The sequence below is a fragment of the Eschrichtius robustus genome, chromosome 5 (genome assembly GCF_028021215.1).
Source record: "Eschrichtius robustus isolate mEscRob2 chromosome 5, mEscRob2.pri, whole genome shotgun sequence".
In the NCBI taxonomy this organism is placed as follows: domain Eukaryota; kingdom Metazoa; phylum Chordata; class Mammalia; order Artiodactyla; family Eschrichtiidae; genus Eschrichtius; species Eschrichtius robustus.
The window spans coordinates 129,214,105-129,358,283 of NC_090828.1; the positions used below are offsets into that span (position 1 = coordinate 129,214,105).

The 144,179-nt window shown below is 44.9% G+C and overlaps 1 protein-coding gene across 1 annotated transcript; it reads right to left on the reverse strand.

Annotated features, from left to right (window-relative positions):
- Nucleotides 1-2,701: 2,701 nt before the first annotated feature.
- Nucleotides 2,702-94,030, reverse strand: CCDC93 (coiled-coil domain containing 93). Its single transcript, XM_068545261.1, has 24 exons — nucleotides 93,823-94,030; nucleotides 89,854-89,967; nucleotides 88,244-88,338; nucleotides 81,058-81,169; nucleotides 76,980-77,078; nucleotides 76,147-76,203; nucleotides 67,308-67,408; nucleotides 60,601-60,637; nucleotides 57,867-57,959; nucleotides 57,529-57,579; nucleotides 56,581-56,667; nucleotides 36,513-36,629; nucleotides 32,766-32,828; nucleotides 29,133-29,206; nucleotides 27,890-27,971; nucleotides 26,934-27,005; nucleotides 25,619-25,672; nucleotides 24,070-24,132; nucleotides 20,886-20,994; nucleotides 18,884-18,966; nucleotides 16,801-16,838; nucleotides 15,154-15,238; nucleotides 12,293-12,406; nucleotides 2,702-7,825 (listed from the first exon to the last, which is right to left on the reverse strand). The coding sequence occupies exons 1-24, from the start codon at nucleotides 93,862-93,864 to the stop codon at nucleotides 7,772-7,774; spliced, it is 1,896 nt and encodes a 631-aa protein (XP_068401362.1). The 5' UTR covers nucleotides 93,865-94,030; the 3' UTR covers nucleotides 2,702-7,771.
- Between the last annotated feature and the right edge of the window lie 50,149 nt (nucleotides 94,031-144,179).

Here is a 144,179-nt window from a genome sequence, read left to right on the forward strand (position 1 = left end):
AGAGGAATTAATCTCTTCCTTGCCAGAATTTATTTGCTGATTAAGTTATCACTAAAGGGTCTTCATGTCCAAATCCAATTCCATAAAGTTCCAGGCCTGTAGGGTGGGTGTGGCTAACCTCATAGTTTTATTTTGTAAATTTAGTCCTGCATAAAGTATGCTCCTTTTCTCCCCTTTATCGCAGCCTCCATGTTTCTTCAGGCGTGTCTGAAGGGAATCTGGATTCTGCTCACGACTGCTGTCCTCTGTGAGCATCTCTTCCACATGTGGGTACCAGCCCCGGAAGCCATCTCTTCTGGCCCCTGACCTTCTCCCTCCACACTAAAGCTGGATGATACAGAAAAGTGTCTTTTAAACTCCAGGTCACAACTTGTCATGAAATCAATTGGTGATCATCTCAGACAGCTGTGTTCTCAGTGTCTGTACACAATCACTACAGAATCTGGGTGGCGCAGAGCGACAAGCCTTCACTCCCTGCTAAGGTGTCTGTGAGTTGCTGGGATTTCACTGATCCAGGCTGGGCTCTTCTGGGCTCAGCTTCAAGCTGCGGGTTGGTCTCCACGTATCTCTGAACCTTCTCGGGCCAGCAGGGTAAGTTCTTTTGCAGAGAGATGTGCAAGGGGACAAGCCCGGCACACAGCACATTCTCAAACCTTTGCTCCTATCAAGGCTGCTAATAACCCACAGACCAGACCGAGCCCAAAGTCAAGGGTGGGGAAGCACATTCCATCTGCCAGGGTGCCATGATAAACGTGTCCGCTCTGGGGAGTGAAGAACGCAATCCAATAATTCAATGCTTAGCATTTTCCAAAAGTTACGTAGGACAGGAAAAACAGCAGAGTGTAGTGTGGAAAGGGTAAGCACTGTCGCATAAAACCCCTTCCAGGCATGTTTCCGCTGGATTATCAGTCACTGCTTAGCCGGACTCCCCACTTCTGTCCTTGGCGCCCCCTGCAGTCCGTAGTCAGCACAGCCGCCAGAGGGGTCTCTCCTGAAATCTTCTCAAAACCCTCCAGTGGTTTCCCACGCAGGACCCCTTCCTGCTCCTCGGACTCACCTGCTGGGCCTGCTCCTACCTACACCTTGACACTTGCTACTCCCTCTGCCTGGAATTCTCTTCACACGGTATCTATCTATGTGATTCATCCCTTCACTAGTAGTGAGGTTTTGTTTATTAATATTTATTTAATGCTAAGAACGCAGATATCCTAAAGAAGGGGCCGACAATTAAAGAACCGTCTTTTTTTTTTTTTTCTAAATAGGATTTTCGTAATAAAACCACTAGTGATTCAAACCACTAAAACAGAAAAGCACACAAATCTAGAAAAATGCACAACATATTTTCTCTCTTACTGGAATTAATCTGACAACACCTAAATATTATCTTTAAGAAAGAGCAATATTAAAATTGTGCAAAGAGACAGTACCCATAGCTTTTAAACCATGAAACCAGTGCCTGGCTTGTAATCAAATGAAAGCATGTAAAACAGTCTGCAGTTTGTAGAATTCAAAGAAAATCAGGGTGACTAAAAAGTGAAAGAAAGGCAATTAGGGGGGCTTCCCTGGTGGCGCAGTGGTTAAGAATCTGCCTGCCAATGCACGGGACACGGGTTCGAGCCCTGGTCTGGGAAGATCCCACATGCTGTGGAGCAACTAGGCCCGTGAGCCACAACTACTGAGCCTGCGCGTCTGGAGCCTGTGGTCCGCAACAAGAGAGGCCGTGATAGTGAGAGGCCCGTGCACCGCGATGAAGAGTGGCCCCCACTTGCCGCAACTAGAGAAAGCCCTCGCACAGAAACGAAGACCCAACACAGCCATAAATAAATAAATAAATAAATTAATTAATTAAAAAAAAAAAAAAAAGAAAGGAGGCGGCAAGCGGTCCCCACGTTGGTTCGGAAGCTCGTCGTGCCTTCAGGGAGCCAGGCTCTTTCCAGCCTTTCACTCAGGGTGCCGCTGTCCTTTCTGACGGTCTGGAAATGGCGAAGGCTGCTCCAGCGCCCTGCTCTTCCCCAGCCACCTGCGGAACAGAAGCTCTTCTCTGCATCTCGTGTTGATCATCAGCAGGAAGGAGGTCTCCTCCGTATTGGCCATAACTGGGCTAGACACCCAATTATGTGCACGTCTGTAGACCAATTCTTGGCAAACAGAAATAGAATTCTCATGACTGTTTTAGGACAGCCGTCACGCCTCCTCTCCTGGGGCTGGACACACTGCCGCCCAGAGCTGGACAAAATTGGTTCTGCTGGCCAGGAGAGGGACCACCCACATCAGGTTTCCACAGAGGACAGGCGCAACTCCCCCGGGCCATGACTCAGCGGTCCCACCTCCATCTTTTAAAGCCCGAAAGCCAGAGGAACACGGGTTGTGCCGTGATCCTCACGAGACGGAGGCAACCGTACAGCAGCCCTGGTCTGTTCCCGGGATGCAGTCACTTCACCGTCCCCCCGACCGCGTCCCCCTCACTGCCACCCAAACCCACTCACGTAATCAGAGCAGAGCCACTCTCACAGCTTCGTCTCCCCGGAGCTGTTCCTCCGGAAGAGGAGGGCGCCCGCTTCGCTTCTCTATTTCCCCCAAGACCCAAGACAAGGAGATTAACTACTTCGGGCTCAAGGACTTTCAATTCCTAAAGAAAGCAGATGCAGTGAACAAGAATCTGATGTCATGTTTCTATTGTTTAGAATAGTAATAAACAAAGTTAAAATTTAAAAACTTTATTTTTTGAATAGATAATACATGTACATGGTACAAAATTCAAAAGGTACAAAAGGTACAGAGTGAAAAGGCCCCCCCCAGCCCTCTTCCCAGAGGCACGCAAGGCTGTCAGGTTCCCGTGGGTCCCTTCAGAGGCGCTCTATCTGCACACACACACGTACGGACAGGGACAACCACAGGCATTTTCTCCATCCCCTTCCAGTTTTTTTCTTTTTTTTTTTTTTTTTAGAAACAAACACTACTAAGCCAAGAGCCTCTTTTTCCCCACTTAACCATGCATCTTAGGGATCATTCCATGACAGTACATACAGAGTGGCTTAATATTCCATTGTATGGATTTGCCACAATTTATTTAACCATTGCCCTATGTTGGTGGTAGTTTCCAACTTTTTACTATTACAAATAATGCTGCAATGAAAATCCTTGTATATAGGAAAAATCCTTACAAGTAGCATGGCTGGCCCGAAAGATTTGTGCATTTGCACTTTTGATAGGAATTGTCTGACTACCCTCCAAGGGGATGTACTGCTCATACTTCTGTATCCAGAATGCTGTATCCCGGGGCTGCTTCCCACTTCTTGGTTTCATGTGGCTCAGTCATTTCAACCAGACCAAGTTACCTTTATGCATGGCTTACTTTGAGCCAAAACATACTCACGACCCGATCACTGACAGTAATGTGCTTCCTTTCTTCCCCCTTCCCCCCATCTACATGGGGAGAAGATACCTCTGTAAAACATAATTCCTTTGAAAGGCCTGAAACCTCTGACACCTTTCTCATCCCAACTATCAAGGTTAGAGTGTTAACAAAGACTCTGGGATCCTCTAAAGCTGCGGAATAAAATTGCCTCCTTGTTCTCAAGCTAACCATAAAATAGATGAAAGGTTCAATCTAAACTTTGCTAATACGGGGATGCATAGCTGCAATTTGGAGAAGCTGTTTTATCCAGCCAGAATTTCCTCATCCTCCACTCTAGCCAGATGCCGAGGAGACCGCGGGGAACAATACAGGCGAGGTGCCTGCATTTGCTGCTCTTACACACCAGAGGGGAGGGCAGGCAACACATGTCACAGAAGACTACGTAAGAGTCCAACAGTGACGTGTGCCATCAAGACAGCACAGGGGAGAGGGCAGTGTGTGGTCAGGGCTGCAGGCTGACACTGAGGGGTCTGTGTGAGCAGCAGGGGGTCTGTGAAGGCCCTTGCCCACGATCTGGGAGGGAGGGCAGTCCAGGCAGAGGCAAAGCAGGTGTGAGCCTGGCACTTTTGAGGAACTGACGTAAGGCTGACGCGGAGAACCCGTCGTGGTCCCCACGCTGTCAAAGAGGCTGCAGACCAGCCACTAAATCTCCCCTAATGTTTTTACACATCTATTGTGAGAACAGGGGAGACCATAACGTTATTTTTTAGTAGCATTTTCAGCCTATCACCATGTGCTGTGAGAGGGAATGCTGTGGGCTGGAGGAAAAGGACCAAGAGAGGGCCTGGGGACTCTGAAGACGCATCACACAGGCCCCCCTCCCGGCCAGTGCCCAGCCACCCGGACAGACAGCGGGCCCTCACCCTACGGGGGGTCTTCACCATCGGCTCTGCAGCAAGTCGTGCTTTCCTTGAGGCCAACGCTGGCCATGTGCGACTCATAAAGTACCTCCTTCCTCAGAGTGTGTTCTAAGCCAGGGATCCCCGACTCCCAGGGCGGTAGTGGTCCGGGGCCCGTTAGGAACAGGGCCGCATACAGGAGGTGAGCGGCGGGCGGGCGGGCAAAGCTTCTTCTGCTGCTCTGCATAGCTCCCCATCGCTCGCATCACAGCCTGAACCATCCTCCCGCCCCCTTCTGTGGAAAAACTGTCTTCCACGAAACCGGGCCCTGGTGCCAAAAAGGTTGGGGACCGCCCACTAACTGCAGCTCAGGCTCCGCCTAGTAACTGGCAGCACGTGCTGCTAAAAGGTCCACTCCCCTCTCACAATGGTCACCTGTCATCTGCAGAGAGGGCGACACAAGGCCGTGCTGAGGCGACGGAGATCAGGGTGGCACAGGTTTGCAGGCCACAGCTGAAGGCCCAAAGCACCCTCGGGCAGGGCTGCTCTGGTCACTACAGACGTGATCGGGGCTGTCAGCCTGACAGCCTGAGGCCTTCCCCATCCCCTGCGCCTGGTTTCAGGAGGCCCAGGATCTGCGGGGTTCGTCAGGGAGCGGATCCTCAGCCTGGGAAAGGCCTCCTGTCTTCTGGCCCCGCTGCCGGCCCAGTGGACGCTGGTAGGACCCGGCTCTCCACAGAACATGGGCAATGAACCCAAACCCAATTAAAACCATACCCTGCAGACTCTAAGAGAGCTCAGGCCTGACGAGCTTGGGCTGTGCCCTCCCTGTTAAAAAGGGAGACAGGCCCCTGGCTTGTAACCTCAGCGCCTCCCTCGGGTGTGATTAGCTGAGCCCAGTGAGCCAGGAGCCGGAACCCAGGCCAAGGACAGCAACAAATACGTCCCCAGACGCCTCGTGATCGTCTGGCATGTCCTGCTCACAGCAGCTCTGTTTTCCGTTTAAACCAAAGCAGCCCCGTGTACTCCCTGAGGTGCAAGTGGGATGGAGGGGAGCCCCAGCCCAGAGGCTCCCCGAGAATCCCAGGGCACCTGCCGTCAGCAAGCTCACTGCTCTGACTGAGCAGGGACAATGGACCGCTCCCCGGGGAATCCCTGTTCCTCCCGAAGCACAGGTTTCCTAAAAGTAACTTACTTTTTAGCTCCAGAAAAGCCTGTGGGCTTAGCAGAACAGCCAGCCATACTCTGTGGGCACACGGAAGGACACAATCCTGGGAGGGCCCCCTGAAGGGCTTCTGAAATGATCAGGGCCTCGCGGCATCTCCTCAGCCTCTGAGGCCTAACTGTAAAGCACGTCCTCGTTTTATGTCCTCATTACTCACAAGGGCACCGTCCGCCCTGTGGCTTATCTGTGGCAAACAGAATTCTCAAGACGGGCTTCTGTAGTTTAATTCAAAATGTGCTCAAGGAACAGAAGTTGATTTATTATCTGGCTTAGGCCTCGTAGATTAAAAAATGGGAAAAGATATCTACTGATACCTCCCTACACCAAAACCAAACCAAACGAAACTCTTTAGAAACAGCCCAAAGTAAACGCCCGTACTTTTAGAAGAATTATCGGTTGCTTTGGATTAGTCGTGCCCTACTTTCCCCGATCATCTAGAAGGAGGACCGCCACAACCTCCGATATTACCTGTTCCTCCTCCCTACCACCTGTGGATAATACACGAATAATCCAATTGCTCAAAAGTTGTTAGTTAGGGAGTGGGCCTATGAGCTTCTCAACAATATAACCAAGATGTTTCTCTGAACCCGAAACGGTTTCCAGTCAGACTGTCGTCTCCTTCCCCTGCCCTCGGAGCCCCACCTGCTCTTTGGCAGTCACTTGCTTCAACTTCATCGAGTCCTTTCAGAACCCACAAATGACCGGGCTCAGGGCACGTGAGAAGCGCACGGCCCAGGCGCAGTGCCCTTATCACTGGGCACCGGGGGCAGCCTCCTCACGGGGTGGGCCTCGCTGCCAGGACACAGAAGCCAAGGGCTGCTAATCCAGCAAGAGGCTGTTTAAGTCTGCAGGCATCAGCCCTGCTTAACGCATACATCAGGGAACTAAAAATGACCACGGTGTCCCCGTGGCTGCACTGAGAGCCCTACTTGCATGTTTCAGCTTTTACGTGTTATGGCCCAAACCTGCTGACTGGTACGTGTGCAAGGCGCGTGTGGAATGACGTGCAAGCCTCGTGCTGGGTTCACTGACCCCAAGCTGCCAGATTCCCCAGGGCTGGGGCAGGAGGAGTTCCGTCTGGATGGACTGCTCCTTCCGGAGGAGAAACTTGAGCCCTCCACCTTCCCTTCAAGGCCCTGCAAAGGCGGGTCCCAGCCCACCCTTCCAGACTGGTCTCTAAAGCCTCCTGCAGAGACTGGCCGCTCACGCCTCTCCCCACAAGCATGCCTTGCACTCTCCCCACACCCTCTTCAGTTTTAATCACAGCCATACTTTATCCAAAATGGCCTTCCCACCAATCTCTGCTATTACATTGCTGTTCCCCCTTCAGATCCAGCCCAGCCCCAGCCGGCTCCACGAGGCCCTCCAGATCTCCACCCACCTCGCTGCTGCTCTTCCTGCTGGGACGCCCTCTGGCACCTGCTCACGGCTGGTCCCTCCGCCACTTACATGCTGGCCTGGATGGCCGTGCCCGGTGGGAGAGCCCATCTCCGGGCCCAGCCCTGACCTGTGCAAGCGGAGGGCGTGTGATGTGCTCTTAGCGAGGGGGAGGCACAGGACCATCCACAGGTAGGCTGGGACTCCCAGGAGAAGAGGGCGAGGTGAGGGGTCATTCTTACTTACGTGTCCTCAAGCTGAGGCCCTTGTTTTCGATTTCTGGTGGGATGGACTTGAGCGGAGCCTGAGGGTGAAGCCAGGGCAGGTGCTGAGCTTTCTTTCTAGTTGCTACACCATCAAACCTGCTGGCTGGCACCCGAGGGGACGGGAACGAAAGGCACCACGGGCAAGTGAAAGGCCCAGGTGAGCAACACTCACCTGGGCTGGTCATTCAGCTAAAACCCTTGTTTATTAGGGAAAAAAAATCCCGGAGGTCAAGCTCTGGGGCCACTCGCCGGGAGCCTGGCAGCAGGGTCTGCGCCTCCCTGCTCTCTCCCTCAGCGCCTCCGTCTCAGCGGCTGCTCAATTCACATTACTTTATTCAGAGTCCAGACAAACACGGTACCTTCATATGTGCAATGTCACTGGAGAAATAAGAGCTGAATCGACACAGAGAACAAATACTGCCCACATTTCTTCACCGGAGGATGGGCGTTATCCGAGCCACAACGGGTGCACCATCTGATTCCATCGACAACAATGGAAGCAAACAGGAGAAAGGAAGTATCCAGGGTGTCGAGATCATCACACCTGCATCTTTGCTGCAGCGTTCAGAACCATTTCACCATCTCGTAGTTGATACACGGCATTTAGAAAAAGACATCAGTGACGTACGATGCCGTCTGGGAATTTTCAGGAGGCCTTGGCTTTCACCTTGGACAGCAGCACCTCGTTCTTGCGGCCCTCCTGGAGGGGAAGCAGAGAGAGAGAGAGCAGAGAGGTGGGGGCCGCGTCAGCACCCGCGTGAGGCTCAGATGGCCTCTCCATCCTTTCCCATCCCGCAGGGAGCCCTGCGGACCATGGCGCGGCCTCCTTGCACGCTGCCACCGGCATGGCATAGCTTCCTGGCCACACGCTGACCTTCAAGGCCCCAACGGCTACAAAGACGACTGGTTTCTGGCCTGTCAGACTGAGGATAGGAGAGGATTCGGCACTGTCGTTCCAAAAGACTTCAAGAAGCCTCTAAGATCCCAAGGGACAGAAGCAGAAAGCAGACACTTACGTGCCAATCTCGGACCCCTCCAGCGAGGAAGGGGGAAAGTCCTCGGAGACCACGGCCTAAGGAGTTATAAGAGGCAGCCCCAGTCCACACAGCAGGCAGAGCACGTAGAAAAGCTCCTACCCCGGCAAGAGTGAAGGTTAAGAATACCCTTGGCTTTACGAGAGAAACCCACAGAAGACAGAGGGAGAGAGACGCGTCAAGGGACACCTCCCCCTCAAAGTGAGCTGAAGGAAAGCCCTCACTGTGTGTGCGGAGGGGTCACTGGGGCCCTCCCCCGCGTGGGGAGTCTGGCGTCCAGGGTGCAAGGCCACCGCTGCATCGTTTTGTATCCCCTTCTTCCAAAGCTTATCACTGTGTGTCCTCCTTCCCCCTTGTTCGTGGTAGCCTTGACAGCTCAGGGTACCTCCATCTGCTAGCACACCATCTCCACCCCTTCCCCGGGCCACGTCACAAGGAGCCGAGTGAGAGGTGAACGCGGTAGGGGGAAGCGCCTGGAGGGGTCGAGCCCGAGGGTGCAGGCCCGGCAGTGTGGCTAGGCCTCCAGCTGCCATGCTTGGCTGGAGATCCACTTAGTGTGCAGGAAAAATTTTCTGTCACCCTTGGCCCCTCTGCATCCAAGACCCCTAAAGTCAATGTTTCCATCTCCCTGGGCCCGGCCAGGCGCTCCCACTTGTCTGGAGGCCCTTTGGTCTTTCTGGCTGCAAGGACCCTGGTTCACCCGGGGGTTTCTGCGTATCTTCCACTCAGAGCTGGGGAGGCTCTGGGCTGGGCGGGGGTGAAGCTGAATTGTTCTGCCAGAAGCAAGATACTCGGACATTTTTTAAGCACGTGCTTTTGGAGGGGTAGATAGTTAATTTTTCCTGGGGATGGGAAGAAAAAGAAGGTGAAGATAAGTAACATTTGTTGTGTCAGAAAAGGTGAGAAGAAAGTTTTCTTATTTAAAACGAGTTACTGAGATTTGCTTGGGCGAAAAACCTCCAGCCAAAAAAAAAGGCGGGGGGGGGGGTGGGCAGGGGTAAAGACAGAACAAGACAGGCAGAGTCATGCTATTATACTGCTACACTACTTTCTCTACTTCCGTGTGTTTTTCAAAATTTCCATAATAAAAGGATAAAACAATAAAACAATGAATAAATAACTTTTGTTACCCACCTCACCTTCTGAATAGAGCAAAAAAAAAAAACCCCCAAAAAACAAAACAAACAACTAGTAAGCGTCAAAACACTGCTGTGGCGGAGACCACCGGGGTGATTCTGCTCGTCACACCACACTGAGATGGTGCTTCAAGTTCTCAGTAAAGACATCCTTGGCTGTCACCTGGTGCGTGAGCACTGATTACATTTCATGGAATCTCCTCGGAGCCTTTCGGGATTACAGAATGATACTGTCTGTCTGTTCAAAGCAAATACAGAAAGGGCCCTTTAGGTATTTCTTTCTATAAGAAAAGGGAAAATGTCTCCTCCCTCCTGCTTCTTTCCTGCTGAAGACGGTACGGGGCTCGCTACGTGCCAGACACCCTGAGTTCCGCTCACCGGAGATTACGTGCCCAGAGCCAGCATCATAAGAATGTATGGCTGGCATTCGTCAGAGCCAGGCTAGAATCTGAATCTTGGTTTGGTGACCTTGTGACAGACTGTGCTTTGAGAAACACAATTAGTTGGTGTAATAATGCGATTCAGGTGATTCCAGAGTATGTGTTTTTTCCTGGCAGACTGGTTATTAATAAACCCTCCCAGAGCAAGCAAGTCAATGGGATTTTAGAGACAACCCGATGTTGCCAGTCAAAAAGGCCTTGATCCCAGAGGAGGCTGGATCAGGACGAGGCCATGACCCAGTGCCAGCACAGAGCCCACAGGCGTCATGGGGCTCAGTTAATGTGGAGTCAACTGAACCATAAAGGGACGACGGCGGTGGTCAAAGGCCATGTTCTGGCTAACACCGTGCTCTGCATGAAGAACCATTACTGCCCAGGACGGTGCTGGGGACCAGGATGCAGTGAGGATTCAGAACTGGGGAGCCGAAACCCAAGCAGGTCGGGCAGAGGCAAATAAAGGAGGCAGGCAGAGGGTTCTGGGAGGAGAGTCCATCCTGGGATGAAAGTCTGCCTTTTCGAACTGTGTTCCTTCCACAAATGAGATCTTACCTGACACTGCAATACATAAAAGAGCAGAATTCCTCTGCCTGGGGGAATGGGGTGGAAACTGGGGAGTAGCAAGCAAACCTCAATACCTGTGATGGCCCCAAGTTACCTCAGAGGATCTTGGAAAAAAAAATTAAGATTTGGGAATGCTAACCTGTGGTGGTGAATTTTAAATTTTTGCCAAGTAAAATGATAAAAAAAAAAAAAAAAAAAGGAATGCATACTGTCACTATCATTTTATAAGAGAGAGCAATTTTAACATCAAAAAACAAGGGGACATGCAATTTTTTAAAAAGGTGAGTCCTTTAAGTGAAATACACTTAGCTATCATATTACATTCCCCCTACCCCCTTTCTTCCAACTTGTTTGGCCAGCACCAGGTCCAGTCTGGGGTCTTCTCGGGCTCTGAGGGTCCCACCCTCAGTCTCTGACTGAGAGTAACTGTGCCGAGGAGGCGGGAACGTGGAAACCTCAATCTTAACACGTCTGAGGGAACCTTTCCTTCAGAGATCACCCCAAGCCTTCAGCCTGAGAGCCTGCAGTGCAACCATGAGCTTCTCTGCTTCACTTTCATTTGCTTTGCTTCTGACAGCTTATACTTACCCTCCTCAACTCATCTGCTTTCTGCTCCGGCTGTCAAAGGGCAGTGCTGGCGTTCACGCAACACGTGAAATGTAATTCTCCTCTGGGCCTCTTCTCTTTGCGCGTTATTTGGGAAGAGCGGGCTCTGATGGGGAGCAGCGGGTCCCTATCTGTTCCCTGTCAGCTCCAACTCCTGCCGGCCCCAGGGGCTCCCAGGCCCGGAGCACCTCGCCTGGCCACTCTGCCCAAGGCCAGGTCCTTCTCGTTGTAGAGAGGCCTTCCCTGACCACACCCTCTACATTAGTCCCCGCCAAGGCAATGGCTGGAAGTACTTCTTATTTGTTACTACTTGTTTATGAGGGTCTGCTTCGTAGCTTGCTCTCTGTCTCCCCGACCACAACGCAAGCTCCCGGACACAGGGACCCAGTCTGTTTTACGACCTGATGTATCTATCCCAGGGCCGTGGCAGGAGCTGGAAGAAATTTGTTGAAAGGACGAGAGAATCTGAAATGCCTACGGTTGTGGTTCTCAAAAGTTAAGTTACAAAAAAGGGAAGAAGTAGAGAAGAAAAAGACAAGGAAGGGAGAGGGAAGAGCCTTAAAACAGGTAAGGACCAAATTACTGGTATGGAAAGATTGTATTTTTTATTCCGCTGACCACACCCCAGGATACAACTACCTTTAGCCGCCCCCTGTATTTTCAGCAATCTCTAAATTCACTAAAACCACATGGATTTACATTAGAAAGGGGGAAAAAATTCCTGAAAATAAAGCTGATGAGACAGATCTTGGCAAGCAACAGAACGAAGTCTCCTTTCTGGAAGTTTTCTTAAGAAAAGAGCACGTTTCCTTCTGGAATGATGGAGAATAATCCTGCCCAAATGCAGGGAGAAAAGACAGGGGCAAACAAAATTCATCTACGTGTGGGTGTGACAGGTGCCAGACACAGACTAGATGCTCTCCTCTCTCGTCTGACCCAACAGGGATGAGGTCCCTCCCCACCTGCACAGCCGGCGAGTGGCAGGATCTGAACGCAAGCCTGCCGCACTCAAATTCACTCTCCTCCCATGTGGCTTCTCAAGGTCCCTCCCCAGTCTAAGACTGGGAAGAGGGAAAATGCTAGACCTGAACCCATAGCAAACACTGTTTCCAGGTGGGCTGATGATGCCATTTTACTTGTGAGTTTAATGTGGTTACCGAGTGTTAGGAAATTGAAGTGACGTTTCTTAGAATGTTCAGTTAGAGCCTCAAGATGGGCCACAGAACGACGCAATCGTGATGCACGCTTTACTGTCACATCCACTGCCAACTTGCTATCTCCCATTTCAGACCAGTGGAAAAACAAAGCAATGCTCTGGTTTGCAACGGCTCATCTGGGGGTGAACACAAATCTCGCCCAGCCTTACATGCCAGCCCAGCCCTCCTCTTACCTCCTTGAACTCTTTCACAGTCTTAAAGTACAGCCTCTGTTTTTCTAACAGTTCCAAGTACTGGTCGTTCAGCTGGTCTCTTCTCATTTTGTTCTCTTGCTTCTTCTTCTCCATCTGTTGAAACAGTTTGGGAAACGGTGATGAAAGGCATGTTCTGACCAAGGGCGGCTGGCAACGTCCAACTATTACTAACACCTTCATCAATTTCCTTCCAGTAGTTTCCTTCTGTGCATCATTTTTGAGGTTGGTTTATTTATTTGCATAATATTGCACAGAGACTCTATAATTTTTCAGCAATTCTCCTCTCACTGGGCATTAACTGTTTCATTTACAGTAAGTCCCCTACATACGAACCTTCAAGTCGTGAACTTTCAAAGATGAGAACGTGCATTTGCGCGTCCAATCACGTAAGTTAGTTCACGTGTCTGGCGTACGCGGTCATGTGTGTGCATCCTCTACAAGTGGTTGTGCTTTTGTGTACTTTACTGTACAGTACTGGATAGAGTACAGTATCTTTATTTCAAGTCCAGGATGTCCGGAAGCAAGTGTAAAAGCAGCGGTGATGTAGCTGGTACTGTGCTGTACTTTTCAAGGTACTGTACTGTAAGATTAAAAATGTTTTCTTTATTTTTTTGTGTTTGTTTTTTATGTATTTTTTGTGTGAAGAGTATTATAACCTATTACAGTACAGTACTGTATAACTGATTGTGTTAGCTGGGTACCTAGGCCAACTTTGTTGGACTTAAGAACAAATTGGACTTACGAACGTGCTCTCGGAACGGAGTTCGTTTGTAGGGGACTTACTGTAATGAGTCTTTGTGTGTGTGAATGTAAACAATTTCACAAGAAACAGGCAGGCAGTTCCCTCTTTATTCAGCAACTCTTCCGTGGACACCTAGTCTGTTACTCGCACTCACTGCTCGTCTGTTCCGTGTACACCCTGCACCTGACAGTTCCGGGGAAACCTGAGCTCTGGGGTACACACACCCCCCTGCCACCTCGACCTGAGCAGGACCCATCATGACACCCAGATACGGAGGGCTATGATTTTGCTTCTTGTAAATAAACACAACAAAAGACATCCATCCAAATGAGCACTGTTCTGCAGAGCAGACTTACTCCATTCGAGTGCCAGTCAATATTCAGACCCTACCTGGAACCCTTGTTGAGAACTGCTTTTGGAGTCAACAGAATGAATTCACTTAAAACAGGCAGTCCTTGGGTGCCTGCTACAGGCCAGGTGCTGCTGTCAGGCACCAGCAGCACAGACCCGAGAGGAGAGAGCCCTCCCTGCCCCGGGACCCGACCATCCTTCTGGTGCCCGGCCACCTTGCGGGGGCACGGGCACAAGGGCTGCCTCCTTCGCTGGCCAGCTACCGAGGTGCCTTCGCCATGAAGCCTGGGGGAGGATGGAGAGAAGGAAGGGGTCGGGCCCATTTCTTTCCCCAGGAATGCATCAGAGAGTAAACAAAGGGGAAGCCAAAGGGGAAAAACCCCAGTAACTTCCCGTTGTTCTTTACTATGAACAAGAGCATCTCCCTGAGGACAAGCATGGCGACTGGAAAGGTCCCCGCACTGAGGCTGGGTGGCTACAGGCCTGCGGTTGGCCAGGCTCTCTGCCCCCACTTCCCTCTCACCCCAGATCATCAAGAAGGGACTCCACTCCCTCTTGCAAGAGAGCCTGTCCGCCCTGGGTAAGGGTCCACGCACGGGGACAGGTGCTGCCTCAACTTTGCCCTCATTTTTGACGTTGAATAGTCTTGTCACCAGTGACATATTTTTTCTTTTTTCTTTTTTTTTTTGCTCTTTTGACATGATTTTATTGATGTCCTTAATAGCAAGGTGAATATTTTGCTACAGGGAAAGGGATATGGCGAGCTTTTGCCCGCAGCTCATCTCTGGTGAGATGGGATTACAGGCAGCTTGGATGAGTGCATTTTTAGGACAGGTCCTACAGGCAATCCTTCCTTTCATGTGTTTACACTCTGGTTGCCCTCACTGGACCACTTTGCCCCAGGACTGTGAGAGGAGATGCCCTAAGTCCCCAGAAGGTTTCACTGCCGTGCCCGAGGACCAGGTGTGTGATATGTTTTAAAAACACGACCAAAAGCAAGAGACATTGGAAGCACTAGTTAGGATTTGTCTGGCTATGGTAGTGGGAGGCTGCGGCTGCGTGTCCGGCTTCCAGACCGTCAGCAAGTCTTCTTTCCTACTGACAGAGTGGCCCCTGCAGAGCCACAGAGCGTGGAAGTCCCCACGCTGCGCCCCGTCTGGATGGTTCTCTGCAAAGCTATCTCTGGAGCACCCACACCCCTCTTCAGTTCCTCTCTTTTCTCTTCTGACTTCTGAGACTCAATATCCTCTCACTTTAGCAGAGTTCAGCAATTACTTGCACTTTTTACAGGGGGTTCCTGGAAACTAAAATGCTCTTAAGATGTAAGAAAGGAATGAATCCCTAACGGTAGAATGTCAGGAACCAAAGAGCCAGTGAGGATGTGATTCTGGGCAAGAGAGAAGGCCTGCTGGTGAAAGTCAGTTTCCTCATCTGTGAAATGGGGGGAACCCCACTCACTTAAGAGGGCTTTTAGGAGGATTAGCACAGCGCTTGGCACATGGTAGGTGTTCAGTCCACAGAGCTGTTGCTAAGAACAGCCCGTGAACGACCAGTGCAGGTAGCCCATGGAGCTGGCCTGCCCACTGCAGGGTCAGAGGCCTGGTGGGACCCCTTGCAGAGACACTGAAGATGTCTTCAGAATTGAGAGCACATTCCCAGGACAAACAGAAGAGGCCTGCTTTCCCCAGGGCCTTCTCCACCACCAGTGTGAAACCCTGGCTGCATTACAGAAAGGAAACCATCTGACCTTCATTCGATTTTGCTTAATTCCTTCTACGATCTGTTCCATCTGACGTAAAAACTGGTCCCGGGAAGCGGGGGAGGCCATGGCTCTGAAAGAAAGACCAGCAGATGTATGAGCAGCAAACAGGACTCTCAGAAAAGAGGAGGCGCCGAGGAGTCAGCCCTGTAGCCAGATGACGCCCCAAGACGCAAGCAGGCATTTGCAAGGCAGGATGGACCCCTGGGGCCCCCGAGATTCCAGGCAGCCAAAGATTCTAAACTCCGAGGAAGGCATGAAAACTAGCCTGGTCTTGTAACTGAATAGTAATCTTCTTTTCCCACTCTCCCTATAGTTTTCTTACTAATACATATTTTCTTAAATAAAATAAAACGTGACTAAAATTAACAATTTTTTTTTTTTTTTAATTTTGAATGATGGCAGGCTCTGCTTAAGAACCTTAGTTTTTAAAAATCTGCAGATTTAGAGGCACTGCTCAAGATTGAGAGACATTTTCTGAGATTTTCCTAAAACCAGGCTGGGAAACCTGGTCCTGTTTCCAGGAATAGCAGCTAAAGAAGTGATGTCCTAAAACATGCCCCTTCACCTCCAGTTCTGCAGAGGAAATGACACCAGAAGGATCAGAGCACACGGATACAAGAATGAGAATTCTTCCAAAGGACAGGCTGACAGAAAGCAGAATTCGCCACAAAAACACTCAAACCTCAGCTTCTCTCAATGATCAGGGGATAAAGACGCAGGCACCATTTTTAGAAATGTCACAAGGTTGTTAAGTCACTGACTGAATCTGAATATTAAATGGGGCTGTGAGGATTTTTGTTTGTTTTTAGTTAGAAATGAAACTTAAAGTCTAGAGCTTGTTATCCATTAAGATCTTAGTTGCTGGTCACCTGCCAGGGGACAGCAGAGACCTGTGCTGAAAGGAGAGGAAGCCTGATGGACGGAGAGCCAGCCTGGGGCTGCCCGGATGGCGGGCAGGCCAATGGCCATGCTTGAGGGCTGGTATGATTTGGGTACAGATGGGCCTTGCCATCCAACTTTTGGAGAACATATTTATACCTGAACAAAGTAGTTTAGAGTATGCACATGACTTAAAAGCCAAAATCTACCACAAGACTTGAAAAGTATTTTAAAAAATCATATAGTTTATTTCATTATTTAAATTTTATTTTATCTTATTTTATCTTTTGGCCGCGCCATGCGGCTTGTGGGATCTTAGTTCCCCGACCAGGGACTGAAGCTGGGCCCTCGGCAGTGAAAGCACAGAGTCCTAACCACTGGACCGCCAGGGAACTCCCTCGTTATCTAAATTTTAAAGCATCTCTATGTGCTCAAAAACAAATGTTATTAATCTAATCCTAGCAGGACAAAAGTAATCTATGAAGAAATCATAGTAGTTAGGCATAGTCAAATTATTTGAAAGTTCACCTTTTCCCTAAGCTATTCCTTGGTGTTTTTAAAATTCACTGTATCATTAAGTTTTTGCAAGAACTCAAGCTCTGCGTAAACCAAGGCACATCCGCACGCAGCAGCAGGGGTGAAAGCGTAAGAATCCCACCCTGGGCACTGAGCCTTGCTCGATCAGGCAGAGGTGAGCCAACAAAAGCGCAGGGCACACGAGCCACTGACGGGAGGAGGACCGAGAGCACTTACTGTGAGAAGTTCTCATGAACTGAGTTCAGCAGGCTAATCTGGGGAGGAAAGAAGAACAAAAACAACAAGCAAAGGCTGAAAGATGCCTGTGCTAACCCCAGCCACCGCAAGCTTGTCATGTGTCTCTGGAGGCTGATGCTGAGATGAACACACCTTGTTCGCACAGATGAAAGTGACATGAAAAAAAAGAGCAACGTGTTCTCACCTCCAGAGTTTCCCCGGAGCATCTAGCTTCCCACAGCCATGACCACAGGAATGATGGAACCCAAATCCCAGCTGGGAAGCCTAAGCCAACACTAGGGCCCTTAGGGCTGCACCACAGCCCTTTCGATCTCACCAAACACTGCCCTTTATTTTCAGGGCCATCAGCTTAGCAGAGGGTCAGTGGGCGCGGAGGGTGACAAAACTGCCCGTTCTACTCCTTCCCACAAAGTCTCTGCCAATGCGGCCAGCTGCCGGGCGGCCCTGGGAGCCTCCACGGGGGGGGGGGGGGGGGGGGGTGCGCCATTCAAGGCCCCTCTCCCCTAGAAATGCCATAGCCCGCACCTAGGACCCTCTGTCTGTCCTGATGATCATCCAGGGCAGGCCTCTGAGTCTGGAGTCTAGAAACCTAGGTCCTCTTTCTGGCTCTGTCACTGACTCGGCTTGTGAGCTCAGGACTGGGCATTTACTATACTTGGACTCAGGTTCACACTCTGTAAAACGGAGATGATATTCTTGGCCTTGTGACTCCACAGGCATGTTGAAAGCTAAAATATCACAGGTATAAATAGACTTGAGATAAAATGTACAGTTTATCCAAATGCAAACTTCTAACCGCATTAGTATGGCTTGGAATTAAATAGCCCCACCCCCTGCATACTCCTCGTTTTTACAAGAATGCAACAACTTTAAACACTGCTGATGAAGGAAGGTCATTGGGGTTCGAGCCTTCCTCAGAAGGGGCTGCCCGTCTTCCCTCACCAGGCGGGAAGACCCCAAGGCCAGGGCGTGCAGCAGAGCTACCCCCAGGGCTGACGTAAATCCCCCAAACACACTCGGATCATCTACTCGAACGTTTATCAGATGGCTGTTCTGTGCCCGTCACTGTGTACGGCCCTGGATACAGAGAAAACAGAACCCAACCCCTCCTCAAGGAGTGCCTCTCGGAGAAGAGACATTGATCTGGTTTGACTGACAAGAGGCAGTCAAGGACAGTACTCAGTGATGCCTCCATCTGGGTCCAGGTAAAAGACACGTCTGTAATATTGTTCTTAGTAAAGTGGTAATTAGTGCAGGTTGCAGGATGATGATAAAATAAGAATAGGTTCTGTCACCCTCAAGGGGAGGGGGAGGCAGGAGCTAACACGTATCACCACGAGCGAGGGACTTCACAGGCATTGCCTCGTTCTGTCTCCATCACTGCAGGAGTTCTCCCCGTTTTACAGGTGAGGAAGATAAGGCCGCACTAACACCCAAACCCGTGTTGAGTCCAGAGTGCCTGCTGGAGCCACCACACTGCTGCCGCTGGGAAGACAGCGCTGCGTTTTCCTAGACACAGCTGCACACCTGCCCCGATCGTCTGCCTTCCATCGAGGGCCCTGACCACCAGCGGATCTGGCCTGAGCCAGAGTCACACGGAGGGGCAGCCCCGGTCACCCCTCCCACTCCTGCTTTCGTTCTCACAATTCTTCTAGTTCACGCCTCTGTCTGCTGCTGAGGATTCAACCGCCACCTCCCCCTGTCAACTCTGACAGCCCACCCTCCCCATTTCCTTTAGCTGGTTCTTTCCTTCCTCTAAAACTCAAACTACAGTTTCACCAACTCCAGGCCCTCCTCCGTATGCACCTCTCGAGCTTCCAGGATGTCTCTTTTTATGACGTCGTCTCTCACGAGGCACCATACAGCTGCTGCCCACCCTGCGCAGTGGGAGCCCCGACGAACGCGCACTTTCTGACTCTGGACCCGGCACTGGGCACACGACAGGTGTTCCTCCCACTTCAGCCGAAGGCGTCGCGACACGAGGTCCGTGTGAACTTCCCGCGCTGACAGCACGGGTAGCTGCTCATCTGATTATGCTTCTTCTTTCTATAAAGGCTCTTACCTCTTTTTCCAAATAAACCTTTTTGTCATCCAGGGTATTATATAGAGTGAAGAACTGCTTGGTTTCTTTGTGCACTGCTGAAACTGCAAATGCAAAGAAATCAGCACATGAGTGAGAAAATGTATCAGAACGATCCTGCGTACCCTCTCCCCGCGGAGGCACCGCACGACTCAGACCTGCCGGCGCTGGCTCTCACTCGCCGTCTGTGCGGAAGCCCCACGGGCCACACAGGCCGGCGCAGGGCTGCCGCAGGCTGACGGCACGCGCGTGGCAGCCAGGACGCGGAGCCAGCGGAAGCTCCCTGTCGGCGTGCCGGGCGCGGGTCTGTCCGAAGCCCTCCCGGTGAGGGGTCCCGGGAGGAAGGCGGAGGGACGAAGCAGCACCACGCCAGCTCTTCCTGCCTGCGGGCTCCCTCCCTTCCCACGCTCCTCAGCAGCAGTAGCCACAGCCGGCTCACTTTCGTGAAGCCCGTGCTTAGGGAGAAAGAGTTAACTCAAGGCAGGAACTATTTTCTGCTGAGAAACTGCCATCGCTGACACCTGCCCCTGATCACCTGCGTCAAATGGGGGGACCGCATGAAACATCAGGGTGGCGGGGTAAGACGCGAAAGGAAGCGTGCGTCTGGACGCATGTTCTGAGTAGGGACAGTGCTCTGGCTTGAAGCAGGAAGCATGGCTGAGACGCCAACATCTCAAGGGAAGATCTGGGGTATATTCTGGAAGAAGACTTGGCGTTTTCCAAGCGGGAACTGCAGGGCACTGGCCTCCTGGGCCTGGGACCAGCTCACAGGGGTGGGGGACACAGGGACTGCAGGGGGGCCAGCTGGCCCAGACGAGGCAGGACTTAGGATTCTGAAGACTGTCCACCCAGTTATGGGGAGCTATTAAATATCAAGGCTTTTAAAGCAAGAGTGTAAAATGATCAAATTGTGTGTGAGAAAGATCCCTCAGGCAAGAGTGCAGACAAGGGGTTAGACTCTGGGCAGTGATGAGAAGGTGGCTACAGCAGAGACGACAGTGGGGGGTCTAAGTGGGCTTGACAGCGATCCCAGTGACCGAGGGGAAGGACGGGGAGGGAGGCAAATTCAGCCTTGTTTGTGCTGAGTTTGGGGTACCCGGGAGACAAGCAGGAGTGGGAGCCCAAGGAAGGGGTGATGGTCCAGGATCTGTTTACAGAGGATGTGAGTTGGGCCTTGAAGGATTTTGTCTAACAGAGTGAAGACGGGGTCCCAGGCGCAGGTTAACAGGAGTCAAGGCCTAGGATGTCAAAGTGCATGGTGTGTTCAGAGGCAGCGTGTGGACTGAGGAGGCCAGAGTGGGGACTGAGGGCAGGAAATCGGGACCTTCAGGCAGGCCACTTAGACTGGGGAGGATCCTGGGCAGGATGAGGAGAGAGGCTTTCTTCAGCGGGTCTAGGAAGCGCCTGCGGATTTGCCACTGGACAGAAGTGACGTGACTGGACGGGTGGATGACGGGCTCAGGAGGGGCTGCAGACCAGCTAATGCTCACTGGGCTGAGCTAGGATACCAGGGAGAACAGATATGGCAGCAGCAGGTGCTCACTGATTTAGGCCGAGGGAGACCCAGTCCTGCATCCCTGGGTGAACGTGATGCTGTTAAAGGCAAGGACCACACGAGCAAGAAGGTTTGCAGAGGAGAAGAACAATGAGCGAAGGCTGATCTAGAGATGCCGGGGTCACGAGGTTCCGTGTGACGTTGGAAAGTGGAGCCCGATGACTGACAGGGATGAGGGTGGGCTAGAAGCATCGCTCTCAGAGCTCAGTCAGCTTAAGTATCTGTCCAGGGAGAGGGCAGTCAGAGCTCCATGGTGTTTCTCCTGGGCTTCTGGGCTACATGAAATGAGTGGGCCTGACGATGAGCTGGGGGCCCTCCCAGGGGTGGCTTTCATGGACGGCGCCACCACGCTGAAGCGGGACAGAGCCCCTCGCCTCCTGCCCCTCCCAGGGTCAGCCTCGGGAGCTTGTGTGTGGTCGATGCACCTACTCTGGCGGTAGAGTTCGATAAATCTCTTCTGATACTGTATTAGCTCGGCTCTGCTGGGCACTTCGTCAATCCTGCGATGCAAAATTGCTATTTCTCGGTTTCTTCGAGCCTAGATGCAAAAGGGAGGGGGAGACAACACTGTTTGGTGAAAGGCCTTACGTGCCCTCTGGGGAGCCAAAACACTGCCCCCACCCACCGTGTGCCCACACACCCGCCCTGGAATGCAGGCACCCGACGCGGCTGCGGCCTGAGGCGCGCGTCTCAGACCCTGACTCCCCCGGCAACACAGGGAGAAGGCGTCCAAATAATGGATCGGAGGGAGGATTCTGAACGGGAGGGCATGTGTGGATGGTGCCCCCAGCCAGCCCACCAGGCCCCCAAGGACTCCAGAGCAGCTGATTCCCGGCGCCAGGCAGGGACCAGGAAACAGAAGTGCTTCCCAGGTGACAAGAGAGCTGCCCTGCTGCCTCCGTGCAAATCCCAAATCCCTTAGCGTGTTTGAAAAGCTCCTACAGTTTCCTCCCAAAGCAGCTTTCTGGCACTTTCCCCCTCCTGTGAAACGAACTGGGCTCTTCCAGCTGAACTGCCCCAGGTGCATCCGGGGAGGCGGGGCTGTGCGTGGCACAGGGGAGACCTCGGGCTCCGAGGCGGGCGGCTTCCCCAAGGGGCAGCGCTGAAGAGGGCCACCCAGCTCCCACCACAGGTTCACGGCCTCTCCGTCCTCCCCGTCTCCTGGCCCACTTTACCACAGCGGCAGACGGGGACCTCTAATTCATTAGGGTGCAAAAACCCCTCCAGGCGCAAAACCCACTATCAACTCTCGTGATCAAACCAAAATACTGCCTGCTGCTCCGGCTAGAGTAGAGGGAAAGATGCACCTCTCCCTGTGGCCAAGGCTACACCTCCCATGGGTGCTCAGGCTCTGGCTCCTATACTTTCTCAGGAATCCAAAGATAAAATCATGCACTCTTCTCACTGTATCTTTAACCTCTCCTTTTCTACTGGCTTCTTCTCATCGGCATTTAAATATGTTCAAGCCCCTCACCCTTAGAAAGGCCCTTCCTTAAACCCTGATCACCTTTCAGCTTCCATCTGTCTCCTCCCTTTAACAGCACAACTTCCCGAGAGCAACGTACCCCACTGGCTCTGACCCCTCCACTCCCCTCGGCCACCCTTCAACCCACTGCCGCTGGCTGCTCCCAACACCCACTGGCACCGCTCTCGCCAAGGTCACCGCAGACCTTCTCTCTGCACCTATGGCAATTCTCAGCTTCCCGCTTTCCTGACTTCTGGCAACACCGACCCTTCTCTCCACTGGGCTCTCTGCTCAGCTGCCACGAGACCTCGGGCTCCTGTTTTCCCTGGGCCTCCGGCTGCCCGCTTGGTCTCAACCCTCATTGGTGGAGTCCTTCTTTCCCTCTTCTCAGCCTGTATTTTTCACATCCTAGGTTATCACCTATACAGCGCCGACCCCCAGATCTCCAGCCCAGACTATTCCTACTTGGGTGAGTACCCCAACCTTTAAAAGCCCTAAACAGATCTCATGAACACTTCTATTCACACTCCCATCCCCTTCAGCCCTATCCTTTCTCCTTTAGGCTTTTGCTCAATGAATAACACAAGGATCCACGCTGGTGCCCAAGTCAGAAATTCCCCCACCATCCTCGACTCCACTTTTTCTCTAACCCATCCCAAGTTCCATGGATACAGCTGCTCAGCCTCTCACCTGCCAGTTTATTTCTGTCCATTTTCACTGACCCAGCCCTGGCTCAGGCTTCAGCAGGCTTAGGGTTCTACTGCACCTTCCCTCTAGCCAGTATGTATGACTGACCCCCAGGTCTCCAGCCTGCAGTATGCAATTCGCATGTAAGCCCCCTTGTACTTTGATGTATACGGACATATCTTGGTTCTCAAACAGCCAGCCAGCTCCCAGAAGACAGAGCAACCCGTTTACTATTCCTGGGATCTAATGCAACACTGAACACATAGTAAGCACACAGTCAAAAAGTTTCCAAGGATGCAGCTGTACTGTCCTGATTTTATTTAATTCTGTGTCTCTTTGAGATTGGTACAGTGTCTTTGTATCAGGACAAATCTGACTCCCCGGAATTTAGCCAAACAACTCAGCAAAATAAGCACGGGCCAGAGAAAGGAGAAAGAGGGTCCCATTGGCCCCTGCAGCCCCTTGGCCACTCCCGCCAGAACCTGGCCTTCCTTTCCCAGAGAACAGAGAGAAGGCCCGGGCCAAAGTGCAACACAAGTTAACTCCTGGCTTTTGAATGTGCACGAGCCAGACCCTGGCAATGTAAAAGATTCTATAATGTAATTTTGATGTGAATTTAGAGCCAACTTTAAAACTCCCCATATTTGATGGCCTTCTCACAAACCCCTAAAGTTATCTATCAAGTAAGACAGCTAAAGTGGGCACTTAATTTTAGGGGAAAGGTACTAGACAAGAACACAATATTTTAAAATCTACCTTATCCTCCCCCCGACTTTTTTTTAAACAGCTATGAGATATAATTCACAGGCCATACATTTCACCCAAAGTATACAATTCAATGGTTTTTAGTATACTCACAGAGTCGTACGACCAGCACCACTACCTAAAACTGCAGAACTTTTTCATCACCCCAAAAGAAACCCGTACCAATCAGCAGTCACTCCCATGTCTCCCGACCCCTTACCCCCACCATTAGGCAGCATTAATTCACTTTGTCTCTACAGATTTGCCTCTTCTGGACATTTAACAATTTTTTGTAGTTTGCAGAGTACAAGTTTTACAATTCTTTTGTTAAATATATTCCTAAGTGCTCTGTTCTACTGTAAATAAAATTTTCTTAGTTAAAAAAAAAAAGGTACTGGACAAGAACATTAGACCTCTCATCTTGGCTCTGGCACCTTCCAGCTGCTTGTACTTCACAGATGTGAGTCAATTTCTTCATATAGAAAATGAGGCTAATAGCTAACTTTCCACCCATCTCAAATCAAACGAGATGATGGTGAAATAACATACCAAAGTGAGGTGTTACAACCAACATAATCCACTGAGCTGCACTCCAGATAGAAGAGCAAACAGCAGCTTTCCCGAGTCTCTCCAGCTCTTAGATGCTGAGACTTTCTACTTCTGCTATAGGCACACAAGCCTAGTTAGAGGCATTTATTGGCTCTTGTTTTCACTCACCTGTAGTAAACGGATCTTGTAAAGCTTCTCTTTCTCCATATTATACCGACTGTCTAGGTCTTCCTGAAATTGGAAAAAAACACAATTATCTGGGAATAGGAAATTTTCATTTTTTGATGAAATCTTTTGAAGTTGAACAGTTTTTATGTATCTCCCTCATCCTGAGGCTCCAAATTTCTTTTTTCAAATGGCCGAGTTCAGGGCCGGGTCCTAAGTCCTGTGAGACCCTTGACACTCTTTCACATCACTTTATAACAACTCTTCCTTCTTCCGGGACCCAGGCTGCATCCAGGGTTCTTAAGTGAAGTATCCCCCAAGTCCACGTGCCCTTTCCTCCCGCACCAAAAAAATCCATGAGGGGGAGGAGACAACCGTTATTTAAAAGCCTGTTGTTCTATGTCTCTGTGTTTGGAGATGATGATGGCTTGCTTCCTATGTTTCTGTTTAGACCTGCACCCTCCAATATGATAGCCACCAGCCACAAGTGGCTATTTAAATTTACATTAACTAAAACTTAAAAATATTCAGTTTCTCAACTTCCCTAGCCACGTTTCAAGTGCTCAGTAGCCACATGTAGCTAGTGGCTACCATATTGGACAGCATAGATAGAGAACATTTCCACCACTGCAGAAAGGCCCTTTGGACAGAGCTGAATTAAAAGAGAGAAACTAGCCCCTCACTGAACCCAATGGGGTAAAAGACATGGCTGGATGGTTTGCTGAACTGGGGAAAGCTACAATAGTGTCAGAGGTGCCCCTTCCCCACTGTGTGCGTGCGCACACACACACACACACACACACACACACACACACACGCACACCGCAGCTCCTCCATGGGGCTCAGCTGCAGGCAAACCTCAGTAGCCTTCACCATGGGAGTCCCGAAGCTCACTCTCTAGGAGCCTCTGAGGGCACGAAGGGAAGAGAAACCCTAAAGGAGGAGAATGTGAGAGGCCTTCCTGTTTCTCTCTTCCTTCTCCTCTTCCTTTTCTATTCCTTTCTCCTAGAAGCACCTGTTTAACAAGGGTCCGCAAACTATAGCCCAGCAGCTAAATCCCACAGCCCTCGGGTCAAATTCGCCTCTGTGCTTAGTTTTGTAAATAAAGTTTTACTGGAATGTAGCCATGTCCTTTCACTTATCTACAGACTACAACGACCACAGCGGAGCTGGCCCACAAAGCTGACAATATTTACTACCCAGCCCTTTACAGGCTGCTGACCCTGGAACGCAGTCCCCCCAGAGAGAGCTCTCTCCCTGTGCACTGCTCGCCCCTCGGAGCCTGGGCTGTGACGGGCACGTGTGGACCACACAGGCCTGTCCCCTTCCCGGCTCAGATGCCAGGGTGGGGACGGCATGCCTTGTGCCAGGTGCCCGCCGTCAGGGCCGTCCCCGGGAGGTCCTGCTCCACCCAAGGGGCGGATGCGGAGATGGAGCCACGCCCCGAGAGCCAGAAGACAAGGAGGTGGCCGCAGACGGGATGAAAGGACACGTGAGGAGCTGCCACACCCGCAGAGGACAGCAGCGGTCCTGAGAACGGGCAGGTACTTACGTTGTGCGTCATCGCAGGGGTTAGGGCACCGTGCTGCTCTCCCCTGGAGAGGGTCTGCAATGAGGAAAAGTAAAAGAAAAAAAGAAAAAAAATGTTTCTGAGGAAAGGGATGGGACAGGAAAGCTGAGGATCCAGATGTAGCGGGGGTGGGGGGGGTGGGCAGACCACGTCTGAACAGGGCGCAGCCTGCACACGAGCTCCAGATTTTAAATTGTTCTTAAATGCCTGTCAGCCACACACTAACAAGCTAAACTCTAACCGTCTTTGAATGTGAGTCAACCCCTCTAACAAGGTGTGGCTGCTAAGAAGAGAAATGCCGTCCTGAAAGTCTGTGATTTGTGCAAACCCAGAGGCTGCTGAGCTCATGTGAGCCTCCGAGCTCAAAGTCTTAGAAACAACTGGAAAGGCTGGATGTGGGTGGGTGGTCCCAGGACACCACCCACTGCACGGCCTCACTCTGCTATCCCCGTGCCAGTCCTCACGGCTGTGGCTGGAGTGGCACAACCCATCACGACAGGGAGGTGGCACCTCTGAGGCCCATCTCCCCGCAGCCCTGGTGGAAAGCATCTGGACTCATGCTGGCTGCTTGGACAAGTCCCCTCCCCTCTCTGAGCCCCAAGTTCCCCATTTCCCCAAGAGAGAGGGCGCAGTCGATGGGGTCCAAAGCCACACTCAGCTCTCACATCTTAAGCACAGGGAGCCTCAGCAAATAAGCCTTGACTGGAGTGTGAGAAGGGACAAACCACAGCGATCCCTACGATCTCATCTGGTGAGAGAAACAGACTTATTTTTCTGCCCTTGTCCACACTAGCTCCTTGGAAGATCAAGGCCTCTGTTCCGAGAGCCAGTGGGCCGTGTTCCTGAGCCCGGGATGTTCCCGTGCTGCTAGAGCTCTGACCTCACATCCCGTGCTGCTCTCGGCTGCCTTCCTGTGTCCCCGGGCAGGAGCGCAGGGTGAAATGAGCAAACTGGCACAGAATTTACAGGCAGATGGGACGAGTGGGAACAGAGCTCAGGGGGCTCCTGCAAACACCCTGTCCCTAACAGAGGGGGCAGCCGGGCTTGTGACCCGTTAATTCTTATCTGGAGTTGCTGCTGGCCACACCTGTGGACGCTTTAACCCATAGAAGGAAGACAAAGGACAGGGACAAATATCTAAGAAAACTACTTGAGAAACGTGTGTTCAGAGGACCAGGCCGAGGAAAGTCTGGTCTTTTTCCGCACCAGACTCTTCGCTGGTGAGTGCTCTAGAAACCCCTTCACGGTGGAAGTCACACAGCCCCAGCAGACGGGAGTGCTCCTCCACAGCCCGTACCTTTTCGTCTCTGCCTGGAGCCCTCTCAGCCTTCAGGGTTTCAATGTCCTGCTGCAGCCGTGCCATCTCCTCCTTTAAAAGTAATACGAACATTCGTAAGATCTGGACAGGCTAGTAATCGGAGCTAATTATTTACCTTGATCTAGAGTCTTTGTTTTCACATTTCGTGAGTTTACGTGGAGACAGAAAGTCCATTAGGCAGTAGCTCCCCAGACCCCCGATTTTCAGCCTGGGAAGGTTAACTCAGGAGGATACAGGCAGCTGTACCTCAGTCAGAAGGCACCTTTCTTCCTAAAGGGCAGGCGAGGCTCGCAGTAACCCCTGGGACACGGAACGAACGAGTGGCTCAGAGCCCGGTCCAAGCCTCCTTCTCGGTGCCGACCCTTCTCCACCTTTCCTGGGACCTTGCGGCCCGGAGCCCTGCCTCACCAAGGCACTCCTCCCCTGCCACCCGGCCCTGCGCAAGTCAGGCCAGCTTCCGGATGGCTCTGGCGCCACGGCGGCCTCTCCCCCTCGACTCACACACGACCCAACTCCCTTTTCCTGCCTCCCACGTGGTCACCTGAGCACGTGCCCGCTACCGGACCACGAGGTCTCACGTGGCAGAACACGCAACACACAGACACGCCAGGTCTTCAGGGCGGCCCTGGTCTCCTAAGATGCTATGCCTTTCGCACTCTGTGAGACTTTTCTTTTCAGTACATTTGGAAATTAGGAAACATCGTTTGTTAGACTGTGCTCTCAGTCCGGGGGTTTGGTACACCTAAGTCACTTGCGGTGTCCTCGGAGGGCACCTACCGTAGTCCTCTACTCCTCTCACACACTGCCGCGTGCCCGCCTGGTGAGCCTGCTTTTCCGACCGCACCTGGACAGGACCCTCGGCAGCACAAGGGAGGGAAAGCAGGAGATTTTACAAGAATCTCGGTTAACGTCTGCCGACACCGAGCAACACTTACTCGACAATGTGCTTTAAACTCCTGTTCCTGACTTTTCAGATTTTCATTCATGGCTACAAGGGCTCTCAAGTTCTGCAGGATGCTGAAAAGAAAAGACCAAAACATGACTGACTTGCGACAAACCATTATGATTTTATGAATCACGGGGAAAACCAAGACCCCAGATAAAAAGGGATTTCTGTCTTAATTTCCTTGTCTCTCCCAAGAGTGTCTAACGGGCTTCCCACAAATGGTTATGACTACCCTTTAACTGACATTATTATTCATTTATAAGCCGAGTCCATCAGGCCACATCCAAACAAACACTACAGAATTCAGCATTAAAATGTCAGCTGCAGAAACAACAAGGAGTTTCAAGATTACTGTATATTTTTAATGATACTAATTACTTAACAGACTCAGAGCACAGACAGTATCGTAATTTTAATTCCCAGTTTTCATTTCCCTTCTGAAAGGAAACGAGTTGCTTAAGGTCATTAAAAGCACTAATTTGAAATTTAAAATGTCAAGTATCTAACAGTACTTTGCTCCACATCATGAAAAGAGGGTTTCTAATCATAAAGCCAAGTAATCTGTAGGTACTTCTTTGCTAAAAATATCCACCAAACCCAGAACTGCTCAGTCTGTCCCTGAAGCATTTTATTATTTCATGATTTCACTCAAGTGAGTGACACTTGGGAGATTTCACCACCCAAACAGTTTGGTGCTAAAACGGTCAAATGTAAGTGATTATATTTAATTTAAATTGTCTAAATACAATTAATTGAAAAACAAAACAAAACACAAAAACCCAGCAGCTGTGTCTTGGTCAAAAAAGACTGTACCTTCACTCCCAAAGGACAGGGCTAAAACGTGTGCTGTTAAAACCTGGTAACAATGGTTGATTCTAAGGGAGGGGGGCAAGGGCGGGAGGACACTTTTCGGCGCACGTCCTTTTGAACCTTGAATGTATTACTTAGTTTTTAAAAACAGAAAAAAACAAAATAAAACGCAAAACGAGCTGCTCCTGACCCCAAGGGGAACTGGGGGGAAGAGGAACGAGCTGCTCCTGACCCCAGGGGGAACCGGGGGGAAGAGGAACGAGGCTAACTCAGCACCCCCTGGGCAACAGGCGCGCCCCAGACCAGCGGAGAAGTAACTGAGCGGCACGGGGCCAGCAGCAGGGACCCCCGGCTCGTCAGCCCTGCGCTCAAACCACCAGACACCTTCACGGAGAAAATAAGCACATGCTGAAATCTCTTACCCTGGATCAGCTTTGGCTTCTACCTTCTCAAGGGCGGCCTGTTCTTTGTCCAGTTTCTCACCATAACTCTTGAGCTGCGAGAGACAAGGAGGCACGTTGGTGGGACAGGAGATGTCCTCTCCTTCCCGGCTCACACCTGCACCCCCTTCCTGACAGCCCACTGGATTTGGCTGTATGTTGAGAAAATAGGTGGACGAGAGGAAGAGGATGGGGGTGGAGGGACAGCATGGAGAGGTCAAAACCAGACCCTTCTTGACACGTTCTGTTGGTAAATGAGACCTTAAAGGCAATACCTTTAAATCACAGCAGCAAATGGGTGGAAAGCCAAAAGTAATGCTGACAGCAGGTGCCTTTCAGTAGGAAGAGGTAAATAATAACAGTGGCTGTGAGAGACAGACCTGGGTTTCAATTTCAGGATACCACTATCATGGCTGCTTGACAGGGGCAGGGTTAAATCTCCCATCTTGAAAAATTCCACTTTCTTTTTCTGAGTCAGACAGTTGGGGATTTTAAAAAAGAAATTTAAAAAAAACTCAGATTTTAATTTTTGAGGTGTGCAGATCTATCACACAATAGAATACTAAGCTGCTATTAAAAAAAGAAAGAATAAACAGCTCTTTTATGATGATCTCTAACATCTACTGTTGGTTGAAGAAAACAACATATAAAACCATGATTCCAATGTGCCTGCAATGTGTATAAAGGAATGTATACATTGGATGAACTCAGGTATAAAAGAACCTACATGTTATTTGTATATGCATGAAAATTTTCTGAAAAGAGTCACAAGAAACTGGTTACCCTCTGGAGAGAGTAGCTGAATGCTTGGGTTACAGGGGGACACCCTTCATACTTTTTGAATTTTGAACCACGTGAATGGGTTACCTATTAAAAAAAAAACAAGTTAAAGAAGTTCTAAGAGTTCTAGCTGAAAATGGAAGACCAAACACAAGCTGCAGCAAGCTCTTCTTGCCTCAAGTCCTAGAAAGTCCAGGTGATTCTGTTGGATCACAGGAGTTGGGTACCTCGGGGACAAGGAAGATGGCAGCAGAGAGGAAGGGCCTGTGGAGGACTGCCGTGTGGACCCAGAGGACGCAGGAAGGCCTGGGGTGCAGGTCTGGGGTCTGCATCAGGACGAGCCAGCGGGCTACGCAGTGAAGCCTGGCTCCCTTAACCCAAGAGCTGGCGCATGGGTCCCAGAGGCAGGGCAGCCCCCAGAGAGCTGGCAACACTCGGCAGCAGAGACGGTGCCCCAGCCCCGAACATCAGGTACCACTGGCTGATCCCACCAAACAGTGGGACCCACCCTTCCAGAATAGTCACTGCATAAAATGGACACAGAACCCATACAGTTGGTAACAGAAAATTTCAGAATCAACAGTAAGCACACCATGAAGAATTATCAAACATTTGAAGAAAGATATAACCATAAAAAATGTATCAATTAAACAAATGAATTCTGATCTGAAGGAACAGTTTATAGATCAAGAAAAACTTCAGACACAGTTAATGCCCTCAGAGAGGCAGGAGAGGATACTGCATATTTAAAACAGAATGAACCTCTCACGTACAAAATCAAAGCTGTGATTGCTGAAATTGAAAGCGCACAGGCTAGAACCTGGGGGCCTCCGCTAACGCAGGGGCCTGCGGCAGCCCCCATCCCACGGCCACACGTCAGGGCTCCCATCTGTCCTCTACCTTCCGTGCTCTGCTTCACTTTTCCTAAGGTTACTGGGAAGGCAGATCTTGCCTGTTTTCCAGCGCTACCAGGTTATCCTGCAAGGCAGGTTTTGCTGAAAAGGTAAAACCCAGGCACACTGGCATGAAAGGGCTCAGCGTGCTCATTCTGCCCCGTCCTTGCCTTGAACAGATAAGAAGACTGAGGCCCAAAGGCAAAGTTCATTACTACTGATTCAGGTTCACAGTGTTCAGTATTCTGACCAAATCCGTCTTCTATGTAAGTTGTTCAGCACTAGGTTTTGGATAGCCTCCCATTTTTCTAGATGGGAATCAGTTTGACTGCCCTCCTAGACAGCAAGCTCGCTAAGAGGTCATTGGTGCCAGACTGTTAGCCGTGGAATCTGAACGGCCCCTCGGCTTTAGTTTCTCCAGCTGCAGAACAGGGATATCAACAGTGTGTTGCCAGGGCTGTTATGAAGATTCAATGACTAATACAAATGATGTGCCCAGAGCACACCCAGCACACTGTAACGTTAGCTGCTACTGTTATGTGAGGATAGGAAGACTATCTCTTATTATTGACTTAACTCATACCTTCCACCTTTCTAGCACTTGTACGGGGCTCAAAAAATATTTGATTTAGTGTTTAATACCAAAAGTGACTTGATAGCCATTCTGGATTTATATCCTAAGACAAGTAAGTGTTTTGGGAAACTGATATCAAGATGTTTTGCCTTTAATCTCTTCCAGATTGTTATAGAAAGATGGATCCATGACTTGGCAAACTTCAAGCCAGGGACTGTGTAGCATGAAAAGTAAGACAGCCGCAGGGATTCCACCCCGGGAGTTTGCCATCTAATCCAGAAGGAATGGAGTCACAGAATAGTGTAAAGAAAGCTGATGTGTCCAAATGCAACACAGGCATCTTTAAAAAGAATTTTTTGAAAAATTCCTCTAATTGTCATCCTTGCGTCTGCCCTTTTCAAACATTCTGACAATAATTGAAGCCACCAGTCCAGCTCAGAATTACAAAGCTTTGTCGGGTTTATAGCAAAGCAGTGAACTAAGTGCTGCATACTGCTAGAGAAGTGACAATTTTAAAGGGGCAAATTTCATGTGAAATTAAAAAAAAAAAAAATAGGGACTGCCTCGGCTTCAGAGATGCCTTTGAAGGCCAGTCCCGCTTCCACGTGGTCCAGAAAGCACTAGGTGGGGCCCTCGCGGCGAGGCCCTTGCGAAGTACAGTTGTAGCCCGAGCACCAAAATCACAGTGGGGAGAGCTCTTCAGACCTGGGTGAGGATTAGCTTTCCGTGGAAACAGGGACGGAAGTAAAAAGAACTAAACTCCTCGCATGACAGAGCTGGTATCACCAATGTTTGTTCTCCTCGCCTGGCTTCCGAGGCAGTCGCAAGCGGGAGGTAAGTATGCTGTGATGCTGATGGAGGACGGCACGGTCGCCATCTGGGTCAGGACACGGACCACAGGGTCAAACAGACCCACAGCCCCTCTTCCATTCCGCCTAGGAGATCACCGGCAATTGTGAACAACAAATTACACCCTCTGTAGTCGTGTCATCTCACAAAAAGAAACCCTCTCACTCTCAAGGAATCCAGTGTTCTGGAGCAGGGGCCCTTCACCGTGAAAGACGCACCGTGTTCTTCAAAGTGGCCGCCCTGCCTGTCAGGCCCACTGTCCTCAGGAAGCCTCCCTGACCCTTGCAGCCCAAAGCGCTCTCTCCCACCCAGACTCTGATGGCTTAGAACACGGCAGTGGGGATAAACTGATGGCTCGAGTCATGCACTACCATGTGACTGTCCTTTGTCCCCAGATGGACCTGAGCCCTGAGGAGGGGATGGTGACCGCTCCACATGGACTGATGATGCAGGCATCCCATCAGCAGTGCAGGTCAAACGACTACCAGCAAGACCCATGGAGGAAGGAAACCTGCTCACCTCTGTCAGGGTTTTCTTTTTTTCCTCATATCTGGCTTGTAGGTCGGAATGACTTGCCTGCAGCTGTAAATGAAAGATAAAAGACATCTGTTCTCATTTGATCCTCACAATGGCACAGATATGGGAGGTATCTGCATTTCACAGATGAGAAAAGGGAAGCTCAGAAAGATTTAAACTAAACAAATATGGACGTTTTTGACTCAATTAGCACCACCTACACGTCAGGTGATACACTAGGTTTTCTGCGTAAATCCTAACAGTGAATCCTTACTAAATTCAATGGACGAAGACATTATCCTTATTTAACAGATGAGGAAATAAAGACTCAGAGGGGTTAAGTTACTTTACTAAAGTTTCGTAGCTGATAACTGATAAGGCCTGGGTTCAAATTCAGGTCTCACTTCCTTGTATGGCTACAATCACTTCAGTTAACAAACTTTCCCGTTCACAGGATACAAACTGCATTGCTGCACTCGAGATGCTAGCATAGAATTTGACTGGATGGCAAACAACGCCAGACAGAAGAAAGGATTCAGGACTTCAACATGAAGAGAAAGAAAATGAACTACCTTTACTGCTCCAAGTTATACAATCGTAAACTTACATCTCAAAAATGTCATTTCCCTTTTCCTTACAAAAAAGGTATATCTTGTGCTGTCTATGAACTTTTAGATATCTGAAAACATTGCATTCAAAGCTCAAAGCGTTTGTTACATTTCTACTTTTGAAAAGGGGATGTGGTAGAAAACCACAGTTAGTCTCATCAGACACTTTGGTTGTTACCTGCGTACAAATTAACAATGAGAAATTGTATTTTGTATCTCAACGATTATTTCAAAGTAACTCAGCCCATTAAAAACATTTGTTATTTACTTATTTATTGATTGATTGATTGATTGATTGATTGATTGATTGGCTGTGCCGTGTGGCTTATGAGATCTTAGTTCCCCGACCAGGAATTGAACCCGGGTCCCAGCAGTTGAGAGCATGGAGTCCTAACCATTGGACCGCCAGGGAATTCCCAACTCAGCCCATCTTTGAACCTGTAAGCAACCTATTAAGAATTATGTCACCTTCAAAAATCATTACTTTTAAACTGTGCTTCTAGTTACCAGTCTTCACAACTGATGAATTTCCAGCCAGGCCTCTCAGGAAGCCACCTCAAGCAGAGGGCAGGAGAGAGAGGAGGGAAGCAGGGGGCTCTGGCTTCTTGCTTTTCAAAGTGTGCCATCTGTGCGATGAGGACTTTTATTAACCTGTCTGTGTCACTAGTAGATGAGAGCATTTCTGGAGAAAGTATGTTTTTCTCTTGAAATCCTAATGACTTAACTCTTGAAGCTCCAGGAAGGCTTCCTGCTATTTTCGCACCTGCTTCACCGACCTTCCTGCCCCCCTCTCTCCCCTGCACCCACCCACCCATCTGACATGTACCCAAGGCTCTGCTCAAATGAGGTGTGCAGTGGAAGGCAAAGAGCATGGCACAGGCCTTTCCCTCAAGGAGCCGAACCCATAAACTGGGGATTAAAGTGTGAGAAGAGCTGGGTCACAGACAGGCCCCGGGGAGGCCAAGGAAAGAGTCGGCTTGCTCATCAAGGAAGGAGTCACCGACAAAGACACACGGGGGCTGGATCCTGACAGGGAAGACATCGCTTCTCTTAAATTAACGAATCACAGATCTGCCCAGCTTTTCTCTAACAGGGGCTGTCCCAATAGCTTAGCTAAGTTTTTGTCTTGCTGGAGTCCTCCATGATTCTCCCATCTCCATCTTCTTCTTCATCATGAACCCCGAGACTTACCCCCCAAACTTCAGCTGCTGGTTAACACTTCCTTTCTGGATTCCTCTTTCTTCAACCTCAGGTTTCTTGTCAGCTATCTACCAGCTGCCTTCCTGCTCTATGCCTTTGGCAGCATATTCCCCTATTGGACCATGTTCTTCATTCGTTCTCCTCCTTTTACTCCTCCTTCCATCTCTCTGTTGGGCTAAGGCTCTCTCCGTGGTTCTCAACACCAAGGTCGCAGGAGAATCCTGGTCACTTTCTACCCTCATGGCCTTGTAGGAGAGGTTCTTGGATTTAAAGAGTTTGGATTTTCTCATATACTATTGGTAGAAGTATAAATCAGTAAAACAACTGGTGAATAATTTGACAGTTTCTAGAAAAATTGAAAATGCATATTTTTTTGATCCAGCAATTCCACTTCTTAAAATCCGTTTTACAGAAATATTTACATATTTGCACAAAGATGACTGTACAAAGATGTTCATGGTAGCATAAATTTACAACTGGGAAAAAGGTCCTGGGGAAAAAAACCTCATAAATAGAGGACAGGTGAAATAAACTACAGTACATATATACTGTGTATATATACTATGTTCTTTCATCAGAAGGAATGAGGTAGATCTATATGTTCCAATCTTGGTTCCACTGCTAATAAGCTGTGTGACCACAGGCAAAACTACTTCACTTCTGTGTCCCAGGTGCTTCATTTGTAAAATGAGCGTAATAATAGTACCTCCTTCACAAGAATGGTGTGTGAACTGAATGAGTTAAATTTTTTTTTTAATTAATTAACTTATTTATTTTTGGCTGCGGTGGGTCTTCGTTGCTGTGCACGGGCTTTCTCTAGTTGTGGCGACCGGGGGCTACTCTTTGTTGCTGTGCACGGGCTGCTCATTGCGGTGGTTTCTCTTGCTGCGGAGCACGGGCTCTAGGCGCGCAGGCTTCAGTAGTTGCGGTGCGCAGGCTCAGCAGTTGTGGCCTTAGGGCTCTAGAGCACAAGCTCAGTAGTTGCAGCGCACGGGCTTAGTTGCTCCGCGGCATGTGGGATCTTCCCGGAGCAGGGCTCGAACCTGTGTCCCCTGCGTTGGCAGGTGGATTCTTAACCACTGTGCCACCAGGGAAGTCCCTGAATGAGTTAATTTTGAAAAGCACTTTGTAATTACTCTAAAAAAAAGTCCTCATTAGACATTACTATTACTGACAGAGAGATATCTCTGATAAAATAAGTGAAAAACAAACTCAATTTTTATAACCAGACAACCCCCTCTCCCCAGGTGAATGAGCATATATAAGAGCTTGCAAAGCCTAGGAAACAGTGGGTTGCTCTAGGGAACGGGACTGGGCAAGAGTACAAGGGGATTCCCATTTTTAACTTCATACAGTTCTATGCTATTTTGTTTATTTACAGTGGGCTTGTATTATCCCTATAATTTAAAATTAATGAGCTGAAGCATTTAAATTTATAAAGACAGAAAAAAATGATGTATTTGTCTAGAGTATGTCTCCTCATCACTACCTTCCGACCCCTGAGAGCAGAGATCGCTAACTTGTTCTTCTTTCACCACCACGGCCTAGTTCAGTGCCCAGCACAGCGGTGCTCAGCTAATCTTTGTGAATTAATAAACGCTCTTCTTGCCCTGTGATCTTCTTCTAGAACAGAGGTTGGCAAATATTCTCTGCAAAGGGCCAGACTGTAAATACTTTAGGCTCTGTAGGTCTCAATTCTGCCACTGGAGCTTGAAAGCAGCCACAGAACATATGTAAACAAATGAGTGTGCATGTATTCCAATAAAACTATTTACAAAAACAGGTGGCGGCTGGACTGCCCGAGGGCCTGCGAGTGCCGACCCCTGTTCTGGAATCTCCTTTGACCATTCTGACATGGAGATCTTAACTCCTTCCCCAGTTTCTCTCTTCTTGAAGAATGGTTTTATTTTACTTGAATAAAATTATGAAAGAAAACACTCACCTCTTCCAGTTGTTTGGTCTTCTGCAGAATCTGCTTGTTCAAGGAAATCACTTTATGACGATGTAGTTGGGAGGTTCCTAATTTTTCTGGACTTTCTTCAGCTGAGAGCTCAGACTGCTGTGAGAAACAGACGGAAGACCCAAAGGCTTTAATGAGCCCACCCCAGTGCATTAAGACAGCCCTGTCCCTGCTCAGTCTGAGCAGAACACTACTGGGCAGCCGGTCACAACCAAGCCAGTGGGGCCCCGGGGTCCAGTGCAAAACCCAATTCAGAGAAGAAGATTTTGACCCAACGACCAAAAGCCCTATCAAGAGAGTCTACATTCCTGGCAGAGTGAACAGCATGTGCAGAAGCACAGGGATATATAACTGCGGTTAGGTTGATATCACATAAGCAATAGGTTCTCATCAAAGGGTCTCAAATAGGGGAATAACATGGTCATCTTAGTATCTTCATTAAAACCATTCTGCAGTTATCCAGAATGATGAATTGATTCACTTTCATCAAAGTATTATAAACATATGGTTAAAAAGTTTAACCATTCGGAAGCACTTACAATGAAAAGAAACAGTCTCTCTCTCACCTTATTCTCCCCATCCACGGGCCCATTTCTTATTTCTATTCCTCTGGTGTTCACAGAGGATAGATTTGAGAGGGGTGAGAGTTGCTGAGAGGGGCCAGGAGGAAGGTGCTGAAATTGTGTAAATGATGAAGGGATGGAGAAGAAGGGCTGGACAGGACGTAGAGACTGTCAGGACGGGAGGTGAGGAAGGGAGAGATTTCTGGTTGGGGTGGTGAGATGAACATAGCAACGTTACCAAGAAACCATGCAAAGAAGGGGGCAGCTTGGTGCAGATACTGAAAACAAACACTTGCCTCAAGATCCCAGAGAGGGAAGTCCCAGGAACAAGAAACAAGAAGTTTGACCCTATTCCAATAGGCATCTTTAAAACACTTCTTGGGTGATCACAGAATAGACAGCTTCAATGACCAGCCAATGAACACCCATTATAACCCCACTGCCTTCTTTACTGGAAGTATCCCAATTCCAAGCTAATCACTGATTTTAAGCCCAAGCACAACGAAACTGTATGAATATCTGATTTTCCCTGCATGTTTTAACAGTGATCATGAGCTTCAAAGTTTTGGAAGATTTACCTCTGGTGGAAAGAGACAGAAAAGTGAGAAGGAGAAGAAACTGGATGGTGCAGTCACCACTTATCTTGGTTAAGGATTTCCCTGAGTAAGTCAGAGGCACTATTAATAGAGGATAAGTTTTTTGCTGCTTAATGACTCTGGAGGTGGGAGTCAACCAGCAAGATATGACTGCATAAAATGGCAGGAAACATCATTTTCTACCTTGTGAGCTGCTAGGCCATAAAGGAGAACTAGGCATTACAGACTAGCTAGCCTTGAGACCTGGGATCTTTGGAGAATGTCAACTAACACACTCCAGCTTATCTGAATTTCTTCAAATTGGAGTTAACTTTTAAAATGCAATTAACTTTGGGCACATCAAGATATTTACAACCTGCAGTCAAGGGAAGGAGAACTGTTCCTGAAAATTATTCGAGAGCATAAAAAAAGGGGGAAAAGGAAAGAGCACTCCCTCTTGATTTTCAAATCACTTGTCAGAAACATAATTATAATTAACTGATTATATCTCCTCCACTTTGACTACATCACCCTGACCTATGTTATCAATTTGGCCACTTTTGTCTGTTATATATTTAGTAGCTTTCTTCTTATAGTTCATTTCAGATTTGGGTTTTAACATCCAGCTTAGATTCCTTGATACTGATTTCCAAAATGTCACTGGCATATCCTCAGAGCGTTCTGCTTTACTAGCAGAATTACATAGACCTTCCATCTCATGATTTATTGATGTCTGAAATGGAATTAATTCCCCAATCATAGGAACTACCCCACGTGGTATGTCTCTATGTTTGATGTCAGGATTATCTTGAGTGCCCTGACCTCCTCTGGCTGTCTCTCTGGCTTTGCATCAGGTCAAGCTGTGGGCAAGCAGGCTCCAGGGGATCCACGTCTCGGTCACCTCCCGGTGAGACCTCCTCCGGTCTGTGGGGGTGAGGGGTAGGCACATACTCATTCAGTGCTGTCCTGCACCTTTGGCGTGAGTTGGATGATGTCTCCACCTCTTAGCATGCCTTCCTGCTGAGAAACTGCTTTTACGGCCAAGGTCCCCAAAGAATGAAAACTGCATTTCCCACCCAGCTTCCACACCCTCTCATCAGTGTACCTGGCAACACGCACAGCTTTGTTTAAGACTACGACATTTGACTTCACTTCCAAGAACCCTTCTTGCAGGAAAACCAGTAGCTAGCTTGCAACCTGGAAAGAGGACTTCCAGGCTAGCTGGCTATTCCTCCCCACTGCCCCTGCCTCTCTCTCAATTTAAATTTTTAGCCACGTGGTCCCTTAAGATCCTTTCAGGGGGTCTTTGAGGTCAAAATCCTTTTCATAATGATACTAGGATATGATTTTTTTTTTCACTCATTCTCTCATGATTGTACAGTGAAATTTTCCAGCTGTTACATGACATGTGATGGTATCACTGCTCTGATGTTAATATGTAATGCATTTATCCTTGCTATTTGTAAATGAACTCATATGTAAGCTTTTAGGACCTCCTCAGTAATTTGTAAGGGTTCTTAGTTTAGTCCTGAAACGAAAACTTTTGAGAACCATTACTTTAAGGGGCGGGCTCTCTTGGGAATCTACTCACTGACTGGGGCAGCCTCATTACCCTGACTCCAGCCAATGCAGTGGGCCCGCCCACGATACTGAGAGGGGAAGCGCTCTCTGATTCCACCCTCACTAGACAGCTGCTTCAACCAGCCAGAGAGAAAATACTTGTAGTGCACCGAAAGGATGCTCAAGTCTCCATACAAACTTACTATTACATCTCTGTTATGACAGTGTATGTCCCAAGCAGACGTGGGCTTTCAAAATCCTTTCTCTTGCTGCTAGGTAGCAATTCTCATGGCTCTGTGCAGCCCCTTAAACTTCCATCTGCAAAGCACTAATGTACATGTCAGGCTATTAAGTGCCATTTCCACATCTGACATTTCTCCAGTGCAATTAAGATGAATAATATGCACGTGCACTGGCCCACAGTACCTATACATTTGTGAATTCCTCCATTTGCCTGAGTCTAGAGATGGTGCTGTGCAAACTGCTTTATTTAATGGGAAGTTATTTTTGTAACGGAAAAAAAATCATTTATTCCAGAGCCGAAACTGAAGAGAGTTCTTAACCTAGTCAACGGAAAGCTGATTGCTCTATATTTCAGACACACTTTTTATTAAGTAACTGAAACTTTTCATTTCTTTCAAATACCCTCCTCAAAGCCAAAAGAACTAGACCGATGAAGGCAGAAACGGGTCTTTGAAACGGCATGGCTCATCTGACATTCTGTTCACTGACAGTCACAGTGGGAAGAAAACTAAAGATCACCAAGTTGGATCCTAAAGGAGGAAACAAAGTTGGACAGACGGAGAAAGGAGAATGGGCTTTACAGTCAATCCTGGACAGAAAAAAATTAAGTCCCCGGGGTATATTAGCTGACTTTTACTTGAAAAGCCCAACATCTCTCAAAGAATGCCAACCATCTATAAATATTCCTTTGTGTTTACATTAGAGCAGGGGCTAAGGTGCCAATCTAATTTTGTTCAACAATTTCAGGTTAAGAACGTGCTTTCAAAACCACAGCGTGGATTACGATGACTTCTAGTGCAGATTCAATGTTTTCTAATAACTGACAGATGTTTGCAATTTCTGTTCTTAGGGGAACCAGATATAAATGTCACTCGATGATATCAGTCCAGTTCAAAATAGTAAATTCCTAAGAGAAACAAAAAAATGATTACTTTAGCTAAAACTATATACTTTCATAATGAAAGAGACCCAAAAGGTTATCTACATATCAACCTTCCTAATACAGGAATCTCTCCTATGTCATCCCTCTCCCATTCCCCCACTAAAATATGGCTACTAAGCTGTCAATAATAAAAGATCCTTATCTCATGAGGGTGCCACAAGTTCTCCATACTGAATAGATGAACTTCAGTTTCTGGACCTTGACAAACCCTCCCACTGAAAACAAGTAAACAGACAATATAAAATATTTATTTTTTTAATCTTAAAAAAAAAAAAATCTATGTGCTAGCAAGAATGTAAGAAATCCTAAAAGGCCAAAAAGTTAGTAACAGTGGGAATCCAAGAGGTAGGTGTACCCATGGAGGTTGGCTTTTTTCTTGAGAGTACTTGCCAAAACCAGTTGATCTCAGGCTTTGATTTTCACGATTCAGCAATTGCTTTGCATAATCCTTGACACAGATGTAGGAGGAAAAAAAATCTGCAATGAGATTCTGTGACAACAGATTTGCCCTCGTGCAGTTCTATAATCTAAATTCACACACTACCTGGATGGTCCAAAAAACCTACAAGTCAAGACTATGTGTACAATGGGCCTGAGCTGGGGTGTGCCCAAATGCGTATCAGAGCAAAAGAAAATCCTCTCTGGAAGAACAGAGCTTCAACTCTAGGTCTCAAAGAATTTCTACAGATAAATTTCCAAGCAGTATGAACTGACAGTCAAAAATCAAAAGCACACATGAAGTCAAAGCATCACGAGAAAAAGCTGGCAGAAACGGACCTGCAAACTCACACACACATACCCATTCCTCCCGGAAGCCACAGAGATAAAGTGTAATCACTCTTGCGTAACAGTCCAACTTTTCTAACAAAGAAGCATCCACAGCTCTGTCTTCTCTCCTTTTCATAATAAGATGTCGGCTCCTTTCACCATCTTGGCTATCCCCTGGACATACCCTAGCTCATAATCCTTTTCGAGCGTTCCCAATGGAATCTGAGCACTGCAGACAGGAAGGGACCATTCACTTTCCCTGATCTACACTCTGCTCCCATTAATGAAACCAGATACATAAATGTGCTTTTCAATATTCTTGACTCCTACTAACGAAGTCCCATGAATTTCAAAGACCCACATTCATGTAAACTTGCTGAGTCTAATGCACAGCTCTGGGTCCCAAGGTGAGCAATACAGTCTATCTGCCCAGAATGCAGCTAATATTTAGGAGGCGTGAACAAAATCCAAAACCTCCCACTTTTACCCCATGAACTAATGTCAGGTCGGACGGCATCCTCATCAAATCCTGAACTGGAATGACTGATTTTTCTGAAATAAAATAGTTCACTCTTACCTTCCTTAAAAAATGAATTTACTTGTTTGGGCTTAACATTTCAGTCTAAGATATTTTTGAATGTTGATTCTATTCTCCAATCTATTAGCCACCTATTCTATTCTAGCTTTAAATGATGTTTAAATCTGACGAAGCTAATTCCTATGTCTTTATCCAAATTGATAAAGACCTGAAAGGTATAGGTTATGCTGTGTGACTTGAGACAATCCCCCCAGGTCAACAACTCATTAGCTAGTATCATTCTCTTCGCTGTTAGTTTCTGTGTTACATAACTCAGAATTTAGGAAATCTTGGAGCAGTTTGGAGACACAAACATATTAGCATACTCTCTCCAGATATACAGGGGTTCCTTCATCTCCAAATTCTGATTGTTTTAAATCTCTCTCCCCACCTTCCTTTGTTTCATCAGCTAACCTTTACTGGGGCACAGTGGTAGGCACTGGAAACGTGGGAAAAGACACAGATCTCACGGTCTAGTCAGGTAACACCCGCTCATCCATAAAGGTGCTTTACCCGCCACATTCTCCCCAAGCCTCCATCGTGACAGAGCAAGAGAGAGTTCTGAAAGCTCTTCTCGTTCCTTCTTCTTCCTCCCTTCCTTTTTTCCTTCCTTCAACAGATGTTTATGAAAACCCCATTACGTTAAGACACAGGGCATGTACAATGCTCCCAGCCCTGGTTGACAGCACATATTCTAGTCCTGGGAGACAGGCAGAGACAAATGAAATAGTGCCTTGTGAGCAGTGCTACGAAGGAGACGACAAGGAGCTGACCCACACATCAGAGAAAAGCCTTGGGAAGGAGAGGCACCCGTAACTACGGGCGAGCGTTATTATGTGCCAGGCAACAGGAACACAGAGATGAAAGATGAAATCTTGGCCCTCCAGAACTTTACAGATTTAGAATATGACCTGTCTAACATCTGTGACCTTAAGTGAAGAAATGGAGCCTAGAAGGAAGGGGCTTAAAAATCCTCCCCGACCTCGCCCCCCCCTCCCCAATCCCAACCTGGGTTTTTCCATCTGTGGCCACAGTAGGAGGGCCCTGAGAGGGCACCTCCTCCCCTGTACTGCACTTCTTCCCCAACCCTACGTGCTAATGCGGCTAAAAGAAGAGTTTTTTGGGTGGGGCTAGGTGATGAGATTAGAATCATTCATACCTAAGCTTATTAGAAATCACACTGGTTCCAGCTCAGCTCAGGACAGATTCTCTAACGAAAGTCAGGGTCTCCTAGCTGCTAAGCACCCCATGACCTTCTGATGCAGGCAAGGTCCCTGTGCTGGACAGGAAAGTTTCCGAAACCTATTGAGAAAAAGAATATCCTCCACAAATAAGTCCCCTGATGACCCAAAATGCATCTCATCTTAAAATAAGATCAAGATGTCGACAGTCTTCTGGCTAGGATGTTACACTCTGGAGAGCTGGATGAGAATATTTTAATGTGGCATTTTCCAGTGATATGAAAAGCCACTCACATACCCCAAACAGAAAATCCCACAGTTTTTAGTAGCTTAGGTGTGACTGTGTGTGAGTGCTTGGGCTGCGTCAGTTTTTTACTTATTTCTGTGGTTAGTTCCCAACATGACCCGGCCTCTTCACTCCACTCAGCCCAAGTGGGCAGTCAGACAGTGGGAGAGTCTAAACAGGCTTGGTCACTGCAAAGCCTGGGAGGCAGACACTAAAGATGGCCAAGGAGGCCATCACTGCTGCCCCCTGAGGACGCCTGCCACAGAGACAGGTTTCAAAGTCAGACAGTCCTGTATGCAAACCTGGAACTTATTAGCTACATGGTAGTAGACAAGCTACTTAACCCCTCTGATGATCATCCCATCTGCAAAACAGATATAATATCACATGCTTACGTACTGAGCACCAACACTGCCAGGCGCTTGGTGAGGCTCCGAGGTTACAGAGGAGAGTAAAGTGTGGCCCACATACACGTAAACAGGTAGCTTCAATTGCACGTGAGTAAGTATCAACATAATGATGCAGGAAGGCACAGGATTACAAGCAAGGAGGCAGCGTGCTCTTCTGAAATTAAATAAGACAGTGGTACAAAAAGTACCTGGAACGGAGCTCGATCAGGATGGTGGAGTAGAAGTGGAACTCACTTCTCCCATGAACACATCCAAAACACACCTACAGGCGGAACAGTTCTCACTGAAAACTAACTGGAAACTGGCAGAAAGACTCCTGTACAACCAAGGCTGTAAGAAAGATCCGCACGGAATCGGGCAGGAAGGGAAGAAAAGCAATCAGGTCGGGTCCCCTGGGAAGGGACTCAGAGGAAAAGGGAGGTTACATGGGCGGAGATCCACCCTGGGGAGTGAGCAGTTCAAGCCGCATGCTGGGCTCCCCGTTCCCGGGGTCCAGCACCGGGAAGACGAGCCCCTCGAGCTGACTGGAGCGCCAGTGGGACGGACAAACAGGAGGGCTGTGGGAAGCCTGCACTCCGCTCGTGAGAAGCATGTCTGCGGTGGCTTGCTCTCAGGGCGGGGTGCAGGGCGGACGGAGGGCTGCTCCAGTGGCTGCCTCGTTTCCCACCCCGGCATGTGCCCCAGCCTGAGACACGTGAACACCCCAGCCCAGCTGACTTCACATCGCAGCTCCACAGTGGACTGAGGGCCGTCACGACGGGGGAGGGAGCTCGGCCACTGCTGGCACTCGCTCAGCCAGCGCATCAGAAGCAGCCCTGATCTCTGACGGCACCTGGACTCCACAGCCCACACCCCGATAGAGACCGAGAGCCCACATGGGCCCCATCTGCCCTGTGGCATGGCTCCACAACAGGGCGGGGGAGGCAGAGGCTGGGGGCAGGGCCTGGCTGTGAGGGACAAAGAAGACGTGGCCCCGAGGCTGCGTCTGAGCAGGGTGGGAGCAGCCACTGCGGCGCCTGCACAGGCGGCTCAGGGGAGCAGCCCTGACCTCTGTCTGTGGCTGGGTCGCCACAGCCCACGCCCCATCATGAGCCGAGAGCCCGCACAGGCCCCTCTTGCTCCAGCACTGCTCCCCCGCCTGGAGCAAGGGTCCCAGTGCTGAGAAAGGGGAAAGCACACACTTAAAGGGAACAGAGCCGGCTTGGAGGCAACCCTCAGGGCTTCTGCTACAGCAGCTGGGGATCTGACCCTGCCCCTGATAGGGCAGTAACGGCCACAGAGCAGAGGGGAAGCCTGAGCTCACAGCTGGCTCCAGCTTTAGCCCCTCCATCTATAGCCCCACCTTCTCTACCAAGGTGAGAGCTGCCAGCACACGCTGAGGTCAAATCCCGCTCTCCCACCAAACGCAGGAGGCAAATGTAGTCTGTAAAGGGACACTGCCACGTAAGGACACCCTTCAGGACTGTAACAGATAACTACTGTTTCATGTAAGTTCATAGAGGCAGAGAAAGTTAAGCAAAATGAGAAGGCAGAGGAACTGGTCTCAACTGAAAGAGCAAGAGAAACCCCTGAAAAAATAAATAATGAAATAGAAGTAAGCAAATTACCAGATAAAGAATTCAGAGCATTAGTAATAAGAATGCTAACTGAATTAGGGAAAAGAATAGATGAATACAGTGAGAATTTTAACAAGCAACTAGAAAATATAAAAAAGAACCAGTCAGAAGTGAAAAATACAATAACAAATGAAAAACACTATAAGGAATTAATAGCAGACTAAGTGATACAGAAGGACGCATAAGTGATCTGGAAGACAGAATTATGGAAGTCACCCACTTAGAACAGCAAAAAGAAAAAACCAAATATGAAAAAATGAGAACAGTTTAAGAGATCTCTGAGATAACACCAGGCATTACCAACATTCACACTGTAGGGGTCCCAGTAGGAGAAGGGAGCCAAAAACATATTTGATGAAATTATGGTTGAAAAATTCCCAAACCTGATGAAGGAAACAGATATTAAGGTACAGGAAGCACAGAGGGTCCCAACCAAGATGAACTCAATCAGACCCATGCCAAGACATATCATAATTAAAATGGCAAAATTTAAAAATAAAGAGAGAATTCTAAAGGCAGCAAGAGAAAAACAGAGTCATATACAAGGCTATCAGCTGATTTTTCTGCAGAAACTTTGCAGGATAGAGGGAGTGGCACGATATACTCAAAATGCTGAGAGGGAAAAACTTGCAACCCAGGATACTCTACCCAACAAGTTTATCATTTAGAATTGAAGGAGAAACAAAGAACTTCTCTGATAAGCAAAAACTAAGAGAGTTCATCAATGCTAAACCTACCCTAAATGAAATGTTAAAGGGTCTTCTCTAAGTGGAAAAGAAAAGTCTATAACAAGAAGTAAGAATCTACAGAAAAGGAAAAATCCAACTAGGAAAGGCCTCAGTGAGGGCTGAGGATCAACCACTTAAATAAGCTAGTATGAAGATTAAAGACAAAAAACTGGAAAAGCAACTATGACTACAGTAAATGGGGAAGGGATAGACCTGAAGATGTAAAATGTGACATCAAACCCAAAAAACGTGCGGGAGGGGAGTAAAAAAAGGTAGATCTTTTAGAATGTGTTTGGACTTAAATGACTATCAGTTTACAACAAGTATCAATAGATACAGTTATAAGCCAAGATATATGAACCCCATGGTAACCACAAGTCAAAAACTGGCAATAGATACACAAAAACTAGAAGGAAACACAAGCATACTACTAACGAACCACATGGGAAGAAACAAGAAGAAGAAGAAATGAACAGAGAAGAACTATAAAAACAATAGGGAAACAAGTAATAAAACAGAAATAAGTACATACTTATCAATAATTAATTTAAATGTCCAGGGACTAAATGTTCCAATCAGAAGACATAGGGTAGATGACTGGATTAAAAAAAAAAAAAAAAAGACCCATTTATATACTGTTTACAAGAGACTCACTTCAGAGCTAAAGACATATACAGACTGAAAATGAGGGGATGGAAAAAGATATTTTATGCAAATGGAAATGACAAGAAAGTAGGTGTAACAATACTCGTATCAGACAAAATAGACTTTAAAACAAAGTCTATAACAAAAGACAAAGAAGGGCACTATATAATGATAAAGGGATCAATACAATGAGAGGATATTTTACTTGTTACCATATATGCACCCAATACAGGAGCACCTAAAAGTATAAAGCAAAGATTAACAGACATAAATGAAGAAATTGACAATAATACAATAATAGTAGGGGACTTTAGCACCCCACTTAACATCAATGGACAGATCACCCAGAGAGAAAATGAATAAGGCAACAGTGGTCTTAAATGATACAATCGACCAGTTGGATTTAATAGATATCTACAGGACACTCCATTTCAAAACAGCAGAATACACATTCTTTTCAAGTACATATGGAAAGCTCTCCAGGACAGATCACATGCTAGGCCACAAAATAAGTCGCAACAACTTTAAGAGGACAGAAATTATATCGAGCATTTTTTCCCAGCCACAACAGTATGAAACTAGAAATCAATTGCAGTAAGAAAAATAGGAAAAGCACAAACACGTGGAGACTAAACAACATGCTACTAAAAAGCCAATAATAAAATCAAAGAGAAAATCAGAAAATACCTCAAGACAAATGAAAATGGAAACACAACTTTAAAAAATCTATGGGATGCAGCAAAAGCAGCTCTAAAAGGGAAGTTTATAGTGATACAGGCCTTCTAGAAGAAACAAGAAAAACCTCAAATAAACAACCTAACCTAACATCTAAAGGAATTAGAGAAAGAAGAACAAACTCTAAAGTTAGCAGAAGGAAGGAAATAATAAAGATAAGAGAGGAAATAAATGGAGACCAAAAGAACAATGGGAAAAAATTCATGAAACTAACAGCTGTCTTTTTTTTTGAAAAGATAAACAAAATTGATAAAGCTTCAGCCAGGCTCACCAAGAAGAAAAAAGAAAGAGGACCCAAATAAACAAAACAAGAAATGAAAGAGAAGAAATAACAAATGATGCCACAGATATACAAAAATCATAAGAGAATGCTATGAACAGTTCTATGCCAACAAACTGGACAACTCAGAAGAAACAGACAAGTTTCTAGAAACATATAGCCTGCCAAAACTGAGTCAAGAATAAGCAGATAATTTGACAGATTACTAGATGTGAAACAGAATTTAAAAAACTCCCTGCAAAGAAAAGTCCAGGACCAGATGGCTTCACTGGGAAATTCTACCAAACATACAAAGAACTTATACCTATCCTTCCCAAACTATTCCGAAAAACTCCCAAATTCATTCTATGAGGCCATCATTACCCAGATACCAAAACCAGACAAAGACACTACAAAAGAAGAAAATTACAAGCCAATATCTTTGATAAATGTAGATGCAAAAATCCTCAATGAAACATTAGCAAACAGAATCCAACAACACATACAAAGAATCATACACCATGCTCAAGTGGGATTTGTTCCAGGATTTCAAGGATGGTCCAATCCTTGCACATCAGTCAATGTTATATACCACATTAACAAAAGGAAAGATAAAAATCACATGATCATAGATGCAGAGAAACCATTTGACAAAATCCAACATCCATTCATGATTAAAACTCTCAAAGTGGGTATAAAGGGAATATATCTCCACATAATAAAGGCCATTTACGATAAACCCACAGCTAACATCATACTCAATGGGAAAAAGCTGAAAGCCTTTTCCCCTAAAATCAGGAACAAGAGAAGAATGTCCACTCTTACCACTTCTATTTAACATAGTATTGAAAGTCCTAACCACAGCAATCAGACAAGAAATGAAGGAAGAAAGGAAGAAGGAAAGAAAGACATCCAATTGGAAGGGAAGATGTAAAACCGTTACTATTTGCAGATGACATGGCACTATATAAAGAAAATCCTAAAGTCTCTACCAAAAAAACTATTAGAACTAATAAATGAATTCAGTAAGGTTGCAGGATACAAGATTAATATATAGAAATCCGTTACATTTCTATATACTTATAATGAACTATCAGAAAGAGAAACAAAAAAAAAATCCCATTTAAAATTGCGTCAACTATCAAACTCTTAGAGGAAAACATAGGCAGAACACTCTATGACATAGATCACAGCAAGATCCTTTTTGACCCAGCTCCTAGAGAAATGGAAATAAAAACACAAATAAACAAATGGGACCTTATGAAACTTAAAAGCTTTTGCACAGCAAAGGAAACCATCAACAAGACCAAAAGACAACCCTCAGAATGGGAGAAAATATTTGCAAATGAAGCAACTGACAAAGGATTAATCTCCAAGATTTACAAGCAGCTCATGCAGCTCAATAACAAAAAAACAAACAACCCAATCAAAAAATGGGCAGAAGACCTAAATAGACATTTCTCCAAAGAAGATATACAGATTGCCAACAGACACATGAAAGAATGCTCAACATCATTAATCATTAGAGAAATGCAAATCAAAACTACAATGAGATATCATCTCACACCGGTCAGAATGGCCATCATCAAAAAATCTAGAAACAATAAATGCTGGAGAGGGTGTGGAGAAAAGGGAACACTCTTGCACTGTTGGTGGGAATGTAAATTGATACAGCCACTATGGAGAACAGTATGGAGGTTCCTTAAAAGACTAAAAATAGAACTACCATATGACCCAGCAATCCCACTACTGGGCATATACCCTGAGAAAACCATAATTCAAAAAGAGTCATGTACCAAAATAGTCATTGCAGCTCTATTTACAATAGCCAGGACATGGAAGCAACCTAAGTGTCCATCATCGGATGAGTGCATAAAGAAGATGTGGCACCTATATACAATGGAATATTACTCAGCCATAAAAAGAAATGAAATGGAGGTATTTGTAGTGAGGTGGATGGAGTTAGAGTCTGTCATACAGAGTGAAGTAAGTCAGAAAGAGAAAAACAAATGCAGTATGCTAACACATATATATGGAATCTAAGGAAAAAAAAAAAAAAAAGGTCATGAAGAACCTAATGGCAAGACGGGAATAAAGACACAGACCTACTAGAGAATGGACTTGAGGATATGGGGAGGGGGAGGGGTGAGATGTGACAGGGTGAGAGAGTGGCATGGACATATATACACTACCAAATGTAAAATAGATAGCTAGTGGGAAGCAGCCGCATAGCACAGGGAGATCAGCTCGGTGCTTTGTGACCGCCTGGAGGGGTGGGATGGGGAGGGTGGGAGCGGGGGAGATGCAGGAGGGAGGAGATGTGGGAACGTATGTATATGTATGACTGATTCACTTTGTTATGAAACAGAAACTGGCGCACCATTGTAAAGCAATTATACTCCAATAAAGATGTTTAAAAAAAAAAAATTGTGTCAAAAAAAAAAATACCTAGGAATAAACTTAACCAAGGAGGTGAAAGAACTATATTCTGAAAATTATAAAATACTGATAAAGGAAATTGAAGATAATTCAAAGAAATGGAAAGATATCCTGTGCTCTTGGATTGGAAGAATTAATATTATTAAAATGGCCATACTACCCAAAGCAATCTACAGATTTAATGCAATCCCTATCAAAATACCCATGACACTTTCCACAGAACTAGAACAAATAATCCTAAAATTTATATGGAACCATAGAAGACTCCAAATTGCCAAAACACTCTTGAGAAAAATGAACAAAGCTGGAGGTATCATGCTCCCTAACTTCAGGCTATGCTACAAAGCTACAGAAAGCAAAAACGGCATGGTTCTGGCACAAAAACAGACACGTAGATCAACGCGACAGAATAGAAAGCCCAGAAATAAATCCACACACCTATGATCAATTAATCTACGACAAAGGAGGCAAGAATATACAATGGAGAAAAGACAGTCTCTTCAACAAGTGATGCTGGGAAAACTGGACAGCTACATGTAAAAGAATGAGATTAGAACATTTCCCAACAGCATATGCAAAAACAAACTAGAAATGAATTAAAGACCTAAATGTAAGACCTGAAACCATGAAACTCCTGGAAGAGAAAATAGGCAGAACACACTTTGACATAAATTGTAGCAATATTTTTTTGGATCTGTCTCTTAAGGCAGAAAAAAATAAAAGCAAAAATAAACAAATGGGACCTAATTACACTTAAAAGCTTTTGCATAGCAAAGGAAACTACTGACAAAATGAAAAGACAACTGTTGGAATAGGAGAAAATATTTGCAAGTGATATTACCGATAAGGGGTTAGTATTCAAAATACATAACAGCTCATACAACTCAATATCAAAAAAACAAACAACCCAATTAAAAAGTGGGCAGAAGATCTGAACAGACATTTTCCAAAGAAGAGGTACAGATGGCTAACAGGCAAACGAAAAGATGTTCAACATCGTTAATTATTAGAGAAATGCAAATCAAAACCACAATGAGCTATCACACATCTGTCAGAATGGCTATCATCAAAAAGTCTACAAATAACACATTTCGGTGAGGATGTGGAGAAAAGGGAACACTTGTACACTACTGATGGGAATGTAAATTGATACAACCACTATGGAAAACAGTATGGAGGTTCCTCAAAAGCCTAAAAATAGAACTACCATATAATCCAGTAATTCCACTCGTAGGTATATATCCAAAAAAACTGAAAATGCTAATTCAAAAAGATACATGCACCTCAATGTTCATAGCAGGATTATTTATACGACAGCCAAGATATGGAAGCAACCTGAGCGTCCATCAACAGATGAATGAAGAAGATGTGGTGTATATACACACACACACACCCCACACACAATGGAATATTACTCAGCTGTAAAAAATGAAATTCTGCCATCTGCAAAAACATGGATGGACCTAGAGAGTATTATGCTCAGTGAAATAAGACAGAAAGACAAATACTGTTATGTTATCACTTATATATAAAATCTAAAAAAACACAAATGCACAGATATAGAAAACAAACTAGTGGTTACCAGTAGGGAGAGGGGTTGGGGGAGGGACAAGATAGGCATATGGGATTAAGAGATACAAAGTACTACATATAAGATAAATAAGCAACAAGGACACATTGTACAGCACAGGGCAATACAGCCATTATTTTGTAATAACTTTGAACAGAGTATAGTCTATAAAATACTGAATCACTATGCTGTACACCCGAAAGTAATGTAATGTTGTAAATCAACTATACTTTAATAAAAAAAAAATTTTTTTAAAGTACCTGGCACTGAGAAGGCACTCAGGGTAGATTCTTCTGATTCCCCAAGGCAGATCTGTGCCTCTAGATGTACAAAATGTTTTCAGATCCTGTCTCAGGGAGATGTTGACCAAGAATGATTTAGTTGCAGATGAGTCAAAATGGTGTACAGTTGATTAACATGTGGCATTGAGGAGAGTCCCTTCCTGCCTTTCTAGGCACCCTGCACCTTCCCTGGCCCAGCTTTGCCTGGCTCAGCTTCCTTTCCTTCCTTCTGGGATAGTAGAGTGGAAGTATTTTGGGGACAGTCAAGCTTTTAGTTTTCTGCAAATCGCAGTACTAGATTCTTCTTCCCTGTAAAAATGAATGCTACGATGCAGTGAGCGTGTTGGATAACAACACCACGAAGCACAGTGGCGCCTCACCAAGTACATTCTGGGAAGAGTGTCACCCTCTGGAAACAAAGGGAGACGGTCTCCCTGGCCAGAGCCTGCTGACACTCATGAATTACATATCTGGAAGCTTATTCACATTCCTCTTCCCTGCTTTACAGGAACCATATTAAATTGAGTTATGTATCTCAGGGACTTGCTCTGAGAAACACAGATTATGTACCATGTGACACTGTTTTAAGAACCTGTGAACTTTACAAATGAAAGAGAAGCCTGCACATTTTTTTTTTTTATTTTTTATTTTTTATTTTTGCACATCTTTTTTACTTCATTTTTATCTCTCAATGCCTGTCGACTTTCCAACCACTCGTACCAGGCAGGCTGTTTGATTCATTCCCTAGTCACAAAATCACTTTCACACTTCCATCCTCCCGAAGTTATCGTGTCCCTTTTCTTCACCAAGCAAAAATCCATCCTGATCTCAGCCTAATTTGGGTTTCTTTCAAGTGCCACCAAAGGCTTTCCTCCTGAGCGTTCCTCAATCCCATCTCTACTTTCAAGGGTTTCATTACTGAGGCCAGGAAGGTAGGGGCATGGGTTTTTACATGAATTGCCAGTGCCCTGTTTCAGCCCAATTCATGGCAGTAAGATTAAAAACAAATACGCTGTGGTGGGCAACCTTAACAGAGCCCCACAGTCTCTGCAAACGCGGTGGGATGCGTGTAATTGCATGTACATAATTATGCCACATAAAACTGTAATGCCTGTCTTGTGGGGAGGTGCTTCCTTTGCTGGCTTTGATGAAATAAGCGATGTTGGGGAGGCCCACCTGGCAAGGAACTGAGGGTAGCCTCCAGCTGACTGCCAGAACTGCTGACCTCAGCCAGTGGGTGTCAGGGAACTGAATGCTGCCAACAACCATGTGAACCTAGAAGTGGATCCTTCTCCAGTCAAGCCTCAGAGGAGACTGCAGGCCAGGTCAGCACCTTCACTGTAATCTTGTAAGAGTCTGAGACAAAGGACCCTGCTACACTGTGCCAACCACCGACCCACAGCAAGTGCAGTAATAAACTATGTTATTTTAGGCCACCGCATTTGTGTAATATTCCTGTGCAGCAATACATAACTAAATTCAGAGAAAGAGAAAAGCAGCCCCTGACATCTGAGAGCTAATCTGGTACTCTCAGCAAGGCCTTGACGTTGCTGGGAGCTGGCCTGCATGCATACAAGGCTTCGGTGTTAAATATAAATAATTCCAGAGGACAGCGACATCAGACCACCACAAGGACCGACCACTCTGTAATCATGCTTGTACACGGACAAAAACCGAACATTGTTCAAATCCCCTAAATGATCAAACATCGCCCTATACCAGCTAACACGGGCCTACAGCTTTAACCTTGATTCACTCTCCTCGTCTCACAGATTTCTTTAGATTCCATTCACTGAATTGCCCCTCCTTAAGGCATACAACACAGAGCAAAGCTCTACTTTCTTGAACCTTCCCCCAAATCCCCTAAAACAAGTCTGAATCCCATAACTCTTTCCTAATGCCTCCTTACTGAGATGCTGTATGATTCCCCATCGGTGTGTGGTCTCCCTCACTGCAACCAGCAATAAACCCAACTTGTTCAACTGTGGGTATGTTCCTAGTGGTCTCTGGCTGGAGGACATTGACAAGACTATAGCAAACAAATAAAGCAAATAACAAAAACAAAAAAGCAAACATGATTTTACCATGGAACTTGCATAAAAATAGAAGTATAAACCAATAGAGCAAGAAAATGCATAGTTTAAATTAGATCTAAAATACAAAAATATAACAAAGTATCTCCAAATGAGTATAAAGAAGTTATTTGGTAAATGATATTAAGTGGGTAGGAGCAGGAAAACTAGGCTGGATGTACATTTAGACTAAATAAAAATGAACTCTACATAGGTTAAAGGATTAAACATAATAAAAAATGAGCTGAAATGTAATGAATTACTTTATCAGATCCATGTAAAAACTATTTTGAAGATTAGAAACATGGAAAATGTTTAGAATTTGATGTGACCAAAAAAAAAAAAAAAGCAGATTGTAAAAGTGCAAATAAAGCCTACCATTAGGTGCATGGCTATAATGTGCCAGGAACTGTTTTAGGCATTTTGTTCACATTTCATTTAATCTTCACAACGCCGTGGCAGGAAAGTTATATTATTCCCATTTTATAGATGAAGATACTAGAGCAAAGAAGTTAAATAAACTGCCCAAGGTCACACAGCTGGGAAGTTGAGGAGACAGAGATGAACCAAGATAGGACTCCAATGCTGTGTTTGTAACTACACTGTTCTACCTTTTAGACACACATGATGATTGCAACTAGGTGTTACCATGGTTAACTGGGGACAAACACTGGATTAAATATGCAAATGTGAAATAACTGTGATACGGGAACAGGATTAAAGGCAATTTAATTTTAAAAGCACTCGTCTTTAATGCTATATATTTAATGCAAACAACACAGACAATCAAGCAATGAACTAGTGAACTCCCAATTCTCCATGAGAAGTTTTAATTACATACGTCCTTGGAAAAAGACCTGTCCAAAACTACTATTTCACTCTTTTCTGGAAGAACAGAACAGATGTGGAGAATCAAGAATACAGAATGCAGCCATCAGATCACTGTACAAGGGTGAGGTAGGGAACGCTCAGGGGATAGAGACCCAGCAGGAATTGCTGAGCTGACAGGGAAGACAGGTAAGCTTCAAGACTCGCAAGCAAGGACAGGTAAACTAAGGAGGGTCTGCCTACTTGCTTCCCCTCGTATAACCTGAGCTCCTATCTACTTGCAGTGGGCAAGTATGAAGATAAACATCAGAGTCCCCGTAGGAACCGCAGTGAGTGCCCCATCCATTTGTCTTTTTGTAAAAACTGGATTCAGCAATGCTATGTGGCAACCTAAGGGCAGGTACAGACTCACCCTCTTGCCACTCAGGTGTGTGTGCTGACTGCACACCAAGATAACTTCTTCTTAGGGCAGTGAAGTAATCACTCTCTCCACAACTATGTCGTCAAGTCTTTTGATTTTACTGGTACTTTTAGGATGACCTAAATCATTTTCCGGTCAAATCTCAGATGGCACTTTGACAACTGTCACCTTTTCTAGGTGGTAAATTAAAATACAGGATACTCTGGATTCTATGAAAGTTGGATTAGAAAACCCATGTTAAGAAGCATTGATTTGGAGGGTGGGGAAAACAACAGAACTCCATTCCCCAGACATTCTATGCCATTTTTAAAAAGCTGGTTTATAACATTACATGAATTTATGTGTACAACATTTTATTTCGACTTCTGAAAGTGTGTTCACCAACAAAAGTTGTTTCCATCCGTCACCGTACTGTTGACTCCCTTTACCCATTTCGCCCTCCCTCCGCCTTCCTCCCCTCTGGTAAGCTACTCTGTACCATTTTACTCAGTCTTGCTCAGAAGGCCCCTCACTTGGTGGGAGATGACCACCTGCTGTGTTTACGGCAGATTATAACTACCAGATTACAGGTGGCACCTGTTCCTCAACTACATCATCTGCGCAACTGCTTCAGAAGAATATTGCTCAGAGGGTCAGGGCAGAGCTAATTTGTCATCAAGCCTTTTGAGACAGGGAAAGCTAAGCTGGATGCTTCAACAGACATCAACGTTTTAGTGGGGAAGCCTGAGTAGGGCTGGGGAAGGAAGGATGTGAAACAATGCCCTGTAAATCTGATTTTACCGATACTACATTTCAGCCAGACCAGAATCAGTTATGTGCAAAATGATTAATCACTGTCTCCCTGAAATATTCAAGGTCCTGCTGCCTATTCTTAGGATGGAAAAAAATCTAACGCTGAAATATGACTTTCAGGCTTTTGTTCATTCTATACCCTTTTAATAAAGCAGAACACAAAATTTTGCCTTGGGCTTGGCTGACTTATGGGGTTTATCTCCTAAGTGGCAAAGTTTCATCCCTCAGCCCCATCACCAAACTGAGCCCAAGTTATAAGAAGCCTGGTAGAGAAGGAAAGACGCGGGTGCTGTACCTAACACACCCATTTATCAGATGCAGTAATTGCTCTGAGGGACAGGTTTTCTCCTTATATTTATAGAAAAACAGGCACTGCAGAAGAAGATGAATTCAGCTAACGGGCAGGCAATTGCGGATGGCTCTGTACGGTACACATTTTGGACAAACGTGGCTGATGAATTACGACTTGCCTCCCTCACTGCTGGGAGGGGGGAGGGAAGCAGGAGAAGGCCTTGGGGCATCATCTGAGGCAAAGGCTCCAGCTGGGTCCCCACATACCTTCTCTGCATACTCAGACACAATCTGCTTGATCTCGGCAGAGCAGAGGCCCACGATCTGGCCCACGGAGCTAGCGGTCAGACGGCTCTGCAATCACAGGGGGGGGGAGTGTTCTCAAGGCCGTGCACTGTCTTTCACACCACTGGAAACCCTGAACACTATTAAAGTAAAATAGATAATATTCCCAGGGGAAAAAATAATCTGGCTTTTGCTCATGTGTTCGGAAACACGGAAGGGAGAAAACAAGCTTCAGGGCGAAGGTGAAGTCACCTCCCTCCTCCTGAGTCACTCAGCAGACTGTGTTAGATTCTCCTGGGACCCTGGGTATCCTGGAAAATCATTCCAGGGTTTTTACTGCTGAGGATCACTAAAAAGAGTCTGAAGGGAACTTGGCAGGCATAGGACTCAGAGGAAAAAAGGACAAATGGGAGAGGAAAAGGGATCTCAGAATTCCTGAACTCTCTCTTGACTGCCACAGGCCCTTCCTGCCCTAAAAAGGAATTCTCCTTTCAAGGCACTTGGTTAAACCTTTTACACAGGTCATGAGCTCTGGGAAGAGTGAATATAAATTTAGGACCCTATCATCTACCTAGATGGTGTAGGAGGGAAACAAGGGCTCCTTTGGCATGGGATGCCACATCCAGTTATGGAGAGGCAGGGCTGAACCACAGCTCTCCTGCAGAGGCCCTGTGATGCCATCCCAGCTGGGACATCCTGTCTTCACATGGGTCCTTCAAATCTCCCTCCTAGAGGTTCCCATGGACGGCAACACCGTGCATCTATAAATGGTTTCCAGAAGAAAGATCCCAAGAAAACGGGAAGCAGGGTGCTGAAACGAGAGGGCCCTGAAGGTGGACACTCGGAAGAGGCCCCCTCATAGCAGAGCCGGGGTGGTGCCAAGTCTCCACCTCCACACCACGCCCACCCACGTGAGCACGCCTGCCTCACCTCCTCACGTGCCATGGCAGTCATCTTGGTCATCAGGGACTGAATACGCTGCTAAAAGAAGAACAGGGAGAGGTAGCAGTGAGCAGGTCTGACCACACAAGACATAAGCAGGGTGTCAAAACAGGTCTTCGCAGTGGAATCCAAGGGCTGTTTCAGCCGGTCTCGTTTTACGGTGAGCCTCATGGGAGGTGATGAAAGGAAGCTGAAAAGGGCGTGAAAGGCCAGCCAGCAGCAGCTGCCTGTGGGAGGCAGCTGGCCATCCTGGAAGGCTGCGGATGAAAGCGAGATTTCCCCCACAGACTTAGGCGGAAACCTCAGGGGCTACATGGACCACTCACCTCTTCAGCAGCCTGAAGCTCGTCTTCCTCGTGGGCGTCGGCTTTCTCTGCAGCTGACGGCCCTGCGGGAAGTACCATTTTCTTGTCCTCGGCCTGGAAGGGAAGACGGGAAAACAGCTGAGCACTGCAGTTGGAGATTCAGTAGAGAAAGGACAACGCTGCAAAGGAGCATGAGTCTGTGAAAGAAAACACACAGATCTGGACAAGTCACCCAGTCCCCGGGAAAGAAAACGAGATCCAGAGACCGGGGCTTGCACTACAACCACACACCGAGCAGCTGCAGCCTCGGGTCTCGCCCAGTGCCCGCCTCCATTTCTGAACTGCTCGCCGACGCAATTCCTATCGGGTCATACACCTTTGCCAGACTTACCCTTACACTTTGCTTGGGTCTTCCCCTACTTTAATATCTGCCAGGAGCAGATCACTGCCTTAAGATCACTGCCTGTTTTTCAGCAGAGACCCATTAGTGGGATATGAAAGTAATTTAGCAGGTATGATTGGCATCTAAATAAACTAAATAAAAATAACAGAACACAACACATCCAAGTGCACTACAGGTAGTAAAGGGTTATGTACCGCTTTGTGAAACTTTTCTTTTTGGGTTTGTATCTGCAGGTGTGTGCAGTGTGTGTGTGTGTGTACTGAACCATGATGAAAAACAGAATTCTTACTGCCAAGAGTGGTCAGCAAAGTTTGAAAACCACTGGTCTGAAGGATAAGACTCTAAACTGCTTGCCCTGGTGCTCAAGCTCCAGGCTGTGGACGCAGCTCAAGCTCTAAATGTACCGCACCACACTCAAGACACCTGGAATAACGGCTGCTTCCCAAACCTGGGCTGCAAGTCTAGGGTTCTTGGTTTTAGCTCCATCTTTGCCATTCACTAGCTGGCAACCTCAGGCTTACCTTCTCTGGATACTGGGGTCTTCTAGGGTTGAAAGAGAGGACTGCCCTCAGATACCCTTCTGAGACCATTCCAGTTCTGAGATGCATTTCTATAACAAGCCTATGACTGACCCTGGGGCATGGCCTGAGCGCCTGCATATATCTACAGGGGATAAGACCTCCAGTTCAAATGTGCCATCTCACATGAGAATGATAACGCAAGGCCAATGCGAATAATATTTCATGGGTATCTCGTGATTTTTCCAATCATAACCAAATTGCCTTATTTCAGAATATAGTCATATACATAGACATTCTTTTCAGACTTAAAATTACATATTACACATACACATCAAGTTCTTATACACTAGATGCCACATGACACTCAAATCCAGAAAAAAAACCTTGCTTTGGAGGAAACGGCTGTTTGGTTGAGTGAAAACACCAATGTGGAAAAAATAATAAGAAAACCAAAAAAGAAGATGTCATAATGAATGCATAAATGATTGTTAATGATAATAATAATAATGATGATAGTTAATGCTTAGTAGATGTGCACTATGGGTTGGATTATTCTACATCCTTTATATTTTTAATCTTCACAACAATGTTGTGAGGTGGTGCAGTTTCTGCCCCCATTTTACAGATGCTGTGAACTAAGGCACAACAAAGTATACTGACCAAAGTCACATAGTGAAGGGGAGAAGCTAGGATTTGAAACCAGCCAGTCTGGCTTTAGAACATATGCTCCAAGTCACCGTCAGTGCCCTCCAAGGACCGAGACAATGACCGCAGAAAGCAGAGGGAGCCCGGGGTCAGGGAAGGCTTCCCGGAAGGACTGAGGAATGGGGGATCTGGACAGAGGAGGCGTGGCAGGAGAACAGCAGGGGGAGTGGTGTCTCATTCAAGAAAATCTGGGGGTCAGGAGGGAAATGAGGAAAGAGGTTTTACTAGATCTCAAGCTGTGGACTCTACTTTTTAAGAGGCCACTGGCCACTTTAGTTAGCATGTTATTATTGAAAAGGCAGTGGATAACAGCACAGGCCTTGATGTCACACAGATCTGGGTTCAGATTCTTATTATGGCACGTTAGGAGCTGTGTGATCTTAGACCAATCACTGAGCCTCTCTGAACCTCAGCTTTCTGCCCTGAAAAACAGAAATAAGTATCTTCCTCATAGAGTTGTTCAGAGGAATAAGTGAAAAAATACACGTAGAGCCCTGAACAAAGGGCCTGAACACAGGAACGGTTTGGCACTGTAAGATTTATATGCCTGCCTTGCTGCTGACAATTAAGAATCATGAATGAATACTGACACATACAAAAAAAATACATGAATGAAGAGAAGTCCTTGAGACTCTTTTATGAACTTATAAAACCCCATCTTGACTTTCCGTTTTTCCACACCAGGCTGTCTTAGTACAGGGCCAGCCTGTAACACATGCCGTGCTCTCTCTCACTGCCAGCAGCCTGTTCACACCTGTGTCGGGCCTCTCTCATCAGATGAGGAGCGCTCAGGGCTCTGGGACTGGACTTCATCTCTACAGTTGTAGAGTTATTGCAGGCCATCTGTTTGACCCTGGTGTCATGACTTCCAATCACCCTTCACTTCCAGCCCCACGATGAGGTGCTGCCTCAGCTCCCCGGCCTGCAGGGGCAACAGACCGGGGATGCCACGAGGCAGATTCAGGGGCCAAAGGCAGCTGGCACATCCCCGCTGCCCGGGGTTGCCCAGGGACCAGAGTCCTGCTGTCCCACCCCTGCCGGGAGCCTGTCCGTGTCAGACAGAGGCAAAGGGGAGGAGCGCTTGCGTCTCTCAAACATTCTCTCCCATTAGCCAAGCTTTTCTTACCTTCTCTGCTTTGCTCTGGCGGCTAAATCCATACCTCCTGCAAGCCACAAAAGAGGGGAGTTCAATTACTATTAAAAAAATAAATTTGATCACATGCATTTTAGTTGGATTTTTATATGAGAATTTAGGCTATTTGGTGACTGGAGAACATGTTTCAAGTGCCTAAACCAAAAACATATTCCACTGTTTTCGAATAAAGGGCCTGCCATTCTATTTGCCATATAAATACTATAAATGGGAGCTCTTCCTGCAGAGTGCAACGTTCTCTTTAAGTGTGATTATTACTCTTTGAATCGGGAACTGTATTTCAGATCCACAGTTTAAGCTAAAAGCCTTAAAAATATCTGTATGATATGTGAATGTGTTTGCTCAAGCTAAACATGCTCTCTAATGACTACTTTCATAACCTCATGTCCAGCCCATTTTTTATTCTCAAACACAATCCAAGCATGACGCCAATAATGTTGTGTGCTCACTTCACGCCAAGTTTAAATTCAAAGATGCTCACAAATGCACTTTAGTTTAAATTAGCTTTTCAGGTTCTAATTAATATCTATTTTTTAAAGCAATGCAAAAACCATTCGACCTAGAACAAAACACCCAAACTCACTTACCTTTAAATAGTTTTTAAGGAAATAAAATCACATGCAACCATTTAAGAAAAACAAATTAAGGGCTAGGGCTCCTGCTCTGCCCTCACTCACACCTCACCCTGCTTGCTGGGTCATGTGCTGGCCTCTGACCTGGTCTCGGGCCTCCACGCCCCCTCTTCCTTCCCCATCCCTTATTCAACCTGGTCCACATCTGTCACTGGCAGGGAACACATGCCCTTGTGGGCACTGTCACTAGGGCCTCCCTTCCACGGCCCCGCCTAACAACCGCTGAGCCTCACCGCCAGCAGTTCACCTTCCCCACTCCTCTGCGTCGGCCCCTGAGCAGAGCTCTGCACACACTGTGCTATTCTCCTGGCTCCTCCTACTTTCCTATTCACTCCTCACACCTCAGCTCTAAAGCCACCTCTTCTCTGAAGCATTCCCAGACTTTGCTTTGGATGGTTTTAGTCATTTCCAAAAGTCAGTTCCACTTTCAATCTGAAAATCTCAATCTGGGACCAGTGCTTTGTCTGCCATGTGATGAGTGTGAAGGGAAACACACACTTGGGCACAGGATTTCTTAGAACTTTGCTGACAAATCACAGGCTTAAATCACAGGTTTTCTGATTTTGGCAAAGTGGGTGGTTTCTTTGTCAGCAGCTGCGGTACCAGCTTCCCAACGCCACAGGCTGTTCACTAGCTTCCTGATGATGGAGGCAGAAGCAGAATCCTAGGCAGCCCAGATCTAATGTGACACTTGGGAAGTGACCCTGCTCAGCCTACATCACATCTCTTAACTCCTCCCATCCAACCCCTGTAATCAATCCTTTCTGCTGAAACTAGTGGGAAGGTTTTGTGTCCTGAACCAGGGAGCGCTGACCAACAGAGGGTCTCTCTGAAGTTTCCCACTCCTAGAAGTGTCCTTACCCCCTGGGTATTTTGTTTCCCAGGCCTTCAGCCTGTGGAGACCATCAGGGCAGAAGACATACCCTCAGGCAGAAGGGCCTTATCTAAGGCCCAGGAACTTTACAGATTTTCCAAATAAAGCAGTAAACAGCTAAATCTGAGTAATTCAATTCCCAGGTCCCAGCTACTTCTCCTTAAAGACAGAGGCTCTGGGAAGACTTTTCTGACCACCCAAAACTAGGTCAGGCCCACACAGATATGCACTTCTGTGTTGACACCCACGGGGTACAATAATTATGTGTTATGTGCAATCTGTCTGTTGAGCCCTGGAGGGGAGGAAATTTGCTTCATTCACTTTTTTTTCTTTACATTTTTTAAATTGAGGTATAATTCATATAACATAAAATTCACCATTTTAAAAATGTATATACTTCAGTGGTTTTTAGTGTATTCACTATTTTGTGCAACCACCACTACTGTCTTAATTCTAGAATAGTTCCATCACCCAAAGATCTCCACATCTAATATATATAAATAGCAGTTAGTCCAATTTTCCCCTATCCCCTTCCCCTGGCAACCACTGATCTACTTTCTGTCTCTGTGGATTTGCCTATTCTGAACATTTCATATAAATGGAATCATACAACACGTGGCCTTTTGTGCCTGGATTCTTTCACTTAGCATGCTTTCAAAGTTCATCAGTATTATAGCATGAATCAGTACTCAATGCCTTCTCATGACTAAATAGTATCCCATTGTATGAAAAAACCACATTTTGTCTGCCCATTCAGCAGCTGATGGACATCTGGTTTGTTTCCACTTTTTGGTGACTGTGAATAGTGCTGCTATGAATATTCACTTTTGTATCCCCAGCGTCTAGTGCAGTGCCTGGCACATAGTAGCTAGTTGATGAACGTTTGCTGAATGAAGAGTCCCGCTGACTCTTCTAAAGGTTTCCTTCTCCATGTGACATAGTGGAAACGCTTCCATGACACAAAAGAGCTGTCCGCAGCTGCCTATCAACGCCTGCCTCATTTGCTCACTGGTCCCACATCTCTGGGAGACTCTTCCGTGCTGTTTGAGTTTCACCAGGAGAACATGGTACCCTTTTGCGGCCCATCATCCTCACAAAGAGCAGGGAGATGCTTCAACTTATTTCTACTACAAACACATTTACTTCTCTTTCATCCTTCCTAGAGCATCCTTTCATGCTCTATCCTACAACCTACCTTTCCTCTTGCACTGTCAGCTGGGCCCTTTCCTCTCAAGCGCCAGCCTGATATGCAGTGCCACGTGCTTCAGTGTGCTCCTGGATTTCCCGTTGTTAGCTCTGACCCGCCAACCACGCTGACGTCTACACCGTCAACACCAACAGAGCTCCAGCCCTCTCACCACCCAGTCACTTCCTCACACTCCAGACCCAGGACTTGGTCTTTATCATCAAGGATGTACATCTTCTAGAACTTTAAATTAGTGTTCACATACCCAAGTTATTCCGGACATACTTAAACATTTTCCAATAACTAAAGCATGTATTAAAAAAATTTAAATTTAACTTAATTATTAAAATTCTGTTCCTGAGCCATACTGGTCACATTGTAAGTGCTCAACAGTCGCATGTGGCTACTGGCTACCATACTGCACATCACAGTTCTAGAAAACAAACTACCTTTCTGCCCTAGGGCAAAGCAAGACAGATATCAAATCATCTGGAATCCAGAACAAATCAGGGGCATAAAAAAGCCCTAAATACTAAGGACTGTGGATTCTGTTCTTTGTTCATTCAACAAGCATTTACTAAATACCTCTATGAGCATGTCATGGGCCTTCAGAGGGGACACAGGTTGGGAGAGACATGTCATATGCACTTAAAATGCATCTCCCCACAGTGACAGTTTCATAGTGTGGTTAGTTGTTTAAGTTAGCTCCTAAAAGTTGATTGGACCCATAATATAACTGAAATACTATAAAGATACAATTGTGTTTAAGTCTAAAATCGAAACTATGAGTCTTGTTTTTCCAACAACATAACATTTAAACAAATATACCCAGCATGTTTTTAACAAGACACACAGTCCGTAAGGTCCTCAGCATAGTTGGCCAGGCTCAAAGTCTAGCCTTATTTGAGCAACTGAAAGCCAAAAAAGGGAGAAGAGGGCTTCCCTGGTGGCGCAGTGGTTGAGAATCTGCCTGCCAATGCAGGGGACACGGGTTCGAGCCCTGGTCTGGGAAGATTCCACGTGCCGTGGAGCAACTGGGCCCGTGAGCCACAACTACTGAGCCTGTGCGTCTGGAGCCTGTGCTCTGCAACAAGAGAGGCCACGACAGTGAGAGGCCCGCGCACCGCGATGAAGAGTGGCCCCCACTCGCCGCAACTAGACAATGCCCTCCCACAGAAACGAAGACCCAACACAGCCAAAATAAATAAATAAATAAATTTTTAAAAAAAAAGGGAGAAGAAACTGGGATGCTGGCCTCAAAGCCAGATGCTTTGTGGGCTTAGGCTGATGACTGACCTCTAACCCCAAAGAAGAAACACTGTTTACAGACCTTCTTATTCTAGGAGTCAAAATATTTTCCCTCTTGTCAAGAGGTGAGATGAAGAGGAAAACACTGACAACAGATGAGGGATTAGGATTCCTAGGTGGGGATGAGCAATTAAGGGACGCCCCAACAGTGAGGGGGAGGCAGGAGGAGTGGAGTGAGTCCCAGAGGCAGCAGAGGCCCAGCCCTGCCTGATTAGGAAGGAAAGCAAAGAGGGTAAGGCTTCTCACAAAGGGGCTGGAGGGAGGGCTAGAGCTGGGGGTAATGAGAACACAGGGACAGGAGAACTGAAAGGAGAGGCTGAGGTTAGGCTCCTCATTTGAACCTAAAGGTCACATTTAAGGGCGTCTGAGAACTGAAAACTGCCGCTGCTCAGGATGATGGTGATGAAGATGATGGTGGTGATGGTGATGGTGATGGTGATGGTGACGGTGATGAAGATGAAGATGAAGATGATGGTGATGATGATGATGGTGGTAGTGATGGTGATGGTGATGATGGTGGTGGTGGTGACAGCACCTAACAGTTGACATTTACTGTTTTCTACATGAGACAAACTGTTCAAAGTCCTTCATAAAGACATTGTTATGTAATCCTCATCGAATGGGAGAGATCTCAAGCAGTGGAGAGTATTGACTTAAAACCCTAAGGGAAGAGTAAGAGAGACAGAAAGGAGGGGAGCAGCCTTCCCAAGGAAGGGGAATAAAAGAACACTTCTTGGGGCTGTAAGTTTTATCCCATTTGCTCTGTCAGTTGTAATAACCACTCTCTGGTTGTTCAGTCTCAGATCAAACAACCAAGGCTGGGCCTGTCTTCCTAAAATCAAGAACCAAACTCTCACCAGAGGCTCAAACAACATTTGTAGATAATAATGATGACATGTTTTTGGAGTCCAGCAAACCTGAGTTCAAGTCCCAGCTTGAGGCTCTTACTAGTTCTTAAGAGTTAGCAGTTGACCTTGGGCAGGTTATTTTTTAACCTTTCTGAATGCTGTCTTCATCATTCTCAAAAAGGGGAATGAGCTGAATAAACCATCAGAATTCTCCACCTTCACGAACTCACCCTCTCCTTACCAGAAAAGCTTAAAAAAAAAAAAAAGGCAAAATAACCCCATCTCCTAAAAAACAAGCAAAAAAAGCCTTCATCAAACACCCACCCCAGGCTCAGAAATCAGGAGTCAGCATGATCCCACCAATAAGAGCTAAGGCTAGTTCTGAGACACGTACTGGACATTGGAAAAAATGGAGGTATGAACAATACAAACTACCAAAAACCACACTTCCCTAAGTCTTCTCTGGCTCCGGAACATGTGACACTCACAGAGGCTGCCTCTCCAGCTCTGGCTCGCCCGCACCAGCGCAGCCTCGTGTGCCCGCTTGCAGCTGAGGGGTGGCGAGAGAGCCCCCCTCACAGTGTCCAAGGCGTGCAACTCGTCCAGTGGCACGGGACCTGACACCCGAAGGGCCCCGCATTTGGCTGTTGCCGCTGTCGTGAAATCCTTAATGATTAATCATTATTCATGATTCTCAGGGGCCTAAGGTGCCCTGCATTTTCATTTTACACTGATTGGGCCCTGCAAATTATGTCGCTGGTCTGGAGGTGCCTGACTCAGAAGTAGCTCAATTCGCAGCAACAGCTAGTGAGCTGTGGGGCAGCCCTCACGCTCAGGTCGGGGCCAGAACTAACAACTTCCTTTGAATGAAACGGACTAGCTTTCATTCTCAGGAAGAAAGGATCTGAGCCCGCATTACTCTCTCAAAAACAAACAAACGAACAAACAAAAAGTGGCAACTGCAATTCCATCTGAGATATGGAAGAAGTGAGGCAATTAAGCCTTAATTTCCTTCTGGTTGTCTCCAGTACCCTGGAGGGAGAAGCCATCAGATGCTCACTTGGAGATGCTGGTGGCAGCGCTGTTACTTCCAGCCCCCCAGTGAGGGCTGGGTTATGAGCAGGGCAGCACACAGCAATCACTCGGAGCAGAGGGGAAGGAAGCACAGGCGACATACTCACATCAAGGAATCAGTGACCCTGAGTAGAAAATTCAGGACACAAAGGTAGGTTAATATCCAGAGTCAAGCAAAAAACTCAACGAGGAGAAGCACTCCCGTGTGTGTGTGTGTGTGTGTGTGTGTGTGTGTAACTGAAAACTGAGGCTATAAGAACTGTATTTTTAAAAATTAGAGATGTTTTTAAGAAGTGACAAAACTACTTCTAAATTCTTCACTTTCCTGGTCAGGACAATTCTTCACAGGAAACCAAAACTATTAGACTCTGACACAAACTAAAACTGCTGTAACTGCTTTCAATTCTTAGTTTACCTGAAGACGTTAACACGTGGCAGGGGCGTGAAGGGCAGGCCACCTGAGCCTCTGCGAATGCCCCACGCTTCCCAGCTCCCTGAGCAGGGCAGAGCCGGGGATGGGGGCTTGGTGAGGAACTTCAAAGGTCAGGTCTCTACCGCCATCAGAGAAGCTACCCACAGAAACTGAGCTAATTCAACACCAGGGAGAAAAGCCCCCGGTGCTGGCAATCACAGGCTCAAACCCGTGAACTCAGTCAGGTGAAAACCAACCAAGTTTATCCCAATGAAGCCATTTAAGTTAGCTTTTCCTTTCAATGGTTTTATCAAATAGACACTTCGGACGGGGCCGCCTTCGTTACCTGCCATATTCCAAAAGCGTAGTGTGGATCCGTGATTCTTCATCCAGCAGCTCCTCTGCTGCCCGCTGGCGTTTGTACTTCCGACGGGGCTTGTAAGCATCCTAAGAGGTGGATGAGGCAGAGAGTTACTAAGCGTGAGGAGGCTGGTCCAGCCTGTCAGGGGCGGGAGTCCTTTCCCATGGCAGTGGGTATACAGCTTCCCTTCAGGAGAACAGCTGGCACGTGCGACTGTCCTCAAGGAATCTGCCCCTTTGATTTTTATACTGTAGCAAATATCTCCACCCAATCTATGGCTTGTCAACTTTGTTTAATCTTGTTGGGCTTTTTTGTCCTATGACATTTTAATATTTCATGCAATCAAACTTATCAATCACCTTACTTCCTAACCCAGGGATTGTAAAAAAAAAAAGCTCTTGTATGCCATTTTTATAGATTATATTTAGCCTTTCAATCTATTCAGAATTTTTTTTGGGGTCTAGTGAAAGGTAGGTATCTATAGATATATGTTTTTCTCTGAATGGAAAATTAAGAATCCCAACATCATCAATTTAATAGTCTATCCTTTCCTTGATTTAAAATGACAACTATATACATATATATAAAACATATACCAATATTATCCTCTTCAATTCCTCTTGCTTTATGAGTCTTTATCCTGTCTCCACTGTTCTTTTTCAAATTTCCTGGTTATTCTTACACATTTTCTCTTCCAAATGAATTCTAGCATCAGCTTGTCAAGTTCATTATGAAAAACTGTTGAGCTTCGACTAAAATCACACCAAATTTATACATTACTTTGGGAAGAACTGACATCTCTATAATACTGAATCTTGCCTTGAAAAGCAAGATTTACCTCTCTATTTAAATCTTTTTTATTCCTTAATAAAATTTTCCAGAAAAAAATACAAATTTTCCAGTCACTACATATCCAGACCTTTCTACCACCCAGAGACATAAACCGTGCAACAATCAGATATACATGCTAACCTAGAATGTTTAAAAAAAAAATTCTCTCATGGCATAGAAATCTCCATTTCTTGAACTCCAATACCAGAAAAGGAAAGCAGATACAAACCCTTCAGAGATATATATCTCTTTACAAAAGTGTTTTGAGGTTTATCCTTAAAAAATTTATAAGAACACAAAACGCACTTTAAACTTTCAGTGACTTTTTTAGAGTATTATTTAGTTATAAATGTAGAAACACAGACCTCTTTTGTGTAGGACACATTCTGAAACTGCATATATATATATTTCCTAAACAAAGTACACAGCACGTAGTAGGTGCTCAATTAATGTAGGTCTTCACCCCCAGATGACCTGGTTTGCCATTCTACCCCAAATGAATGTCCTTCTTGACTGCCAAACTGGCATCAAACAATACCTTAATAATATTTGCTCAGGGCTCCAGGTGCAAACAGGCAGCTGTTTGTGCAAGGTATTCCAGTTTGTCCCTGGATCTTTTCTTCTCCACTAGCGGAGTTCACCACACCTAATCTCTACCTGGACATCACCAGGACAAGCACACTATCAGGTTTCTGCAGACAGTGGTATTTTTATGCTAATTAGAATGGTTCCCCTCTTGATAATTCTTAACTTTATTATTATCTCACTTCTTGTTATGAAAAGTTTCAAACATACAGAAAAACATCCTTTCTGTAACATATATAATCTCAACAATTTTGTGGAAAAGGAATGAAACAGGTGCTGGGATGACCCTGGAGGGCTGTTCTTGTAACTCACTGCCGCAAATACTCCTAGGTTGCTGCTGGTGCCTACATGAATAGGAAGCTATAAATAACACAAAACAGATTTATGGGGAAATGAAAAACATAAGACCCATATGACGTCAGTTACTGTGTACGATTTAATTTCCACAGAGCTCTACCATTACAGCAGCACTATAATGACTGAGCTTAACTGCTACTTTCCTTAGTTACCATTCATAGAGTCAACCACCCCAGACAGGAAACTGGAGTCTGAAGAAGGACTGACTTCAAAACAATAGCATACTGAAACCGACAGCCACAAGGGCCTTTTATTCTGCCAAACAATGACAAATGCTGGCCTTTGTGTAATTATCCTTATACTTTAAAGCACATCACATACATCTCACCTTTTACATTTTATAACTACACCATGAGGTAGGAGCAGGGCAGATGCCATTACCTCCACCTTGCTACTAAAGAAGCAGCGATTAAATAATTCGCCTCTCAGTTACGGTGGGCAACCCCTTCAGGAAATACCCAGGGGGCAGCAAGACGGCCATGAGCAGCCACTGCCCTCCAGAGCTCCAGGGGGCCGGACAACACCCAACTCAGCAGGAAGCACATCTCATTCTCCCAGGGCTCACCTGGCAGCCCAAACCCAAACCCTACTCTCACGGACACACTCCGCCCACCAGCCCCTGAACAACGCTGCCTTCCACCCAGAGGGCCTCCGCTGATGTTCCCATCAGCGAGTGTGGGGCCCTGAAACACCCCATAAGAGAGTCATTATAACTGAGACAAATCAGGTTGTTTTCTTCATTCTCACATGAATAAAACAACCACCACCACCACAAAAATGAAGCCCTGGGAACTGAGTGAGGGAATGCTGAGAGACGGATGGCAATCATGTCTATGGGTAGGAAAGTTAGCTGGGGAGGTAGGGTTTTCTCCAGACGCCCCTAAACTTTGTTCTTCCTCTATTCTCTTTTACACGAGCTCCGCCGTGCAGGCCTGTCTTCTGTGCTTTGAGGTCTGGCACAAGTCCCACCTCAGGTCCCCTTGGGTTTGTACCAAACGGTGTAACTCGGTGGGTAAGAATGAGGTCGCTGCTTTGTATACACGAGCCAAGATGGCTTCTGTATATTGACTCCTAGGTTTACTTCTTCACAGCAGGCTGAGACCCACAGCTCAAAACCCTCCAGCGCCAACCTCAAACTTTCCACAGACCCAGCTGTTTAAAAGATGGCCCCACTAAGCGGAGTTTAGCGGTTTACAGCCTGTCCACGTTGCATGCTCTGCAAAACTGCACCTGACATTTGCGAACCACAGACAGGATAAGCCCCGTGGCTCTAAAGACCCCAGGCTGCAGCTGCCCTTCAGATTCTCTAACCTGCCCCGGCCGAGGCTCCCTCGTTTCCTCGCGTCCCCTTCTGAATGGCGGCCCCGGCGCCTAGGCCTCGGGATGGTCTGGGCACTGAGAGCCTCTCCACCCTTCAGGCAAACCTGTCAAAGCACCGCCCAGAGACCCCGTGTGTGCTATTGCTAACCCCCCGTCACATCTCTTCCCTTGATGAGGCCCGAAATCCCCTGAATCCCTTACAGCTGCAATGCTCCTGCTTTCACCTCATACCCTAGAACGCGGTCTGGCACACAGTGAGTGCTCAATTACTATTACGGAATGAATATATGGAGGCAGACAGACAGGGTTTTAACCCGTGCCCCATTACTACCTCTCTGATTTGGGGCAAATTACTTTAACCTCTGAGGTTTTCCATCTGTAAAATAGGTATATGGAGAGAGTCGTAAGGATTAGTCAATCTATCTAACATTATCTGATACACATTAAGGGCTAAGATATACATACACGTGTATATTTGCTATTATTGATAAAATGTACTAATATATATTTTTTTACTTATGTTGCCACGTTTACATTTCATGTCCTGGATAGAAAGGCCCTCCTCACAGCGTTTCGTATGGAAGAACACAGTGGAGTCGTAGTTTTAAATGACCTGGTCTCTTAGGGGACCAATAAGAAGTCTTTTTTTTTCCCTCTGTCCCCTCTGTTCTCATACAAAATTCTAAACATTACCAAGAAATGCTCAACAAATAGTAAGCAAATGTATCTTTGGGGGCTTTGGGTAAAATTTCACAGCTACTCTTTACTCAAGGTTGAGAGGGAGTAAAAGACCTCACTGCACAGGTCAGATACTTCATGAATATGGAAGGCTGACAGTTCAGAAAAGGAGGAAGTAGGCTGTACAACAGCACATTAGGTGAGACAAGTGAGCGATTATGATTATGATGCGAAAGTGGAAGGGTAAGGGGAGGCCTGTCCTGGACAATAGTTTCATTTTCTTATTTCCTTTGAAAATACCACCTCCCATCAAGCAGGCCTTCTACAAAGCGGCCACCTATGCCATGAAAAGGAGATATGGAGAAGTCAAGAAAAGAACACATTTCAAAGGAGAAGCAGAAGTACTGGGAATAATCCCCAGGACGAAGAAAAATGAGGCCGAGACAAAAAGAGAGAACACTGGAAGGTGATGAGCTCAGAAGTTAAAAGTTCACACAACAGCCTTTCTGCCAGGCAATCTGGCAAGAGGTACTAACAGATTGAGGCATAACCTCTGAACCAACTCCACTTCATGGAATGCAACCCAAGTAAATAATTAAAGATAAAAGAAAAAATTTAGCTATGGGGATGTCCTACATAATAGCCAAAACAAAACAAAACAAAACCAAAAAAACCCCAAAAAACAAACTAAGCTAGTTAAGTCAGTACCACACAATGCATAATGTACAGCCACTAAAAATGCTATGGAGGTATATTTATTGGCATGGAAATATATCCTTGATTACACTGTTGAGCAAAATAACCACACAACAAAACAGAATATGTAGTATCATGTCATTTTTTGTGATCTCTAATTTTCTATATTGATATCCATAACTATATATTTCCTACTAGGAATAACAGTGGTTATCCCTGGCTGGTGGTATCATGGGTGATTTAGTCTTTGTACTTTTTCTCCATTTCCTAATTTTTCATTATTACCACAGTAGTAGTATGAGAGAAAAATAACCTTTTGTAAAACAAAAAATCATGCATCAAAAAAATAGATGAGGGGCTTCCCTGGTGGCGCAGTGGTTGAGAATCTGCCTGCCAATGCAGGGGACACGGGTTCGAGCCCTGGTCTGGGAAGATCCCACATGCCGCGGAGCATCTAGGCCCATGAGCCACAATTACTGAGCCTGCGCGTCTGGAGCCTGTGCTCTGCAACAAGAGAGGCCGCGATAATGAGAGGCCCGCCCGCTGCGATGAAGAGTGGCCCCCACTTGCCCCAACTAGAGAAAGCCCTCGCACAGAAACGAAGACCCAACACAGCCATACATAAATAAATAAATAAATAAAATTAAAAAAAAAAATAAATAGATGAGCTACATAACCAAGGATGAATGCAAAAAATTGGAATAGTCCTACAAAGATGGCTAAAGACAAGCTTATATTCTTATAAGTTAAAATTTTTTGAAAAATATTAAAATGTTTAATATTTATTTTTAAAAAGACATGTAAGCAAGAGTAAGTAAAGTCTGCTTGTTGAGGCACAATGATAACTTGTTAATAGATGGAAAAAAAGACAACAGGACAATCTCCACTTGGCACCCATTCTCCAGCTGGACAAATGGTCTTCAAACAGGCAAAGGCAGAGTAGATGCCCTCACAAGGGCAGAGCACCCAACCACTCTGCATGCATTTGAGTCTCTGGGACCCTGATAAATAATACCCCAGGGTCCTGAAATCAGTCAGAAACATTATGGCCAAATCAGTGTCAGGGATGTGTAGGAAATCAGAGACCAGGTGAAGAGTGAGAAAACTAGAGAAGCACCAACACCTGCTGTGTTTGAGGAGCCAGATGTAAAATGAAAACCTGGCTGCCTCTTCTCAGCTCTGCAACTGTGTAAGGAATTTATTAACCTTTCTAGTTTCAACTTCCTGATTTATAAAATGGAAATATAACGCATAAGTCCTTGAGTGTTGATGAGGAGTACATGAGATAATGCTTGTAAAATGCCTCATTAGATGTCAAGCACATAGAAGGCACTCAGTCAGTACGCGGCAGCTACATGCATATTTTATAAAAGGCTGGCTCTAGAAACCTGGCACTGTATGTAAGACCAAATTTTAATCCTTAATTTACCATTCAGAGTTTAAATTTGGGATTCTACGTTTGTCAGCAAGGGGCAGGTAAGAAACAGTGATGAGACAACTGAAGGGCAGAACTGGGGAGAGGCTGGAAGGAGAAGAAAACATTCTTGAGAAACTAAGACTTGCAAAGAGCCACACCCTGGTCACCTAGGAAAGACTTTATTCCCTTTACGAGGGGAGGGACTCTCCTTGGAGAGAATGACAGCAAACAAAACCCAGCAAGCTGTTCCATGTCTTGCACTGACTCACAAGAAGAAGACAGGGACATGGAGCCCGGAGTCTCTGACAAGCTCCTGGGACCCTCACTCCAAGGCCGCAAGCAAGCGTGTGCAGAAGTGGTGGGTGCGAAGGATGGAAGTTAATGGCAGCAGAGCTCAGCTCAGAAACCTAAGAAGACAGCATCTAGAAATGGGGGAGTATTTTCAGTAGATGGAGAAAGAAGAAAACAAACAAACAAAACCCAAAGGCCAGCTCTGGCCATCCGTAAAAATTTTTTTTATCATTCCTGTTGCAAATGTATTGACAGTCAACCAAGGAGTAAGTTCACACATAAGAAAAGGAACTAAACTAAGCAATTTGAACTATTATCAGAGACCTACAATTTTTTTTCCATTTTCCTTTATCTTGATATTATTTTCTAATGAGCTGCAAACAGCATTTTATCTAGCATTTTATTGCATCCTGGCTCCGTCATCACCAATGTGACCTAGGGCAACCTACATAACTGATCTGTGCCTTAGTTTCCTCATATGTCAAAAAAAAAAAATACTATTACTTCATAGGGTTGTGGTGAGCACTAGATAAGTTATATATAAATGCTCAGAACAATGTTTGGGCACTATGTATTTGTCACTGTCATTATCTCCTTAAATTCCATTAAGAATTTAAGTCATACTGCCAAGCAGAAGACGATTATCTTTAAAAACTCCATTACAAACGAGAAGAAGAAATAATGTGTCTCTAGAGGCCTGAAATGTTTAATAGGTAAAGAGACATCAGACCCAGTTTGATCAACAGCTACACTGGCCTTTTATTCTTGGTGATACAGCCAAAAAATGTAATGTTTCTCACTCTCTACCCAGGGCTCCAAGTGAGATTTGCACATGAAGATATTCAATTAAACATTAAATATTTTTTACACTATTGATACTATGTATAAAATAGATAACTAATGAGAAACTATTGTATAGCACAGGGAACTCTACTCAGTGCTTTGCAGTGACATAAATGGGAAGGAAATCCAAAAAAGAGGGGATATATGTATACGTATAGCTGATTCACTCTGCTGTACAGCAGAAACTAACACATCGTTGTAAAGCAACTATACTCCAATAAAATAAAATTAAATAAAACAACATGCTGAAAATATAAAAAAAAAAGAATTGGATTTTATAAGATTTGATATAGTAATATATGCCTGTAGTTGTAATTTTGGAAAAATAAACTTCCTACAGCTTCTTAATTAAAAAAAATTAAATAGTTTTTACGTTATTGTTTTTGAATAGGTAATACACAGACTTAGTATAAAATCCAAATAGTACAGAGTTTATAGGGAAAAGAGAATTTCCCTTCCTCTCCTGCCACTGGTTCCCCAGCTCCCTGTATCAGAGGTAATGCTGTCACCTAATTCTCAGATCTTTCCAGAAATGAAGCATCATTTAAAACAAGGGAAAGCAACAGCACATCCAACCAATTGGTTATTATTTGCCATGAAAATGCGATTAGGAGGAACCTTTAACAGCATACAAGACTCTATATTGGTAAGTGGAAAAAAAACTACAAAATTACCTTCAAAGTATACTTCTAATTTACTATAAAAATACACATTAAAAACACAGAAGAAATATGTCCAAGCATCAAAAGTGGCTGCTTCTGTGTTGTTAGATTAAGGTTGATTTTCTTCCTCTCATCTATCAATCTTTTTAAAGAAAACTTTAAAGATGTTCTAAACTGAACATCTACCTCACAACCAGGAAAAAAATTACTTGCTGTTCTGTCATGTCCTCTTAGTGTTACTATTTAATACTGCCACCAAATCTGAAAACAGCATCTGGCTTCAGAGTGTAACTATGTTAAAGGTTTTCCATTTCTCCCATTTCCAAAATGGAACTGTGGAAAAGATACAAATTACAACCATAAACTGACAAAGGCTTTTTTGTTTTAAATGAGCATTTCATGTCTTTCATCATCAAAGTACTGTTATTCTTTTCACAGTAATCACCTGGGGAGACCATACATTTATTCTTAAAAGTAAAAAAAAAAAAAAAAATGCAGAATAACTCTAGACATTATTTTCTAAAGAAAGTGAATTTACACCCAGGCAATGAGGCTCCATTCCCATCAGCTCAAGTAGGAAGGCTGGGGGGTGAAGGCTGACGAAGTTCTGCTGGGCTCTGGCCCGGAGTGTTTTGAAAAGGCCCAAAGCTCTCCTCCGGCCCTTGCACTGGGGAAGTGGGCACATGAGCGCAGACCCTGTGGTTAAGATACACTGTGCTTGGGGACAAAGGCCATCCCAGAGCTTCCCACACAAAGCTCAGAAGCTACTCTGCCTCTCCGAAGCCGTCAGGGCAGGGGTCACCTCAATGCATCGGCTCTAGTTCGTCGTCTGCTCTTTGGAGCTATGTGAAGTTTACAGCTGCCACAGGCACAAATGAAGAAGGGCTTCGGGTCTGGAAAACTGGAACTAAGGGAAACACAGGGCAGTGGTTGTGGCACGTGCTACCCTGAACGCTGGCTTCGGATACCGGGCACGCACGGCAGGCAGGGCCTCCCTCACGTGTGCACCTGAGGTCAGCTCCTGGGCAACCCGGCAGATAGAAACCTCAGGGGGTACGGGCTTCTGTGATTTAACTCAAAGGGCTACTTGGAGGCTATGACCCTATGTTCTTCCCTTACAGAAGAACTCGGGCAGGGAACTCACCGAGAGGTCAACAACTGTCTTGATGGCCTTTTCTTTTCTCTTGATGAAGTCATCATCCTACAAGACAAGAAGACACAGGGATGAAACAAATCTTCCTGCGTAAAGACTGAAACTCAACTGGACTGCTCAGCAGTCCATCTTATAAACTGACTTCTCATCACAACTTTGCCTGAAGAAGTCTCAATTTTCTAACAAATTGGAATATATCCTGCATGGGAAAAAGCTAGGGCCTCTGCCGATGGCTGCAAAACAGATCCCTATAGCTGGTGAGAAAAAGGGGGACCACAGAGTGTAGTGGTGAAGACAAGCGTCCTCACTTCAGATCTTTATGAGCTCTGAAACCTCAGCAAGTTACCGAACCTCTAAGCCTTAGCTTTTCCACCTGCAAAACGGGGATGACACCGCCTATCTCAGGGAGCAGTCATGAGGATCAAAAAGTAGAAGGCATGAGATGTGCCGGGACTGGAATGTAGCATCCGACAGTGATCAGCCAGTATTGTTGTTGTGATGACTATTTAACTGTGACTATAGGTGCGTTCCAAGCAGGGGGTCTCTCGAAAACCTTTATGACTCTACAAAAATACACTCACACTCTTGTAATTTAACAAAAGGTCCAGATCAAGCACCACAATTGAGAGACAAGGACAAAACTGTAGGGCTTGACACTCGGTGGCCATTTAAACAGGCACTTCTAATGAGGCAGGAGGCCCAGTCTCAGGGCTGATCCGGTGGGGGCGGGCGGGAGTGCAGGGGCGCCTGAGCGCGCTCTGCGCCGTCCCGGGGTCCCTCACGGTGCACTCAGCTTCTCAGCTGGACGAGGAAAGAGCACGGACCTCAGGGAGGCTGTAGGTTCTCTGGAACTGGGATACGGAGTAGCAGCGGATGTAGTCACCCATCTCTTCTTTTGTTTCTATGGCTCGTTTCACCAGCCACTGGGGAAGAAAGTGAGGAAACGTGAGCTGATAGGGATGAGACACACCACGGTAAAGGCCGACGCAGAGACGGCGCCGGTCCTGCGCCCGAATCACAGAACGTGAACTGCCCAGGTGACGAATAACCATCAACACACACTGCCCTGCAGGAAAAGCAGCTGCTGGGTGTCTGGAGGCTGAGATCCAGGAGGACCTGAGCGGACAGCCGCGCAGGAGCCTTCGAGCCTCGCTTCAGGTGCCTGGGCCTCAGTTTCCCTCTCTGCTAAAGAGGAGGTGAGAGTATCAGTTCCCTTCACGTCACAGAGCAACTGTGGGAGCAAATGAAACACAAGTGCTAGATAGCTCTGTGAACACCTGGAGCCCGACACAGACAGAGCTATCCCCCAAACCTCCCTACGCCCGGTGGCGGATCTCACTGGAGCTCTGTCCTTCCCGTGCTGCTCGCACCACAGACCAGAGGAAGGGAAGGGAACCAGTGAGAATGCCTAGTGTAACCCTCGTCTGACAGGTGGAAAAAAATCCCCCCAACATTCAGACTTGAGACCAGGTGTGCTGAGCACAAGCCCTAGGCTTCAGGGTAGCTCTCGAATCCACCCAACACTATAAGGGAATTGGCACTGGCCGCGTTTTACAGAATTGGAGGCTCGGAGAGACTACGTGATCCGCCCACCGATCCACAGCCAGCAAGCCACACAGCTGCCGGCCATATCAGGACACCGCACGTCTGGGCTTCACACCATGTTTCCTAGGTCTACGGGGTTCATACGCACAAGGAGCCGCTCCTCGTGTCTGCTGACTTACAACTCCAGGGAACGGAAACACACACGTGCACACACCCACGCCCCACAACCTGCGGAAGGCCCAGGCGCTCTGAGGGTGAGAATGCAAAGTACAAAAAGAGCCTTTGCTTCTCGTCCTGACTCTTCATTCATTCCCGTTATTACTAAAGAACTTTACGGAGGGATGCCATCCTCTCTCCAGAGAGAGCTACTACATCTCAGGAGCAGTTTCTGGACGGTCGCTGTGCTTCCCCAGGCATGGCCACACGTGGCAAGGTTCAGACACGTGCACATGGCGCAGGGCTCCTGCGGGGACGGCAGGAATGCGCGCTCAGGGAGGGCGGCCAGCTCAAGTAAAGGACACACTTAGGAAACAGCTGCCCAGGAGAGCAGTGGCTGCAAATAATTCTATGAGGAGTATTCTCTTGTTGCTAGTATCTTCCATTTGTTTCCATCACTCCACTCCACCCCACCTCCAAACAATGACCTCAGGCACTGACTAAAATCCAGAAGGGCAGCGGCAGAAAATCGGACGGCATCTGGGGCTACTCCAGCCCCTCACCTGTACCCCAGCACCGGCCCCGGACATCTAAGGAGGCTGAGTCACTGTTCAACTCAATTTCTCTCTGCTTTGCTTTGCATCGGGAGATCCAGGTTCTGGCCTTTCATTGCTGTTGCCTTTTCAGATCTGCCTCTGTTAATTAGATCGACACTGAGTAGTAACTTGGCTGGATCCTGGAGAACATGCTCAGATGAGGAAGGCAAAGCCCGTTGATTCAAAGGATTCCTTAGAGACTCGACCGCTGTGTTTTGGAGTTCCCAGCATGAAGGGCTGCGGAGGGAACCTCTAGGACAGCTGAGCTCTGCCACAAGCCCCTAGCATTTGAGAAAAATACCTACCCTCACAGGATTCACGGGCCCCACATGGGAGAAAAAGATGTGACCTGGAACTACCAGTAGCCGGAAGTTAGCTCTTCTTTCCTCCTGGTTGCATTCAGAGTGTCACCACAGCTGTGCTAAACAGCGCGAACAAGGGTGGTGGACCGCTAGTCCCACACAAGACAACCAGTTCAGTGGTTCCCAGTGGCTGGTCCACGACTGCTCTTTCACTGGTGTCTGGCAAAACAGAAAACTACAGGCATGTGGCGAGTTTTTCATAAGGCTACATGTATTCCATTTGAAGGACTGTCCTTTATTCTGAGAGTGAGAGTTAAATGGCCTTTCTTTTAGGAAATGGTAAAGAAAGCAAAATAATTGTTGCCTTTAAAAACGTCCCTTCCTGCCCAAATACAGGTTGCAACCACAGGTCAACCTCTATTTGCACTTTAAAATTTTACAGATCCACGAAATTAAGATATGGGGTAACCATTAGCGAGGCTCTCACATCCAGTAAGGGGGCCCTCCAACATTCCGCTCGCAACACAAACATTAGATACTCAAAATGCCCAAACCAACTGTAGACAATCACTTCCCTTTCATCCCCTTCTCATATATGGCCTAGAGTTTTGGTCCTCAAAGTTCTAGCATAGTTTTGAGTAAGGTCTAGTCACTAGAGATCCAGGCTTCAGGGGAAAGGGCAACAACTTCACAGTATGATGGGGTTGGAGGTTTCTGTAAGAATCTACACAGACTCCCTACTTCTTACCTTCACAAAACGATTGGGTACCATCCCCTAACAAACAAACAAGTCAAATCCTGAGTTAAAGTCCTAGCCTCAAATTTACAAATTTCAGTTATAAATTTCAACATATTTAATTTGAAGTCTAGTGCAGGGAAAGATTCCCAATAGCAGTTAACAACAACAGAAACAGCTATATAACACTTACAAAGCACTTACTGAAAGGTGCCAGCCCTTCAATCAAGTGCTTTACACATACTAACTCACTCAGCTTTCATCCCATCAGGTAGGTACTATTATTATTTCTACTTATCAGGTAAGAATTTAAGTCATTTGCCCAATATCACACAGCTAGAAAGTGGCAGAGCCAAGATGTGAACCCAGGAAGTCTCCAGAGTCCAGGCTCTTAACTGCTACACTACCTAATCTTAACAGAATCACAAAACCTCTCTAGCGGGGGCTGCGCGGCTTTCCTCTGGGTGGCTGCATGGTGGTGGAGGGGAAAGTACAGGCCTAAAGACAAGGAGTTTAGAGGAATCTGCCTCTCCACTCACTAGTTCTCTGCCCTTAAGCAAATGGATTATCCTCTCCGAGTCTCACTTTCCTCAGATGTAAGACTGGGATTACAATAGATGCTTCAAAGAACTCTATTAGGATCCGAGGCGAAGTACTGTCCACACAGCAGGCAACAAAGGTAAGTCCCTTTGCTCCTCCTCTTTCTGTGGTGCCTGGAGGAGGGGCTGAGACACAAGAACCGCACAGAATACAGGGACTTGTACAGCAGGGCCACTTAATCACAGGGCCTTGGGGAAAAGCCAGGGTGGAGATAAGTCTCCTGTTAGAAATTTAGTCCCCTGTAGGACTGAATGCCTACAAAGTGCCAGACATTCCAAGAGGTGCCGGAGACACAAGAGCAAGCAGGACAGCCATGGTACCTGCCCTCAGGAAGCTTACAGTCTGATGGGAGAGACGTACAAATAACCAAACACTGAATGGACACAGTCACAAACTGCAGTGAGGAAGATTCCTGTGAGGGTAGGGAATATGCCGTATTAGAGGATATAGCAAAGGAACCTGCTCTAGATCTGGCAGTCAGGGGAAGCTTTCTTGAGAAGGCTTGGTGGAACTGAGATCTGGAAGATAAAGGTAAGGAGAGAAGAGAAGACCTTCCCACCCTGGAAGGCCCCGTGACAGGAGGAAGCACAGTGTGTATGAGGAAATTTGAAAGAAAGTCAGAGGGGCTAGAATAGAAAGAACAAAGAAAAGCAAAGAATAAATTGAGGCTGGAGAGGTCAAAGGGGACCAGCGCATGGGGGGCGATGGGGCACTATGGGCTTCCATCTTTACCAGAAGGGCAATGAAAAGCTACTAATGGGAGCATTCAAAGATCAGAACAGGTGACGGTGGGAAACTAGGGTTGACTGAGTACTGGCAACGTTTTGAGGAGTGTCCTCATGTTCTGCTGCCACCAAATCCATGCCACACCCGTCAGATCCAGGATCTAGGCCAGACGGCCCAAGAGCCAGACCCGTTACAGGAATTCCAGTGTTCAGAGGACAAGAAACCCCACAGATGCTCTTACCTGGACGACGGGAAATATGTGAATAAAATCCATCCCCTGGATCTGGTGGGGCTCCAGCTGGTGTGGACACTTCATTCTTGGCAGGACGGAGACAATTTTTTCTGATAGAGCTCTGCTCAGAGAAAAACAACAAGCCAAGAGTGAGAACACACCAAGTGGCTCTTAAGACATCTCTCAAGTCTGGCTGCAACCCAGAGGGATCTGAGGTTTCTCAATACCAGACCATGACCACATTTCTCCTGGCTGATGGAAAATTGAGAAAAATAAGCACAACTTAGGCGCGTGTGTGTGTAAGGACACAAAACGACCTTCATCCTTAATTCTAAGATCGTGTTCCTCCTACTTTTTATATTAAAATATTTTGTTTCTTGAAGTTATGGTGATGTTTGAGGTAGTAGCTATTTTTTTTAACATCCTTACATGGTAAAATAAAAAGTTATTAGTGCTGCATATTCTTTTACATGTCACTTTACTGCCCTACTTTTTCCAAGTCTGGAAACCATTAGGTTAAACACTAAAAAAACTGTTCTAAATATCATTCAAGCAACAAATAATTACCAGACTCTGTGCCCGGTGCCAAGAATATTAAGACAAAACATGAGGCCTCATGCTCAAAAAAAAAAAAAAAAAATGAAGTTCTCTACTCCAATACAAAATATTTTTGAAATAAAAAATAGCCTTGGGCTTCCCTGGTGGCGCAGTGGTTGAGAATCTGCCTGCCAATGCAGGGGACACGGGTTCGAGCCCTGGTCTGGGAAGATCCCACATGCCGCGGAGCAACTAGGCCCGTGAGCCACAACTACTGAGCCTGCACGTCTGGAGCCTGCGCTCCGCAACAAGAGAGGCCGCGATAATGAGAGGCCCGCGCACCGCGATGAAGAGTGGCCCCCGCTCGCCGCAACTAGAGAAAGCCCTCGCACAGAAACGAAGACCCAACACAGCCAAAAAAATAAATAAATAATAATTAAAGGTGCTAATAATTAAAAAAAAAATAGCCTTTAATTTTTTTGATACTCTAAAATTAATCCTAGGTTTGGAGGAACCATTCGCCCTCACTCTTCCTTCCAGAGAGAAGGTGCTTTCCACCTCTCACGAGGGGCACTTGATCTCTCTCCTACACCTTGCTCAGCCTTCTCTTGAAGTGGCTGGAGGAAGAGAGCAGGAGTCAGGCTCCTTGAGGCCCAGAGCATCGCCTGCCTCCATCAGGAGCTGAGCACCCGCCCCGCTGGACGCACAGCTGAGCCCTGGCCTGGGAGGGGCCGTTTTATGGCGGGAGTGATACAGGGACTTGTGTGCAAGTCCACTTCACCACAGATTTAAATCTTCTCTAACCAGCTGCTATTTGACCTCCAACTGTCTGGTTCCTATTTCTTATACCTTAATCGGATCACATTCAGAAGGAGAGAATAGAGGTTATTTAATGGGTCCACTAACCCCCAAAGCCATGGTACATAGCCTAGGAAGCCTGAGAAACAAGTCACAAGCTGTGGCCTTGTGAGGCCATGTGGAGAAATGGGAGCTCTGGCTCAGCCTACATGGATAGTTTAGGTTATACCCCATCTAAGACACTAAAAAAAAAAAAAAAAAATCGTAGCTAGTTACAGCAGCTACTGTGGCCTCATCTAGAAGTGTCAGACTTTTTTCTAATAGGTGAAGGCCCTGCTGAACAAGGTCACCAGGTTCTTATTAGATGCTTCAAATGCAGTAAGTTTTGGGTCTATCTACCAAAAGTATTTCTTGTTCAAAGAAATCTTGTATACTTTTGTCTTTCTGCAGTTCCATAATCCTTCTCAGGGGACAGACACCCTTAAGACCGACATCTAACTCAGGCCTGGATGAGAGTACTTCCTTACCTATGTTCCCTTTAGTAGGTTTCATGCCCTCACTCTTGGTAGGAACCAAGGTAGCAATCTAGGGACGGAAGCCAAACAGCTCCCAGAGAATGATCCCTGGAGAACATGCTACAAAACCATGTTTATACCTACAGTAGCTTTACCAGGTGGGACCAAGGTTAACACTGCTGAGTGGAAACAGTCACAGCCCCAGCTCCACTGATCACAATATCAAGTCCAATAGGTTAAGAGAAAAAATTTGGAGAGGGAAGACTGATCTCTGCTGCACACATTCACAGAAGGAAGGACTACCCACCTCCCAGCAGAGAAGTACACGGGAGGACATTCTCACTGCAAACAGAAGGGGTGTGTGTGTAATTTATCCAAAAGGTCCGAGACGGGGAAGGAAAGTGTCATCTGACTCCCAGCAGCCCCTGCAGGCCCTCCTCTCTGAGCAGCCCGTCCTTAGGACACATGCATCTTCTCTGCCACGAGGTACATGTCCTGCCCCAGTGGGGAAGCCTCTGGTCGTCCAACTCTTCCTGGGGTCCGAATGGGACAGTTTAGTAGGAAGGATTGGCAAACCCATTTGGCAACATAGCTAAAGCTCTCTCTCTGATAAGCTTTACTTTTTAATGTGATTTCCATCAGACTCCCATTCCTTGTTCCTTAATTTCTTTGAAAGAAGAAAGATGAGGGGAAGAGATGATGCTTAATTGGCCCTGCTCCCCAGACTCCAAGCTTAGCAAATGAAGATGGTCCCCAGCTCCGGCTCTGCGTCCTTGCTCGGGGAAGGTCTTCACTAGTCATTCACATCTTGGTTCGGCAGGAGGAGAGCGCCCTCTACTGGCTACAGATCTGTGGGTCTGTGCAGGGTCACTGATTGCCTGCAACCGTTCAGCAGCTTACAAATCACCATCCAGCCAACCCTCTACCTTCAGACAAGGTTCTCCCCGGCCACTCCTCAGAGACGGCCCACTCTCCCAGTTCATAAGGGCCCTGAGGGAAGGACGCCCAGGGTCATCTCAGGGTTTACAACCCTCTTAAACCCGCTTCCCAGAAATGACTGCCAAGTCCGCAGCTTCAGCAACATGTGGAAGGGGCTGAAGGCACTAACACTGCTGGTGGGGGTGGGGACCGGAGGGAACACAGGCTGGCTGAGGGGGCAGAAGTCAGGAACGCTTCTTGCGGAAACCTACCAGCCCCCATTCGGCTTCTCCCTGGAGCTCAGAGGAGATCCTCTGACTTTCCGAAAATCAGGGAAAATGACAGTCTCAGAGGTCACCAGATGGGTTTCCTAACCTAAGATTCCTCATCTAACAAGCCCACGTTTCATTACAGGTGACTGGTTTGATTCCTTTAGTTTTCTAAGTGTTCAGTGCACTGTTTCCTCCTCCACTGCAAACAGTGTGAAAGAGAGTGAACTAAACCAGGGTCTAAATTCCAAGTTGCATCACCTACCATGGAACTTCTGGCAAGCCACCCGGTCCCACTGGCCCAATAATCCCATCACAAAACAAGGGGTAATCCCTGTCCTGCCTGTTCAAGGGTTGCTGTGAAGGTAAAATAATAAAATGCATGTGTAAGTGCTCTGCACACAGGTGGCCGGTAAACATGTGCTGTAGAAATGAACCCAGTTGTAAGCCTAAAATCTCATTTATGGACCTCAGAACATAGCACTCTGTGGTAATGGGGTTTTAGCACAGGCTGGGGGCAGAGGGTCGAAGCTCACGGAACCCACAAGAAAGAAGGATCAAGAAGGAGGACAAGGTCCCGGCGGAGCCTGGAAGAAAACCGTGCCCTGTACAGGCAAGTGTGCCCCTCAGAGGTGCTGCTGGCCCCCCCTCCCAGCAGCCGGGGTGTGCGGAGGCACTGCAAACACACAGCAGTATTAGTCTGATCTGCAAGTAACCAGAAACTTTGTGGGGAGGCCCCCAGACACAGAACGTATTCCAAAACCAAACAGAAAAGATTCTTGGATAATTCAGTGCCCTACGGCTATGCCATTTCTCCTGCAGATAATAAAAGACCCAACTGTCTGAGGCACTGCTAGGAGTCTGCTGGGTCTTTACAAGTTAACCCTTGTCACCAGCTTTGCCTTCAATTGTAGTTCATGGCTCTGCACTTAAAAGCTACGCATCAAATACTTACCAGGGAACGTAATACGCCCTCAACCACTTATCCAAACCCTTTAGGAGCAGACGTGTTTCAGAAGTCAGAATTCTTTAGATGTTTGTACCTTAGTATACCTGAGGGGCACATACTGTGTATTAGGTAACACCCAGTGAAATCTAGAGCAGCACCCTATAATCAAAGAAATGAATATTTCTGCAGTAAAACATATGAATATTCATATAAATGGGATCAATAAAGACTATAAATAACCTTAAGTCAGTTCAGGTCATGTTATGCTTCCAAATAAGTTTTGTATCGGCACTTGAAAGAAAAAAAACCCCATTTTCAGTGTTTTTTAGATATCAGAAACACAGATAAGGGATTGAGAATCATAGCCCAGAAGGAATGCACTGGAAAGAAATCCCAGAACATTAGGGGGTGCCACAGGTGTAAGAAGCAATGAGCTCAAACTGGAACAGAAAGAGGCTTCAACCAAGAGTGTACTCAAGAAGACAGTGAATATCATGTTAGTCGATGGACTGATGAAGAAGCTGGCTGATCTTCATTACAGGTGAAACTATGTGCTTCTTTGCCATCAAGAAAAAAAAAAGGCAATCAGACATGCAAGGGAAAAAAGCCGTATAAACATGAAGCAAACTTCAGTGTGCTTGATTCCCAATGATTTGCACAGACCATCTCCACTCGCTCGGGCCAAATACTTCAGAATCACCCTCAGCTCCTCTCTTACACTCCAAATCCAATGTCATGAAATCCCGTTGGTTCTACCTTCAAGATAGATCCAGAATGCCACCACTGCCAGCCCACCGTTCAGGGCACCATCATCTCCTGGGAGGATTACTATAATACGCTAAAGAATCTCCCTGATTCCCCTTAATTCGGTAATCAGACCAGGGTTCCTTCTTAAACACAGAACAGATTATGTTCCTCCTCTGCTCAAAACCCTCCAAGGATTTCCCATCTCACACAGAGTAAACCCCAAGTCCCTACTCTGACCTACAAGGCACTGCACCTGATCTGCCCCCATGACCTCTCTGCACTGACGTCCTCTGCTCCCCACTCTGCACTCCACTGCAGGCAAGCTTCTGCTTGGGGCCTTCACGGTGGCAGTTCCCTTCGCCTGGAACCCTCGTCCCTCAAGTCTTAGCTCTGATATCACCCTCTCAATGAGGCCTACACTAACTTAAAGGGCCTCCTGCCCTACGGTCCTCCTCGTACCCCCTCCCAGCTTTAATTTTTTTCATAGCACATATTATTTCTATATATAATTTAGTTATTTATTAAATTAGTTTTTGGTCTGTCTCCCCCAACAGACCATAAGCTCCATGAGGGCAGGACATTTTTCATTAACGTATCCAGAACAATGCCTGATTGTTCAGTAAATGTAGGAGTTTGATATTTACTGAGTCTATGAATAAATGAAAACAGATTGCTTTTGACTATGATACATTGAATAGTCTCCTTTAAATAGCACCATTATGGTCCAGAAGATTACAGTTCCTTCTTTCTGACCCCATCACAATTCTCAGTTCTTATTGTAAATACTGTTTATAGATTTGTTTTTAGAATTTACCTGTAGATAAAGCACGGACAATTTAACTGCTACTACAGAAGGGACTATAAATATTATACGCTAAACATTATAAAAGTGATGTCATGATGGTACATGGAGGCTGAAGGATAGAAGGAAAGATAGAGATACTAAAATGTTTACTCAGTTAGGACCTAGGAGAAACCACCTTATGTTAATGGGTCAAGAAACAGAAGCTTAAGTAGATTCAAATTATGCAAGTGATCATACAAAAACCAGAAAACAATTAAAAGAGTGGAAGATGGGAGACAAACGGGATATAGTGAGTGGTACAGGTGAGCCAATTTCCTCCTCTCATTAGACTTGAATGAAACAGACTGTATACATAGCTGGAGATGTATTAGTGACCACTCTGAAGAATCTAAAACCTGGACAGCCAAAGATGGCTGTCTCCAGGGAATAAAACTGGGGTGTAAAATGGGAAGGAGGAGAGACATCAGCTGTATGTTTTGCTCCCTTTGGTAGTGTCTGAATTTTTTTTTTAACCTTCAAGTATGTAACACCTAAATAAAAACAAACAAAAGAACAAGAATACCATCTACCTCTGGATTGAGCTGGACCGGCAGGGAGCAGGGCCACACGCCTGGACTCCATCGTACCCTCCCAGTGGAGGGCTTTTCACTGCGGGTCGCTGGACATGATGCCACAGCCCCACACAGGTGTCAGGACACAGAGCCCACTACTCATGGCCGGGCACTGATGACAGTATCTCTGTGTCAAACAGCATGTCCTCCTTAACAAGGAGCCAAGAGATGCCTTTTGGTCTTAGTGTTAAGAATTTTGGTGATTCACAGGGACCTATTTTTCTTCTACTGTATGTATGGAAACTGTAAATTGGGTAATTTAGCATGTTCTTTTCTTCTTTTCACAGTCAAATCTGTGTCCCACCCTTGGAAAAACAGGGCCTTTATGGCCCCTCACAGGTGTGTCCCTTACCCCCAACTCTGCCCTTCGTTTCCTTTTTTTTTTTTCCTTTTGCTTTGCTTCACTTTTCCAGTATTACTGCTCCCCATGCGTGTTTGTAAACTATCTTTAATCCATTTAGGGGATGATAAGGCTTCAGAAAAATGAGTAAGTCAGTCACAGAATCACACAGATCTGAGATCACGAACCCTCCTTCTTACAGAAAAGGGAACTAAGGTTTGCCCAAGGTCACACGGCTGCCCAGGGCAGGGCTGAGCAGAACTGGGGATCCCAACGGTCTCATGAAATCACCAAACCCCTGTTGAGCTACGGATGACCAGCCAGGGCACCCTCCCGTGACATCTCTAGCGAGGAGCCCAGGCTGCCTTCTCTCGATGGCAGGCAAAGTGAGGCTGTGCCTTACCCAGGGGCAACGGGGAGGGAAAGATTCCCCTTCTCTCACCTATTCAACTTCCAGCCAAATTTACGGCCTTTGGAAAGAGGTACATGAGCAGTCGACAGAAACCGTGATCAAGGAAAAGCACCAGAAGTAGCCTATATAACATTAGAATAACATTAGGCGACTCTCATATGTTAGCTGTGTGACCTTGGCTTCTTTCAGCCTGTAGGTAAACCGTCTAACACAACTTCTGGCACACAGCACACGCTCAAGAGTTAGCTCTTTTCTCCCCCTTCAGTCTCTTCCGTGGAAAGCCGGATAACTTACATTTTCTGACCTATTGTAGAGTTCTCCTGAAAGAGCAAATCAACATCCACATCAAAGCTGCAAGTGGTGATGCACCAGGTCATTCCTCCTACCACCTGAAAGACACAAAACAAGACCTCTTTTCTTTTCCCAGTTTGGGAAGCGGGGAAGAAGTGGAAGGTAGATAAAACATAAGTAGTTGTTATATACAAAACTGGGTACTCTCAGAGAGAGAATACGTGTCCTGACTCCATCCACTACAATTCACCTCAACAGCGCTGCTGAACACTGTAAAGCCTTCTGCAAAGACGGCAACAGTCTGTATCTGCACTGTTTAGTACGGCGCTGCTAGCCACGTGCAGTTACTGAGCGCTTGACTCACGGCCGGTGGACCGAGAAGCTGACTTCTGTTACTAAACGGACCTGTGATGCATAGATCCTCTTTATACTGATGGGACAGACGTTAACTCTCAGCTGGGTGAAGTCTTAATCCAATTACAGGCAAGTGCCAGACTGCAGAGAAATTACGTATTTTATGGACCAGATAGGTGGGTAACAAGGGTGACATTCTGTGACTCATTACTTAATTTCCATACATCTCATTTTTTTCCTACTACCTAAAGGAGATGAGAAACCTTGCTCTAGGTTTGTCATGGGATTTCTCCGAGATGCAAATAAGACTGAGGCTAAAAATCCATTCCGAAACAAAACATTTTTAGACACAGCTTGATGTTAGAAAAGAACAACAGTGAATCTTATCCCTGGCTATACTGTAGACTCATGTGAGATGCATAATAAAAGTACAGATTCCAGTGCCCAGCCCAGACCTAACAAACCAGAATTTCAATGGCTGAGGCCTAGACATCTGTATTACAAAAGAACCTGTTATGTGCAGCCAGGGCCGTGGCCCACTGGAGGACTCAACGCTTTCTTCCGCCAGGAAGCTTTCCCGGCCTGCCCCAACTGATCCGAATGCTTCACTTCTGTGCATAATTCACTGTGGCACTTACCGAATTGTGCCATTTAGTCTATGCACGATGTTTTACTTGCCTCTCTTCCCTACTCTTTAGAAGTCAGGCTCTTTGGGTATAAGGCCTTTGTTCTTATCCTTGTGCCCTCAACACCTACTGCTATGCCTTGTGCATAGAAACTGTTCAAGGTTCTGCTGAATTAAATGACTTCATCCCATAGTGACTTCTTCCTCCTCTAAACCCAGCGTTTACCACCCACAGAATACCTGGAAATTGTCTGTGAGCGCCCCAACTTGGGATAGCTTCCTATTAGCTCAAATTATTTTATCTTACATAAACTTTATCTCCCCACCCAAGCTTTAAGTTCCTTGAAAGAAGGAACTATTTATTTTGCTTATTTGTATATCTCAAAGCTTCATGCACAGAAAGGACGTATTTACTGATACATGATTATTTTCTTTTAATAGGAAATTTGAACACTTCCATAATGAATCTGAATCCAGGAGAAATGGCAACAAGGACGTAGAGAAAGTAAAAACGCAGTCTCTTCCTCCTTTCCACAGTAAACCATGCCATCCTAACCAAAAATACCCTAATGCCATAGTAAACCGTGCCGTCCTGACAAAAACTAGCCTAATGCTTAGAAAGACTTCGTCTTACCTTGTCAAAAGGTGACAAGCCTTTAATTCTTGCCCTGAAATATCCAGCTGCAACCAAGAGCTCCAGAATCTCAGTCAACTTGACATTTTGTTCTTCATCTTCTCTTGTTTCTACCTAAAACAAAAGCAAAAGGCTGGTAAAAGCTACCTTGAATAAAGGAACATCAGGTATATTTCCGATGCCGCAATCTCACTGCCAAGGAGCAGATGACATTGGCTGTATCACTGCATTCATGCAGGAGCGTGGGGACACAGTGCTGCCAGAGTCGCACAGAACAGGGTCCCTGGTCCTCAACCAGCTGTTAATCGTCACAGGTGGGGCGAGAAGACGTGCACAGGTAGTATGGACTGTTCATCAGGTGCTGAAGGAATGCAGGGAAAGGAAGATTCCAGCACATTACCGCCCTGTTCTCTAACATGTGACTTGTATGGCAGGCTTCTCGACTGGATTATAAACTCCTTTCAAACGGAACAGGTAGTTTGGTTTGTTTAAGTTTATACTCATCTTGATCCTAGAAGTTACTGACAAGAGGGGCAAGAACAAAGAGTTCAAACATGTGTCTCCACCTGCACTTTGATCTCTACAGCGAATATAAGGAAGGCTTTCAACCCAGATATATTACAGGGAGATTACTACCACATAACAGGATTGCCTTAAAGATAAAATAATCACTTAATATATTTAAATAAGGATTTTATTTAAATGTTTTTAATTAATATCCTACCTTCGCTCTCAGGTTGTTTATCTACAAGTTCAATATACCTAAATATTCCAGTACTTTTGCCTCCATTTACTTTCCTGAACTGTGCCTTTCCTGGCTTCCATTATTGCAGGAAATAAAAAACTACCTCTCTACAGAAAACAACGCCAAGGTTCCCTGGTTTAAATCCTCACACCCGCCTCTGACTACTCCCTTACCCAACGATGCCTGCTAAATCTTCCTTAACTACACAGCTCACGTTTATCCTCCCTTCCCTTTTCTTTGCACATCATGCCAGGACTATGGCAACTGCCTCTCAATCTTCCTTCCCTGTTAATTTGTCTTGCTCATTCCTTCCTAAATCACGGCTTTCTCATCATCCCTCTTCAGCTCAGCCCCCGGCCCTCATCATTAAGGCATCGTTCACTGTCTATCAGATAAATTCCAAACGTCTTGGTTTGGCATTCAGATCTTGGGCTGCAACCTATCTTTTCAGCTTCATCCTTTACCTCCCGCCAAAACAATACAGACATGGCTGTGGCCAACCTAAAGAAGCCCTGCTCACTCTCATTCCTTCACGGCTCTCCTGATATTCTCTAACCACCCAGACACCATCTTCAAACTCTAGCTCCTATTCAACGCCAACCCTACGGCTTAAAGTGGTCACTCCTCTGCATTTCTATTTTATTTATAGTCTGTCATTCATACAATGATCAACCTCTTCTGAGTGAGATGTCTGGTGTTAATGTACACGCCGGTCTTTCCAAATAGACTATTAGCTGGTTCAGGGGAAGCCCCATATATTCCATGTGTTATCCACCCATGTTTACTCCTCTGTTCTGAACAGCATTAGGGTCCAAGAACACACTTGTTAAATATGGAATGACATGCTCAAACATTACATAAAGTGCATGACCTAAGCCAGTCATGCATTAACAAAATGTTTTCATAGTCATGACACTGATAATGGAAATTCAAGTTTATTTCAAAGTACAAACTGCCAGGAGAAGGAGCACACATGTTAACACATAGCTGAACATGGAAGTATTAAAGTGACTGTTAATCTCTTGAAATGCGCGGTGATGGAAGAGACAGCCTTGCGACACTGCTCATCTTACTTCCTTCTCAAATGACCCTGGTCTGGCCTATCAAAGATTCTGAAGGTTAGCACTCACTAATTCCTAGGAGACATGCAAAAGTAAATATTAATTATTCACACATTCTTTTCCTTGGCAAAAGATCTGTGGTGGTTGAGAACCATCTACGAGTCAAGAGACACAAAGAGAAGAGAAAATAAAGAATAGTTATGGTTCATAAAAATAGAATAGAAAAGAAAAATGGGATGATATAAGTATTTGCTTAAAACTCCCGGGATGTAAAACAGGAACCCTTCATTCGTTCAATCATGTATCATGAAAACACTTCCAAGAAGAGGACAAGACATCTGGGGAGGGGTATCCCTGCCTCAGCTTGCACCTAATGAGCACCCACTGCCCACACCATGGCAGGTGCCTGGCCCATGCTTCCCATCCACTTATCCCACGAATGGAGAAGTGTACTTTTGCAATGCACCCTGCGAAGTAACTTTTTAGCACGAGACAATGAATGGAGAATGTTAATAGGACTCCAAATTCAATTCACAGATTAACACTAGAACTAAATGCAAAAGGGTCACTGGCTAATATGCAGGGAATGAAAGAATATCCTCTCTTTAAGCCATAAAAAGTCACCAGGCTGGGTAATACATCCCATTGTTAAAACTAAAATTCTGATAAAGATGAATGCTGTGAGCTCTTAAACCAGGCACACTAAATTATCGGTTGTCTGACACTGTAGTTCACGTAAGCTGGAAGGCAGAGCCACGTCTAACTATATCTCTATCCTTCACGTACATGCAATAAAGGGCTTACAAAATTGAATTTAATGAATTAACCAGACTACTGACAGCTTAATGACGTATTCATATGTACTGGTCTTTGAACGAAGTGATAATAATTGGATTATTATGTTCACCCTGTTTGCCTCCTAATTGCCAGGAACGTGGAAAAGTGACAAATTAGACCCAGTCTCCTGACAGTGAAAGGTTAAGCAAAGGACCAACAGGAGCAAGTTGCTTTTTATTTTAGAAGGACCCTACTGGTAGTACAGTGGGACAATGAAAACGTCAGAAAACTTGCTAGGTTTTCTGGAGATAACAAAATGGATTTGCATTCTGGGAGCACACACTGACAGCTTAAGTCTGTCCTTCCATTACTACACCTCCAGCTTTTATGCACAGAACAGTGATCCCTCAATTAGTGGTACTAGTGGGATTTAACAACTCAGGATGCGGATGCGGGGAGAGGGGCAAAGAAGCAAGACTGACCACAGGCAGCTAAGTGTGAAGGGACCACGCACCATGTCAAGGAATCGGCCCCTCTGACAAATGCCTGTTTCAGAACCCTAGAAAGGGGACAGAGGTGCAGCGTGGATTCCATTTCTTTCAAGAACCTAGTAAACTAGACTAGCTTTTGAGTAAATCAACTGGAATAGAAGACAGATGCAAAGCACCTAGCTAAGTGATATTTGCAGCCAAAAGGAAATGCACTTTTCCTCTCCTCCCAGGTAATGTGTGTGTAAATCCAGAAACCGTTGATCATCCTGTTCCTCAGGACCAAGTGAGTACTTAATAACAAACACCTTCCTTCTGGAGATACAGCGACCGTTTCCGCCCGGCCACTCTGCACGGCTCCCAAACTTCCTCCCGCCGGCCCGGCGGGGCGTGGGGACAAACGCAGGGCGGCATTCCCTCCCGATACGAAGGCGGCGGGCGCCGGCCGCCAGGACCCCGTGGGCCCGGGGAGGCGGCGGCCGGAGCCACAAGGTCACCGCCCTTTGCACAACCCGAGCCCGGACCGTCCCAGCGCGCGTCTCGTGACTACTGGGCGCAGCACCCCCTGTCCTCGCGGCGAGCCGAGCGGCGCCGGGGATCGCGGGGGAATGCCGGGGGAAGCCGGAGACGTGGGATCCCGGGCCCCGCGGGGCCTGGGGCTGCGTCGGCGCAGGTATTGGGCTGGGAAGGCTCCCTCCGTCCCGGGAGACCCGGCACCGGCTGAAGTTCGTCCCCGCCCACGCCCACACTTGCTCGGCCCCCAGCGGACAGGGCCGGTGCTCCCGGCGGTGGACACACCTGAGAGAGGGGGCGGGGTGCCCTAACCGCAGCCGGCCCCGTGGGCTCGGCCCTCTTTCGGAAACCCGGACGTGTCAGGTAGGGAGAGGGGGTTCCTTACCTCCGGGAGACCCTGGCCTTCCGGCCCCTTGGGCAACCCCATGATCCCGTCGGACCGCCGTGCGGCGGTAGCGAAGCCCGCGGAGCGTCCGGAGGAAGCTGTCCCCGGCCCCGAAGCTGCTACCGGGGTGGAGTGCAAAGCGGTAACTTCCTCCTGCCGCCGCTGCCGCCGCTGCCGCCGCCGCCGCCGCCGCCGCCGCCGGCCGGGAGCGCCCCGGCCCGGCGGAGCATGCGCATTGGGAAGGGAGCGCTGCGCGACTACGCATGCGCGAAAGGAGCCCCGGGAGAGGTCCGGACCCGATCTGGCGCGCGAGCTGCAGTCCAGGCCGCCTGCCGAGGTCCAGATTCTGCGGAGCTTCGCGCCGGGGCTCTGCATTTTCCTCGAGGTGCTTTATGAAAGGGATTATTCCTCTATCTTGGGGAAATTTTGCATCCTGGTTCCCGTCTCTGCTTCTCACGGGCATCAGATGCCCCAAGTGGGTTCGGTCCTCTCCGCGAGCCCGCTTGCTTCCGGGTCAAGGCTTGAGCACCGATGAGCTTGGCGATTCAGACGCGGCTGGGTGTGGCTCAGAATCGGGGTGTCCCCTGATTAACAAGCACTTGGGCAAACTTCTTGATATACGATCCAGGGAACCGAGTACCCGAAGAAGGATTCTTCAGCTCGCTGCCTCCCCAGTGTCCGAGCCGGGAACTCACCCCCACCATCCCCAGTTTCACGTTCTTCCTGAGGAGAAGGTCGTCTCTGAGAACGCGACTCCGGTATTGACGTCATTTTAGCTACATTTACCTGAAGCACCCCTTGTCTGTCCCAGAGGATGGCAGCTATATAAAGGAGTTGTGTCCCTAGCCACAAGCCCCTCGCACCCGCTCCATAATGGGCTTCTCCAGCCTTTTTTTTTTAAGCGATGAAGAAAGAGGTGACATGTGAAAACTTTTCTGTAGGAAAGATCCTTCCCTCTGTGAGTGTGTAGGGTGGGGCGGGAGGGGGCAGAGCGAAGAGGGTGAGGCTTTGAGCCCCTTGAGATCAAAGAGGTTGTGTGTGTGTTCCTCTCTGCATCCCCAGCATCTTAAAAAGTAGGTACTCAGTTAATGTTCGTCCTTGAAGAAATTCTTTGTGCCTTTTGTACTCCTCCTGGGGTTTATCCTGACAGAACAGAAATTTCTCTGGAACCAGAGTATACAAATTGTTGGAAGCATCCTAAGAATGACCGTTTCCTTTTAAAATGTAGTTGGTAAATATTGCTAACAGTATTTAGCAGTAATTTGAGAAATTTGAATATGCAAATTAAGGTGCTATGAGAACTGTCTTGACTGTGTTGTGTGATATTTTGCTCTCACCCGTTGTGAAGCCAGTGAAACTCAGTGTCTAAGGTGCCCACTCTCATAACTTCCCAGATGTGTTATCTTTGGAATCTTAAAATTGTCCTTCCCTGAGATGGTATAGGATGAGGGGGACTAAAGGTGGATAATTTGTAGCCATTGTTGAATGACCAGACAGGTGTTGATGCCTAGGGAACGGGTAGCACAATCTCACATAGCAGCAAGCCTAAATAGCTGTATTTAAAGTAGCTTGGGGAATAGGACCTGGAGAATAATAGGACTCAGGTAGGCCACACTGGACTTCCCTGTTGTAAATGACTTTGCAATGTTTTAAATAAACACGAGCAGCTATCTTTCCCAGTAAGAAACCATCCCGTCTATGTAGGGTGACAGTAGCAGAGTCAGGGTGGCAACATGCCTTTTTTTTTTTTTTTTTAAAGATCCAGCAAGGGGTCTTCCCTGGTGGTGCAGTGGTTAAGAATCCTCCTGCCAATGTAGGGGACACGTGTTCGAGCCCTGGTCTGGGAAGATCCCACATGCCACAGAGCAACTAAGCCTGTGCACCACAACTACTGAGCCTATGCTCTAGAGCCTGTGCACCACAACTACTGAGCCTGCACACCACAACTACTGAAGTCCATGCACCTAGAGCCTGTGCTCTGCAACAAGAGAAGCCACCGCAATGAAAAGCCTGCACACTGCAACGAAGAGTAGCCCCTGCTCGCCACAACTAGAGAAAGCCCGTGCACAGCAATGAAGACCCAACACAGCCAAAAATAAAAAAATAAATAAATAAGTAAATTTATATTTAAAAAAAAAAGAATCCAGCAAAATAGCCATGGCAACAATCAAGAAAGCTTGAGTAGGACCCCAATGTTCACTGCAGCACTATTTACAATAGCCAGGACATGGAAGCAACCTTAATGTCCATCAACAGAGAAATGGATAAAGAAGATGTGGTACATATATACAGTGGAATATTACTCGGCCATAAAAAGGAATGAAATCGTGCAATTTGCAGAGATGTGGATGGACCTAGAGACTGTCATACAGAGTGAAGTGAGTCAGAAAGAGAAAAATGTAGTATAATATCACTTATATGTGGAATCTAGAAAAATGATACAGATGAACTTATTTGTGAAGCAGAAATAGAGACACAGAGGTAAGGAACAGATGTATGGATACCAGGGGAGGTGGGATGAATTGGGAGATTGGAAGTGACATATATACACTACTATGTATAAAATAGATAACTAATGAGAACCTACTGTATAGCACACAGAACTCTACTCAGTGCTCTGTGGTGACCTAAATGGGAAGGAAATCCAAAAAAGAGTGGATATATGTATACGTATGGCTGATTCACTTTGCTGTACAGCAGAAACTAACACAACATTGTAAAGCAACTATACCCCAATAAAAAATAAGAAAAAAAGAAAAAAAAGAAAAAAGAAAGCTTGAGTAGGGACTTCCCTGTTGGTCCAGTGGTTAAGAATCCACCTCCCAATGCAGGGGACGCAGGTTCGATCCCTGGTCAGGGGACTAAGATCCCACATGCCACGGGGCAACTAAGCCCCTGCGCCGAAACTACTGAGCCCGCGCGCCACTACAGAGCCCACGCGCTCTGGAGCCCACGCACCACAACCAGAGAGAAGCCCGCGCACTGCAACAAAGAGCTCGTGCATCGCAACAGAGATCCCGCGTGCCACAACTAAGACCCAATACAGCCAAAAATAAATAAATAAATAAATAAATAAAATAAACATTAAAAAAAAAGAAGAAAAGAAAGAGCATCTCATCACAAGAAAAACAATTTAAAAAAAAAAAAAGAAAGAAAGTTTGAGTAGCCCAGGTTTGCTTTAGAGAAGACCTCAAACAGATAATATCAGAAGAGGAGCTTTGCGAGGACTCAGATAAATGCATCTCTCCCCTTCTTCTGGCTCAGGGTGCCCATACACACATTTTATCTCCCTAGTGGGGCATTTGGGGATTAAGGATCAGTCTGTCCCTCCTCTGCACATCCAGTACAGAGATGTGTGATGCTCTTCTAAGAGCAATATTCTCGGGAACTCCACAGATACTTTCCTTTTCCAGGTAAAAGGTTGCTATAGTAAAGAGCTTCCTGTTAGGATCACCTTTATCCTGGGTGACAGTTTTACAAAGCCTCAATCATTCTGTCCTCACGTTTCTCCCAGCTCTTCCACTCCAGGGCTCTTACTGTAACCAAGAAGGGGAATTGTGAAGTCTTGAAGCAGGAATTTAGACGGCAACTATGGGTGTTTAGAAAAGTAGAGTGACACAATTTAGGGCACATAGCATGTTATTGGCAGTGCTGGGACTAGAGCCCCAAATTTCTGATTCACAGTGTCCTTTTATCCTTCCATCATCCATCCATCCATCCAACAGATACTCCTGAGTTTCTTTTACGTCAGTGGCTCTCAAACTTGGCTGCACCTTGGAATCACCAAGGGAGTTTTAAAAGGTACCAGTGCCTTGAGTTCTACGCCCAGAGATTCTGGTTTAATTGATCTGGGATGAAGCATGAATACTGAATTTTTCCCCTTGGAATATATTGTTTATATATAAAACAATACAGGTATATGTACCTGGGCAACACAGTAACTACAGTGACTACATTATTATTATGTTTCTTTTTAGATTACAGTGGCATACAAAATTTAAGATTCCGAAACAAACTAAGAGTCTTTAAGTTAAGTGAGTTCTTCCTGAAAATTCTTAGTTGTATGCTGATCTATTCTCATGCAGTAAAATTTTACAACACACTACCCGGTATTTAGCATGTCACATTTCTATAGTAAAAAATAGAGGCACAGACGATACAAGCAAACCTAACCCTCCTCTGCTTCTGGACACAGCCCAGCACACACACACACACACACACACACACACACACGGAAACACACACACTTGGATGAGTTCTTCTAGTGCATTTTCCCAAACGTGGTAGTTTTATTAAAGAATTCCAACAATTTCCATAATTTTCACAACCACACTCTATTCACTACATTAGAAAGGACTTGACGAGGATCCAGCTACACAGCAATGAATAAATGCTTGAGAACATCTCTTACATTCTGTATCTCCTGCAGAAAATGATATCTAACACTTTCTTGGTAAAACGATTGGGGAGGCAAGTGGATTTTTAAAGCTTCACAGGTGATTTCGATGAGCGGCCAATTTGACAACCACTCTCTCTGTGCCAAAGACTTGTTCCTGGTGCTGGAGATACTGCAGTTAGCAAACCAGACAAGATGATTACTGACAGAAATTAAACATGTAAATTAATAAGATAGTATTGGATACAAATAAGTGTTCTTCACAGAAAAGAAACAGTGTAATGTGATAGGGAATATTTGGAGTCAGAGGCTCTTTTAGATCTGTCATCATGTACATTTTTTAGATGAAGGGGTCCGTATAGGGCTTTCAGGTGCCATTTGAAGGGAGACCCAAATCTTAAGAAGGTGCCATGGGAAGATCTCCTTCCAGGCAAAAGGAGCATCTAGGGTGTTCTGGACAACCTCTCTTTGCCCCTCCAGACCCACTCTTACCCCTCTCGCCTTGCTTGCCGCTATACAAAGCTGGCCAGTAAGGGTCCATCAGCAGGACCTGGGGTACGGGTGCCTATGGTGTGAGGATCTGGAGTGTCGATCCTGGGGTGGCAAGTTCTGGGGTGTGGGACCTGGAAAGTAGGGTATCAATGGTAATTTGGCAAACTGTATCAAGAACTTACAACATATCCTTGGACATGATACTTCCATTTTTAGGACTTATGTACAAAGATCTTCATCATGATGTCATTTATGAGAGAAAAACCTGGAAACTCTGTAAATAGCCCATGAAAAGGGAATGGGTAAATACATTAGAGTATGTCCTTTTGGTGCAACATCATGTTGCCTGTAAAAACGTTCACTGCAGCAGGCCAGGAAAGAAAAGGGTAAGGGATGAGGCTATATAAATATTAGCAATGTCTGCCTGTCAAAAACTCATTAAAACATTTAAAAGGCAAACTGGAAAAATATTCATTACCAGTGACAAGAGCTCTTGCAAATGAGGAAGAAAAGTTTAATGGAAAAATGAGCCAAAGACTTGAATAGAGAATTACTCAAAGAAATTGTCACTGTATATATGAAAAAAATTCTCAGCCTCACGTTAGCTATAACCTTTGCACGGAAGAAATAATTAATGTTTTGAGGACATTAATGCCATAACACTCCCTCATCATTAAGGTTTTGCAAGGGTTTTGGAGGGTAATTTGGCAAAGTTAATTTGTTACCAAATATCCATTGAGTGCCTACTGTGTGCCAGGCACTGAGAAGCGTTCTCAGTGGGGGTGGGAGGTGTGATTCAGCACCCAAGGGGCATTTGCAGTTTTCACAGTGACTGAGAGTCATTACCAACAATCTAGCACCCAGCCATTGTGGATGTCAAGTGTCCTGTATTGAACTTGAGTCATAAGAATTGCTCTGGCTGGAGGAATGAGGGAAGATATGAGACTGTGCCAGTTCTGGGTGGGGAATGCTAAGAGCCCTTCTGTTCATTCCAACAGTTACGAGCACGTACCCAGGCAGCCACGGCTCCCTCTGCCTGGGTCCTTCAGTGAGAAACAGAGAAGGCAGCAGACCTGAGACGAAGCCCAGCCAAACCCAGCCCAGCCAGCCCCACGAGTGGGATATCAGCGCGAGCACTGAGATTTGGCGGTTGTTTGCGACCATCATCATCACAGCATAGTCCGACTAATGCACCGCACAAGGAAGAATTGTCTCTCCATATGCCACAAGCACCCCCAAACCTCTGACGGTAAAACACTGGATACAGTAAGTGAACAAAATGGAGCTGTGAGATGAACGTGCACAGTCAAAAAATAATCACATCAAAACTACAGGATTGCAGGTGAAATAAGTGCCCTTCATGGCAGGCTGAAAGGTGGGATGAGAAGGAGGACCAGGAAGAGTGGTCTTGAGTGGGAAGTCAGTGAGATTTCCTCCAAGGATATCCATTTAAGACCTGGGGTGGAGTAAGAGACACCGTAGGGGAGAGCGTCTGGGGCTGAGGGATGTGCGCGAGGGCAGAGCGGGGAGGAGCTGGGGGAGCCTAAGGGGCTGGAGTTCAGAGAGCGGGAGGTGGAGGGGCCCCGCCCACGCGGGACCTTGTGGGCCACCCCCAAGGTGCTCGGATTTCACCTAAGCGCAAGGACAGCCATCAGAGAGCTTGAAGAAAAAGAATTTCATAAGCATGTCCGTTGTATCCCTGGAGTCAGTTCAGCCCTTGGTTGACAGAAATGGACTTTGGGTTTCAAATGTCCCCCAGTGACAAGATTGCTCATGTAAAACTCCTACTACTGTCCATGTTATGGGGACTCAGTAAACAGCAACAGCCTAAACCCAGCCCTTACACCGTCTGGAAATGGTAGGGGAGGAAACAATTGACTCAGGAAATGTATTTCTAAATAAACTGCATTTATGTAACGTTATCCAAGGAACCACAGTTCCATCAAGTTTCTGTGTGAAGCTAAATGAAAAAAAATTCAAAATTACTTTAGAAGAGAGACCAAACAATGATGTTTTCCTGGATCAGTATGAGAGACTTCTTAAATAGTCTTAAATAAAGACATATTATGATTTCGTTATCTTGAAATGAAATAAAATGGAAATAGTTTACTAGTAGGATTTACAATTATGTTGTAGATTTCTGAAATGTTCTCCTAAGACCCTTCACATTTCTTGGGAAAGACAAATGATTGCTGCAGTGTTTCTGGATTATTTGATTGGATTTGTTAAAACAACAAAACTGCTCTATTTACTCTACCTGCAAACAGAATGACATGGAAGTCATCAGCTTATAAGATTGGCATTTAAATAATCTAAAATTAGAAAACAACATCCTAAAAATTTTAATTCTAACAGGCTTCTTTTTTGAACCATTTCTTAATAGCAATAAAAGTAAGAGAAAAAGAAATCAGAATTAAATTAGTAGAGAGAAAAAAATCATCTTGTTGCAGTTCTGGATCCTCAAAATTGGACTCATCACAAGGTGGGATCAACTTGGAAGGTAAGTCACTTCTGTTCTCAGGCTGTGTGGATAGAGGACTGAATCCAGGGCTTGGGGTAGTGACATTTCTTGTTGAGAGTAGAGGATGTGATGGACTGGCAAAGACCCTCAATAGAGAAAACGCCTGGGGAGTTTCCTCCTCACTTTCCAGAACAGGGCAGGGAGTTTCCTCCTCACTTTCCAGTTGCAGGACAGAGGGTCCTCTTTTCAAGAACTACACATGTGGACAAGGAGGTGTGCATGAGATTGTTCATGGCAAGCATTGTTTGAGATAGAAAAATACAATGACCTAAATATTCATCAAACGAAGAATGGATATATATAATTTGGGATATCTTCATACAGTGGTTTAATATCCAGTGGTGAAAATGAACTAGAGTTATGTGTTTGAAGATGGTTAATTGTGAAACATACAAAGTTGAAATTTTTTTTTTTATTAATTTATTAATTTATTTTTGGGTGTGTTGGGTCTTCGTTTCTGTGCGAGGGCTTTCTCTAGTTGTGGCAAGCGGGGGCCACTCTTCATAGCGGTGCGCGGGCCTCTCACTGTCGCGGCCTCTTATTGCGGAGCACAGGCTCCAGACGCGCAGGCTCAGTAGTTGTGGCTCACGGGCCCATTTGCTCCACGACATGTGGGATCTTCCCAGACCAGGGCTCGAACCCGTGTCCCCTGCATTGGCAGGCAGATTCTCAACCACTGCGCCACCAGGGAAACCCCAAAGTTGACTTTTTAAGAAAAGCAACATTCATAAGGATTTGCTAAGTTAACAAACATTCAAAATAATATTAGTCAATGCTTACGGATACATAAATATGTAGTAAAAGTGTGAAAGCCTGCCTGGGAATTATGCTCATGGCTGTGATTCTCTTGGGGTGGGGGGAGATGGAGCAGGGAAAGGAGTGGGAAGGAAGGTCAGAGATCATCTATTCTATCTGTAATGTTTTATTTCCTGGGGAAAGAAGATCTGAGGCAAATATGATATAATGTCAATATTTGATAAAGGTGGGTGATAAGTACATGGGCAATTTTATTATTCTTATTTTCTGCATATTTTAACTATTTATAGTAAAATATATTAAAAATGAAATAAAGAAAAACTTTAAAGTGAATTAGCGGCAAGAAAGAGGAGACAGAGGATGTAGACTCCTCTGTGGAGAAGCTTGGTTATGAATTGAAGGAAAGAAATAAGATGGTTAGGGGTACGTGATTGATGGAGAGTTTGTTTCTTTGGCTTTTTTAAAAGACAGCAGGGACTGGAATATCTTTTATTAAATTGCAAGGAAGAAACCAGTTGAGAAAAAAAAAAAAAAGTTGAAAATACAAACTTGAACCTTAGTGCCTTAGCTCTTACAAATCTCCCTAAAAAATGCATGTTTTTCTCCCCGTTAGATTGTCAGCTCCTCAAGGAAGGACAAGGGCTGTGTGTTTTCTGTTTATCTTCATGCCCAGAGCCTGCCTCGAACAAGTGCACAATGGATGTATGGATGGATGATGGATGGATGGGTGGATGGATGAAAAGGTGTGGGCCAGGTGTGGAATATTAGCATAATGTGTGCATCAGAATGGCCACCAGGTGGCAGATGTGACAGTGATTATCCTTTCAGAGAAAAGAGTTCAGACGGACCACAGTTATAACTGTTCTCCTGAGTAAGCTTACGTAAGTGAAATACACCCAATATTTACATGGGAATTTGGGACTGTCCTATCATCTACTGATTTCTCATTTCAAACATCAGTAGGTCAACTTAGTCATTCTTGGAAAAAGAGCTGTTGGTGTAAAAAAATGCAGTTGCGTTGATTTGTGGTTAAAAAAGGGACTAGACTAGACACATGTGTCCATCTTCTTTCTGTCCTGATATCCAGATAGTATGATAGCGAAAGTATGACTCCACAAGGACAAAAAGAATGGAAGAAAATGGAAGAGGAAACCAAAAAAAGCTATTATAACCAGGTCAGTAAACGGGTTATACTCGATAAGCTGCAAACAGGAAGAAACCTGGTTTTCCTCCCACCCACCTTCTTTAAAGTTGCTCTGTTAGAGTTCCTTTCCCCCCCATCTGGATCAGATCTTGTGCAGATTCTAAGGCTCTTATGGGCACTTTGGGAGATTAAAATCGTCTCCTTGTCAGGTATTAAAAAGTCCAGTCTAATCTAATCTTCAGTCTTTCATCCAGTTCATACCTTCTCCCCCTTCCTAGCTTGAATCTGACCTGGAGTTCTGCAAAATGGAAGCAGGGGTTCATGGACTATTCTTTTAGCGCTCTCACCCCACTTCTTCCCACATTCACTAACTGATGCTTCTGCCCCTCCCAGTGTCATGCCCAAGGGGAACCGGAATTAGAAGAGGAAAATTGTGTTTGATTGGGCTGTTGTGCCTGTCATTGATGCCTCTGTGTGACAGGTGTCCCAAGCTGATCCTTTCTGGTGAGCATGCCGTTGTAGTAATTTTTTTGCCAACTGTCTCGTGGGACTTTTGACCTTGCTCTGTTCTCCCCACACTTCACTGGGGGAAGCACCATGCTGCTGACATCTCAATCTCATGCAGTTCCCTCTGTTCTCCTTCCATGTGCTCCTGAAGAAAGCTCATTCTGCTAGTGCATAACTGTCAGGTGGGGGGTCCTTTCAAGCTCACTCTTACCTTCCTGGTTTTCCACTTAGTTCCTGGAACTCGTGAATCTCCATCCAATCCAACTATGAAAGTTTATAGACTATTCCCACTCTAGTCTCTTCTTTGTTCTACACGGGTATTACCAGGTAGCCTCAGGTGATTAGAAGGCACTAATCTCTCCACCCGCCACCCATCAGACCCCCTAAGTCCAGAGGACATGGGTCTAGTTCTCCCCCAAATCACTCTCTTCCCACACTTTGCCCAACTGCCCAGGTTGCAGCATAGAGCAGACCTACAGGTGTCTGCAGCTCAGCAGAAGCTGGCTGGGGCCCAAGATGTTAGTCTCTACCCATGGCAGAGAATCCCAGGGTCTTGAGTGTGTGTTGAGAAGCCTCCCCTTGCTGGGCCTGAGGGGTAGAGAGAAGCATCCACTTTAAATGTTCCCACTCCCACGTATAATTCTTTAAAAAAATCTTGACTCACTTTGAAGAGTCTCCAGCCTTTCTTTTTCCCTCCCTCCCTCCTTCCCTCCTTCCTTCTTTCTCTCTCTCTCTCTCTCTCTCTCTGTCTCTCTCCCTCCCTCCCTCCTTTCCTCTTTATTGCTTTCTCTTCATATACGCATAGAGGTGGAAGGTAGGCTAAGGGCACAGGACCTGTTTCATGATCTCATAGTGAGTCTTATATGAATGGTCTAGCATCTTTCTTTGGAATATGGGGGTACATTATATTCTAGGTTTTAAGCCTCAGCCAAAACTCCAAATTTTTTTTAAAAAACCTCACTTCACAGCCTTGTATGCTGTACTTATATAATTACAATTATAGATATTTACTAATTATAATGAATAATAATTCACATATGAAAGGGAGCCCTTGGAAATTAAAACAAGATAGCTGATTAAAAATCAATAGAAGAGTTGGAAGATAGAGCAAAGGAAATGTCCAGGAGGTCAGACATCATACTAGAAGACAGTAGGGGAGGCGATTTTCAAAGATATAATAAAGGAGTGTCCAGATTAGAAAGACCCTCCAAATGCCATGCATAATGAATGGAAAAGTGATTCACACCAAAGCATAGTATAATGACATTTCACAACACTAGTGATGAAGAGAAGATGCCAAGATTTTACAGAGAGGAAGACCAGGTCACAGAGAAATGAGAATTAGAATGGCATGATTTTGCAACAGTAGCACTGGAAGCTAGAACAAAACGGAGCAACACATTCAAAATTCTAATGAAAAATTATTTTTAAGCTAGAATTCTGTACTCCAGTAAGATTTTAATCAACCAAGGGAATAGAATAAAAATATACATAAACATCCAAAATGTACTTGCTAGTCACCTATGACGTCCATTCTTCCTTGCTTCCTTTGTAGTAGAACCTGTTGGGTATAAAAATATGCTCAGTTAAATTTCTAACGAACCTTGAAACCTTCCTCTGCCTGAAGACAATAAGTTTCCTCTTTGATCAATCAAAGCTGCTGACTTAACGTGTTTTGTTGGTGTCTGTATTCCCAATGCCCAGTGGAGTAGGTTTTCAATGACAGGTTTTTTAAATGAATAAATGAGCCAAACAGTGAAGAAATATCATCCTCCTCTATCACCTTCCAAGATATGCCCACCCTCCTTTAAGACTTCAGCATTTAATTCATAGTTTATTTTCCTCACCATCTTTGGCTCACAGCCTCCATGACTTCAACGCCCACAAGATCCTTCCAACCTCAGACCTCACTGTGCCTCGACTTCTAAGGGGATGAACTAGATTACTCCCAGATTCTGTTCCTTGCATCTGTATTTTCATCTCCCATAATTTTTTATTGGCTCTCGGCAGAACAATTACGATACCTTCCAGTACTCTTTCATCCCATGACACCGCCACCCGATTTATCATGTGAACAATGCAGCCCCCTGATATAAAAACCCATTCATTAGAAATAGTCTGAGGATTTTGTTTCCCCTTCACAATCTCGTCCCAGCATGTCCTCCTCTCCTAACCTCACGCAGCCACCCTAGATTTCTCACCTCTTCTCAGAGCCCGCCTGGAATCGTCCTAGTTCTTTGCAATTGTTTATACTGTTCCCTCTGCCTGGAACTGAACTCGCATTCCCTCCAGCCCACAGTGCTTCATCTCAGCCAAGTAAAAAGGTACCCATTGTCCGAGGACCTGTTCCAATACCACTGTCTCCCATGAAGCATCCCCCAGTGATTCAAGCAGAATTAATCCCTGAAGCCTCTATGACTGCAAAAGACTTTGCTCTTCTGTCTATTACAACATTTATTAGGACAGTTAATAGTACAGTCATTGCAGATGGTCCATTTCTGTGATACTCCAAGACTTAGCTGTAGGCATTGTATGTGCCTAGCACACAGTACATACCAAAAGTGGTTAGATGAACTGAACTGAGGTTCAAGGAGCTATCTCTTGACCGTGATTTAAGTCTAGTGACCTGTGGAAATAGGCAAGAGAGCAATGCATATCTCCTCCCTTAGGGACACTGCCTCATAATTATTTTAAAAGTTCTCTGTTTTATCAGAGCCTTAGCAACTGCTCCCTTTCAAATCTCCAGCAAAGTGTTATGTTCCGAATTAATTATTGCAGAAGGATAACTATTGCATAAATCAACTCTCAACTTAGTTTGATCGTGACCACTAATGAACTAGATTGGAGATCTGGAGCCCCAAAGAGAACGTTTTCAGACGAATAATATATTTTATTTGTCAGCAGTCCTCAGCCTCAATTTATGGTGAAATTAACTGACAGTGGATGGCATGTAATTGTCAGCTCATTGTCAGTCTGCGTTTCCAAGGCCGGGAGAAGATAGAATGACGAAAGGTAATTTTGTTTTTCTTCATAACTGCTTCTGGATGATACCAGAGCCTTTGAAAGAGAGCGTAAGGCTCTGCATTTTGAAAATTGCAAAGCAAATGCAAAGCTTGGGTTGAATACCAAAAATTATGAATATGTCAGCTAGAGCAGAATTAACATTTCTATGTATATATCCTTTTGCAATTTCTTCCACTAAAACTGTCTACAACAGGTAACACGATCTTGGACTTGAGATACGAAAAACACTATTTTATATGTCGTCAGTGATAGGATGGGGATTTGAGTCCAGTTAGCTTTATGGTAATTTCTAAAAAGGGTTAAAGAGCAATAAACTTTCTTTCAAATGATACAAAGAGTTGGTGGAAGTTTATTAGGTACTTAAAATTACCAGGGCAGAGAATAATCTACAGCCGACGCAGATGAATGAGCATCCAAAGAACAAATGCAGAAGATGCACAGATAATGTTGAAGGAGGAATTAGAACTTGATGAAACACAAAACTAAAATGGCAACTTCAGTCTTCTGTCATTTATTTATACTTATTCTAAAAACGAATTAAGATAAAGGAGGCTATTGCTTGTTGTAATGAATAAATCACTAATTAGTAAGTCGTGCCAAAGCACTGTGCTGTCAGACTTCAGATCACCATTTCCCACAGTGTGTTTCCTCGAGTAATACCTTGACTTGCTCACCTCGTTCACCCCACAAAAGGGCTCCGTGGGTCAAATAAGTTTAGAAATGTCGTGTATTGTTTCCCACCCCACCCCGCCTTAGAAAAGTCCTAATGCATATTCATATAGGAAACACCTGGAGAAATCCTGCAATAGAAAAACTGTGTGCTTTGTGTATTTCACAAATGTATTTGACTACAGATACCAACTGACGCCTCGTGGAGCATTGGTGTTCCCATGGAAGCCTGCCTGGGCAATGGTGCACTTGAAGACCGTGCCGGCTGCTGAGGCAAGAGGGTCTTGATCCGTACGTTTAGGTGTAATCCACCCTACAGGTTCTATCTGGGAGAGGCGTGCATGCACGATCCTGTATGTATGTCAGAGACTTACTCAGCGGGACTGTTGTCTTGTAAAGAATGGGCAGGAAAAGTGGGAGAGAAGTTATATTAAATGAGGGGGTCTCTATGAAATGAGGGGATCCCCCTAAATGCAAACTGAACAATAAAGTATTGCTATAGAGAGATCCTCAGTTGTCAACTCAGCCAATAGAAAAAGTACCTGAATTGAACATCCACTGTTTTCTAAGTCATCTATGATGTGTCTCTCCTTGCAAGCCCCTCCATAGGTCCCAGAGCTGAGTGCAACACCTTAACACGGGCTGGAAGTAGCTGCCGGCTCTGGCCCGAGCCCGCCTCCTCATGCTTGCCTCACACACTCCCTCTTGTGTCTCTAGCCTCCCTGGCGCCCTTTCCCATCTTCCAGAGGTCAAGCTGTTCTCCCCTCAGCACCTCCTGCAGGTTCACCTCTGTGAACCCCTCTTTTCTACTTATGACTTCCTTGGGAAAGCCATCCTGGACCCCACCCCCCAGATCAGATCAGGTGCTCTTGTAGGACACTAGTTTTTCTTGGTAGCACTTATTGCAAATGATTAACTCTATATGGGGACATTTGTTAACATTGTATTGGGGAACTTGAGGAAGATGGCGGAAGAGTAAGACGCGGAGATCACCTTCCTTCCCACAGATACAGTAGAAATACATCTACACGTGGAACTGCTCCTACAGAACACCCACTGAACGCTGGCAGAAAACGTCCGACCTCCAAAAAGGCAAGAAACTCCCCCCGTACTAGGGTAGGGCAAAAGAGAAAAAAGAAATAACAGAGACAAAAGAATAGGGATGGCACCTGCACCAGTGGGAGGGAGCTGTGAAGGAGGAAAGATTTCCACGCACTAGGAAGCCCCTTCGCGGGCAGAGACTGCGGGTGGCAGAGGGGGGAAGCTTCGGAGCCACGGAGGAGAGCGCAGCCACAGGGGTGCGGAGGGCAAAGCGGAGAGGCTCCCGCACGGAGGAGCGGTGCCGACCAGCACTCACCAGCCCGAGAGGCTTGTCTGCTCCCCCGCCGGGGCGGGCGGGGGCTGGGAGCTGAGGCTCGGGCTTCGGTCGGATCGCAGGGAGAGGACTGGGGTTGGCGGCGTGAACACAGCCTGAAGGGGTTAGCGCACCACAGCTGGCTGGGAGGGAGACCGGGAAAAAGTCTGCAGCTGCCGAAGAGGCAAGAGACTTTTTCTTGCCTCTTTGTTTCGCTGCGCGCAAGGAGAGGGGATTCAGAGCGCCGCCTAAACGAACTCCAGAGAAGGGCGCGAGCTGCGGCTATCAGCGCAGACCCCACAGCAACAGGGGCGCAGAGGGAAAAACGGAGAGACTCCCGCACAGAGGCTCGGCGCCGAGCAGCGCTCACCAGCCCGAGAGGCTTGTCTGCTCACCCGCCGGGGCGGGCGGGGCTGGGAGCTGAGGCTCGGGCTTCGGTCGGATCGCAGGGAGAGGACTGGGGCTGGCGGCGTGAACACAGCCTGAAGGGGTTAGCGCACCACAGCTGACTGGGAGGGAGACCGGGAAAAGGTCTGAAGCTGCCGAAGAGGCAAGAGGCTTTTTCTTGCCTCTTTGTTTCGCTGCGCGCAAGGAGAGGGGATTCAGAGCGCCGCCCAAACGAACTCCAGAGAAAGGCGCGAGCCGCGGCGATCAGCGCGGACCCCAGAGACGGGCGTGAGACGCTGGGGCTGCTGCTGCCGCCTCCAAAAAGCCTGTGTGTGAGCACAGGTCACTCTCCACACCGCCCCTCCCGGGAGCCGGTGCAGCCCGCCACTGCCAGGGTCCCGTGATCCCCGGACAAATTCCCTGGGAGAACGCACTGCGCGCCTCAGGCTGGTGCAACGTCACGCCGGCCTCTGACGCCGCAGGCTCGCCCCGCCTCCTCCGTACCCCTCCCTCCCCGCGGCCTGAGTGAGCCAGCGCCCCCGAAGCAGCAGCTCCTTTAACCCCGTTCTGTCTGGGCGGGGAATAGACGCCCTCAGGTGACCTACACGCAGAGGCGGGTCCAAATCCAAAGCTGAACCCCAGGAGCTGTGTGAACAGGGAAGAGAAGGGGAAATCTCTCCCAGCAGCCTCAGAAGTAGCGGATTAAAACTCCACAAACAACTTGATGTGCCTGCATCTGTTGAATACCTGAATAGACAACGAATCATCCCAAATTCAGGAGGTGGACTTTGGGAGCAGGATATATTAATTTTTCCCCTGTTCCTTTTTTTTTGTGAGTGTATATGTATATCCTTCTGGGTGAGATTTTGTCTGTACAGCTTTGCTTTACAATAGCTTTATTTTGCTTCACTATATTATAGCCTCTTTCTTTCTTTCTTTCTTTCTTTCTTTCTTTCTTTCTTTCTTTCTTTCTTTCTCTCTCTCTCTCTCTTTCTTTCTTTCTTTCTTTCTTTCTTTCTATTTTTTCTCCCTTTTACTCTGAGCCGTGTGGACGAAAGGCTCTTGGTGCTCCAGCCAGGCATCAGGGCCGTGCCTTTGAGGTGGGAGAGCCAACTTCAGGACACTGGTCCACAAGAGACCTCCCAGCTCCACGTAATACCAAACGGCAAAAATCTCTCAGAGATCTCCATCTCAACATCAAGACCCAGCATCACTCAATGACCAGCAAGCTACAATGCTGAACACCCTATGCCAAACAACTAGCAAGACAGGAACACAGCCCCATCCATTAGCAGAGAGGCTGCCTAAAATCATAATAAGGCCACAGACACCCCAAAATACACCACCAGACGTGGATGTGCCCACCAGAAAGACAAGATCCAGCCTCATCCACCAGAGCTCAGGCACTAGTTCCCTACACCAGGAAGCCTACACAACCCACTGAACCAACCTTAGCCACTGGGGACAGATACCAAAAACAACGGGAACTACAAACCTGCAGTCTGTGAAAAGGAGACCCCAAACACAGTAAGATAAGCAAAATGAGACGACAGAAAAACACACAGCAGATGAAGGAGCAGGGTCAAAGCACACTAGACTTAACAAATGAAGAGGAAATAGGTAGTCTACCTGAAAAAGAATTCAGAATAATGATAGTAAGGATGATCCAAAATCTTGGCAATAGAATAGACAAAATGCAAGAAACATTTAACAAGGACGTAGAAGAACTAAAGAGGAACCAAGCAATGATGAAAAACACAATAAATGAAATTAAAAATACTCTAGATGGGATCAATAGCAGAATAACTGAGGCAGAAGAAAGGATAAGTGACCTGGAAGATAAAATGGTGGAAATAACTACTACAGAGCAGGATAAAGAAAAAAGAATGAAAAGAACTGAGGACAGTCTCAGAGACCTCTGGGACAACATTAAACGCACCAACATTCGAATTATAGGGGTCCCAGAAGAAGAAGAGAAAAAGAAAGGGACTGAGAAAATATTTGAAGAGATTAGAGTTGAAAACTTCCCTAATATGGGAAAGGAAATAGTTAATCAAGTCCTGGAAGCACAGAGAGTCCCATACAGGATAAACCCAAGGAGAAACACGCCAAGACACATATTAATCAAACTGTCAAAAATTAAATATAAGGAAAACATATTAAAGGCAGCAAGGGAAAAAAAACAAATAACACACAAGGGAATCCCCATAAGGTTAACATCTGATCTTTCAGCAGAAACTCTGCAAGCCAGAAGGGAGTGGCAGGATATACTTAAAGTGATGAAGGAGAAAAACCTACAACCAAGATTACTCTACCCAACAAGGATCTCATTCAGATTCGATGGAGAAATTAAAACCTTTACAGACAAGCAAAAGCTGAGAGAGTTCAGCACCACCAAACCAGCTTTACAACAAATGCTAAAGGAACTTCTCTAGGCAAGAAACACAAGAGAAGGAAAACACCTACAATAACAAACCCAAAACATTTAAGAAAATGGGAATAGGAACATACATATCGATAATTACCTTGAATGTAAATGGATTAAATGCTCCCACCAAAAGACATAGGCTGGCTGAATGGATACAAAAACAAGACCCATATATATGCTGTCTACAAGAGACCCACTTCAGACCTAGAGACACATACAGACTGCAAGTGAGGGGATGGAAAAAGATATTCCATGCAAATGGAAATCAAAAGAAAGCTGGAGTAGCAATTCTCATACCAGACAAAATAGACTTTAAAATAAAGACTATTACAAGAGACAAAGAAGGACACTATCTAATGATCAAGGGATCGATCCAAGAGGAAGCTATAACAATTGTAAATATTTATGCACCCAACATAGGAGCACCTCAATACATAAGGCAAATACTAACAGCCATAAAAGGGGAAATCGACAGCAACACAATCATAGTAGGGGACTTTAACACCCCACTTTCACCAATGGACAGATCATCCAAAATGAAAATAAATAAGGAAACACAAGCTTTACATGATACATTAAACAAGATGGACTTAATTGATATTTATAGGACATTCTACCCCAAAACAACAGAATACACATTTTTCTCAAGTGCTCATGGAACATTCTCCAGGATAGATCATATCTTGGGTCATAAATCAAGCCTTGGTAAATTTAAGAAAATTGAAATCGTATCAAGTATCTTTTCCGACCACAACGCTATGAGACTAGATATCAATTACAGGAAAAGATCTGTAAAAAATACAAACACATGGAGGCTACACAATACACTACTTAATAACGAAGTGATTACTGAAGAAATCAAAGGGGAAATCAAAAAATACCTAGAAACAAATGACAATGGAGATACGACGACCCAAAACCTATGGGACGCAGCAAAAGCAGTGCTAAGAGGGAAGTTTATAGCAATACAAGCCTACCTCAAGAAACAGGAAACATCTCGAATAAACAACCTAACCTTGCACTTGAAACAATTAGAGAAAGAAGAACAAAAAAACCCCAAAGCCAGCAGAAGGAAAGAAATTATAAAGATCAGGTCAGAAATAAATGAAAAAGAAATGAAGGAAACAATAGCAAAAATCAATGAAACTAAAAGCTGGTTCTTTGAGAAGATAAACAAAATTGATAAACCATTAGCCAGACTCATCAAGAGAAAAAGGGAGAAGACTCAGATCAATAGAATTAGAAATGAAAAAGGAGAAGTAACCACTGACACTGCAGAAATACAAAAGATCATGAGAGATTACTACAAGCAACTCTATGCCAATAAAATGGACAACCTGGAAGAAATGGACAGATTCTTAGAAATGCACAAACTGCCGAGACTGAACCAGGAAGAAATAGAAAATATGAACAGACCAATCACAAGCACTGAAATTGAAACTGTGATTAAAAACCTTCCAACAAACAAAAGCCCAGGACCAGATGGCTTCACAGGTGAATTCTATCAAACATTTAGAGACGAGCTAACACCTATCCTTCTCAAACTCTTCCAAAATATTGCAGAGGGAGGAACACTCCCAAACTCATTCTACGAGGCCACCATCACCCTGATACCAAAACCAGACAAAGATGTCACAAAGAAAGAAAACTACAGGCCAATATCACTGATGAACATAGATGCAAAAATCCTCAACAAAATACTAGCAAACAGAATCCAACAGCACATTAAAAGGATCATACACCATGATCAAGTGGGGTTTATCCCAGGAATGCAAGGATTCTTCAATATACGCAAATCAATCAATGTGATACACCATATTAACAAATTGAAGGAGAAAAACCATATGATCATCTCAATAGATGCAGAGAAAGCTTTCGACAAAATTCAACACCCATTTATGATAAAAGCCCTGCAGAAAGTAGGCATAGAGGGAACTTTCCTCAACATAATAAAGGCCATATATGACAAACCCACAGCCAACATTGTCCTCAATGGTGAAAAACTGAAACCATTTCCACTAAGATCAGGAACAAGACAAGGTTGCCCACTCTCACCACTATTATTCAACATAGTTTTGGAAGTGTTAGCCACAGCAATCAGAGAAGACAAAGAAATAAAAGGAATCCAAATCGGAAAAGAAGAAGTAAAGCTGTCACTATTTGCAGATGACATGATACTATACATAGAGAATCCTAAAGATGCTACCAGAAAACTCCTAGAGCTAATCAATGAATTTGGTAAAGTAGCAGGATACAAAATAAATGCACAGAAATCTCTTGCATTTCTATACACTAATGACGAAAAATCTGAAAGTGAAATTAAGAAAACACTCCCATTTACCATTGCAACAAAAAGAATAAAATATCTAGGAATAAACCTACCTAAGGAGACAAAAGACCTGTATGCAGAAAATTATAAGACACTGATGAAAGAAATTAAAGATGATACAAATAGATGGAGAGATATACCATGTTCCTGGATTGGAAGAATCAACATTGTGAAAATGACTCTACTACCCAAAGCAATCTACAGATTCAGTGCAATCCCTATCAAACTACCACTGGCATTTTTCACAGAACTAGAACAAAAAATTTCACAATTTGTATGGAAACACAAAAGACCCCGAATAGCCAAAGCAATCTTGAGAACGAAAAATGGAGCTGGGGGAATCAGGCTCCCTGACTTCAGACTATATTACAAAGCTTCAGTAATCAAGACAGTTTGGTACTGGCACAAAAACAGAAATATAGATCAATGGAACAGGATAGAAAGCCCGGAGATAAACCCACACACATATGGTCACCTTATCTTTGATAAAGGTGGCAAGCATATACAGTGGAGAAAAGACAGCCTCTTCAATAAGTGGTGCTGGGAAAATTGGACAGGTACATGTAAAAGTATGAAATTAGGACACTCCCTGACACCATGCACAAAAATAAACTCAAAATGGATTAAAGACCTAAGTGTAAGGGCAGACACTATCAAACTCTTAGAGGAAAACATAGGCAGAACACTCTATGACATACATCACAGCAAGATTCTTTTTGACCCAGCTCCCAGAGAAATGGAAATAAGAACACAAATAAACAAATGGGACCTAATGAAGCTTAAAAGCTTTTGCACAGCAAAGGAAACCATAAACAAGACCAAAAGACAACCATCAGAATGGGAGAAAATATTTGCAAATGAAGCAACTGACAAAGGATTAATCTCCAAGATTTACAAGCAGCTCATGCAGCTCAATAACAAAAAAACCAACAACCCAATCCAAAAATGGGCAGAAGACCTAAATAGACATTTCTCCAAAGAAGATACACAGATGGCCTACAGACACATGAAAGAATGCTCAACATCATTAATCATTAGAGAAATGCAAATCAAAACTACAATGAGATATCATCTCACACCAATCAGAGTGGCCATCATCAAAAAATCTAGAAACAATAAATGCTGGAGAGGGTGTGGAGGAAAGGGAACACTCTTGCACTGTTGGTGGGAATGTAAATTGATACAGCCACTATGGAGAACAGTATGGAGGTTCCTGAAAAAACTACAAATAGAGCTACCATATGACCCAGCAATCCCACTACTGGGCATATACCCTGAGAAAACCATAGGTAAAAAAGAGTCATGTACCAAAATGTTCATTGCAGCTCTATTTACAATAGCCAGGACATGGAAGCAACCTAAATGTCCATCGACAGATGAATGGATAAAGAAGATGTGGCACATATATACAATGGAATATTACTCAGCCATAAAAAGAAATGAAATGGAGGTATTTGTAATGAGGTGGATGGAGTTAGAGTCTGTCATACAGAGTGAAGTAAGTCAGAAAGAGAAAAACAAATACAGTATGCTAACACATATATACGGAATCTAAGGAAAAAAAAAAAAAAAAGGCCATGAAGAACCTAGTGGCAAGACGGGAATAAAGACACAGACCTACTAGAGAATGGACTTGAGGATATGGGGAGGGGGTGGGGTGAGATGTGACAGGGTAAGAGAGTGTCATGGACATATATACACTACCAAATGTAAAATAGATAACTAGTGTGAAGCAGCCGCATAGCACAGGGAGATCAGCTCGGTGCTTTGTGACCACCTAGAGGGGTGGGATGGGGAGGGTGGGAGGGAGGGAGATGCAAGAGGGAAGAGAAATGGGAACATATTGTATAACTGATTCACTTTGTTATAAAGCAGAAGCTAACACACCATTGTAAGGCAATTATACTTCAATAAAGATGTTTAAAAAAAAATTATATTAATCCAAAAATATAAATAAAAAGCAATATTATAGAAAAATAAATATCACTGTGAAAACAGAAAAAAAAAAAAATGTAAAACAGAAAGCCCTAAATGGTCATGACTGCACTCTTTCAATATTCTTTTAAAATTCAGAATTAGCTCCTGAATAGAGTCTGCAAGTGCCTTGAAAAACCAATTAAAATCTTAATCCCTCTAAAAAAAAAAAACAAAAAAAAAAAACCAAAAAAACATTGTATTGGGGTATAACATACACCCAACGAAGCGGCCAATCTTGAAGAATTTTTACATATGTCTAAATCCAAGGAGGCACCACCCAGGTTAAGCATAAAACATTTCTAACATCCCAGAAGGCTGTGCTCTCCTCTCCCATAAATGATTCTCTTTTTTAGCTTTTATCACCGTAGGCTAGTTTTCCTATTCTTGAACTTCTTACAGATGCTCCCCATTGTGGCTGTAAGATGCACCCAGATTGGCATGTGTAATAGTATTTTATTTTACTAGCATTTTGTAGCATTTCACTGTATGTATGTACCACAGTTTATTTATTCTGAATATTTTTGACTCTCTTCCCCTCTTTACTGTAAACTTCATGAAGCTGCAGAGTGGGTGCCTGTGAAGATGACTGGAATGTCCTTAGGCTTAGGACTGTGCTTGGTGAAGAGAAGGAACCCAGACTTTTTGTCGAAAAATGGAGCGTTTTTGTTGTTATCGCTGTTGGTGTTAATCCTTTTAAAAAGCTAACACAATTCTCTCATTTTGTGGATGGAAGCATTAAAACCTGAAACATAAAGAAGTGAAGCTAAAGTTAAGACAAATTCTCAAATCCAACCATATACAGTTATGCAGCTGCACGCCAGGAAATGTCTCAGATGGCCAGCAAACCGCCGGAAGTAGGAAGAGGCAAGGAAGGATTCCCCTACAGGTTTCAAAGGGAGCATGGCCTTGCTGACACCTTGATTTGGACTTCTAGCCTCCAGAGCTGTGAGACAATGAACTTCTGTTACTTTAAGCCACCTCACTTTTCATACTTTGTTATGGCAGCCCTAGGAAACCAATACAGAGTGTAGGAAGAAGGAAAACCACATGTCTCCCCACTACCCTACTGGCTGATGACACCTTTGTGGCGCCCTTGAGAATGCACCTCTCAGATCTCCCACTGCAGTGAGTGCAGTTTGCTGCTGACCTCAGGGCCACGCTTTCCTGCTCCAGTGACTGAGCCCAGGAGGGGTACTTGGGACTCTTCTAGGCAGCTTTGACTCAAAGACTTCTTCCTTCATCTCCCTAACCTTCTCTGTAAGCTGGGAAAGGGGGTGGGGTATCTGCAATGGAGGTTCTGGCCACCTCAAACTCAGTGATGCAGGTGACCTACCAAAGAAGCTGGGGCATTTCGCCATAGAGCTGCGTACGTGCATGACCAAGAATTCAGAGAAGCTAGAGGCGATCTGTGGGGCTGGAGATCTGTGGGGCTGCAGGGGCTGCCCTGCAGCGGGGTGAGCCAGCAGATCAGTGACAGCGTGAGGGGGCTGCAGTGGTGCCTCGTTCAGAGCGCAACGGAGGCTGCTTCCCTTTTCTTCTTTCCACACTTCACACTGACCCCTCTTGTCACCCTACCCCAGAAGCACACAGGGAAGGGGATTCTACTAAGTGTAGTTCCTGTCTAGCTAAAGCGCCCCAGTACAGACCACCACTGTTTGTACTCTGCGTTGTGCCTGGAGAGCTCTTTCAGTGTCTTGGTTGGGGCATACACACCTGACTACTGGTGTCCCGGTAAAAGACAGGAGACAGGAGGGGGCTTGAGCCGTGAACCACACTAATCCCTCGGTTTGGGGCACAGAGCCTCGTCCATGACCCCTCTCTGCTAGGGGTTCCAGGGTTTCACTGTCTCCAGAGATTAATTCTCTGGTTTCTTGTGGGAATCAGGGAATCAGTGACCAAGCTATAAATGACAGAGGAAATTAGGGACAATTGCTCTGGTAGAGGCTTCAAACAACCTTCCTGTATCAGCCTGGAGCCTAACTCCTGCTCTCCAAGCTGCCGGGTGCCTCAGCCCTGTGGTTTCCAGGGTTCCCGGTGGTAAATCACTCCCCACCATTAACCCAAGTGGGCTCGGAGAGGGTCTCTCTCTTCCTCTCTTTTGTGAAGCCAGATACTAGTCCTCTGTCTGTTTTCCCACTTCCCAAAATGTCATCACATTTCTCATCTGCAGTCATCAAATTTCATCCACTGTGGTCTCTCTTGTGTTCATTGTTTTTGCAGGTTAAGCTGTTTTTTTTTTTCTTCCCATTTTAGTTGTGTCTCAGGAGGAAGTAAGTAGTCATCAATATGCGGATCCAACCTACCAATGTTGACACAACGTTTTTCCATTCACTCTTTAACCCCCAGTCCCCTGGCCTTGTTTCCCACCATCCAAGGAACTCCTGGTGGGAGTCTCCACTGTCCTAATTGCCAGGTCCCTAGACTCTCCAATCCTCATCTTGATTAAATTGTCGTACTTGGCCTTGCGCATACTTTTTTTTTTTTTAACTCCTGCCTGGTGGACATTTTCTCCTGTAATGAGTTTCTTGAAAACTCCCCTATGGCTCCCCCGGTCTCCTTTGCTGGCTTCTTTTCCTTTGCTCTCTCCTTACATGAGCTTCCTTAGAGCTTCATCTTTGGACCTCTTTCCCTGCGCTCGCATCATGTTTCAATGATTGTGTGTACGTGATGATCCTCAAATCTGTATCTTCAATTGTCTTAGGTGAGGACTCCTTGTTGCAAGAGACAGAAACCTGATTCAGACTTGCCTGAGAATAAAAGGGGAATTTATTAGCTCATTGATGTAACTGGAGACTCAACCAAGACGCCCAAAGCTGTACACACATGGGGACTTGTCTCTCTCTGCGTCTCTTAGCTCTGCTTTCCTCCGCGTTGACCTCGGTCTCCCACAGTCCTCTCTACATGGTGACAGTTTGGCCACTGGATGCACCATCATTTCATGGTTTACTTGTCTCAAGATCCCGGAGGAAGAGGGTGTCTCTTTCCCCACAGCTGGAACGTGGTCCTTGTAAAGCATGGGGCTTTGCCAGACCTGCCTATGTGCCCTTCTCTGGGCCTGGTGCAGGGGCTGAACGGGATGGCTGGGGCCTAGGAAAGAAGTGGGTCCCCGAAGGAAGGGAGGGCTGGGGGAGGAGTAGAGAGGGGGAAGGAGATACTGCATTCGTTTCGACAATTTGAATGAGGAGGTCTGGCTTCAGGAATCAGGGCTGTCATCCTGGCTCTTCAGGCTTTGTGTCCCTTGTCTCTACAATGAGGAGGTTGTACTTCTAAGGCCTTCTAGTTGCCATCGTCTTTATTTTTATTCTACGAACAATGGACATAAAGCAGAACCTTTTGGCGGTGCCTCTGAGTGCCATCTGAGGGGCAGCAGAGCATGGCAGCTCAGAGCATGAGTTCCAGACTTGGATGGCCTGGGTTCTTCATGTGTCCGTCATCTCGGCGACTGCTTCGTGGGTGTGTGACCTGTACAGTCTCTCAGGACGCCACGTGCAGGGAGCCTCACCCTTGGTTTAACACTCTGCTGTCACTCTCTTGGAATTCTTGATAGTTTCATCTTTGACCTTACGTCTTGTCAGTGAAGTTGGACCAGACGTTGGAGCACGCGTGTGGGTAGAGGAGATGAGAGAGTGTGGGTGTCCGCCGTTCCCTGCCAGCTCATCCCCTTAGAGAGTTCACAGTGCCTCGTAAGCACATAGCTCTGGTGGACCCACCTACGTGGGAGTTCAGTGAGACCCCGAGTGCGACAAGGTAAGTGTGTTATGTCTGTGACTGACTTTCCCTTTGAACCAGAACTTGCTTTGAACGTGGAAAGAAGGCAGTGACGGTCTAAGAAACACAAATGACAGGGAGCCCTACCACATCCTTTCTTATATTATTCCTCTGTATTAGCCAACCACTTACACTGCAAATAATGTCATAGAAGGAAAAAGGATTATAATTCCTTTTCCCTTCAGTCCTTCCTCACTCATCAGCAAGCCAAAGGTAGAGAGTGCTGGCAGAACATTCACGGATCCAAGTGGAATCAGAACAGCTGAGTTAGTTCTGTGAAGCCTTTCCACTGTTCTGGTAAGAGCAAAATACATACTACAGGTATAAACTGCAAAATAACGAATTGTGTAATTTTGGTTCTTTTGCATATGAGTTAAATATTTGCATTTAAAACTGGCATCACACCATATAAAAATGAATGGTAAAGTTCATACTAATAACTTAAAATTAAATTCTTCTTTGCTTAGAATGGCATTAAATAGCAAATACAAAAATCGTAAGTTGAGAGAGAGAGATGGGGAAGAATGGATAAAGCTTTATATTTTAGTGCCTTTAATGGCACTTTTTTCCTGCTTTTGAAACAAGAAACCCCATGTTTTCATTTTGCACTGGACCCTGCGAATTATGTAGCTCACCCTGCATCAACAAATTACTTTACTTCCCCAGTGTCTCAGTTTCCTTATTTGTAAAATGGGCACAATAACAGTGTCTCCATCATTGGATTGCTGCAAGAATGAATAGCGATGGGCACTCAGCAATCAATGAATGTGAGCTCTTATTATTAAGATGAGTTAGGACTTCCCTGGTGGCGCAGTGGTTAAGAATCCACCTGCCAATGCAAGGGACACGGGTTCGAGCCCTGGTCTGGGAAGATCCCACATGCCACGGAGCAACTAAGCCCGCGCGCCAAAACTACTGAGCCTGCGCTCTAGAGCCCGCGAGCCACAACTGCTGAGGCCCATGCACTTAGAGCCGGTGCTCCTCAACAGGAGAAGCCACTGCAACGAGAAGCCCGCGCACCACAACAAAGAGTAGCCCCTGCTAGCCATAATTAGAGAAAGCCCACGCGCAGCAACAAAGACCCAATGCAGCCAAAAATAAAAATATATATATATAAAAAAGATGAGTTAGTATAAAGTAAATCTGTAGGTGATTTGGTGATCAATCTTAAATTTCCCTCAGTAATGACTTTATGTAACCTAATTAGTTAACTAGCTAATTCCCGCTCTTTTACTTTACCTGCATCGGCGTAGTTTGACTATTTCACTGTAATTTGTTAGTGGGTTCACTTACTTTGCCACTTAGATGATGCTATTTAAATTAGTCCGTAGAATACTTTAGTCAGTAGTGAGGCAAGTAAAGTCTAGAAAAATATTTCAGGAAGAAAACACTGTGGATCAAACTTTTTCAATTCCAAATAAAAGCTGAGGTAAGGATTAAGCTATTGTTTCTGTGAAAAGACAGAAAAGGATATTTTCCACTTCCCAACAACAGGTGGCGATGTCGCTAAGCAAATGGAAGGTGTTCCTTGGTAGAGAAATTCTGTGATCAAGTGTGAGGAAGCACAGCTACAAACAACATATGGAAAACAATGCATATTTTAATTAGGTGTTAATAACTGAATATCGAATTCTTGTCTTCCTCCTAATTCACAACAGTGTTATGACAGCTAATTAATAAGTGATTGTAGAGGAAATGATTAATTATTTACAGTAATAATTAGAATAGCTTACATGCTTGTAATCATAAAATGGTTTTCAGAAGTAGATGGAGGCAAAGCAAGTTATTGTTCTGCTGTTGGAAGGATATGGCGGCGCCTGTTTTGGAATGATTTCTGTTATCATTCCACACTGTCTGGGTTTAATAAACAGGTACCATTATGCGTTTGTTCCATCAAGGTTCATTCCAGCCATGGAATATAAAATCATGCATGTGTATTTTTTTTACAGGATCCCCTGTCATCCTTATTTGAAATTATGTACATAAGGGTAAACGTGAAAGCTTCCTTGTGTAGGTGAACTCTTTGGAAAGATACCAACCACAGAACAAACTAAAAATAAAATCCTGGACCTGAAGAATAACGCCTCCCCCTAGAGTCTCTGTTTCTTCATATATAAAAACAAAACTAAAAAGCAAGTGTATAAGCCCAAACTTCTCCTCCACCACTTCTCATTCCATATTTCAAATCTCTTTGAACTGCCTCATGTCTTCGGGATATAATGAAATCCCTTGCTCTGGAAGGAAGCCACAAAAGATAGATTTCAAAACCTTTTCCTTTCCTCTCTGCTAGTAGCAGAGCTAATGCAGTTTACTTATTAGATGAGTCACCATGGATACTGGTACAGTCAAGCCAAGTCTATCCGAGTGAGGGGAATTGGAGAATTGAGGCAATTATCCTCATAATTTAAATAAACAAAGTCCCCCTCATTTTTGTTTCTGTTACCTGAAATTTTCAGGTGCATGTCTAATTTTAGCTTTGAATTATTAAAGGTGGTTCTTGCCTCAACTCTTATTAAATTTGCAAGCAGAACTCTGGACTCCTTTGCCATGAAGCACCTTAAGAAAGTGTCCCCAAGGCAAATGGATTCCTGTGCTCTCGGTTTTAACACCCCGAGCATTTCTACCTGGCATTTGGGTAAACAATGCGGATAACTCAGGTCTAGGATGAAACATTTCTGAAGGGTAGACAACATTCAGATCTGGAAATGGTTGCTTGGAGAGACCAGATATTTTTAATCAGACAAAAGACATTCCTGATACCACGTCCTTCCTGCAAATAGGGTCCCCAACATGTTCTGCATGGACCACATGTTTCTCCACTGGCCCCAGTCCAAGCCACAACCTGCACTGACACTTCCAGTTGGGATTTTATGGATGGTCTTGCCTGCCTCTCCGAATCTCCTTTTTCTCCTCAGGTCATGTCCCAACTTTACCCGTGTGAATTCCCTCATCTGAGTACCCTTAACTTAATGCCAATGAACATTTTAGAGGAGCTTTGTAAGTACAGGGCATGACTGTTATTTCCAAGTAACGAGTTATCATATTATTGTTGTTTAATATTCATGTTCAATGTTTGAATTATTTATCACCTTGTCTTTAAGTCACCATTGTTAGGGTTCAAAGAGAACCCTGGTGATGATAATTGCTGTGGTGTAATCCCCACATGACTATGCTCTGCACCTTTTTTTCCATACTGTGCATTTTTGAAGGCCGACTCAACTTTCAGCTTTCACACTGCCTGCCATACATTTTGCTCTGTGACTCAGCATTGAGGGCTTCTATGGCGACCTCATCTCTAATTCCTTCCCACCATGCAGCAGCTGTGTGGCACATTCGGAAGTTGAGTATCTGTCTGATTGGACAGTATTTTGTGGTGGAAGGGGCTATATGACAGAGATGGGACATCGGCAGCTGACTGACCTGGGCTTCAAGCCCATTCCTTCACTTCCATGATGTATCCCTTCTGAATATGTCTTACCTTCTCTGAACTTCAACTTTTGTTTCTGTGAAACAGGGAAAATAATACAGGTCTCGCAGAGTAGTGATTGGAGATAACTTATGTAAAGCGTCTGGCATGAGGTGAGTGTTTAATAATGGCGGCCATCATTAGAACCGCTCTTCAAGCACCAGGAGCCCAGGTACTTTTATTCTATTGCTCTTATGCTTCATCTACTTTCCCCACCTTTAAACAGGACTTTATCCATCAATACTTACTTTCTGAAAACATAATGGGAGCCCAACACTCTGGGGAACACAAATAATATGTGTTTGCAGTGATTCTGCCTTTAACGAATTGCTCACTTGTTAAGAAAAGGCATGAAAGAGAGTAATAATAATAATGTTAATAATAATAGTACCTAGTACTGATTGAGAATTTTACTCTGTCATGCTTCGTGCTAAGTGCTGTACAAATTGGAACTCATTTCATCACCACAATAACTCATTAAACAAACAGTATTATTGCCATCCCTGTTTTACAAAAGAGGAAAGTGGGGCTCAGAGAGGTTAGGAGACTTGCCCAAGGTCAAGATCTTAAACTTGGGCCATCTGACTCTAGGACTTGAGCCTTCAATCATTCTGCTTACTTGTTCATATGGGCAGTATTAAGTGGTACTAAGAGTGGTCTATTTTCAGAGAATGGAGAGGCCAGCATAGGGTGAATTCACCGGGAAGGTGTTTTGGGGGAGAGTTATCTGAGTTCCACAAGGCTATCTTTACAAGGGAATAGTTAACAGCAAAATATAACAGTCACAAGAAGGTGAATTAAAAGTTCCCCGTGAAACCACATGTCTGTCATTTTTCTGCTTGGGTTTATGCCAATGCCTGAATCTTCCCAAGTAATTCACTGCTGGTCGAGGTGTCCCCTGCATCCTGCGATCTTACTTCTCTTACAGCAATCATTTGGACCCCACTGTTTACAGAATTAAGGGATGTTGTGCCAGAAGGGATGCCAGGAGTCCCACTGTGAGCTCCAGAGAGAGGGTATGAGTTACCCAAGATGATACCCAGGAAGCTCAGCCAGCAATCGGGCCTCCTGACTGCCTCACTGGTTCTCTTTCCACTTTGCCACCTTGGGCCCTGCCTTTTAATGCATCAGAGATGGGAGTATAGATTTTACAAAAATTCTTCCAGCTCTTGTGGAAGTGCTGGGTGTACAGCCCTATTTGATACCCATTTCCTCCCAGATCCTTTTCTTCTCTTAATCAGGGCAGTAAGTACTGATATTTACCGAAAGACATTATTGGTCAGTCTGCATCTCCCTCATCAAAATGCCACTCTATTGTCTTGCTTAGAACCAAACACAATATGCAGGGGCCCCCTTCTTCCTGCTGAGAAGTCATGCTGCCCCTCCAACTGGAAGCCAAGAGTGTTCACACTCAAAATCCTGAGGGTTTGCTGAGATTTTAAAGTTGGCCATACACCCTCTTCCTGTCACCCAATATATTATGTGTTTGGCTGGAGACTCTTTTGTTTGGAAATAATGTCTTTATTTCAAACAAAAATTCAGAGCCTGGTTGGACAGATGCATAAACAGGTATCCGATTCGGAGTGACTTCTTCGAAGAGGCCGCCTCTCGCTGACTGTCAGTTGGTCCCTGCTGAGTTGTTTGATGCATTCACCGCATTTTATATTACTAAATGTGGCTTATGTATCTGCCAATAAATCTGAAATACAGGTCACAGAATATGCAGCTCAAGGAAATCCATAAAAGTAGTAGAGAGAGGCTCCGCTAACTGCATCAGATGGCCAAAAGCTGAGGTCATTTCCTCTTGCTAAAAATCTAGAGCTTCATAAATTATTTTTATCACCTCCAGAGCCAAGCAAACAGTTTTGCACAGATGCCAAAGGGGTTTCATTGCTTTTGTTTCTCTTTAAGCTGAAAACATCGCTCGTCTTCTCCAAATGATTGCGCGCTTGGTTTTTTTTTTTTTTTTTTTTTTTTTGGCATTATTTACATCCTAGCAGATCACATGTAAATCTAGCAACAGAAATGCAATTGCATCTGGTCGGGGTCTTCAGTGACAGTGCCACAAGCACCTGCGCTCAGAAGATGGTCGTGACCTAGGTTTAATTACTCCCTGTGATTGGGAGTTGACATTGTTTCCTTTAAAACATGTATAAGGAGATGTTAGGTATGCAGAGACGGTAAAAATGAGCAGTGAACATTCAGTGAAGAACTTTATAGAAAACACTACTGAATTAACTTACAGTACATTTGTTAAACATGAGCACCTCTAATAATGACATTTCATTTAACAATGCCCTTTGTCTTTTCAGTTCATCAGTTACCTATTTCAGTAATGAACTGCAGTCATACCATTCTGATTTTCTCCTAATGTAAAGGCTCAGCTCACTTCACTGCCAGTGAAGCATGATGCTATTATTCAGTTCCTGGCTTAGGAAAAAAGCTATAGAATATATCACAATTCTAATTGGCTAACAAATATTAAATCCTATGATTGTTAAGGGCACCCGGTGATTCTGTTTAGCTTTTGATGGGGATAAGTAAAATAAAGAAAGGGAAACGGTTTGAAGAAGAAACAAAAGGTTAGCGTGTATACTTTATGAGCGGTAACCCAAGTATCCGTTGAAAAAATATGAGCACACATTATATTTAATAGCTCAAGTGTTATCTTAATTCTTTATCAACAATTCATGCAGATAGCTTAATACCAAATATTTTAGTTAGGATTAACAATCTGTGAAACGGAAGGTTTAGCAAATGAGAGGTGGAATTTGTTCTACCTGCAGCTGTAAGAGGAGGCAAATGTGAGCTCCTGGAAGGCTGGGTCATGCATGAGACATTCTTTTTCTGCCAAGTAAATGTGGCTAGATTTGGAAAATATTATGTCTCTTGTAGCCCTGGTTTATACTTCCCACGGAAGGTAGTGAAGCCTGTGTCCAAACTTATTTTTTGTCCCTTTTGCAAAGCTTTCCTGGGAATGAAAGATAGGAGTCTTCCTTGTTTTCCTTTTTCCATGTGGCAGAATCCTCTAAAGCATCTCCTCCCCCCACCTCTCTTTTGAACTCACCAAAACATCTCATTAGTAAAGGCAAGATGCAGATCACCATAATCTTTCCCCAGCTGAGGCAAAGCTGCACAATTTACAATAGGTCTTTGGAAAACTGCTTTTTACCGAGGGCTGCTGCATCTATAGATCTCTCTCAATTACCCACAGTAAATTTAGGCATTGTACAAGAGCAAATTTTACAGTCCATGAAGAGATGAAGTGAAATCTAGATGAAATTCATTGTGACAGATTCCCAGTTAGTGCTCGATGTGTCTGTATTACAGAAGATAGACATTCTATTAGCATGGAAGCTCCCATAATGGGCTGTGAATCATCTCAGGTAATAGAGATGCCAAGCAGAATGACTGAAAAGCACTATTGAATTCCATTAGAGCTCTTTGTTTTTAAATCAGTCATTTCTTGTGAATAACCAACTATACACTTCTTGACCCTATGTCCAAGTGATAATTGTGGACTCATATTACAATACATTAATCTGAGTTACTGTGCAATTAGCGTTTCAGTTTCAGGCTGATTTGGGGGTGCTTAAATACAAAGGCACACTCCTCTGGATGCCAGAACTTATACTACAAATACGCCGTTTCAGAAATGGGCTCTCTCACGACCCCATTTTTAGTTCTGTTTCAACGTCACTGGAATTGTTCCTCAGTCATACTGTGTACAAGGATTTTGTATTGTGACTTTGCGACTCCTCCCACCCCACCCCTTTAAAGATTTCCCCTACACCAGATCAGACACTCAGGGTCAAATACTTATCACAGAGGTAAGTCTGTAAGGAAACCATTTTAAATAAGCCAGGTTAAATAAGCCAGCCTTTTTTTTTTTTTTCGTAAACTTAAATGTGTAGCTAATCATTAGGAAAATAAAGAACATCACATTCTGCAGCATACACAGTCCCACCTACTCTATCAATCAAATATGATTGATCAGACTTAGTAATAACTCGGATAAGTAGTGCAGGGTTAAGTTTCGTGCAGTACTCTGAAGCCTCCGTGATGCCTGCATAATTACCACTTGCACAGTAGATCGAGTGATGTGAATTATTCTATTCAATTATAACATAAACACTAAGCACTTAGAATAGACAACCTCAACAGCAGACATTTCTTCATTCATTGCATTGGATACAAATGCAATAATAGCTTGTCATGAGACCAAGCTTTCTTTGGTCAAAAGCTTTGAAGTTAACATATATGCATTAAAAACATAACACACCTCTTCTTGCGTCTGGTGTTCTCCGCCTGATTTACAAGGCAGGAGACAGGTAATTTTGAAAGGGGACAGTGGTATCCAAAGTGCAGCAATGTCTGTTGAGTCACTTCAATATGCTCCCATAAATCCCCAGGGACAACTTTAAAAAGAGTCGACTTTACATCTTCTGTCTACGATCATCTGTTTTCACATCAGGATGAACAACATTATCCTCATTGCGGGAGAACCCGAGACGGGCGCCTCAACACACTAGGTTCTCTCCTTAATGTTGTAATGACAGGTGTAAGATTAACTTTGTTAGGTGTCTAGCCACTCATGCAAACTAAATTAAATTAATGGAACAAATTTCTCTCATAATTAAGATAAAAATTCATGTCAGCTGTAACCTTGCTGTACACTAATTATATACAAATGATTTATCATCTGCTTCGCCCAGAATATTAATCCTTAACTCATTGATAACTGCAGCCAGTGTTAAGAGATGAGAGTTGATTAACTATGACAGATTGGGCAACCACAACCCTCAGTGCCACACAACCAGTGAAACCAATAACACTCAAGTAGCTCTCTGTGTTAAAAATGCATTCCCATGGAAACAGATGCATGCCTAATGAAGGATACTGAGATTATTTTCAATAATGACTGACATTGGAACAATGGGCAGAGCTGATCAATAACAATTAACCACTTAGTCTGCTAAAGACATGGTTAGAGAAAGCAGGTTTTTTACACATTAGTAGGACCTTATTCGAAGACGAGGACTACATAATGTCTCTATGCTGTACTGTTTCTCGTTTCTCTTTTCTCCTGCCGGGAGGGGTTGCACGGTGCAGAGATGGTAATATGCCAAGCGCCCTCCTGTCGCCTCAGCGCCTGCTTATGAAATGAGTGATTGATGCTGCCAGTGGTTCTTTGGATTCTCTCAAGATAGCTGCCAAATGTATCAAGGAAAGTCCAAAAGCAACTGTGACCATGAAACTCATATCGCTTTGTAGGGATTTGGTTTGGTGGAAAACTTTACTGCCAAGGCGTAACTCAATTGTACAGAAAATTCTTTTGATCTTTCATTGTATGCTCTTTTATTTAATTTTAAAGAGTCCAAGATGAGTGGTGCAGATATTTAAGGAAACTCTCTGCTTTGGACCCCTGTCATACTGGCTGGAAAGGGCTTTAATAACGTAAATTTAATACTAGATATGGCTTTCAAAGCTATTTGGAAATTTGCACTTTTATTTTGTATTAATTTGAATCACCCCAGGAGTCAAGATCTTGTAATGCTAATTACTAATATAGACTCCCAGAATCCCTACCCTGACAGCCAGCTTGGAGAAATCCCAACTCCCTGGGCCAAAAAGTGTTAATAAAAAGTGATTAGCTACTTAGGCCAAGTCATATTATAATAATGCATTATATTTCCCTTGAATGGTTTACGTGCATTCTCATTTCTCTGAATGAAGAAAATGGTTGAGGGAGATGAAAATCAGGCATTTTAGCTGGCATTGTTATTAAAAGAATGAAGCTTTAAAAAAAAATAAGAGAATGCCTCTTTCTCCACACTTCTTAGACTTTAAACTCTAGATTTGAAAATGCAAATAAACAGAAACATAATCTGCATATTTACCGGTCTACTTCATCTTTTATTTTTTGGTCATGCAGAAGTTTGTGTGACCTGATGCTAACAGCTAATGCCAACTCTAACATGCTACGTGCATGTGAGAAGTTTTAAATTTAGGTAAAGAAAAGAACATAGCTTTTTTTTTTGTCTTTTAGCCCTGTGGGACGGATGTTCCCCACTTAAATCATCAGCCACAGGGTATCTGTGGCTGGGGCTCCACACAGATGCTAATGAATTTGGAACAACATTTATGTGGCTGAACAAAAATGGATCCTAAACACCTTAAGTCAAGTGCAGCAAGTAAGAAATAGGCTGACACACTTCTATCAGGAAGGCAACCAGAATGTCAAAATCTTGAATGATATTAGGTGATCTCAGCTCTGTTTCACCATCTCAGTAAATAAATCTAGGGAGGATAAACAACCATAAATGCCTGTAAAGAATGGTTCATAAAAATCAAATCTTAAATATACCCTATATATCCCTCCCATATCACTGCCCCCCCCCCCCAAAAAACCGATCCTTTTGCTAAATCTCCAGGTGGAAATAGAATTACATTTAACACAAAGGTGGTGTTCATAATAATATACGTATATGTTAATAATATATATATACTATACATGTTAATTTTATATACATATATATTTAACCTACACGGACTAGAGTGTTGGAAGGAAATAAAACAACATTTTCATGGTACAGGCTCATTGGAGTATCTGTTTATTATCTTTCCAAAAACACCATGATCTTACCCCAATGCTGAGGACTTCAATCCTTAGCACAACAAAAACAGTTGCACCCCGATACCCTGGCTGGAAATGCAGTAGAGGCAATTACCCTTTCCCTATCATCTGAACAACACAATTATTGGGAAGATAATAAGATTATCCAGGCTTTTGCTTCTTAAAATTATGCTGAGGAACACCGAGGGAAGACTGTTTCTTATGCCTTCGTCTTTAAAACAAACAAGGGAAGTGAAAATGAGCCACCAAGCTAACGAGGACCCTGAGACAGAGCCATAGATACATTTTCTCACTTGCCTAATGAGCAAAGTGACAGACAGTGAAACAGTTCACACTTGAGTAATTCGCTAGTCATCAGCAACTGCAGCGGGGGCCCCTCCTGCTGGGGCTTTGGAGGGGGGGTGGTCGGGAGAAGTGATAAAGAGACCCCAGCTCAGCTGAGCAGAATAAGTTATCACAAAGAGAGAGGTCTTGGGGTACACTCCCCGAGGACATTCAACCAGAAAAAAAAAAGAGTCCTTTTAAGGCATCTCCAGCCATACATTCAATTAGAATTAAATTAAAACAATGGAAAAAAAGAATCACCTTCTTTCTCATCAGGCCAGTGGCCTGAAGGGGGGGTGAGGTGGCTAAGATTCTGGAAAGCAATGACCTCTCCCCTCCCCAGCTGCCTCTTTGAAATGGTCTCGTCTTGCGTGGGCCTCAGTTTCATGCAGGTTTCATTTCCGGGGAAAGTGGGGAAGATGGGAGAAGGTTTAGGGGGTGGTGTGTGTGTATGTGTGTGTGTTTAGAGACAACTGAAAATAAGCTTTTCACTGACTATTTTCAGGGCCCCGTGTGAGAGTTCATGGGGGGAAGGGGTCTTGAAAATCCGCCACTTTTCCTGTTTGATTGTTGGAAGGAAAGGAGCTAAAAGTTGCTCCATACCAACTATGTGCTAGGCCCTTTTTATCCTTATTTTATTCTCCTGCTGACATCGGGATTGGGCTCTGTGCTGTTTTAGCCCATTTTAGAGGGGGACAAACTGAGGCCCTGGACTGATCAGCAATTTGCTGACGTTCATGTGGCCAGTAAACAGAAGCACTGAGATTCAGATTTCAGTCTACCTGGCTCCAAACCACTCAAAATCTCACCATTCCTCTCACCAGGAGGCTGATGAAGGAGAAGGAGTCCAGTGAGAAGCCAGCCAGAGAAATGTGGGGAGAGGGTGGTCCTGTTAAGCCATTAAAACTTTGTGTCTAGAAAAACGATTCTTTGACCCATGAATTGAGAGTTTTAATTCATTTAATTTACTTTACTTACTTAGTGAAGACAGACTGCATTTTATGGAGACTGGATCAGAGGTCCAGAGAGTCTGAAGACTAGCCACAGGCTGCACAGGGAAGGGGTGATGAAGCCAGGACCAGACCAAGGTCCTTGGGCTCTCTTCACTCGCCTCTCTATGCGAAGAGGATGAAGGTTTATTGATATGCCAGGAACGCCTAAAGCAAATGCAGAGTGATAGAAACAAACGATGCCCTGCAAACCTTGGTAAAGAATTTCTGTTGCTTATATTTTTGTTTGTTGAAAATTATTGGTAAAGAAACAGTACTTGGAACTCTTCCAGCTGGATTAGCTTTAGGGTAAACCATATACATAAGGAGTTTCATCTTGTTTGCCTGCAATAGCTGCCATAAGCAGAAAAGGTCTGGATTGGTTAAGAGGAGGAAGACAAGTAATGCCTAAAATGTTGAATACAGTCCAACAAAAAGGAATGGTTTTGATCTTAAAACAATATTATTAACTTATCGGAGCCCACAATTCATTAGGTAAAATACATATATTGTCTCTAATCATAATGGCAACACTAAGGGGGGACTATTATTATTTCCATTTTGCAGATGAGGAAACTGAAGCTCAAGATGGGATGTTTTTTGCCCATCACTTCCACTTTATCTCTGGGTCCTGGCAAGTTGGTGTGACCCAAGGGCCAAAGCGCAACATGGTGGCTCCCAGGACACCAAGTACCCAATATGTTCAGTCTTCAGTCATTTGTTTCAATGTCACTTACATCATACACACATATGGCTTAAAACCAGTTTAAAATATTTAGCACAGTCTGTATCTTTTTATCTTAATGCTTTAATGACCACAATTTCTTCGAAACTGGTCTGGTTCAACCCCAGAGGTGGCTGGTTCTAGCACTTAGAAGAGAGACCGGCTAATGTGTGGCAGTCCTCCATCTTTTAGAGGTTCTTTACTTTATTCAAATTACTAATCATTTAGAGCATCACTAAAAGCCTTTCTCCCTCACTCCCCATGCATGCTTAACCTTATTAACTATAAATGAGGAAAATGCTATCCACATTAAAAGAAAATGTTAGCCTAAAAATTATCCCACTCTTTCTGGTGAGGCTAAGAACTCCTTTATAAAGCTCAGCCAGGGGCAGACTCTCTGTTTATGTGCTTCCCATGCTCTCCCTCACTAGAATGGGCTACAGAATTCTTAGTCCATGGTGGGTCTCTTCCTCTGTATTGATTATGAGGCTAAGCATATTTTCTCAAGTTGTTTCCCTCTGTGTTTGCTTAAATATTCTCATGAAACTTGAATAATAAAGTAGGATGCCTCTAAAATGCCCTCAGGCGCTCCCTGGGGTAGAAAAATAACGCGACACCCTGGATTTGTCCTTCTGTACAGGAAAGACTGCTCGTCACCTGCCTCTATAGACAGATCCAGTCACAGAAAACCAGAAGTCTTGAAAGCCTCAGTTCACAGACCCCAGAATATTCTCTCTCTGGCTGATGCCACCCAACCCTCCACACCTGCTGCCCTCCTTCCATTAGATAGGTCAACACATATAGGGAAAGTTCTTCTGAAAACTCTTGTTAGAAGGAGTGCCCATTAACACATTACTCTGAAAGCACAGATTAATTTATCAAATTATCCTAGCTTTAACCTTTGAGAGCTGAGGGCAGGTCTCTGGCAGAACAGAGCGTGCAGCAGGAAATTGGTTATGGGGCAGGAGAAGAGGCTGGGAATGTAGATCACCCCCAGGGGAAGCTGTCAGGAAAAGACCTTGAGCAACTCGTGGACTCAAGTGGAGGCCAAGTGTCAGGGACAAAGCAGAGATGACAAGCGGCAGCAGTGCCCAAAGCAGAGCACCCACTCTTCAGCTTCATTCATAGTTGTCCCTGCTTTTAATACACATGATGTATTAGGAGGTTGTAGTAACTTAGGAAAATGCAGCAGGCATGGACAATTTCTGATTCTCTTCTCTATGATGCCCTCACTCCTGTGTACCTTTGCTGCAGAGTTTATAACAAACCCTAGTTTATCCATGAAGCTCTGGGGGAGACTCTAAACTTTGGGGGTATTAGTAGGAGGTCCCTGCCTCCAGGCTTGCTGTGGATTTACACCTCCGTTTCTACCCTGGGCTCTGTGTGGTGGGGAGTGGAGGAAGTTGTGATCAGGCCACTGGGGGATGTCTGAGCCAGGCAGGCTTAACATCCACATCTGCAGTCAATTCTTGATTATCCACACCAATGGTCTGTGACCCAGGCCCAGGTAATCCCAAATAATTGACAATCCAAAAGGAATTTCTCTTTGGTCTTGGAATATGCTCTGATTTTTCCAGCTGCGGATTTCTTTCTCCCACATATGCTTTCCTTGGTAGGATATGAAAAATCATTTATGTTCCTTTAGCTGGACACTTGGTCTGAGCAATGGCTTGAAGTCAGCTTCAGATTGAAAATTTGCCTACTCCATAGACAAATGATTCCCTTGCAGGCAGTTGAATTTGACAGTACCATATATTGCATAAAGAATAATCTGTCCAGGTTTGTGTTGTTCATTCATTCATTCATTCACCCGTTTGACACACATGCATTCAGCTCCTACTCTGTTCTAGCCACTATACCATGAATTAGGGATTTAGAGATGAAAGATTGAGCGCCAGCTCTTGAGGGATATTCCTTCTACTGGGGCTCAGTGGAATAGATTTTAGTATCTTCCTCTGCATCTGCCTGTACCTACTACCTATTCCCTTATCACTCCCATCTTCAGCTTAGCGTCTACCTAGGCTTCCATTTAAAAATGTCAACATTTGAGGGGAAGAGTTATAGGTGATTGTTGGGTTGGGCAGGGCCTCCCAGAGATGGAAAGAACCCAGAGCACTCCCATTTCTGAGGATCCAAATATACTAAAAAGGAGATGCCAAAACAGGGGTATACATACGTGGTAAATTTTACTTGTTTACATTTAAAAAATTAATATTTTAACCCTCCAAAAGTATAGTGTTTATATAACTTTATTTGAAGAAAATGTCAAAAATATAAATTCCAGGCCCTTTATGAATGTGCGATCTGGCTCCTCTCCCTCTTACTCCCTACTCACACTCGACCCCTGCCAAGAAAAGCCCTGGTTGGTGGGAGGGAGGTCTAAATGGGGCTGAGTGGAGACATTTTAATGCTCACAGGAACCGCTGCAAATATGAAACGGTTGGTCTGTGGCTGTGTGCCCTGTGGTCACAAGGAATAGTTCTCAGCAAGGCAGACACATCTTAAGTACTTTGACTCAAAAGGCATCAAATCAATTTATTTCTACAAAGTTGGCATGTTCCCACCCATGGTGCTGCAAGGATCCTGATGGACTTCCTGGCTACTGGCTACCATTCTGTTAAGTCCATGCCTTCCTAGTATCGTCCCCTCCCCCAGCTGCCCTCCACATGCACTGATCCCCAGTTTTCTACTCAAAAAGCCCATGGACGATAAGGAACGTTTAACAGTATGAAAATCGGGGTTAAAGTCCAGAGGTTGTCACTCACCTTATATTCTTATGTTTGTGAAGGTAAAACAGTAAAGAACACACTAAAATTTCTGGTGACATTTCACCCATTTAAATTAGTTATGATGGGTGCTGTTTAATTAATTTTATCTTAACACCCATTGCTTATTAGCGACTTTGTAGGAATTCCCTAATGGAGCAGATCAATGAGATGTCTGTAGATTTTTTTTCAGGTACTATGCTGGTATGCTGCTTAGGAGGCATTTGCTCTCTGTGTCTTGTCCTCTACCTGTTCAATGTTTGTTAACGTTATGACTCAGAATCACTAACTCCAATCTCCAAGATCTTGGGTCCCCTGTGGTTTCAGAAATGCAGAGTAGTTTGGGTCCCTGAGATGGAAAAAGCCTTGGGCACCCTTCATGGCTAATTTTGTGTATTTGAAATATCTGTTCAATAGCCAGGATTCCAGCCTCCCCTCTACCCCTGGCCCTGTTCATACACAGCTTAGACCTTTGCTTTCTGGCATAAATAGGTGTCTTTCTCTTTTTTTCAATTTCCTTCAGAATTCCTAATGTTTCACTACAAAAACTTCTACTCCTCCTTTGCCTTTATTCTTCCTTTGCTATTCCCAACACCTAGTTCTCTCTTTCTTTCCAGTTATTTCCAACAGGAGCGATTCACATGTCACACAAATTGGAACTGAAAGTTTCGTGGTTGCTGAAAAGACATTCAGAAGTCAATCCTTTAATACTCACATTTCCTGCAGGAGAACTTGTGGTTTAGAGGTTTTCTCATGTGGTGTGTATGTGTGTGTGTGTGTGTGTGTGTGTGAAGGTTTGTAGGTCAAACAGTGAGAAGCAGAGGAAGGCACCAGAAGACCAACAAGAACAGACTTGCCGTTGTGGTTGTGAAGAAGCAGAAAGTGAGGGAAGAAGGTTCTCACTGGTCCTGCTAGTTGGGAGGGATGAAGTGAGTCCAAGTCAGGCTCCTTTGATAAAAAATGTGATGATTTGCTACCCTCTGATGGAAAAACTCATTGTTTAAATAAGAGCTAACGTTTAGCAAGTATTTATTGTGCCAGGCACTATGCAAGTTTAAGTAAATGTAACTTTATATAAATATGTCTCACTGAATTTTGCACAGCTAGCAAGCAGAGAAGCTAAGATGTAAACTTGGGTATGTGGGACTCTAGAGTCTGAGTACTTGGCCATCACTTGCTAATGACACAAAACATCCTGCAAAGTTACTCTCAGAGCAGTGGGGACAGGATGACAGTTAGTTTAACATCCTTTTTCCTTAAATCTCATGACTGGAAGAAGGCAACTGGGATTAGCACCGCACTCTGGTCCAGGTGTCTATTGCTGGGTAACAAACCACCCTAAAACTTCCCATTTTATAGTATCTCATGATTTTGTGGCTCAGGAATTTAGGTAGGGCTCTGCTGGGCACTTCCGCTCCAAGCAGCTTTGACACAGGTGACTTAATGGTGTTCAGCTTGTGGGTGGGCTGGTCTAGAGCCCCAAGATGCCTTCGATTGCAGGTCTGCCACTCGGCAGGGATGGGGGGCAGGCTGGGTTCGGCTGAGACTGCGATCACAGTGTAGTGGTGGATTTTCATAGGGCGGCTTGGGGCTCCCAGAGAGAGTATTTCAAGATACAGAAAATAGAAGCTTCTAATATCTTAAGTTCTATGCCCAGGGTTTGCACAGCATCACTTGTGCAGTGTTTTCAAGCTTACTGAAAGTAGAGGCCGCTCTCACTAGCTCTATCCCATGTATTCCACTTACGTCACTGCTAGGCTTCTGCCTCCTCCTTCCTAGTCTCCTGAAACTTAGTTCCCTGAAATTTATCTCCCTGAGGTCACCAAGATCCTCCTCATTACCAAATTCAAAGAATATTTTTTTCTATCCATATTTTATGTAAGTTCTCTGGAATTGTCAACCATTTCTTTCTTCTTTTTATGTAATTAAATTTTTTTTTTTATTAAAGTATAGTTGATTTACAATATTGTGCCAGTTTCTGCTGTACAGCAAAGTGACTCACTTATACACATACATTCTTTTTTTTATATTCTTTTCCATTATGGTTTATCGCAGGATATTGTATATAGTTCCCTGTGCTATACGGTAGGGACTCGTTTATCCATCCTATATATAATAGTTTACATCTGCTAATCCCACACTCCCAGTCCTTCCCTCCCCCACCATCCTCCTCCTTGGCAGCCACAAGTCTGTTCTCTATGTCTGTGAGTCTGTTTCTCTTTTGTAGATAGGTTCATTTGTGCCATAATTTAGATTCCACATATAAGTGATATCATATGGTATGTGTCTTTCTCTTTCTGACTTACTTCACTCAGTATGGCAATCTCTAGGTCCATCCATGTTGCTGCAAATGGCATTATTTCATTCTTTTTCATGGCGGAGTAGTATTTCGTTGTATATAAGGACCACATCTTCTTTAGCCATTCATCTGTCAATGGACATTTAGGTTATTTCCATGTTTTAGCTATTGTGAATAGTGCTGCTATGAACATAGGGGTGCCTGTATCTTTTTGAATTATAGTTTTGTCTGGGTATATGCCCAGGAATGGGATTGCTGGATCATATGGTAATTCTGTTTTTAGTTTTCTGAGGAACCTCCACACTGTTCTCCATAGTGGCTGCACCAATTTACCTTCCCACCAACAGTGCAGGTGGGTTCCCTTTTCTCCACACCCTCTCTAGCATTTGTTATTTGTAGACTTTTTAATGATGGCCTTTCTCACTGGTGTGAGGTGGTACCTCATTGTAGTTTTGTCAACCATTTATTTCTTGAAACTCTCCTCTCTTGGTTTTTCACAATAATTCCTTTTCTTCTTCTTTCCTTTTAAATATTGGTGCACCTCAGCGTTCTGTCCTTTGAGCTCTTGCTTGTATTCTCCACTAGTGCTTCCCTACCAGGGACAATTGTGCTCGCCAGGAACATTTGGCAATATCCGGAGACAGTTTTGGTCACCACAAGTGGAATGCTACTGGCAAGTAGCAGATAGAGGCCAGTGATGTTGCCAAACATCCTCAATGCCCAGGACAGCCCCATGCAACAAAGAATTATCCAGTCTTAAATGTCACTAGTGCTGAGATTCAGAAGCTCTGCTGTGGTTTTAAAAAGAAGGCACTGGAGAGAGGGTGAATCTTGCCACCTTCCCCTTTTTGTGGACCTACCTCTGAAACGGGTCTCCTTGGTGAATAGCGTGTGGTGTGATGGAAGGGCAAGGGCTGCATGTTAAATGGATCTAGGTTCAAATCCTAACTTTCCCAAAGTGGAGATCACAATTTCTATTTTGTAGAGTTGTATTGATGACCAAGTCAGATAATCTATATAAAATATCAAGTACCCAGTAAGTTCATAAGTGTTAGCCCTTCCCTTTAAACCACATGATGTGGCATATGTCCCCCTCAAGGCTGGACTTAATTCACCATTTAACACTTAGGAGGTACCTACTATATAATAAGAGTTGAATAATATTTGCAGGAGGAAATATGATTAAACTAGCCACTTTACCTCTTTCAGATGTTGATTGCCATGAGAGCTCTATAGATAGAGGTGGTTTTGTTGGACCTAGTGTTTAGAGATGAGTTTCATAACCCTAATTGCATTGTAGCCTAGCGCTATCAGTATAATAACCAGTGAGGTTTTATGAGCCTAGGTCATTGACTTGACACTCAACCCTCCAATTAGAGGGCAAGTGACTGCCCGTAATATAAGGCAGTAAACATAGATAGTCTTATTCTCTTGTGGTCACAGCAAAAGCAGCCGAGGAGAAGAATAAATTCAGAGGCCTATGTGGTATCTCTTGGTCCTTAGTATTGCTACTAACTGTGAAAGGAAAGTTTACATACTTGGGGGGCAGGGTCCTTTCTCCCTCTACTTTTTTGGTGTCTATGAAGAAGGCATCAATCTAACTTTATTCTGAGATACAAAGAAAGAATCATGATGGAGACTACCCTCTGGGATTTTATACAATGTAAATCATAGACATTTAACATCTCCCTTTATGTCCTGGTCTCCTTCTGATTCACTTTCCATATGGTCATCAAGGTAAGTAAGCTTTTGGAAACACAAAACTCAACATGCACTGTTCCCTACTTCCCATTAAATTTAGGATAAGAAAAAGAATTCTTAACATGGCATATAAACCCTCATGTGGTTAGGCTTCTTTATCCTCTTTCAGATTCCTCTCACTTCTCTGACTATGTTAAAGCCCCCTCATAATGCTGTGTATATCTCCTTCATGGTCTTTGGCAAAGTTATATAATTTTTCACTTATTAGTGTCCTTCTTTGATTAATCTCAGTCTCTCTCTCTCATAGAATCTTGGCTCCAAGACAGCAGGGATTGTGTGTCTTTCAGTTTTCCATTGTATCCCCAGAGCCTGACACATAACATCTGCTCAGTAAATACTTCTTAAACAAATGAATAATTAAGCAAAATGGATGATATTATTAGCAAACATCACTTCCCCATTTCAGCCTAGGACCTAACCAAAACCAACTTTTGTTAAAATATGTAACCACCACTTCGAAACCAATGAAGATGTAAGACAGAAATAGAACAAGTTCATTGATGATGATGATGATGACCGATAACATATATGTAATATTGATATATAATTAAATAGTAGGATGATTATACCTAATAGTTAAATCTTAGCATTTATTGAGTGCTAACTGTATGCCAGGTACTCTACTAGGTGATGAGGATAAAATATGTAGCAAAATCAGATATGGTGCCTTTCATGCATTATCTCATTCAGTAGATCCATTAAATAGGTACAACTGTTTTCCCATTTTATAGCTGAGAAATTGTGGAAGCTTAAGTAAGTTGCTCATGATAATACAGCCAGAAAATTGCTGATAGAGCAGGTATTTGAACCCAAGAGTGACTCCAAAGTTGTTAACCATTAAATTGTACAATTTTAGAAGAAAAGAGATTGGGTCAGGCTAGTGCATCAACCTAAGAGGTAATATCTATCAGCAAATGCTGCAGATACTAACAGATCCACCAGCATTCACAATGAATTGCACATCACTGCATGTCAGACACTGTTTTGGGTGCTATATGCACATTTGCTCTAATCTTTAAAGCAATTCTACTGGTAGGTATTATTATCTTCACTTTACAGGTGAGTCAACAAAGGCCCAGGTAGGAGGAAGAGGCAGGGAAGAGAGCAAAGGCAGGTGGGACACTTGAAAACTTTCCAACTTCTACAGTCTTTAATATAACGTCTAAATTGTATTTTAAAGGCAGGAAAACGTTTTGAATTCAGGCACAATAAACCTAGAATTTCTCATATTGAGACTTTGAATCATAGACTTTTATAACTGAAAAAGATCTGAGAGATCATCTAGTCTAAACCCTTCATGGGGCTTCTGATTGAGTATAAAGTTAGATAAATCTTAGGTAGCTGGAAACTTTTTCTCTATTCAGATAATGTTATGATTTATAGGCCTATCACAATGTGCCATTTTAAATGACTTACTCAATTTAAATGAATTAGTAACCACGTCAATCAATTTGTAACTACATTTGTATGTAAGAAAAGTGTGTATCTTTATAAATATTTTATATTTATAATAGTTACTAATTCAAGTAAGAGGCCACCAACAGGGTTCCTCTTAGTGGAGGAATGAAATTTTATTATCCAAGGAAGTCTCAGGACCTGAGGCACACACATATTCCAGAGTAGAAAAGCACATTCCCAGAAGAGAGATGTGTCTTCCTCCCTCTTTTGTCCCTCCCTTCTTTCTTGCTTTCTTTTAATCCCATGCCACTGCGGTATTCTCTTGTCTTGAACAAGTAAGGATGGATCGTATTTTAAAGCATTTGTCCTCTGGTCATTCATAGGATCTAGAATACTTCTGGGTCCCCATGCCATTCCAAAGGCATAACTTTGAGTAGAAAAGATGACATTATTGGTGAAATTGAAGGCTCACCCGAATTTACTTTAATGGGAGACCCCCAACTCCCCAGGGGGAAATGTCTGCAAAGATATCACTGGGAGCTCAGAAGAAAATATTATGTTCTAACCTTTTAAAAATTAATCTATTAGCAGGGATCCCAACTGTATTTCATTCAAGCCATCATATGAAAGGTACGATGATTAAACCAAGACAAATGTAGTGTCATAAGCAAATGTCAAGCCATAGATTTACCTACCAACAAGACATTGGGATGGTTCAGGTCAGAGGTTAATTAAAGACATTGAAAGGTCATTCTGTGATTAGGTGAAAGCAGACTTTTAATAGGGCATCAGTCTGACCCACACTGACAGAAGATTTATGCCAGCCACGATGACACCACCACGAATCCTGCTGATAACAAGAGCCTCAGTATTGGACTGAACAGAATGATGAATGGAGCACATATCTCCTCACGCTTCTCATTACAAGCTCTTTCACTCCTGGTGGCACTTAGCAGCATTTATTTACTGGGGTTTGAAGGTGTGGGACAGCAGAACAGTATATCTAATACTTTTAAATGTAGACTAGTGATATAAAAATGAAACAGAGATAAGGTTAGGTCTTTGAATAATTGCACAGCTTTTCTTCCAAGATTATATTCACTAGTACTAACATTATTTTCCCCCCCAATGTTCTCCTAGTATGTGAGCAGTTCAAGAAAATTAATTGGGTGAGGCAGAAGGTCAGAGAGAAAAAATTACTGATAAGCATGAAACATGCTATAAAATAGCACCTCACCACATTTTGCCTTCCAACGCCCTTAGTATGTGAACAAAAGATAATATAAAGACAAGAATATACACATTTCCCCCTATGCCATATTCAGGGGTGCTTAAGTGCTGTTTTTATTTGGATTCGATTAGGATCTAGAAAGAAAGCCAAATAAAAGAAAAATAAATAAAAATCAAACAAACAACTTATAATACTGCTCAGCTTAAGGTAGATATAAGAGAAACTAAAGCCCTGATAAATAATGTTTACTTTCCCGCAAAACACTTTTTCAACATGTTATATATTTATCAAACCACTAGAGTGTAAATTCTACGAAGTCCTATCACCTCTCAACCAGCAGGCATCATAAAAATGAAAACTACAGAAAATTGTTAGTATTATAAAAAGGCTACTTTCTATAGATTCAAACATATCTGCTGCTGCAATTTCATGATAGAAAAATCAGACTCTTTCTGCTTGGGCCACCAACCAGGGCCAGACCTGAGAAAGATCACATCACATCTAACCCCAAGCCAGTCCTCACATTTATCGAGGAACAAAGATGAGTCAGACTGAATGGAAGTGGTGAAGCTGGAGAGCTCTGAGAATGTTTCCTTTTCTTTTTCAGGAAATTGTATTCATGGGTAGAGAACAAATTGTAGGTGGATTTAACAAATGGGTAACTCAGCCCAGCATACTCAACCACTTGGAGCCATGAGAATGCAGTTATGTGTGTGTCAACCACACACACATTATTGGGACCCACTTCTTGGCACCGAACGAACTAAATGAGCATTTTTGAATGGCTGATTTACTCCATCTGAGTGTATAAAAGTTGCTAATAATGAAGAGGATTCCCTTACTGGCTTTTGAAAAGAGCTTCTTTCACCACTTTTAGCTTAGGATTTTCATTTGCCCTGACAAATGTTAGCTGGTGAACACTTCAGAATCGATAACATCACCATGCAAAGAGCTTCTTGTCTCCTCTATTCTGATCCAGCAGAGGCTTATTATGTAGGCAACCTCCAGTATTAAAATGACAGGCTATCGCAGGACCATCCTGCCTGTGACCATAGGTCTCAGTCAGGCCACTCAGACCACCAAGTCGCCACTAGAAAGCCCAGAGTGACGGCCATCAGAGAACTGTATTATATATATATGTATATGTATATGTGTGTGTATATATATATATATATATATATATATATATATATACACACACATATACATATATATATATATGAAACTGAGTAAATTTTGAAGACCTTATTGGCTTTATTTAATGATCCATGCATTGGGCAGCACCCTTTCCAGCAAACAGAAAGGAGCTCCAAAGAACTGTACAAAATGAAAGACTTTTATAGGCAGAAGGGAATAGTACAAGGAAGTTATACTAGCAAAGAGCAGATTGGTTATGGCAACGGCACCTTCTTTTAGGGGACAGCAGGGTCAGTCAGGTGATTACCTCATAGTGCGGACCAGGTAATTCGGGTTTGACTGGTTTAAGCTTCCATTCCTAGGAGAGCCTGAAACTGTAAGTTAGGTATTAAATCTTGGTTTGGTGATGATGGACTTAGCATAGGTGACTCCATTTGGGGCCTGTTTTATCTTTTTTTAGCAATTACCTCCAGTTGGTCAGACTCTCAGCCTGAGAGATGTGATCAAAATTTAAGGCATTAACAGGACTCCCAGATACCTCTCTGAATTTCTTGCAGTTTTTGCTGATCCTCTGTGTGATATTTACAGGTCTTGATGTCTTTTTGCTGAATCCCTGTGGTATTTACAGGTCACAACTTCAGGTTGACATTTTTGAAGATGATCATACTCTTCTTTCCTTTTCTGACATTCTAGTTTTAGGGAGATCATTTGCTTGCTTTGTAGAGGCTGTGAACATACTTTTAAAGCTGTTGAGAGGATGTGGCACACCAGGGAGATTACTCTGATTATTTATAAACAGGGTAATTCCCAAACCAATCAAGATCAAATAAGTCAGAGAAAGACCCCATTGAAGCCATTGGCTTGTTGAACAGGTGGCTTGTTCAGTGATCTTATGCAGGTGAGTCTCAGCTTCCCCAGAAGTGTTAATCCAGGTGCAGCAAGTGATGTTGGCCACAACCCAGACACCTCCTTGCTCATCTAGAAGATAACCAAGTACTATTTTATTATCAAGAACAACTTTGGCCAGAAAGTCTAAGGATTTTTGTTGGACAGCTATTGCTTTAGCAGTGGCTTCTGCAATATCTTCAAGAGTTAAGGAGAGATTCCTGATTATAGCTTCATTCATACTCACTCCTAAACAGGGAAGTAGGGACCTGCCAAAGGAAGTGAATTCTGGATCAGGAATGCCTCCTGGTAGGTCCTTTCTAACCTGACAATGTAAATTCAGGGGAGGTGACCAATGAGATAGCTCAGTTTGATTGTGAACAGTTAGGGGCACAGTTAGATAAACTATGAGGCATTGTTTCGTTATGCACCAGTCATCTAGGCATTCATAGGCTCAAGAAGAATGATAACCACCACAGACAAAGAAATCCTGTTGGGGCACAAACCACTCCTACTAAGGTGACACTGTTAATGGATTCATTTGCAGGAATTGTTGTGTTTGCAAGCCAGGGGTCAATTAGGCTTTCAGTGCATTTGGGAAGTAAATCTCCTAGACTGAAACAGAATGTTGTTCTAAATGCCTTGCAAAGATTGGTGCTGCTAGTGAGATCTTTTCATGATTGAGGACAGATCTAAATCAGATCATATAAGAATATCAGATAACGTAAGAATGTGGAGATGCAAATATACCATGATTTGCATAGATATTTGTGTCTAATTGGGCAAGTCCAGTTATAATAAAGGAAAGGTCAAAAAAAGGCATTGGATAATCTGGCTATAAAAGTCAGACTCTTTAAGTGACTTCTAAAGGGGATCAATTATAGTTTATGGTGACATTGGGAATCGAAGAAAAATTGGTCACAGGAAGGACCAGGGGGTCTTTAGCCTCGTGAACAGAGTTTTTGATGACAAATCCAGCAGTCTGAAGT

Coding starts and splice junctions, on each gene's coding strand:
- CCDC93 (XM_068545261.1), bottom strand. CDS start 93,864: ATGGGGTTGCCCAAGGGGCCGGAAGGCCAGGGTCTCCCGGAG. Junction 36,630..56,580: donor TGTCTGAGTATGCAGAGAAG/GTATGTGGGGAC, acceptor TGTTTCTCACAG/CAGTCTGAGCTCTCAGCTGA. Junction 20,995..24,069: donor ACAAGATCCGTTTACTACAG/GTGAGTGAAAAC, acceptor TTTTGCATCTAG/GCTCGAAGAAACCGAGAAAT.